Source organism: Anopheles marshallii, chromosome 3, assembly GCF_943734725.1.
Source record: "Anopheles marshallii chromosome 3, idAnoMarsDA_429_01, whole genome shotgun sequence".
Lineage (NCBI taxonomy): Eukaryota > Metazoa > Arthropoda > Insecta > Diptera > Culicidae > Anopheles > Anopheles marshallii.
The window spans coordinates 75,677,596-75,821,297 of record NC_071327.1 but is presented as its reverse complement, the minus strand read 5'-3'; the positions used below and the strand labels follow the sequence as shown (position 1 = coordinate 75,821,297).

Below are 143,702 nucleotides of genomic sequence, written 5' to 3'. Positions count from 1 at the left end.
CTTTGGTGTTTCTGCATTTATGGGTCCCGGGGAACCGGGCGGACGATACGTACGTGTGTAAGTGACCTTCGTTTGCTCAAGGTTTTCTCTTCTGCTCGAAGGCATCGACTTGTGAGCAAAAATTCAATTTTAAAACATCCTAAGTGAGTTTGCGGGACGGACTGGAACCATGGCTGATCCTAACATTTACGACTTCCTTATTGTTGTGTTGTGTGCGTGTTTGCCGAAGGTGTAGGTGTGCGCTTGTTTGCGCTAGAAAAAGCAAGCAAAAAGCGCTTTTGTTTGTTTGAGAAAGGTATTGAATCTCCATTTGCGGAATAAAGGTATCGTATTTAATCACCTTTTGATTGCTACACATTATGATAGCAAGGAACGCTTCTTAAAGGATTTGTTAGGGCGCAAGCAATAGGAAAATATGTTCGAAGTAAAGCAATATCTAAATCAAATATTTAACATTTCGAAACGGTTTAGTGTTTTTTTTTTAAGAACGATATAACGATTATTGCTCCGTACGCTCCGTACACAATCATAGCCTGTACCTTCAATCCCTGTTTCGGGAACCATTCTACACTGGCAATAGCATGTAAAACCTCGTTCGCTCGATGGGCATTGCTGTTTTCTAAATATTTCATATTTTTAGCCACCCTCCCCACGCCCACAAGACATTAAGGGCAAACGAGCGAATAGCACAGTTTTTTGTGTGTATCATGATCGTAAACGCCGAACGGTAACTGTTCTAAACTCGCACCCTGGGACCATCCCAGTAGTCCGGTAAGCCATGAGCTGAGTGCGTTTAACTTCCACCTTGTTTGCGCCAGTCCAACTTCCACCCCGTTTTGCCCGTTTCGTGGCTTACAAAAAGGTTTAAATTTGTACCACTTCGGCAAGCACTGGCCGTGAGCATCGTTGATGGATACGGCGTTCGTTACCACGCATTCACCGGCAGCTTATCTTTGTCCGCAGTACTTCCTTCCGGTAAGGTGGAACTGGAGGGGTTTTTTTTTTATCTCAACTCCACTGTACGGTAAGACGCATGTCATTTTACCACTAGTTCTTTTTTTTTGCCGTACCTTTAATGCGAAACTTAGCCAGGCAGCTGGAAGCTGAAGGGTGGTTGGAAAAGAAAGGAAACAAGAACGATACTGATGGTATACCGTGTACGATCCTTCCTAATAGAATTGCGCGCGTAATTCACGGCTACCGTAATCCAGACCTCGACCTCGACGAAGATGACTCCCCGGGTTTGTGGGGAGTGTGCCGGGCTTACAAATCTATCTTCAGCAGCACTGAGAGTTGATTCGCTATTCAACTTCATCGCTCACCATTCAAGATGAAGGCTCCCCCACCCCCCATGCCAAGGATGGAAAAAGGGAGCGAAAAAGGATCCAGTTTGGATAAAGCTTGTATTCATACAAAATTATTCTCGCACACACACACTCATACAGAATGGCGGCTGCTTTCAATCATCATTTAAAGCATAAGCTTCACGCTTGTATGATTATATATGTACGGACATAATTCGCCACCCGTTCAACCCCAGGAGGTCCCTTACGGGATGAATCACATTAGGCTAACGTGCTGATGCGGGATTGGCTGCGCAAAGCGGGTTTGCGGGTATGTTTCTTCAATTTGAATCCGTTAGCTGTGCACCTAAAGCTCATGTTGGGAATTTGCAGGCAAAAAAAAGGGTAGCCCACCCACCCGTAAAAATTTTTGCTCTCCTCCCCCCCTTTGGGGTGGTCGAGATAAAGCCGAATTTGAAAGCCGCACAAAACTCCCCCTTGACCGGCCGGTTGCTGCGGTACAATTTATTCTTATATTGCATTCGCCCTGAAATTATTCTTCGCTCTTCATTGCTGGTTGATGATGGTGCCGAGCTTCGTTTTTTGTTAGTTGCTTTTATACTTCGCTTTACACTTTCCGCTTACGAGGGGAATATGATACGGATGTGAGCATAATTTTGCAATCGCGAGCAATGTATAGACCACCGGTTTCCCTGCTCAACTTGCCTACTTTACGCGCCGTAGCTGCTATTATACTATTCACGCGAACAAATGATCGTTTTATAAGCTTCTAAGCTTAAATTAGCGTGTGCCCATTTGCACAGGGATTTGATTGTACACAATACCTTTAAGGTCGGTTTGCTTCTTCAAACGAAGACAAATCTATTGTACAGGTTTAGCTCATAGAAGGTCTTTCTATTTACTGTACGACTTACAGTGGGTAGATGTCAACAAAATAGTATTTTATGGAAATAAGGAGGTATTTTTCCCTTTTCCATTACATACATGTTTTTTTAACGGTGAAACGGTGACAGTTTACAATTACAATTCACAATTCATAATTTGATATAACAATTCGCGAAGTTATGTTGCGTCCTACACACAACATAAAATAAAAAAAAAATCTAAACATTAAAGTTTTATATAAAACATGAAGCAAATCATATGATTTTCAAGAAAAAAGCTTTTTTTCCCAAAAGTCAACCAAAAACTTGCAACAGTAAATTTACCACAATATAATAAATTACCGATGGAGACGCCCAGTACCTAATGAAATTAGTTTACTGTTTTGTTGAAATATTTCCATAAAAATCACTATCCGCTTCATAAAATGGCATCTCATGAATCGGTCATGGCTCTCCGTCTCTTTATTAGACCATGAAGTCAAAAGATTAAAAACACTTCTTCACTTCTTATTGTTACCGACATTTTCTATTAAACACCTTGTAAACCAAAATATAGGTAGTTACTATTATATACATTTTTTGTATAATAGTAAAAAGATAATTTTTTAACAAATTTCTAAAAAAAATAATCCTCAACTCTCCAAAATTCGATCGTTAATATCGATTATAAACCTGACAAAAAACTATCTTTTTGAACATTATTTCACTAACATTAACCATATTGTTATTTTAAAGCTTATTTTGATTAAAGTTCGAATGTTCAATTATTATTTTTTCCCTTTTCCTTTTTTTTTTAGACTCTTCCCTACGAAATGATTAGCAAGTATTCAAGCATTCGTAACGCCAAACGTATTGAAAATTGACATTAATTTTGATTATTTGATTACTTACCAGCTTCTGCACTGGTTACAAACACTCAAATTCCTACAAATAAACCCGTTTTCTATTGATATACGCCAATTCCAGCACTAATGGGTTTCTCCATTGCCAGCAAATGGAATGTCAATCGCTGCACTCGGCCACGTGAGCACGCACAAAGCATTTAATTTTGCTCATTAGCGCTCGAAATGATGTAAAAGCCAATTACAATCGCATCATTCATCCAGCTTTCTGCGCCAGCTTTCGATAAATCCTCCCCGATTACCTTGCGTAGCCCACCGGAACGGCGTACGCTTCGAACGACAGGCAGACGAACTGGAGCTAGAGTGGTTTTTTTTGTTCACCTTACTCGGTCCCTTTCAGTAATCGATTAAAAGTAACATCCTTTTTTGCAAACCTTACCCCGGGTGACACCTAGCAACAGCGACGCACACCAGCGCAACGAACCACCCGTTGCACCGGGCCAAAGAAACAACCCGGGGCAGAGCCTACCCCCTCCGGGGAGGGAGTTTTGGGAATTCCTGATTGAATTTTAACCGAACCGGTCTGCCCTCCCATTAGCATTACTAATTTCGGCCCAATCGAATGACGTAGGTTTCGCGGGCGACACATTTCCGCGCCGCAAGGGAAGCGCCTTAAATTAGCACACAGAGACAGAGTTCGCCCATTCGGCTAGGGGTGGGAGCTAATCAACTAAAATTAGCATCTTCGCCTCCACCTCTCCTCCGGCCACGGTTTTTTTTTTCCTTTGTCTTTCATCCCACGAGATGCGTTGCGTCTGATCGCTATGGGACCGAAAACAGGGACCAACCGAGAACAACACGATGATGTGTCACTATACGGTATCTTCCTGTTATTCACTGATTAGATTAGCTGTCGGAAGTGGTTATACTGTTGCAAGAAAGCTAGCCACAAGTCCGGTACATCCCTGGCTCGCAGACCGTGTTGTGTTTTTTTTTTATATTTCCCATTTAAAGGCCTCCAAGTGGAGTACCATTTCAAAAGCAATCAATCAACCATTTGTGTTTCTTTGCATTGCATTCTTTGTTTGTTCGCCTGCGTATCCGTTCGCCAACCATCCGTTTTTGTGTTTGTCCCGCTAACCTTACGCGGATCGGCATTTCAACGCTGTTTCCACCTTGTGGCTCCTATCCCATTTGCCACAAAAACAAACCCTTCGCGTTTGGAAAAACAAAATGGAATGTGACAGCAGGCATGGTCTATAAAGGGGTTTTCTTTCCGAGTTCAAGTGGCAATGTTGAAGCGATTTCTGAAATTCTTTCAAGTCGAGCTGGAATGTTTCGATCTGGTCGATTCTGGGATTCCTCTCCGCCAGCTGGAACCTTTGCAAGCTGGTATCGATTGTCTGCGAAGCTTTCTCCTGAGACATACTTTGCTTTGCAAATGTGTGAATTGTAATGCTTTTCGTATACGGATTGGTGGAGCCGCCGGAAAGTGAGAACGGTTCCACTATCTCTTTTCTAGATCAACTTGAAAAGTGCCTAGAATTGGCGTCAATTTTCCCACTTAAAAACTGACTTGAAAACCCTGTATTATCGTAACAAGAACACGTAAATTGAGCTTAAATGTAAGGTCATTCTGAGTTTCCTTCATTCGAAAATTATGTTTAAACTATTCAAGCTACAGTTGTTATGATTCTATTGCCACAGAAGCAAAAGATTCGTTTTAAGATGTTCGTATTTCAGCATACATGGAAAAGGATTTCAAAGATCATTCTCGATGTGTTTTACTTATTGTTTGCTTCATGTGGTGTGGTTCTCAACTGACTCGGTGACACTTTTTTCTCCCGTTTCACGCAAACTGTATCCATGTCCGTATCGTGATGTTGAAAGCCATCGTAAGTGTTACGGTCGGTTTGCTCTTTTTTTTCCTTGGCCTCGTGCACTACACTCCTTTAACGACCGATGCCACTGTTGTCGGATGACACTGATGATTTTTTTTTTTTTGCTTTCCTCCATCCCTCGTCTGACACAATCGATTGTTGACGAGCTGAAGTCTGAAGGGCTGGTCCGATATCGATAAGCGAATCTACGTGCGTATCAAAGTTGATGAGAGATTGATGGGCGGCTCCGAAATGGGCTGTGTCTATGTGCTTTCCATGTGCCGGTGTTTGTGTCGCTCGTACCGGTGCTCCTTTTTGCCGCAACGATTTTGCATCCCGATATCATAATATCCTTTTTCAAGAAAGGCTTCTCGAATGCATGGCTTCCCGTTTGATTCGCCTTCCACGGCACAGCACGGTAACGAAACAATAAAAAAAAATCCCGCACAAACAATGAGACGTTGGAGCGTGTTCCAATCAAGGGCCAAGTGTAAGCTGTGAAAGGGAAAAGGACACAGCCAACGCAAGTAAAGCTTCTCCTGTCCTCGTCAGTTCGGTGCACAGTAATGGTAAGCAAAAAGGGTTTATTATTTTCCCTGTTACGCGCTGTTGCTTTGTGCATTCCTTCGCATTGAACACGTCACAATGCCAATGGGTTGACGATTTGGACGATTGATTTGGAACGCAGGGCAACGCGAACAGGCGAATTGCTGTTGACTCTTGGGCGTTCCTTCGCGGAAGGCAACCAGCGTTCGTGAGATGGGTGGCAAACCGCGAAACGGATCGATTTTTATGCTCCACGCTTCGGTTCGTTTGCTGCTTCATGTTTTTGGGGTGTGCAAACGCAAGTTTAGGCAGTAAAGTGATTTGCGGATGTGCTGCTACCAACCTGTAAAACTCCCTTCACGCTTTCCAGCGTCCTTCGCTTTCCCGGGCGAAAGAGTGATCTGTGCAGACTTTCCACCATCGATGATGATGATTACGTTGTTATGGGCTAATTTTTGACCGAAAGTTTTGACGGACTTTTGGGTAAACTGTTTTTTTTTCTGTTCTTTGTTCTGCTTTCCACACCGTAAAACCTTTCACTCAACCCAAAAGAGCGAAGTTTTTCCTGGAACATTGTGCGATGGCCATTATAATGAGACCGAAGAAAAACCGCATACAAACGTACCCGCAAAACTTTGCGTTTGATGTAATGCATCAACCCACCCAACCGTGGAGAGCTTTCGGGGCTACGGCAAAAGGTATCGCTGGGTGTAAATTGTCGGGTATGGCAAAAATTTGATTACAATCCTTTCAACGTCGTTCTGTGTCGTTTAATGTCGGTTTTTGTGATTTCTGTTTTTTTTTTCTTTGGTTTTGGTTTTGTTTTTTGTGTGCCTTCCTTTTCTTCCTTTGTTTATTTCAGTTCAGTTAATGGAATAACAGGCGCATCGTCTAGCTGTTTAATTAGCACCAGTACGCGCACACTGTTGACACATTTAATGGTGCCTCGCTATGGCCAAGTTGAAACAGTTGGAAAACCGCTGGTAAATGAGTGAAGACACTCACACAGCTCGTAACATGAATCGAAGAATGGGAACTCGCTGCAAAATGTGAAAGAATTGCTGTATTTTTTTTTGGTTATGCTCCGCTTCAAAGTACACAGCGAACGACAACGTGGTACGCTTTGTGATAGAAGCAGTGTAGCAAATTAGGTGGCTTTCGTTACACTTTTCCTTTTTTTCATTTTTTGGTATCACATTTTTTCACCTGTTTACATGTTCTATTTTGAGCAACATTTGCCTTATTCCTTGGAAATAATTACATTTTCCTGCCTGTGATGGCACCACAGGGCTTCGGTATCGGAAAAGGAACGTCACGGGAAGCTTCCAATTTTAGTGCTTCTATGTTTTTAATTATTTAATTTCCAGCAAATGGTTCGCCCCCCCTTTTTAACCCCTTTTATTTTGGCAGCCACTTAGCAGCAGGGAAAATGCCAATATTAAATTAGCTTAGTGGCAACCGAGTGTTTGCCAGCGAGAAGGATGCAAGACGCTGTTTTTCTTGGTGGTTATTGTTTTTGCGCACAAAGTTTTGTGTTACTTTTCCACAGCAGACCGATCCCTTGGGTTGTAATGTGTTTTTCTCTGCCAGAAATCTCGCATATGATTGTTCATGTTAGTAGATTGCCTTATTAACCGTTGCTCATGGGTGCTAACCACCCTCCCATCCGTTTGCTTGGGTCCGACACGTGGTTATATGGGAAATATGGAAGAATCTGCATGCACTGAAGATCGCTTTAAACCGTTACGTGTGTGAACCTACCAAATCCTTATGCGCTCCCTGGGTTGGCGTTGAAATTGGAGTTTGCCGTAAAGTTTTTCCATTTACATAATCCCAACTTTTCCTTGCAGGAATCGAACAATGTGAACCCTTTTCTTAGCCAATCGGTACCGGATCAAAATAGTGGAGTACAAAAACAATACAAAAGCTTCGAAAAGCTTCATCGTAAGCTTCATCTTGAATTGAATTGTTTAAATATATTATTGATTCAATTTGATGATAGGCATACGGCAATGTGTTTGTAAGGCAAATGAAATCCCTTTTCTTTTCTCAAAATTGTTCATTATCTCACCGAAGTTGTGTAGATTCTTAATTTTGAATAAAATTATTTCTCCTAATGCTACAGTCAAATTCCATGACTATTACAGTTCCTTTGAATCCTCGATTTTCTTTACTCGGTAATTCTTAATCCTCAAAAGTAAAGAAATGATCGCCTTTCCACGATTTTACCTACTTCATTGGAATGCCTTCAAAGCAGTCTGTTGCCAAAAAAAGCAGCTCTACTTTTAAATGACTTCTGCGAAACCTAAACCGTTCCATTCGCCGTTTGAGCGTATTACAGCATTGCCGGGCATTACCGTCTCTAATACCATTTATTACACTTCCCATTGTCATTCCACTAAATATTTGTCAATTCAGTGGATGATGATGTTGTCGATGTCGAATACCGCCAACGATGATGGTGTTTGGCCCTCCCGGCCGCATAACTCCGAAGTGGCTGAAATGTGGGGACGGACATTTGGCACCTAATAAGGTTCACCATTCCGTTCACAAGCTTGGTGACAGCATTCTCCGAGCGGGCGACCGGAAATTGTCTATTCGGTAGTTAGAACAACTGCCCCGTTCCATCTTTGAACGGTAAGGACAAGTCACTCATTAAGCTGTTGGGCGCTTCGCTTGGTTGGTTCGGAAAGGGCTGTTGATGAACATTTCTCATTGTGTGCCTCAAACACACCCTTCAGAAACACGGCATCGGAAACTCATTACAACATTATTTGATTATCATTAATATTTAACACTTTACAGACATGAGCATGAGCACTGTCCAGTGTATTCTAGCTTTATTTTCCGAAAAACCGGTCGGTAAAGTCCTCACAGCCCAGCAGTAAAGACAAATGGGCAACAACTCGAGCCATCAGTCCCAAACCTCGCATCGTAAAAAGTAAGACCAGAGACATCGTTGGTACCATCTTCCCAGAAACACCCAAACATACTTTCGTTTTGCTACACCATCGCACCCGTCCCTTCTCTACTGCCGCTAATTGTGCACGTGGCACAGAAAAAAAAATGTCCCAAAATTGTTTGCGTCCCCACAAATGTCCTATTTCAGGCAGGAAATGAACGAAACGCAACACAAAAGCGTTGCGTTGCTTCTTTACTCTGCCATTTTGTCCACATTTCCCGGACGTGGCCTCGCACGTAGAAAACAATGGTACAAAGCACTACCCAAATAGTATGACTAATCGTTAAAAATAATGATTATTAGCGAGTGGTGGAGCGATAAAGGGCGAAGGAAAGCCCACTGGCAATTGGTGACAGTGACAGCCCAGAAGAAAAAAAAAAAACAAGCGTTGGAGAAGACGGCCAAATGAAAGCGGTTCGTTTCTTGTGGCCTTTCTTAAACTGCGCTAAGGAAGGAAGCAACAAAACGGGCCGACCGTAACGGGCCGTCGAAAAGCAAAAGCTCTCATTAATCCATTTCGCGTGCGTGCGTTTGATGCACGAAGCTGGTAATGGTGCTTCGGTGTAGTTGTAATAAGCTTGCAAGTGTGTGTTTGTAGTTTGCGGGGAGGGTTTCCCGTACTATAAAACTACCCCGACATGACATGTGAAACCACACACCAGCACCACGGTGTGGGCGAGACCAGCTGCTCTCCGGTACTCTTCCTTGTTGCCTAAGGATTAAGTTTGGCATGATCACGACCACCTTTACACTCCGCCCAGGTGGGACCGATTTCGACGAAATTCACCCATTAATTAGCGTAAACCAAACACATTGAGCTGTGTTGGGAAATGGGTTGATTGCGTCCTAAAGCGCGTATGTACAGTGTGGGTAACTCGATAGCAACTAAAAACCACGAGAAGATACGGTTAGGTTAGTGGACCTGGTTGCCTCAACTGTATGCAGCTTTGCTTGTAAATAATTGTGTTGGCGGGTTATGTGACTAGGTGTATGCGAGGTTAAACGACATCTTCTACAAGGTACGATGGTGGGTGTGTTGCTGGGACAAGTGTGCATGCTTGCGTGTGCGTTTGATGATCGTGTGGCGCTATTCCGGGTGGTTAAAATGGAATTTTCCCGCGTAATATGATCGCTGAAGAGACCGTTAATCAGCTTACCGTATCTAGATTGTAACATAAAACATTGGATGTAATTAAAACGTACGCAAAACATACGCCTTGCAGGACTTATCAATAAGACCGCGTGTTCTCGAGAGAGCAATGAGGAAACTAGCAACAATTTGTTATGAGCCAACTGTAAACACATACTAACGTGCAAATATCGTAAACTTGCTGTAAAATTGATCGTGTGTAAGGTAGTCAAATAAATAAATAAATAAATAAAAACAAACAGCAACTGTGGATGTAAACTAAAAACGAAACAGCGAAATCAACCCGTAACCACTCAGCAAATGCCACCGAGAGTTTAGTAAATAGAATACTTAGGTAGAAATCAGAACAAAGAAAGGGATTGAAGGTAAACGTTACGCAGCAATGGGGTATGAAATAGTTTAGCAATCTAAACTTCTTTTAATGGTTGTTACAACTCCTGACGTAGCGTGGAGGGAAACGAAAAAAAGAGAACAATCTTCCAATGCTACCGATGGAGTTGAATGTGTCTATAGAGAAAATTCTACAAATATACATATACATAACGGAGGGACAAACTTTAACCATACGTACATTTATTATCCAGCTAAATGGAGGGAGACCGAAATGAAGAGAGCTGGTGGCGACTAAAACCAAACTGACGAAGCAAGATGGTCAATATTTATGTACATTATCGAACTAAACATTATAAAAAAAACCACACACACACAAACGAACGATGCGGGATGTTTTAGTGTAAGAAATGCGTACGCTTGCGACACTTATTCCTGACCAGGGTTCTGGAAATGGAGCTGTGCATCGACACCGTTACCGCATTAGTGCATTACGTTGAGAAGCGGCACAAAAGAAACTCGTCTGAGGGTAGCAAACATGCCAAATGATGTTTAAAAGTAACATACACACACTCACTCACAAAACGATTATCGCTTAATGGACGTGGGTGCAATGGTAGATTCTATATATATATTTGAATAAATGAAACATTGTGCTAGGTACTACGAGTGAATGGGCCAAAATGGCGAAAGAGGAGTAGCTAAAATTGCACCCTATTTTGTGGTGAATATGTACATAATCGTATATCATGTATGTGTCAGTTAAACACGGGCGGATGCAACGTTCCGCAATACCTACTTCACCTTTATGGGATGGGTAAGTGTAAATAGGGTTTGAAGGAGATAAGCAAAACTGGGTAACTAGACGAGATGGTTCTACACCCTTCAGCTAGGTTAGGGTCGGTAGATTGTTAAGCTACACCGGATGGGTTAAGCCGTGTATGTGTATGATGTACCATATTTTAAAGTAACGCATAAGAATTGTCCTGCATGCCGAAGAATTGAACACAGCGCAAGGCGATTAGGACAAGAAGCTGTTCGAAGTGTAAAAGAAGACCAACGCCGGGTGGATTGTTATTCGCCAACCTCTGTAGCTCAATCGATATCTGTTCCAACCTGTAGCTTGATTGAATTCAAAGTGCGATAAGGAAAACGGGGAGGCGCTAATGTGTGCCATTGCCAAACTTCATCATAGCTTACAACTCAACTAAACACACGTGCACCCATACAACACACACACGCACACATGCATATTCGTCATTGTTCGGCGTAGAAGTGCAGAAAGGGTGAAGAGGAGTAACGGAAGAAGAACAAAAAAAAAAAGATCAAAACAACTAGCCAAATAGTGTAATAATTCGAACTAAACAATGCAAAACGTAAAACTAATCAAAAGCGTACTTAAACATGCGGTAAACATACCGCCACACAGAAAGACACGGGATAATACACGAACAGGGTGTAACGACGAGTAGCACAGAGCAAAAACAAAAAGCAACAAACTAAGGATTGTGAATTTGTTAAAGGTTATTGATTATATTGTTAAGATACATGTGTGTTTAAAACAGAACCAGAACGTACGTACTATAGCAAAACGACAGACAAGTAAAATAAACAAAACAAACAAGCAAACAAAACGAACAAACAAATAAACAAACATTGAATAAAGACACAGAGAAAATGTCTGCTGTGTGTTTTATATCTTATTTTTTTACTGAAATGGTCGGAATGAACATGAAAAAGGTAAGTTATCAATTTGTTCTCTCTTTTGACTTGTGTGACTTGAGTGACTCGATACAGTTTCTGTTTTATTGGTTTGTTTATTAATTTTACACATAATTTGGTATTTTCTAATTTTGCTGTATTAAATTTTTATTTTGTTTATTTTTTTGTTATTTGTCAGACTTCTTTTAGTATACAAAAAGAATGAAGAAAAATATTTATACTTATTTTTTTCAATTTCATGTACATTATTGTTATGAAATTAAAATGCAACGAAAAAATAAATCATATTACGACAGATTTGCAGTAAGAAAAATAAACAACCAAAACGACATCCTTTCCGTTTTTCCACATTCAAACAGCGTCGAATTATTATTTGCCTAATCCAAAAGCGATAAAGCATCTCAGTCAGGGGCAGCGGAGAGCGGAAAAGCTCTAATTGCAGATTTGTGCCGCAAAACTTTCCTCCGGTTCTTCCATTTTGTGCCCAACGGTGGCACATCCACGCCAAACAGAGATAGTGTCAGTGTAATAAATTTCACGCAAAAGCAAAGGCAAAATGTTTACTTCTTCAGGCTGAAGTGTGTGCGCCCGCGATCGGAATACGTAATGAAGTGGCAGTGAATATTCATCGGTCCGTGGTACGCATATCGTTCTTGGTGGTGGGTTCCCTTACCAAACGACACTGTACGGTGTATCTCTTGGTTCGCTCGTTTGTCCACTGGCACGACGGGGTCATGCTTCCCATCCACTGGCGTAAGAGTACGCTGTGAGCACGGAATGAACCAGTGCTGCGTGATTAAACGCTTAATGGATTATAATCTCTTCCTGTACCGGCGGGCCTATTACGAGGAGCACGGACCGCACCGTACGAATCAACCCCAAAAAACGTACACCAGCTCGTCTAGACTTACGTGCGGAATGGCCGTAGCGAATTGTCCGGGTTCGGCGCTCGGTAGGCTCGTGAATGCAATCCGAAGACAAGTAGCTTATGCTAAGCATGTAGCTGCAGAACTGATAGCAAGCTGCTTGAATTGAATCTTAATTTAGTGCACCTGGTGTGTTCTGTTGCTATATTAGGAATGATCAAATGAACGCGTAGTGGACTTTCAGTTGTGTTCATCAAATCCCTTATTAGCATTATTGGATCCAAAACTAATATGGTAATTTCATTGGCGAAAACTTGTGAAGATAATCAATAAATGAGACGCACTTTAATTACTAATCAAAATAACAAACCATTTTATTGTGGCCCAATTTCAAGTTCGAGTGCGTTTTAAGTGGATATTCAATATTCCCGAAAAGTGCATTTTAGCCATTTGTTAAAACCAAATTCGAAATTGAATTCAAGGAGCAATCAAAGCTTAATTTAAAACAACGTTGTTCATATAGATAGAACGAACGTTTTTAAAATTGTTCATAAACCATGTGTATTTAATCCAAATTCAGTGACAGTTCACCAATTCACCACAAATATTTCACCACCTTTGAAATATTTCATTGCGCACAACTTTTCAGCCGACAAACAGTGTGTGAAATATTTCATCCACGTGGTTTCCCAGCAACCGAATCCGATTGCCATTCAAACAAACTTTTTGTCGTTTGAAATCAGTCAAATAAATTGAAGGTTGCATAGCTCACTATTCAGTCGTTTTTTAAATATATTTACTGTTTTAATCATATACTTTTATCATACCTTTGATAGAATATAATTACAGATTGATGATGGAGGTGTAATACTCGTCAATAAGAAAACGTAAGATTGTAGACTGAATGTGAAAAATTACAACGTTCAACACATTTTTTTTTGTAATTGTTTTTCCCATAATACGTCCCGGTAACTGAAAACCTCCAGATATAAAATCAGTATGTGTTATAACTATACTCGTATGGCCTATTTCATTCTTTGTATCTTTGCACAATAAGTGATAAGCGCGATGTAAACAATAACATCACCCCGCATTGTTGCAACACGTCAGACACGTTCGGCTGATCGGAAGTAAGTTCCGTTATCACATACACTATTCCGCTCTTTCTCTCCATTCTCTGCTTTCAAAATGAAGCATGTTTGCCGGACGATTCTCTCCTACCGACTCCAAAAACAGCAGAAATTGTGTCAAACTAGCACAATGACGATGACGCTGGTGACGACGCCGAACGACGAGCGGAAACATAAAACGGACGGAAATCAATACCGACTGACTGTGCACGTCTTAGAAATGTTCGAGACCTGCCTTATCGTATTGGCGTTGGCGGCGCATGCCCTTTGCCGATTCGGGAAGGGAAGGCACGTAACCCAAGCGAAGGGTGTGAGCGTCTCATCCGTTGCAGTCGGACGTGGTTTGCATTTCATGTGACGCAATCGACCTCCGTACCCGGCGTGGTTTACATGTTGCACACTTCCCTTCGCGTATGTACGAGTGCGTGTTGAAGAATGTACGCAGAAATTGCGCCAGTTTTATGTACGTTGTACTATCAAGAGAAGCGAATATTGACTACGATAGAACAATACAATTTGAATTACAAGTAGTAAATATATCATTTATTGTGTTCAATGGAAATTAATTTATATAGAATTTCGGAGTGACTAATTTTTCTCCCACAACACCAAACCGAACATCGAAAGAGAAGTTTATTTTCTTTGTATATTTTTGCGTTCAAGCAAACAAGTTGTTGCACACGGAATGTTACCATGACACTGTTGACAATTTGGCGTCCACGATGAGTCATACGTTGAATGTCGGTTCAACCCGGCCGAGTAGGGAAACAGTCCCGACCCAACCGCTAGCGTGCAACCTGAGCTGATAAGCTACGCGGTTCGCTAGTTGTCACAGGCAGCAAACATTCGCCCATGTTTGACGTACGCTATGTGGGCCGAGGGGAAACAATGGAAGCAACAAAACTGCACAGCGATGTGAAGGGACACGTTGGCACATGCGCATGGGCGGGAGATAGTGCGTCGGATTCGTTAGTGATTTTTGGTGGAAGCCTTCCGACATTCACCTGCTGTCGTGTGCGCTGATACCAAACAATGACATCCGCAGCTGGGACACATTTAAGAGAGACAAAAAGAAAACGAGAGCGGGAGAGAGAATGGGTGAGAGCGTAAGCAAGTAGGATTGTTTGTGTGTGAGTGTCGATATGGAGAAAGGAACTCCAAGCTAGACATTTAGTAGAAGGTATCCAGTGTGACACTATGAAACAGTAAGTAGTTCTACAATATCACAAAAATATATATTTTTTTATATAAATATATGGAAAGTTCTCAGTAATGCGCAACGTTTTTTGTGTAATGTGTAAGTAATGGGAAAGTTGGTTTAACAACGCCTGAATGAATGCCTTTTTTATTTGAATAACACAGTTAAAATTCACATTGATTTCAATTTTAACACTAATTATTTTATTAACCAAAAACATTTACCAATTTACTTAATTAAAAAAACACCAATGTTTTAAATTGCATATCGAAAGGCGCTCTCATCGAAAACATCGATATAATAAAGTCTATAACTTAACTGTTAAGTATTTTGTGAAAGTTTAACGTTTCATAATTTACTCATAATTTACTTTATTATTGTTTTTTAATGCAACCAGAAAAACACTACAATAAAACATATCTATAAATATATTATTTACATTTATTATGTATTAATCCTTATCATCGTTGAGTTTGATTAGCTTCATGAATTTTGTTTCATCGCTTAAAACCATAACTCTATCCATTATTAAATTTCACCTTCAAACTGTCTCATTGTGCCAATCCACCCACCCATCTGGGAGGGTGAAATAGAAACTAATTTAAATGATAAAGAATTCCAACCACCGTACCAAAGAGACACCGAGAGAGGAATGGAGACTGTGAGAGCGAAAGATACGCAGTGAGAATGAAATTCAGCCCGAGAGATGCAACACATTTGCGCAACTTCTCGCGTGCGTGCGTGCGTGTTTGGAATCCTGACTGGCTGTTTGGGATGCTAACTCTCTCCACACGGAGCTCAGTTCCGTTCTTATCGCGTACGAGCTCGGACCGATTTTCTAACCGAACCCCTACTACCCCTGTGGGTGTGTGTGCGTGCGTATGTGTGCATCAGGAGTGTGTGAAAATTAAATTCCGGTAAGCTGTATGCTATGCAATGCATAAAAAAATGCTCGCAAATAAGAAAAGTGTGCGTGACAGTGGTGGAACATCCTTTCCGGAATAATGGCCTACCACCGACGCTTCGTCGCCAACCTTCCAAGCCGTAACTGTTTGTGATGTGTCCTCGATTTTCCGCATCGAAAGCGTGCGTGTGTGTGTGTGTTTCTCTAATTTTCCATTCATTCCTCGCGCAGCAGCTCGCACTAGCTTACGGTTTTGCACTAGCCTGCAGTAGTGTTGGTGAGAAAAAGGGGGTTTCTCCGTGTTTGTGGTGTTGTGCTGTGCGGATTGTTTCGGTGGGTGTTGCAAAAATAAATACTACATGCAATGTGTTGCTACTAACAGCAGGAAAGTGAAACAACGCAATTTGAGATGATGCTTAGTGTTGCTCAATCAATATTTACCACCCAAGGATTTGTAAGGATTTTCTCCTCCACGTGTCATGTTTACACACAGTTTTATTGTAAAAAAATATTGTATTTAGTATAATTCTTGACATTTTTAATAATTTTGCATCAATTTTAAGGATGAAATCAATTTTAGTTAAACAAAAAAAAACAGTTTAAATTAATCAAACATTATACTTTTAACGTAGTTTTTTTTCTTAAAATGGAATATCCTTTTAACATTATATATTTTACGTTTTTTGTGAAACGTTGTTCTCTTTACTTTTCGCATCTTTAAGAAATGTCAAAACAAATTATTGATGCACTTGAAAATTTAAAATTACCACTATTCCTAAGCAACTGCGGTATAAGAATATTTTTTCCAAAGCCTCCTTTTCTATGCGTGTACACACTTGTGACAAGCGATTGGAGCGGGTGCTGGTTGTGAGCAAAGCATTCGAAACGGTGTATGTGTGTGAGTGTGTCTGCATTTTTTTCCTATGCGTGCGCATTGCGTGTGTGTGAGTGTGTGTATGTGTGCGTTTGTATGTATTGATGCGGGGGTGGGCCATCTTTCCCTCGAAGTTTGAAACCATTATCCTTCCTAACCACCACACCGACAGTGTGTGGCCCCCCGAATCGACAGTGCATCGGCAGTGAACCCGTGCGTGGTTGTGTGGAATGCGAGCAATGAACGGGCACAAAGAAGGTTGAAAACAGTGCGTTTCCTTGCAAATGCGTGTCCTTGATGTGAATCCTTTTCCAACCAGCAGCACCAGTGATTTGTAGCGGTTTGTAACACCGTGGAAGTGTAGTGTGAATCATCCACATGTAGGGCAAGCATTCCTGACGGCGACAACGAAACATTCCAACCTTGGAAGCCAAACTTTGCTTTCAAACAACTTGACAAAGAAAATCGAAAACAACCGACGTGGAAGACAAAAACCAGAGATATCCCTTTTTTCTGCTACTGCCGGGGAAGCCATTTACGGCAGAAAAATAAAACAGAAAATTGTTAACGAGGTAAGCTCTACTAAACTTACGCTAGACACGCAACCGGACACAAACGGGGCTGTTGGCTTAGTTAGAGTAGAAATTGTTTATTTCCTTTCGCAAGGAAGCGCGGCATGGAATTTACACATAAACTGTAATGCTTTTATTGCATCTGGAACGTTGTGGTGTATTGCTTGTTTACTGCTCTCCCCACTTTTTGTCTTTTTTTTTTATTGCACAAGCACTTTTTTGAGTTATGCCATTTCCACTTAACGTAGAGATCGATATCAACCACACTCGTATGATAAGAGGAAAAACTTTGCTTTCGTGCAAGGACGCATTGTGGTTACTTTCCAAGAAACAATTTATCAAATGCATAGGTGTTTTTATGTGTTATATATAAATTTATTGTTGGCTGTTTTGATTTCATTTCATCAACTACCTGTGCATTTTTTTATAATATATCTACATATTTGAAATATCTTTAAGCTTATTTTTTCAATACAGAAAAAGGACTAAAACAACACTACTATACTGAAGATATTTTTGTTTCTTTGTCTGATAAGGAAAACTTTGTCATTGACCTTTGGTTCATGAAAAATCCAATGCAAAAGAGACAACAACACGCAAAGCAAACTAATCCACACCACACACTCCGTCACGCACTCGATGCGTATTTACATTTACAACGAACTGCTGTAGTTTTTTTCTCCATCATACACCCTCGTAGGCGCAGAGTTTTAAGGGCATGACAAGAGAAGAAGGAACGCGGGTGTACACTGATTATCATTTTATTAGCTACCGAAACAAACCCTCCGGCCACAGAACAACGGCACAAAGGGTGCGCAGTGCAGTGTGGCAGCGTATGGCGAACGCAAACTCCAAATTGAAGGGTCGTCATGTCGTGCACCACTTTCACCCTCTATGAACATGTTTTGCTCATTTTTTTTTACCTCTGGCCTGGGGGTAAGATGGTCATGTTCTAGCATGCTGCTACTGCCCACTATTCCTTTGCAATGATGCACTTCTGTACTGCACTATTTGTAGCGTGATAAAGTCAACAACTATAATGAATTAATTTACTCCACTGTCGATGAAGATAAACAATGTTACAGCAAGTTTAATGATGTGCTTCTAACGAAAATGTCGACCCATGTGCATGAATGTTGAAATTAATAACAATTTCATCCAGTACAAAGTGCAAATTTACACACTGGAAACCATTTCATTGCGACGTTAGCTGCATTGCCATGACCATTTTCTTATCCCGCGGGTCTTATTTGTCAACCTCCCCCCCATATTCCATCCGAGCCGATGCACACCAAATCCGCACATCCGGAAATGGGAAGGCGCTTGCGTGAAGTTTGTGGTTTATGAAAGCGCATTCTTTATGGTTCGATGATCCAGCACGGCAAACAAACGAGCAGTACTGCATCAGTCTTGTCGTAGTTGGCTCGAAAAGGGTTAAAATTCTCCGTTAACGAGGCTCCACCTTACCATAACATCCGAAATGTAGTTGACCTGAGCGCATGGCAACGAACCCTCACGGGGGCAATAGATTGGAAGAGATTGGCTTGGTGAAGGAGGGAATTGAATGGCCATGTTTTCGATACGATGTACGAGTCAGTAAAGATATTTGATAGGAAATCGAAATTATTTCCGATTGCTTTTCGTTCGAAATTGTTCTTCATTACAGCAATCAATACAGTGTTGTTTGTTTCGAATATTAAAAAAGCATATTGAGGGTGTAATACCTTACCTTATAATTATTCTCGTTACAATCTTATACATCTTCAAAAACAAATCTTTAGTTAGGAAATTTCCTACAGTAATCAATGTAATACTATACTCTACAGTATTAAAAGCATCCTGCATACATCAGTGCTTTGATAAAGAATGCCACCTCAGATAATTTTATCTACTTTATGCAATAGAAGAACATTCCTGACCACCTGAAAAACCACCACACCAGAGCAAACTTCATGCACTCAACCAGCACCGTTTGTTGTAACCCAAATAACCGGAATTTAATTCGACCGAAGCAACCCATGGAGAGTTATTTGTGTCTGCTTGCACTCTCAACGACAGCCGACGCAGATAGCAGTCGTCTTTTGTGGGAATTCTTGGGACCATCCCCATCCGAAAGGACACGGAATCGCATCGTTTACTCTGCAATGAGCACATAAAACAGTTTCCAGCACAAGCTTCAAGGGACCGAAACGATTTACCAGCAGCACGGAAACAGCCAATCGCAGCTGTGTTGCGTATTGGGCCGGATGTCACTCTAGATTCTATTTCAAGACGATTTGCCACTTCAATTGTGTGTTCGGGGTATGGATGGTTTTTTTCTTCTTGTTCCATCACCGTCCAGACACAGCCGTCAAGAGGAATGCCCAAAAACTAACCATCACTTAGCTTCAATTGCTATATTTACAGCAGGTTTCGTAATGGAGTGGACAGCTCTCACGAACATTTATTTGCTTTGTCAAAAGGTGTACGATTAAGCAGTAAAATGCAGCAAATTGAGCGCACACGAGCCCATTATGTAAGACCGTGTTGTGTCCATTTGCACAATGTAAAAGATTAACTTTGGCTGATTTTATTCCACCGTCCAGCGGTAGAAGCAGCATAATGTGTCCACTTTAAGGCACAATTATAGATTCCGTTTTTGTGAATTTTTCTCCCAACTTTGGTGTGCAATAAACGGTCGAAACGAGCTTCGTTGGATTAACTTTACGGCTTAAAAGGCTTCACCATAGCACCGTGTTATAAATGTGGCATAATAAATGCTGAAGCAAACATTTTATCAGCCAGAGAAGGTGTTAAAGGAAAAAAGGATAGCAGGGATTTGCCCTTATAAATGGAAGCTAAATTCAGCAATTTATTGGTCTTTTATGTGCCGAAACATTACCAATGCTCTTCTGACAAGAGAAGTTGTTGATTAAGCGAGTGAAAAACCTTCCTAGAAATATAGAAATCATTTTACTTTGCAAAGCTCCTTTATTTGTTTAAAATGTCTGCTTTCTATAATGATTTTTGAATAGTTGAATACTAACACCCTACAAATGTATTACATTCATTTAGCAACGTTAGCTTGTCACCACGCTAGTGTTATTGAAGCCTTTGCCCACCTGAGCCACGTTTAACGGTGACAAGGGCGGTGGGCGATTAAATATCCGTTTATTAAATAGTCTGAAATTTCACATCCAACCCGCAATGAGTATAGCCCTCGACGCTACGTTTTGTCACGTTTTGAGCGTAGCACTAGACGAGACCTGGGCTATCATATTTGCACAAACACCAAACCGGTAGAAGCCGGTCATGGTCATACTGCCACACGGATACTCCCAACGCTTGGACTCATGTTTCGGCGATGTTTCGCTGGTTTTATTTTGTTATCGTACAAACTTATTCATAACAGTTGGCTTGGTTGTGCTGTCGGGCGAATGGAATGCAATTTATCACTACTCCAAATATGCACCCCGGTACCGAGATTGATATGAACTGCGATCCATAAACCAAACAAGATTTGTGTTCATACAAGCGTACAGCACCACGGTCGAACCATATCGCAATGGCATAGTTTTGTAGTTTCAAATATATTGCTTTTTCATTTCCTGCCCCCGTACCGCCTGTACCGAACGGTTCAGCCATGTCATTCCCGCATTTGTCACGGCAACCTTCAGGGTGAGGTTCGTATCGCAAAACGAAACCGTGTCTTATCTCCTCCGTGTGACAACGCTGGCATCGGAACGCTTGGCACGAAATGCACCGCACAACGTACATCCCGCTCGATCAGATGGTCTTGCGGTCGTGTACCCACAATCGCGTCAACGCCGACAGGGTCGAGAATTGGAGCGTGAATGAGCGTGATGCTGTGGTGCATACTTTTTTCCATCCCAATGCCGCATCTCGCAAACTCTCGCCGGTGAAGCAGCTGTGGTGATTCCATTCCATCACCACCATAAACGACCAGCGCTCAGTCATAATCGTGTTCCGTAATTTGATTTGATTGTACAATAATGCTTCGGTGCGACGGTGTGCCACGATTCCGCACCGCTACTGGACCTTACGAAGCGAAAGCATGGAAGAACTTCTTTCGTGGATGGCACTTGACCAAATCCGTTGCTGGAAGCTTAATTGAACACGGCCTGAAGGAAACGCGCCGTCGGTGTCGTAGTTGATGTTTGTCGCTGACGGTGAGAGCCATCGAACCTGTTGGGCCGTCTTGTCACGCGGACAATGCACCCGATGCAACAGACAGCGGGGAAATGAAAATGTGTACTGATTAAGTATTCCGGCTTAATAGGAGGAGAAAATGAACAAATCTAACTTCGCTGGAATGAGTCCAAACGGTAGAAATTATAACAATTTCTTATGGCCGTTTGCCCTGGTGGAGCACGCAAATCGAATTAGTAGCTGAGTGATAAAAATAGTCCGTTATTTAAACGATCTTCTTGATTGCCAGTTGACATGACTCTTGAGTAATGCAGTGCAGACGATGCAGTGACCACCAGGAAATATCCATTCATTAAATCAGCTCAGTTCAGCTTCATATATGGCAACTTGTAGTACTTCTCTTTGAAAACTCATATAAAGACTCAACAACATTGTCATACAGGCAACCAAACAAGAACAAATCATCGTAAAAAACACACACTATGAATGTTTGCTTCTAAGATATTATTGAAACAGTATCAAAAGGCACGCTGATCGGGTAGTTATCTTAAGAATAGTTAGTCATGATAGTCACTACCATTTCGTTACATGTATTTGAATCTCTTCGTTGTATTGTCCTAAGAAACATTTATAGAAGCAGGCTTTTCAAACATTTTCTCAAACTTACTTGTAAAGCTTTAAAACGACTTCTGGAACAGAAATCTTAAATATTCTGCAAAAACACATTCAGCAAACGAACGAAACGCTCTTCGTTCGATCACTTTGATCATCACCAGACACTGCTCTCATAGACACTCATTCTGCCACCGCACTGAAAAACATGCCCAACCAATGTTCGCAGCCGTCGCAGCAACGCGAAATGCCTTCGGCCAACAACAAACCTCTTCTGGAGAATACCCAAAATCTCACAACGATGGTTTTGGCTGGTGCTATCAGTGCTAATGAAGCGGCAACAACAGCTCGCATCGGCAAAGCAATTTCACCTGATTTCCTCCCATTTCCACCAGCTGAATGTCTTTGAATTTCTTATTCAGTTACATCTCGAAAAGAGATCTTTGAAATGATTTTTTTTTCTGTCTTACGTATCTTATCTTTTCAACTACATTGCTCCAGGTCGGCTCTGTGTTTGTACGTTTGCCCCCCCCGAGCAGGAAATAAATAACAAAAGGCAAGAAAGAGAAATCCACTCACATACAGCGCAATCAAATCGCAAGATGGTGGACTAGAATATTCAATTATCCTTCCGTCAGAAAACATCCATCATCCGGTCGGTCAAGCGGAACCAGTCTCGTTTCAAGCTTACCCACCCAAAGTGATCATAAAGCAGGGATTTTTGTTTCGTTTTTTTCCTCCGTTATTATGCTGGGCCGTATCAAAGTATTTTATTCCTCCCAGGTGTGGTCGGTGTCCGTAAGATGGTTAGATTCGATGGAGTTCCAACAGTGGGAAAAAAAGGAATATCACCCAACGGCCGTGAAGAAGCAATTCTCGCTGATGTCAAAGAGGATTCGGGGAGCGAGTAACGTGAAGGAGGAAAACAACCTACACGACCTACCAAATGAGGCTTAACCTTGAGCTTGCCGGGTTTTATTTACCCATTCCAGCGCATAGGGACAGTGTATATGGGCAGGAAAGGGAAAAAATAGCACCCTAAATTCCCCCATCGACTCAAAGGTAAATAGAGTGCGTAGATTAAGGACCGGCATCCGGTGTTCGTGTATTAGCCTTCCTGAAAAGCTTAGCTCGTCCAGCTAATTACTCACGGCTTAGGGACGGAAGATTGCGAGACGGATGCAAACAGTAACAAATAAAATACACGAACACCAGCAGCTGTTGGTTTTTCCAGCTCACATAAAATAAATGTATTTCCACAAAAGGATGGCACCATCGGACCTGTATTTCGCATATGAATATCTAATTTACATTCCCAATTAATAATGAACATTATAATGAATATCGAAATAAGGCACCTGTTAATGTTTCTCCATCAAAACGTCCACTTGTTTGACAAACATTTCAATAACTACGGAAACCTTTTGCTTTCTGGGTTCATATTTCATAAGCTGCTTTCCAACATGGGCTCACCAATTATTTATGGTTCGCATTTCGATCGTGGGCACTGAATAAGTCCCGTTTGCCAAGTGCATAAGTTCCGGGCAAACGCATGTCACCGTCGTTCGGCTTTGGATGGCAAGCATCGTTCGCCAGTGGTCGTATTGCTACTGCAGCCAAGGAAGCCACCGAAAGGCTAAAACCTTCAATTGCAAGCTTTTTAAGAGCAAGTCGCCAGTTAAGTCGCAACCTTTTAAGGCTACTTTGTACCGACGGGAGTTTGCATTTCTACGCCGTCGTACGCGTTGGGAGCGAGAACACCGGCAGATGGTTGAAATTGGAACCTACGACCGTGGTAAGGAACCTTGACTCGACGAACAACTTGTGGTTTGGAACGAGCATACCCTACGGGGTAAGGATATTCGCGAAAACCCCTGGCTGCAACTCTTCTCATGTGACGAGCTAATGCCGCGCTGGCAGAAACATAAATTCATGCAACTAGCAGCGCAAGGTAAAAGAATCATGAGCTGAACGCCCGTCCAGGTTCGGTGTTCTGCAAAACGAAAAGCGAAGCCGACGAAAGCAAAGGAGAAACCTTGAGGCCAGCCAACACACCTCATTGCATTGGATAACAACGGCCATCGGGTCGGGAGCTTGGCGCTATCGGCGAGCGTATAAAGTACAATTACATTATGATTGCCCCGTCCAGATAATTGTGTCGAGTTTAGAGCGCTCCCTCGAGGAAACATTGTGCAGGAGCAGTTCTTCCCGGTAAGCCTCACATCAACCCCAAACCAAAGCCGAAACTCGGCGAAACGACCGAATCGGACACTCGGGAAGTGCAGTCAGAAGTTACGGTGCGATGAAATATGGTTAGACACGGCTAGCGAAACCGATGACTCATCCTTTTGTGTTTCACCGGACCAGGAACGGTTGCTTATGTTGCTGGGGATAGTGTGTGCGTGCCTGTGCTAATAATGCATTGTCCAGCTGTATTTCGCACACACTTTCTACTGCACCTGGAATAATGGAGTGGATTGTCAAAATATTAGCCACCAGTGCGCATGAGCTTTGTGCTGGAAGGTTCATCGACAATTGCCAACCGGTTGCTAATCTCGGGATAATAGTAGAAACCAGCTGCAGCATAACATTTGAATAGAGCTGTGCATTTGTGAAGTTGTTCGATTAACAGTGCGTCATCATCATAACCTGAAGCTCACGTAATAACTTCGATGAAATTTATTAAATGTGATTCTGAAGTTGATTATTCCCGTTTACTGGACTTTTTCGGTGGAAAACTGTAACGAAGCGTATTCATGACTCAAAAATAAAAACATTGGACCGTTCTTTCACGTCAATTTTAGTACATGGAGCTCTTTTCAATACGTCCTCCATGCCTTTTCTGAATGGCTGTAAAAACAACGACCATTTCATTTGAAAAACAAGCCTTTTTTGTAACAACCGATGAACACTGTTGTTACAAAACACTGTACTCGTTTAATACATCTCGCTTTAAAGCTCAAAAACAAGGATGTAAAATAAAGCATAAAGTGGTTTTTATTATCCCCATGACCTAATTCTTTTTATGGAAAATGAAACCAAATCGCAGTGCAATGCTACGCAATATTTATTGTGGAGAATACGAACAAACATTACCCATACGAGTTTTTTTGCATAGAAAAGACGGATTTTTAATAGATTTGGGAGGCTTAGGTTGTCATAAAAACGTTCCATCATCGCTTTTTTGTGTCACTGTTTTACTGAATGACGCTTCCAACAATTAATAATAACTATAGATTGGAATGGAGGATTGTTTTTCCAATTAGAGTAGAACAGCATAATAAAAACTACACAAATGTCAGTCCCTCCGTGTTTACCACACTGCAGTACTTTAATAAAGTAATAATGCACTTGACGCAAATTAAACACGCTATTCACATCCCGCCGAGCGCATTTACAAACATTTCATTGTACACGTAATTAAAAATGGAACCCATGTTTATGTGCATACCTCACCGTGAAAGTTTCTCATCTCATCGGCCAAACATTATCCTTCGCTGAAGTTATGGTCGGATCCGAATTAATGCTGGCTATCGCGCGTACGGTGGCAAATGTGCAACAGTGTTTTGTTTTAGCACCCATTTCGCCGAAGCAGAGCAGTGTGGCACGTACCGACAACCGGCAGCAGAATGGGAGTCTCGGATCGATCGCACAGTGTTCGGGATGGGTGTATTCATACCAACAGCCCGGAAACAACGGACGGAACGATCGGATGATGCTAAAAAGCTATAAAAAATAACTTACTCATTCATACCACGAAGCGTCCTTCGCTGAGTCTTCCCGCGCTGAGCCTGCTTTGTTCAGGGAAAAGGATCGATTTTTTTCCCGTCGCACAGGAAGCAAAAACAATGAAAAGTATAAAAATTGGTGGAGACGCCTAATGTTTTGAAGCTGTTTGCCAACGTTAGCGGAAAACATTCCCTACCACAACGAGACGATGAAAGCACATTGTAACTGTTTAAAAGCTTTTAAGCTATGTCATACCAATGAATGATGAAACAAAACATCATTAGAAAATTATTTGTATTTGTGTATTCGCCAGCACAGCTACACTTGGAACAACGAAATTTTCTAAAACTTACCACCTGACTGAACGTCTATTGCAATACCAGCAGCACCATCTGTGGAGCCTGTTCTCCTGTTCCCGAGAAACGAAATGCCCCAAAACTTCTGCATCACAGCAACGAAGCAAAACAAAGCGATCGTATCGAAGCTTTTAATGGCAAGCCATTGTGTGCGAATTAGAGCTGACAGCGAACATTCACGAGCACTCTGCTCCCCGTTACTGCCAATCGGACGGTGGGCGTTTCGATTTTTCCAAACCATTTTTACCACCAGCTGGAAAAAAGGTAAAACTTTCCAATGGAAAAACCTTTCGAGTAGAACGGGTGTCCCACATCTTCCATCCAGGAGATTTTTTTGGGAAGGAAGGGGGAGGGGGGAGGAGATGGAAAAACTTTTCCCAAAAATCGAGTTCACCCTCGCGTGACACACTTTTCCATTCCTGGGGTTCGATCAGTGTTTGCTGCTCTTTTTGTTTCGCTGCCCGTCCGATGGTCATACCGAACGTAAGCAACCAACTCTGGCGTTTGTCGATATGACGCTTGAGAGCGCTAGAAAAAGGTCGAAGCATTTTTCAATCGAATCGAGGGAACCTTTTTCTGTCCGGTTCCGGGATGGCACGCTGCTACCAGTACGGTTCTACTGCAGGAAAATATCATTGCCAATATGCTGCTGTTGCTCGGAGCACGGAGCAGTAGAGAAAAACATGTACCAATAGTAGAAAAATAAACCACCGCAAAGCATCATGGAAAAGTAAGATTACTTTTCCATTAATTGAACTCAGGTGGTTTTTATTACTTATGAGAGGTTTTCTCCATTCCGGAAGCAACATCCCGGCTGAATGGGTGTTTTTTTTTCGCTGTGGGGTTTCCTATTCTTCATTTAGCCGATGGTTTGTGGAAATAGGAAAGATATCAACAGCATCAGAGTGTAATTTCTCTTTTTACCTTCCTTCTCAGAGCGCTTTTCCACGCCCTTCTGCCACAACTGAGCAATGGTTTAATCCAAAGATATTCTCTTTTCATTTTTCCATTACAACTTCATCCACAGTGGGACTTTTTGCGGCGTTGCTGTAGATTCAGTTTTTCAGTTGCTTCCTTTAGCTGGCTTTTTATCACTATTCAGCAAAGCTGAACATCAAACAAACATCATTATCTTCGTTGTTTGATAAGCTTCAGCTGGGTATGCTAATAGTATGGGTTTGCAATTAATCCTGTAGGACTTTTATGTTGTTTCCCGCGTTTAAGCGACCAGTCTAGTAGCTTAATTGTGCCTGAAAATCAAACCCAATAAAATGCTGAGCTTAATTTGAAAGTTCCGATAAAGTTTGGTAACAAGCAAGCTGAATAAAACTCAGCGAAACTGAATGAATTTTAAAACAATCAATCACATAGTGGAAATGGCTTGCTCGTTAAACCAAGCATAACAATGGTTATTTAATATTTCAAACTTATAAACAATACTTTTTGAGAAATATGAAAAAAATAGTTAATTTTAAAGGATCGTACCATAAACGTTCACCCCCAAACTAGAATACTAATGTGTTAACGAGAAGCTTTTCCGCAGCTTAACACACCCATCAAGGGCGCTCTCTCGGTTCGGGGCATTATTGTACATAAATTAAGGATTATTCAAATGAGTTTACAATAAAAATCCACGAGATGGATTTAAGGCCTCTTCCAAACTGAATGAATTCCCACAAAACTCTTCAAAATAGCATTCAACCGAAAACATTTTAGGTTCAAACGAAAGACATTTTCAAGATTGTATCTTAAAGTCGGTCACTTTAACAGGCAAAACGGCTAACAATCGCACATTTCGCTGGGTTAAGGAAAAACCCCGCCAGGGATATAAAAAAGGACCCCTTCATTGATGGGCTCCGTCGAGTGACCGGAAAAGAAGTCCTCGAAGGCAAACCACCAACCGGATCCTCAATTGAAGTATGTCGTTGTGCGTGTGTTAGAGTGTGCCAGTAGAAAGGGCAGCGAAACCAAAGATCACAACTTGTGGAGAGTACATAAAATTGTTTCTCCTCTCCAGCAAACCCCAGCAAGATGCTTCACGTGCTATAAAAACGCAAATTCCAAGCATGCGGAAGAAAAAGGGCCACTGCGGTTCGGTACCATTCGCACAACGGCGGATGAGAGTGTGTGTGTGAGTGTGGGTACGCTTAGATGCACAAAACTGAGTGAATGGCAGTTTTTTAGCGTAGGATCTTATTACCATAAAATACCCGCGCCCTCCACAACTTCCCAACTCGCAACACGCTCAGCGAGAACCGCACAGATTTTCACCGTCCGCATATTAACATCACGATAAGTTTTGGTTTCACAGGCTACCGGCAAACAGTTGAAAAGCGCTTGGATTGTGTAATCTGTGCTGTGTTATTTTTCGCCATTCGGTTTTTTGGCGAACCCATTTCAAACGGAAGCCATTCCGTGGTGTGGGCCGGAATTGGAATGGTTCGTTACGGTTTTGATTTCACCACCCGAAGTGAATCGTGCCTCACAGCAAGCATCATCATTTTGTCGCTTAATACCCGAATGGGCCGAATTTCGCTTACGATACTTCACAAGCCTCACCAGTCCGCGCAGTCCTTACAATCAAAACACCATCGTCACACATTGTTTGGTTAAGCAATTAAAATATGAAAACCTACGGTGAGAAAACTGTCTGATTTTACAAAACATGCAAAGCCCCTAACCAACGTGTAGAGCGTGTTGTAAAAGCTTCGCTTGCTAAGCTTCCGCCATCATTAGCATTCTAACCGGTGGTATTAGTTTTCAGTGCAGAGAAGAGGAATAAAACATACGCCAGCGCCAGCTCGTTCAACTCACGCTCACCCACAAACAGACCGTACCCGAATGGAATGCGTTCATGGCTACAACAACCTTCCCAATCAACGTCGGTCGATGATGCGTACCCGTTTTCGTGCCACATTTTCGCACCATATTCCCCAGTTATGCGGGCAAAACAAAGCAAAAAAAACACACACACACATTTCGCTCCATGGATCTGCTAATGTTGAGTTCGCAAAAGGAAATGACTTCAAAAGCGAACAAAATGGTCGTCAAACAAAGGCGGGATGTGCGAGTTTCCTAATGAAGCTGGCTCGTTACGTGTTGGTTATGGGTTTCGCAATGGGAACAACGGGCAGAATGCAATCGAGTGCGGGATGTTTCCGGTGATAGAGGTATTAAAAATGATCTGCTCTTTTGATCTGCTGCGCGGTTATTACATGCTGAAACTAATAGCCACAATTCAAGCTTTGGGAAGATGAGCCTGATGACAAGGGTAAATAATATTATTGCTGCAATCATTAGCTGTTTTGAAATGGTGGATCAGCTATCAATGATTTCCAGGAATGCTATTTGAGAATCATCCAACATTATTTGATTCTACGTAATGATTAATTATTCAATAGTGTATGTGGAATATCCGTTGACATAAGCATCTTATTTACTTACTAGCTTATCAGGGTCTTCTACGCTTCCTATGGCAAGTGACGTAGATCATTGTTATTCGTACTAGTCCGATAAGTTTGGCCGGGAATCAAAAAGCGCTTATTACGTCGTACAGTTTTATCTTGGCTATGCGGCCTCTTGGTTGGAAGCTTGGAATCCAAAAGCGCTTATTACGTCGTACAGTTTTATCTTGGATATGCTATCGTATGCAACCTTCAACTGCACCATTTTCCGCCATGTTGCTGCACCATTTTCTCCAGTCTGCAGCATGGTGAAGATCTGGACAGTAGTTGATTTTTTGTTTCGGAATCCCCTCTGAAAATTTGCAACTATCTTTTCAACGAATGGGACTATAATCTTCTACGAATGAATTTAAACTGCTTTTGACTATTCAAATATTATTAGAAATATCAGCACTTGATGTGTCAGCTGTGCTACAGATGAGATTAGATTCATAACCTTCAGTGTATTGCCATATAACACTATCATAGCCGTACGTAACGTCATCCTACTTTTACAGGACAATATTTGATAATTCAAGGTGGATTAATAATCATCTTAATATCTCCTTCAAAACTCACCTAGAAAACAATATGTCAAACGGTGCACCATCTGCAAATGCGATGCGATAAGAAAACCCCACACCAATTACAATTATTCCCGCTGTGCAGATAAACTAACGGCATAGATGTTACTTTCCAAACAAGTTTCCATATCTCTTACCCTATGCAAAGCCTACTACGACCTCTTCCGCATTCCCAGCAAAGAACGTTTCGATTGCAATTACTTTCCCAACCAGGCATCTCTCACCCCCATACGCGCCCATTAGTATTCATGGCACCTTTTTCCGTTCACACCGTACCATGGCGCATTTAAATCTTCTGCAACCTCTAGAACGCAAGCGGCCAAAAATTAAACACCTCCCCGGCGTCAGTCCAAAAAAAAAACTAACAATTCCCGCCTAGACCACAACCCGATGGAAGCGAGCGAAAGCAGAAACTGCAAAAACTATCCAAATTCGGCACCACTTTAAAGCGACCCAAAGCGGGCCTCCACCACCGTGCGATGTGTGCCATTTAGGGCAAACCGTCCCATTAGCACGTAGCGACCAATCTTACCGCACTTCTGCATTACGACCGAGGAGGGTTGGGATTGCGCTCCAAACCGAACAACACACGGGACTCATTTCCTTACCAATCGCGGAAGTGTTGTCGTAATTCTCGGTAAAGTTTCCCGTAAAAGCTTTTCTACAAAATAGCTGCAAGACCCATACAATGTAGCGGGTATGGTGGGAAAACGAACCGGGATGATGGTAAATTTAAATGTACCTTACCTTTTCCGTAATGGATGATTTTTACTATTGTGGTACCAACTAGCGGACCAAGTTACACGTTTCTGTTGGTTGCCTTTAATTTGAGGCTACTTGGATGGGAGACGGTTTTTGTGTGAGTTAGTTACGATCTACGAAGGCATTGGAAATGTTTGACTTAAAAGTGTTTTATGAAAGTTATCTTCTTTTGTCTACGTATACAACTCAAAGTTCTTTAAAGTTGGCTCGAAAAAAGGTACGAAGTAAATGTCTAACTCTCCGCAATATAAAACACATACCAACGCACAGATACATCGTTGTTTCGCACAGAAATGAGCTCCATTATCACAGAAATCCTCATTTTATACATAATAATAATCCAACCTACCGCCTTTACAAACTCACTACCCATAGCCGTACGGTGCTCGCTTAAGGATACTCTGATTATGTCGTAATGTCTCTTCACGAAACGTCCAACCGTTCCATCCCTGTTCCACCTTCTTTAACGAGCATGTTTTTCCCGACACCAGCGTACAAGAGAATCTACTCTACTGTGTCCGTTAAATAAATGTGATCGGGTGTGTGCGAGGTGTCGTATAAATACACACACACACGGCTATATCTCGGAGCCACTTCAACATCCGGACGGATCTTGAGCGGGCGTGTGCCGTAGATTAACATCCACATTAACATCCTTAATTATCCGTCCGTTGCGTTTTCAACGGTGCGATGCTGTGGTTGATCATTGGCAGAAAAGCTTCCAAACCAGGCTCTCCAATTCATGTGTGCGCTAAAGTGTTGTATGTGTGCACGGATAAGACGAAACCTTTATAAATATAGCAACCCAAGCACCAGACATGCTGGAAGTGGTTGTTACGCAATAAAGCTTCGTTATTTTCGGTGGTTGTAGCGGAAATATTGCACCACACGGATAGTTTCTAGCGCTACTTTGGCACAGTATGGTGCAAATGCGAGGTTTAGCACATGATTCAACTAGCTGTATTGCTTCTCCCTTCATATTAAACCTTATTTCCCTGCATGAATGTCGGACAAATGATACCATAAAAACTTTTGAGCACGAGAAAAAGCAAACTCATTCTACAGCTCATATTCAAGCTCAAGTTGTCATTTTCCGCGCTGATTAATTTAACTAATTATAACCTTACATTTGCATTCCCGTTTGGCGGTAAAAAAGGAAGGAATTAACTACGCAAATGCGCAAAAAAGGCACCCAAATAGAAGAGCGACAAAAGCGAAACAAACAGTGTTGACAATAAAGGCATGTGCCTCTGACCTTACTGGTGTAACCATGCTATCAGTGTGTGTGTGTGTGTGTGTGTGTGTGTGTGAAAGCACAGTACGGTACACAAATTAACCCCTGCTGGCAACCATTTTTCACAATTAACGAGCTACTAAATACACCGTTTGCACACATTCGCACCGGGCGGTCATCTTCCCAAATGCGACATGAGGTCCCTGAAGGTTATTTGCTGGAGGAGATGGTCTGTTCGCAGGAAGCAGTTTAAGGCACTCTACACAAACATACGGAAGTGTGAGGTTCGCTGACCTAGTTACGGGTTTGGACACGGTCGTTCGTTATGAAATAATACATAAAACAAATAATAATCTACAACTATTTCTATTAAATCCTAATGACGTTCATCATATTCAATTAGTTCGTTGGCTAGCAATACTATCAGGCCATCCATAATAAGTTAAAAAAGCTCACAAGATCCTAATTAGATTTCAATCCTTTTATAAATCCTTTTACCAGCTTCGACTGATCATAATAATTTATAAGCTCTTTCCCTTCTTCTATTGCCGTACTACTTTTCCTTCGGTGTGCAGCAATTTTCTGCTTACCGTCCTGTGTAATTCATCTCCAAAGCGCAAGGTTCAAAATCTGCCTCAGCCGGTCTGAGGATTAGTTTTCCACTGCATTTTTGTTTTTCACTCGCCTGTTTTCTCTCTCTCGTAGTCTATTTTGTGTCGTCCTTTTGCAGGATTACTGCTGGTGAAGGGAAAAACTTCTCCAACTGTGATCCTCCATTTTATGCGGGATAGTAAAATTCTTGTTGAGTAAAATTGTACTACGCAGTTGATCCTCCCACGATGCAGCTGTAATTTTCTTCATCCGATAGTGAGAGAAGCTTCAAAGCCGAGCTAATCGATATCGAAGTGGATTTGTGGATGGCACTGGGTGTGGGTAGATAGTAAGAAGGAAATTCGTTTTATACCACATCCGGAATCGTAGCGTCTTCCATTCCTGTTGTGAAATGAGTAAGTCTGCTGTTGATACTTTGCTAGTGTCTTATTTGCCATTGGTTTTCATTCGGTTGCTGCTGGCTGTGTACCATCCATCTTGGAAAGAAGCTTTATAGGTAACTTATTTTGTCCCACTCAAGTTGGGCTGGAGTGCTTAACTGTCATTGTGGTACTGCAAAACAGTGTTTTACGTAAAGTAGGAACATCACCACCAAATATACATAACGAGTCAACCTCTTCAATTGGCACACCATACCAAGCAGTATCTCTTACTGTTGTCCTTATTATTTGAAGGAGAATATACCATTGACGTAGTTTTATGGTGTCGCCATAAATTGCGCAAGCTCGACTATCCATTTTTATTGTCCCCAATCTGCTAAAGCACTGTGCACCTATAAACTTACCACCACTCCGAATCTTATGGTAACGCAATAGTGCATCGAAAATATTTCTCTTTTGCTGGGTATTATGACCGAACGATCCGGGGTTTTGATTGTTTTTTGTGGAGTTTTCAACTAAAACTATTAAACCTGCTGAAGTGTATACAAACTTGTCGTGCTTTGGTATACTATAGAGGGCCTCATTATACAGAAATGTTGTGTTGCCTTTGTGCTCCTATAAAGCTATCGATTTTAATGCAATGATTTGAATCTCGAAAATTCAATTATAATGCAACAACTTATTTCACTCTCGTGTTTCATTCCAGAAATAGCCGAGGACGTACCGATAGCCCTCAAAATCCAGACTTCAGCGGTGACGAGTTCAAGTAGCGCACATAACCTCCCAATCCAATCGATATCGCACCGGTCTCCATTCCATCCCTGCTGCAAGGTACGTAATTATGATTTCCTTCCTCGCCAGGTAATACTGGCAGCTGAAGTGTTCCGTTATTCAACTTAACTTCAATCAACTACCACACTCGAACCAAACTCTGCCCATCCCGATTGCCCTGCGTAAGTTGGTTCGCAAACAAATTTTGCAACCTGTATCAGGAGTTGGTGCTGTGTGCTGGTATCATTTTCTTATTATTTGATCAAAAACTATGAAACCTGCTCCAAGAAACTCCCTCGATGCCTTCCGCTCCAAGTCCCCGGTCAGCAAAGAGGGCTGGCTATCCTTCCATTCGGTTTTGAATATCACATTTCACAAACGCTGTAGTGCCAACTTTGTACACATAGCTTTCCATAGCACCATCGATCGTCCAGGTGGGCAAAGTAAAGAAAAGTCATCATGACCCCCCCCCCCCCCCACGCCCCTCCTCTGGTGAAAAACTCAAACTTTCCATATTTTGTTTTTATGTCCACTCTCTCCCCCCCGGTCCGAGATGAGTAAGCGGGAAAGTTTTCTCCCGCTCTTCAGGCCCAAAATATGACCGGTCGTTCGAAAATCGATCATCTTCTGGTGTGATCTTCGTACCTTCGCTTCCAAAGATTAATCGGTCGCTAGGAAAAACACAGTCACACCCGGTCAAAGGATTAAGCGGAGACGGTTGTGTTGCGTGTGTTGCTCTATTTCCCTTGCTTGTCCTTTTTCTTTCCCTGCCCATTCCTAGCAGTGGTGCCAACTCATCGTGACAACGCAGCACTGGCTGGCTGGAAAGAAGCTGAATGGGACGCCCAACAGCCTACCAAGCGATAACCTGCCAGGCGCAGGCGAAGAAGTCGAACGATAATTGAGTTCCGGTCGGTGCACCGGCACGATCAAACCAGCTCGCTTCTAAGCGCTTCGTTTGCTTCCTTCCCGCACTCATAACGTGAACACCTCGCCCCACGAATCACCCCACACGACCGTTCGATGCTGGGAGAGTTTCACCGGATATTTGAGAAGGTTTTTAAAACTTTAATCCCCTTCAAGTTACTTTTTTTTCTTTCTGCGATCGTGTTCACTAGTGCCGTGTAGCCGTGTTGTGGTTCTTATGTGCGTATTTTTTTTCGTCTGTTCTTTTTTGTGTTGTTATTTTATTTTTCACCTTCCAACCGCTTTAACCGTTCCACTGTTTTGCTTCTTTTTTAAGCCGTGAACTCGTTGTCCACGTCTAACCTGACATTTGGTAGAGGTTAGGTTTTGTATACCCATTTTTGGGCATCGCCACGCAAAAAGGACATTTTACAATTTTTTGACGCTGCTCCGTTTTTGTAACATTATTTTATATCAAATATTTTTTTTGCTTGATACATTCTACTCTTAACTACTTAAAAGCAGCAAGCGTGTGTTACTTGTCCTTAAGTCTGTCTCCTATTTGGAGCATTATGTACTACATTAATTTCTGGTTCAAGTCCTTTTTATGGTTAACGAACCTTTTATCCTGCAATTACTATAAGCTTTTCCATTGCGATATTCCCTGCATAGCTGGATGTGCCTTTTCCTCTAACAAATAAACGTGCTTAGCAACGTCGGTTGCGTGCACATCCCGGAGCACAAGGAAATTGCTCGTCTAGATACCCGTGCCCGTTGCTACTGTTCCGCAAAGGCTTCCTTCGATTGAATCAATTTCATTCATTTCCCCCATTTTAATTGGCTTGCCCTATTCGTTTGCCTTACGCTTTCCTGTCCATTCCTACCAGAATGTCCTAGTTTTCAGTTTGTTGTATGATTTGTTTTTTTTTTCATCCTATCCCTATCTACTTTCATTTGATTTTCATTGATTTTGTTTTGCACACTCCCTGACCCGGGGCAAGTGCTGCGATCCAATTTTCTCCCCATCTCTCTTCACCTAATCCTGGTTGGGTTCTTCGTTCGTTTATCACCAATTAAGTTTTGATTGCCTTCCGTACCACTGTGAGTGTGGCTCAAATCTACTGAAAGACCAAAAAAAACAACGACCAAATAAACAAACACTCAAAATCAAAAGTTCCCGTGACCGGGAACTGTGGCAGCGAGCAAAGCAATGTCAGGTTTTGTTGATTTTATCCAATCTAATCTATTTAAATCTTTTTCTAGTATTTTCAGCGAGTCGTTTCGCAATGATTTCGCTTACTTTCAGTATGCCTCACTGTTTTGAACGATACTTTCAGTAGATTTGTGCAACTTGTTCCTTATTATCCTGTTCTTACTTATTTTCGTATCTACTTTATTCGCTTTTTTCTGTAGTAACATTATGTCGTTCGGCCTAATTAGCTAGATGGTGCGATGTGCTTTAGATATGGAAATTATTACTCTGCATTCGCCTTGGTATGGCAGCAATTAATGATGGAAAATGGCGTCAAAAGTTGATTGCTGCTAATCATTGCGGATGTGGTTATAATGTGGCTCAATGTTTTTGGCTTGTTTATGGAAAATTATAGCTAGAGTAGCGCAGAGAATCAAAATTTTATTACTACAAATTTAATAACATTTAACTTTTGAACTCTTTTTGTGTTTAACATTTCGTTCTTATGTGTCTTAATTATTTTTTACTTGTTACACATCTTCCCAACTAAATTGAAACACGCCCCTCACATCTGTTTTATGAAATTAGATAAACACCACAACTTCCCACAAAACACCCCGAAACAATATTCCTTTCCTTCCCCGAAAACCCATCAAAACACTTCCTAACAAAAACAACAAAACAGCATTCGCTAACTTAAACATCGCATAATCTTCTTTTCTTCTTCAATTTACCCAATTCTTAACTACACAAAAACTCATTTTTAACCATTAATCTGGACGAAATGGCTGTGCCGCCATCAGCGTTCGAACAAGAAAAACAAACTGGACGGAAAATCCTTTACAACACTGGCAAATAAGTTGCTCTTACGCCAGTTGTTTTTGCGCAGTGGCGAGTGAAAGCTAAGCCTGTACAAAAATACACCGATGGATGGCTAAAGCTGGTGGCAAACAACAAACGCCCACAGCGCCAGGGCATTTGGATGATTGTAAAGTATCAGGATTTATCGCGAAAGTTTATCCCGGTGAGATGAACAATTCCACCGAAACAGCTTGTGATGATGGGCGGCAGGATTTTGGTTGAACTTTGCTTTACAACAGTTGGTTCTCATTCGGTTCAAATATAATCTACCAAAATTGACAAATTTTAGTTACAAACGTACAGTTCCAAGCCACAATGGAACAATGCAGGCTTAAAAGCTACAATAAAGTGACGCAAAAAACATCCTTGTATATAACATGGTCAACAGCGCTATCGTTAGGTAAGCAACCACCTTCTGCTGGGTACCACCTGTTGTTGGATACGTGCGGTGGAAGTTTCAATTCGCCTCCCATCAGCACTCAGCAGAAGAAAATGCTGAAACGAACAATGCTTCGGTCGAGTGTCACCTGAAGGGAAAAGCGCCTGGATATTAAATACAACAACGGCAGCAGGAAAAAAACACCCAATTCTTTCCACCCATTCCCACGCGTATGATGGCTACCGAGGCGACGAACAGAACCGAACACTTCCACGCCTGTACGTAGTCTGTTGTAGTCTCCGTCACCATGTTTACACCCTCAAGTGTATGGCCTCGGGTAAGATTTGTGCCTTCACCGCACAAACAAGCTCTCTCGGCCGTATTAACAACATCAGCAACAGCAACACCACCACCACCCATTTGGGCAAACAATGTGCCAACCTCAAGAGCATAGAGAGCTCGTGTCTTTCTCCGATAGAATAGGGGTTTGTTTTTCTTTTCTTCGGCGGTTGTTTTTCACGGTACGTATCGGTGCCAGAATGAAACCCGCTCACCATCCACCATCCACCGAGGTGGGTCAGAATATCCGCTGTAAGGACACACACTTCGTACACCAGGCGGCTCAATTTGATCAGATTTATATCGATTCGAGCGAGTGTGAGGGTTTTGTGTGGCGTAATGTGAGACGTATCTGTCGATACGTCAACGGTTCAGGCTGCCCCGGGAAAGAGCGAAAGCGAAAGTAGAGAATAAAAGCCATTCCGAAACCCAAATCAAGCCCTACCCGGTGATGGATTTCAAGGGAATACCCGGCACATCCTTGAGTGTGTGTGTGTGTCTGTGTAGCTTGCGTTGTGTAATGGAACTGCCGGAGAAAATCTTTCATCGGTTTGGGAAAATAAAGCTTGACAAATCGAAGCGACGCGCGGGCGCGATTATGTTGACCCAGATGTGGCCCGATTGTCGAGCCGATTAATGGGAAGGAGTTTTCACACGGCAAGGATTTTGGGTTTTTTTCTGATTGACAGCTCTATTTTTGGTGGTTCGGTTACTGCACAGTGGACGCTTTTTTTCGATTAAATGTATGGAATTCTACATGTACCAGTAATGACTGGAAAAAGAGCTATTACTAAAATTATAATTCTGATACCTCCCGTTTGCTGTACGACCGCGGGTTTTACGACATTTCGTCCTAAACCGTCGCTTTAATCCTCGAAAAAATGGAGGTAAAACAGTGCAAAGAAACTGGGCCCACAATTCCACACACAAGCTAAGGGAAATGAACTTCAGCCTGACAATCAATCAGCCCCACGGCGCTGCTTCCTACGCTGCTGGTTGCTCTGCAAACAAAAAGCGAAAATCCATCTTGCTCATCTTTCGCCTTTCAGTTCCATTTGGGGAAACGTGCATAAAACCATCGAAACTGTGCCCTTTCTTTTCATGGAATTGTCATTTGATGTGACGTTTGTTTTGCTAATACTTTTTAAACAACATGGTAGCAAAAAGCAGAATGCGTCTTTGTTTAAAGACGATTGGAATTGTAGACAAAACTTTGTATTTGTGGTTTGTGGATGGTTTGACTCAAATCCACGCTACTTTTATTCAAATCTTTTTGAATCTTGAAAATGGTATTGTATTAAGCAATCAGAAAGTGCCTGATACATTGAACTTTTTAATATTTCAATCTTAATCTCAACGTATATCGTTTGCTTGTCTTGTTGTGCTCCTTATTGTGTATTTCAATTTAAGAAATAAAACATTCAAGCACCATGTCGGGAAATTCCTTGCGTCATTCAATGTTAAAACAAAAATTATAACTTATACAAACATGAGTAAGCAGTTCAACACAGCCCCATTCAATTGTTATAGCTATGGAAAACATATGCAGTACACAGTACCACACTTGCTTCCATCGGCACATTGGGTGCGTTCGATCAATACATCTTCATAAGGCTCTTGAGCGGCAGTTTATCCACTTAGCCCACCTACCCGACGCAAACGCATCGACCATCACATTGCAATCCATTTTCATCAAATTGGGAAACTGTTGCAAAACTTCGACCATTTTTCTCAACGCCAATCGCCATCCTTCCCTTCCATCTTATCGATGTTGATGGAACATTTTTGCAACGACCCGAAATTATTTATTCAACCACGCTGCACGTTATGTCCAGGTGCTCATAGGTCACGTGTCGGCCCACCCCGATCCGAACATTTGACTTATCGATTTGTGCTGGACGGAAGGAATGTTTCCTAACACGCTGCGTTCCAACCATCGAAGGGTCCGTGCTGAACATGCTTACGCATTCTACGCACGAAAGTCCAATAAATGTTCGACCAGCATCATCGTTTGGTTTGTCCAACAGACCATTTCCCGGTTTGCTTCGTAGTGTATCTTCTTATTTTCCCTCCACTGAGGTGTGTGTATTTCAATCTACAAAGCACTCCACTCCCGCGAGAGTGAAGGGGAACTCTCCAGCCAATAAGCCCAACCATTGTGTCACGGCACTGGAGAAGGAAGCGGCAGGAGGGCGCAGTTTTCCGCCGGTTCGGAAAAGTCCCGTGTGACTTTGAGTACCGTTTTCACGATACGTGACTTTAACAAAAGGACAAGAAAATGACAATCTGCTACAAGTTGCTACAAATCGTACTCGTTGCGTTGCGTTAATATAATTATTTTACTATAAAATTTTCACCCAAATCACCACAAAACCCATCCTGCCATCGGGTTTCCTTCCACTTGGGGCTTCGGCCTGAGAAAAAACGATGCTGATTTATGATGTCCACAGTGTAGGGGGCAACAGCTTTCGGGGCGCCGGGAAGGTAACAAACCCGCTTTCATTGCGTCGCCCACGAGTCAAGCACGGCATAAATCACCGAGCGTGCAATCATGGCTGGGACGATGAAGAACCACCACCGAAGAGGGATGCTCTTGTTGGAAAACCTTGTGGACTTAAATGGCAGTTTGATGTAACCGTAACCGTTGGATTGCGGTCGTACCGGGGCTATTCTAAGCACAAACGGCGACATAGTGGTAGACTTTCGCCATCAATCTTTCTTCCGTCGGTCGTTTCACGGAAAAAGGTGCCTTTGCAGCAAACGCGAAACCGGGTCATACCGGGGTACTCGTATCGCCTTTCATCAGACCATCGTGAAAAACGGGCACCGGCTACAGTGTTTCCCTGGAATGTGTGCGCCCTTACTCACACACACACACACACGGGGGATTGCATGTATACACGGTCAATGGTCGATTTTTCCTGGTAGGTTGAATAAAAGAATCTGCGCGTTACGGCACTGGAAGATTTTAAACATTCTATTAAGCATCTTTTGTAATGCAAGGGATTGTTCAACGTCATGTGGATGGGCTTTCTTTCCGTGCCTTAGCAAAATCCCCATGCAAAGTTCTTTTATTATACCAAAGCACTTAGCTTAGCTTTCTTTACGAGCGGTTGAATGTGGTTGCATTTTTTACGGAAATATTACCCAAGTTTTGCATTGCATTGCATAATACATCGAAGAATACGTAAAAAAGACATTATTTAAAGCTTATATGATATACTTTTAAGTAGAACTAACTTTACAGTAATATGTAAACAAAATCATGCTTACTAGTGTGAATCTAGTCAATTGTTCCGAAAAGTTTTCTGAGCGATATTCGTTAGCTGTGGACAGCGTCCATGTCCCACAGGCTTACATGAGTGTTGCAAACTTTCGTACTTCCTCTAGAAATTGTTTGAACAACTCTGATGATGATGAGCAGCTCGAATCTTCTTAAAGTACTTTATGCTGTTTGCAATTGGAAAGAGTTCAACCTTCAAATAGTACTGACGGTGGCGCCCTCTTTGGTCAAAGCATAGGAAGCTCAGAACCTGCAGGTTGTGTGAAAACCTTTGACAATGAGTATGGGAACTATAAAGTGTCCCTTTAATTGTGATCTTCGTGATTCATTCTGAATTTATTAGCAGGCCCACCGATGTTGCCATCCAAATCGAATAATAATTTATAATTATTTTCCGTAAAAGAGCGACGGATCAAATTAAATGTTTTGTTTTAGTTCTATTGGGTGTTCACTGGTATTACTTTTCCCTGTATTCCACTACACCCGACAGAAACGAAATCTGCAGAAAACTCCTCTCTTTCTGCCACCACATCAAACAGTCCATTCATGCGAGCTTGTTAATCGGTTTGTATGGAAAAATAAGCACGTTTTATTGCTGCCCTCGTTGGTTATTCTTTCAACAATGGTTGTCCTAACTAGTCAAAGTCAGAAATGTTTTGCACAAATTTGCAAAAGCACACACAGGCACACCCACACGAACGGGACACAAAAGCAACACATTCCCGTCTAGAGCTAACAGCACGAGGTGGAAAATAAACGTTTGATTTTCTGCTCGAGCTCGGTGCACTTGGTCGCGCAAATAAATAACCCACCGAAGCAGCTGGAATTTGCTTAAATTAAAACACACCCCCACTGGGGTCCACACCCAAACCACGTTCTCTTCATTCCTATACAGAGAAGAGCACGCAGAAGATCCGGAAACAGGAAGCTCCAAACGGAACGTAAATGTGGGCGGATGTACATGCAAACTAATAAAAATTCCTTGCGCACCATTTCTTATGTGCCTTACTTTTTTCGTGTTGTGCTGCCTGCTGGTCCATAACTCATCCATTTCAAAGCTTGCAACGTGCAAAAGCTCAAGCAAAGCTGAAACAGGGCGTACCGTATCGAACGGACCGAGGGTGCACTTTTTGCCTCCAGGTGATGGAACCGGATTTGCGTCCTAATTAGAATCGATTCGGAGGAAAAATGCCGACAGAAACTGCAGGGAGAGAGAGAGAGAGAGAGAGCGAGATTTGCCTATTCCAATTTATGTCGTCTATTGTTTGTAAGGGAAAAACTTTATGCCGCGGGTTGTGTGCGTTGGTTACTTTCCGGAACCACAACCATCTTCCGTGTGTCTGCTTCCGATGCTCCTTCGAACTTCCTTCCCATGCATGACAACGTTCCACTGGCTGTGTCTGGAAGCCAATTGTATGGCAAAACCGACCCAGTTGAGCAACAGTTGTAGTTCTATCTCTGGTTTGCGACCAGAAACTTTCCCGTCAGTGCGGCTGTCAGAGCAATTCCAGAAGTTTCTGCAGGCTTGTGGTGTTGGCCAATCCGTACGGTATATGGAGCACCCAGGCAGAAATAAAGCATAACGTAAAACTTTTGGAACTTTTATCATGAAATTCCAGAAGTATGTGACATGTCTGCAATGAAGTGCATGTGTAATGTTTAATAATACGGTAACTGTTAACATGTATAGAGACAATGCTGAATATTTAAATTATTTCAGTTGGGATAATTCTAAATGATTTTATGAATAGTTTGTGAACCACAATTAAGACAAGTTAAGTAAAGTATCAAATTAATTGTTACTTCGTGGAACAAAATATAATTATCATATAAAGCTACAATGTTTGTATAATCAAACTGTACAATCACACCACTGAACTCCACGTCCAAACGAACAATACATAACACGTTTTGTGGTTATAAGTTTCCTTGAGTTATTGAAAACAAAATATTTGAATAAAATTCATCTCTCCAATGTTTACCGCGAAACAAAATCTTCTTTGTCACTCCTGTTTATCATCACACACAAACACTCCTTCTGTCTTGATCTCTCTTTCACTCTATCGTGGAATGATCCCGTTAAGTGAGCTTGGGAATGTTTGCTTAATCGATTAGAATCGTTACATACCGTTCCGTAACGTTTCACGGAACGCATCATCGTTGTCGTGTGGCCAATTGCTGTACTTGTTTGCTGCACGGCTACATTACCGAACTGTTCCCTTGCCTGTACACTGCGTGGCCCCTCGGTACTGATCCTGTCCCCGACTCTCTTCCAGACTGCCATCAACGATGACACAGTGAACTCTTTGCTGCGCCTGGTTGGAATGCAGTTGAACGGAACGGCCGGCACCGTGACAATGGCCGCCGCATCGGAACCGCCCGAGCCGCCACCGCGGAATCCGGACAAAATTAACGCATCGCTCAAGCAGCTCGCTGAATCGGTAAGTAAACCCTCGATGTCGGTCCGGAACATTTGCCGGTAGAGTTTCATCAATTTTACGAAACATAATTTGTAATAAATTTTAAATTAGAGCCCAAATAAGGTTATATAATGATTAAAATAAGTACACTCATGAAAGTTATGGTCTACTATGTGAGGAGTTGACGGCTACTATGGAAGGAAGGAGTTGATCTATTTGTAGTCTCCAAACATCCACATCCTTTTCCATTGGGAATGGTTTGAATGTGATCAAAACATTCATCAACTTTAAATTAAACCATCATCTATGAGTAGAGAGTAAATTTTCATCATCTCTATTCCACCTCCCCAACAACATCGTTCTAATGATATCAATTTCTTTTTTTTGAATTCATCCGCATGCATGATGCATTGCGAAATATGAACGTTAATTCTGGCTGAATCCCCACAGGATGCTTAATCTCGGTGATATCAACAACCCCGTCTAAGCGAACAGAAAGAGATAGATAGATATATAGAGAGAGAGGGACCGATTAAAGACATTACCTTCATCTCCATCATGGCCTATTACCAACAACTTCATCCTTGCCGACTGTCCTTGTTGTCCCGGATGTTGAAGCGCATCGTACTGATACCTTCGGGCCAGATCCCGACTGGTGTCTGGCTGCTTGCGTACAATCATTCCAGTTTCAAACATGTCGGAATAAATCGTTCGTCTATGTGCTGGTTCTATTTCGGATTTGCTTGCAGGCACTAGCACTAACTACACGCTGTTGCCGAGCGATGGATGGAACGAGTTGCTAAATTCCTACCCGTGATTCGATTCCAATGGGCTTACCATCGAGTTTGGCTAAAGCCTTGGGGATGAATTACGAACGAGGAAAAATGCAATTACATTCATTAGCGAAGGGTAAAACCCCGCTACGAGGGCTTTAAACGCAAAGCCAAGTGCATTTCGATACGTCAGAGATGTCGTTGACAATGATTGTAAAATCACTACACGGGAATGCATTTGAGATGATTTAGTGGAGATAGGTGCTTAACTTTAAATCAAAATGCTGTTTTCGATTAAAAACACATTAAAGTAGCTGAAGTTAGCTTAGCATTTCTAGTGCCAATAACGAAATTTGCTTTAACACAAATGAGACGTAACAAAACAAGAGGTATTTAAAGTAATTTAAGACCACCTTTTAAGCTTTTGTTTTGGAAAATTTGAAGTAGAAAACAAAACCTGCTTCATTTTTCACTTCAAAAACAAAGCGAACAGATTTTCCACACGAATTCATCCGAAAATCCTGACCCATTACTGACGCGCGTAGATACATCAACGCTAACGGTCTCGCAACAGCATCCCAAGTAAACACGACCTTTACGCCGATCGGCACGATCGGAATGATCCTATAACATCAAACGATTTAATTTACAGCCCATTGTTGTCCGTGCGTTCGTGTACTTCGACCGGTGATCGAGAAACCTCCGAAATTCACAGCCAACGCAATTAATTAGCAATTAATGCTAATTTGGAACGTTTATTTGTTGCGCCGCTTATCGCTCGCATCGGTTCGGTGGAATGATTGGCCCAACGAACCTTCCGTAGCGTACCGTCACCATGCTTGCAAAACCGAGATTTATCCAATCTTCAACTGCTGTCGACGGACACATTAACCTAGAAAAGCAATTCGAAACACTGGCTGTGTGCTTTACACAGGACAAAGCCATCCAGGCCATTACGAGCTATTTCGAACATCTCGGTGGAAAATTGTCATCAGCGGAAATGGACCACCGGGCGCTTCGACCGATCCCCGGACCGTGTTTCTCCCTCCCCCGATTCGCTAACACAGTTTGCAAACCGAAATCGATGCTTCGCTCATTATCCGATTCTCCGAGATTTTAGCCATCGCGCACAGTGTCCTCTAACGAAAGAATCCCATTGCTAGGCGTTGCCATGCTATCGTGTTTGCACCCGGAATGGCATGCCACCGCGTTCCCCCCGCGTGCAAACCGTACAATATCCGCAGCCAACTAACTTCAATTGATAAAATTTACATATAAATTAAACTGCTGTCACAACCAACCACTATCCTGCCCGACCGGCCGGGGACGGAGCTATTATTTGGTGCCGGTGTTGCAGTCACGTTGCACCGTCCTTGCAGTCATGTTTCCTCGACGAGTGAAGCGGTGAAGAGGCTTTGCTGGCAGGAAATTGTTTTCCCGTCGATGGTTTTAACGTTTTTTTTCTCTCTCTCTCTCTCTCTCGTGTTGCTGATTTGATTGACGATAACGATGAAACTGGCAAGAAATGTTGGTAGTGTTGGCTGTTGACGGTGACAATTGCACTGTGAACTGGGCCGCCCTCTGCAAACATTCTTTAATTTGATCGCTTTGTTTCGTATTTACTCATTTGCGCCTCAACCATTACGGATTATCAGCGGCAAATGGGGGCACGGAACGTTGTGTGGGAATTCATTTGTGGAGCTATTTTAAATAGAAAATTGAAAAAAAAGGTTACCTTGGCTGGGACACCACCACCAGAACCCTATCAATAGTTGCAGTAAACGTAATCAGTTTTCACTACTACGGTTGAATACTTTAGTGATCAATGTGGTTTCATCATAGTCCTACCGCGACTATTTTGATTTGTTTCAATTTTTCCGACCTTTTACTACAGGTTGAAAAGACAACATTGAGTTAAAATCTATGCGATTTGTGGAAGCGTTTGTCGAGCATTTGCGGCAAAATATCTTGTCTTTTCATGTAATATTTCTAAGACTACATACACAGGCAATCGTTCTACCAATCCTTCCACGAACAAATAACAAAACTTGGGAAATATATACATTAAAACGAAATCTTTTTCGTTATACCTTTTCTTGTACTTGCCATGCTTCACAGAAAACACGTTCGCTGGACACCGCCGATAAGACAGGGGCATCGAGCACGACCAGCAACGGTGGCCGTCCGTTTCGACCGATCCTATCACTAGACAATGCCAAACCGACCAAACCATTCGAAGTATCCGAACGTGGAACGCCCACATCCGCACCGGCCGCTCCATTCGGAAGTACACCCGGAACCGACCACCAGTCGGCAACCGGAAGTAACCATGCGGCTTCCGACGCCGGTGCTAGTACTAGCGGTAACAATAGCACCACCACCACCACCACCGCCAGCGGACATCGACAATCGAACCAACCACTGTCCTGCTCATCGTCTTCCTCCGGTGAGGCGATGGCGGCGACGGCAAATGGAACAGCTGGTGAAGCCAGCGGGCCACATCCTTCCTCGTCCGGTAGCGGTGGCAGCTCGCAGGACAAAACTAATCTCGGTCAGCAAAAGCAAAACAGTCCGACACTCGCAGGAGAAGGCGACAATCTCTTCAAGAATGGAGTTAGCGATCTCGGTACGATGCTGGCTAAATGGAGGTTCTATTTCTATCTGTACCAACAAGCTCTTCGTATTGTCTCTCTCTCTTTCTCTCGAACACTCAGAATCACCACAAACGACCAAAATTCGACTGGAGAACGAACGATTGTCGGCAGAGATTACGCGACTGAAAAAAATGCTGGAAAACTCGCCCGATGGTGCAGTCGGTGGAATTGATTTGCTTTCCCAAAGCAACAGCTTCGATGTGCACTCGGCAGAGGACAGCAGCAACCGGATGGAAAAGCTGGAAAACGAGTTACGAATATCGAAGGAGCTAATTCAGAGTGAGTGAAGCATTGCTTGTTGACGGAAGAGTCTTTTTTAGAGACCCTTCTCTAACTAGATTAAATTTAACTACTTATTCACGTAAATACTAACTGTCATTCTGACGTTCTCAACCTCCCTTGTTGTGATTATGCCACCAGGTTTAAAGCTCGAACGCAAAAAGCTCCGCGCAGACAAGAACGATCTGCTTTCGCAGGTGAAGCAGCTGTGCTCCTCGCTGCAGGAGAAGGAACAGGAGCTGCGCAACTTCATCCGCAACTACGAACAGCGAATACGTGAGTCCGAATCCAACTCTGCCAAACAAAACACGGACCGGGAGCGGGAAAGATGGTCCCTGCTGAAGCACGCACGGGACGAAGCCGAACGGTCTATCGCACTGGCGGCACAGCTAAATGCACGCGACCTTCAGCTGCAGCGCACGCAGGAGCAACTGCAGGAAGCTCGCCGCCAACTGTCCGGCTGTATGTCGGATCAGGAGAGTTTAGTGTCAGCCGCACCGCTAACACCACCGTCGGGACTAATGGCGCACAATACGGCAGCACCCGCCACAACACCCGGTGTGGGGTACAGCAACATTAGCGGGACGCCCGGGGACCGTGGGTCGTGCAGTGCTGATTCAGGTGTGAGAGGTAGGTTACTTATCATTTGGAACCCTCAGCAAGGACGGGGGAAAGTTTGGGTCGTAGACGAATGTTGCCTTATCAAAACTAGACTTTGTTGCAGGGAGTAGCGATCGGGAGAGTGCCGCCGGTGATCTGAATCTGAGCGATGGTCCGTGTGAGAACGGACCCTGTATACAGGTGGATTCGGATAGTGTGTCCCTAGTGTCCAGCCATCATAATGTGTATCAGTGTAAGTGTTTTAAAGCCCACGCCACAGCATGTTACTTGCGTTGAAGCAAACACTCATCGTTAAACTCTTGACAGATGGAACGCCCAAAGAACGAAGTCCTACCCTATCACCACTGAACGCCGGAGCCTACTCGAGGTCTGTTGATAGTGCAGCCCTGTCTAGGTAGCTTATAATCCTTGCGCAGGAATTCAGCTAGTTCCCTCTCCGTGTAATCAACACTCTTTTGCCGGTAGCTCTTACAGATCCGTGGAACAGTTGGGATCGCCGGTGGACAATGAAAACCAAACGTTCGCCCGAAGACTGCAGCAACAACAATCGGCCGGGGCCATATCTGCCTCCGGGAAAGCACAAAGCACAGGACTAACTGGGCGTACCGGTCGGGGCGGTACATGGGGTAGCATATCGCGCGTCTTCGCCCGCAGCCGTAACCGCAACAAAAATGCCCCAATCGACACCGAGGCGACTGACTTCCAGTGGAGTCCCCTAACGGAGGAAGGGTACGCGGAGAAGCTGCGACTCCTGCGGGAAGCATCCTCGATGCCAATGGAACGCTGGAGAGCTTCACAGGTTCTGGCCTGGCTGGAGGTAGCGCTCGGCATGCCGCAGTACAGTGGACGATGCGCGGAGAACGTCAAGAGCGGCAAGGTACTGCTCGAGCTGAGCGATGCCGAGCTAGAAACCGGACTCGGGACATCCCATCCAATGCACAGGAAAAAGCTTCGGCTCGCCATTGAGGAGCAGCGACGGCCAGAGCTGGTACGCTACCCAACCATCGGACAGCTGGGACACACGTAAGTACCCATGCCCTTAGGAAACGTTTCACTTTGTGGCATCCAAGTGAAACTATTTTCACGCCATCTTGCTTTCCGCTTGCCGTAATGCAGCTGGGTAGCCTCGGAATGGTTGCCGGACATTGGACTGCCGCAGTACGCGGAATCGTTCATGCATTCGCTCGTTGATGCGCGCATGCTGGACACCCTGTCGAAGAAGGAGTTGGAGAAATATCTGGGCGTTACCAGGAAGTTCCATCAGGCGAGCATAGTGCACGGTAAGTTTCGAGACCCAAATAGTTGAGCCCCCTGTCCGGGTGTCCCTGGCACGTTCATCGGTGAGTGGGATGCTTCTTTTTTTCTCTATATTCCAGGCATTCATGTACTTCGCATCATGAAGTACGACCGGCAAGCAATTGCAATGCGGCGCCTGCAGTCGGAAAACGTAGACACCGATCCGATCGTGTGGACCAACCAACGCTTTATTCGCTGGGCACGCTCGATTGATTTGGGCGAGTATGCGGATAATTTGAAAGGTATGTATGGTAACACGGTGGTGTGATAATTGAGTTCTGAGCGAACCATTTCCTTTAAGGAAAAGTGTTCTTCTATTACTGTGTGTGTGTGTGTGTTGAACTCATTGTACCTCCTGCTCGTGTGATGTAAAACTTTCTTTCTTCTTGCAACCATTCTTTTGCCGTTCAAATTTTCCATCCCAACAGACAGTGGCGTTCACGGTGGGCTGGTCGTACTGGAACCATCCTTCTCCGGGGACACGATGGCGACGGCCCTTGGTATACCACCCTCGAAGAACATTATCCGCCGCCATCTGGCTACCGAATTTGAGGCACTCATCCTGCCAGCAAGGTAAGCGCTCACCATGCCGGACATCTCCGCCATGTTGGCCATCCTTTCTTTACACCCGTTTGGGGATCCCGAGATCCATCCGTTTCATAGTCACGTACCCATACACGTTCATTTTCGTTCATTCCGTTTGTCATCGCTCCATACCAACCAAAAACAAAAAAAAAAGAAACCATTTCACAAACTCTCGCTCCATTCTGTCCATTACTCAGTTCGTTTCCATCTTTGTTGTCGTTTTCGTGCCAGTTTTTGGACCCAAAATTTTTCGCCTTATCTCAAATGTTTCTCTCTCTCTCTCTCTCTTCTCTTTCCCATTTTCTTCCCAACCCTTATCGCAATAAAATAAAACCCACACGTACACATTCTAACACATACTCACACACCTTCGTCCCTGTTTTCCGAACATGCCGGATATTTGTGGTTTCTTTTCGGGGGGGGGGGAGTCGGGTACTAATTTTTGGGGTGAAAAATGGACAAAAAACCACAACCATCGCTACACGGGCTTTTGTGCTATTTTATCGAAACTCCGTTCACACCTTTGGGCGGGATTTTCCAACCGGTGGTTTTGGGTTTCGGGAATTTTAAAACTAATCCTGCCCTGCCACAGGTACGTGATCTTCTGCCAAATGGAAGAATATCCGATGGACAGTACGCGAACATCTTCCACACTGCACAAAGGCTCGATTAGATAAATGACTCCAGCCAATCGTTGGAACGGAAAAAAAGGGAGTAGCGATTTGGACGGCAACCGCAAACTGTTGCGCCGTGACGATGCACAACATTATTAGTATAAAAAAAAAAAAAATAGTGCCACAGACCTGACCCGAGTCATCTTCCCCATTCCTATTGCGTAATGAGCCCTTAATAAGCTTGTACCGCGAGCAACTTAGAAGGAATACCCGCTAGAACAATAATACTCATTAGTGTCACCGTGTTTCGCTTCCATCTCAGGCTCCTGTGCTGCTTCAGCTCGGTACGCTCTGGGAAGCATATGAGCAGCGTTGGGAAAGCTGAAGAATCTCACAAAGAAAGGAAAAACTGTGTCTATAGCTGTCTTTATGTGCGTTAGTCGAACAAAACTAAAAAACAAACAAACAAACAAACAAGCATAACAAAAGGCGTATGTGTATGATGCATCTGTGCCTGGCGTTGCAGGGAAAGGCTTTAAGATATCTACTAAGCGTTCCTTCCCATTTTTCTGCATCATCCCATCGTGCTTCGCTCCCGGATAGAGCCGATGTGTTTCTAAAGCCCGCAGTCAGACGGGCGTTTCCTTGTTGTGTATGGTTGTTAGCTAAGGAAAGGCAAACAAAACTGCAAGCGAATTCTTGTTTTTTTTTTTAATAACGACAAGCTTTTGACCCGAATTAGGCTAGTGAATATGCGAGTTGAAACAGAACGAATAATAGTCACACGCGATACGCGTTTATACAGAACAAATATTTAAAAGAGGAAAACAAAACTTACCACAAGTAAAAATCAAACGCCAAAATGAAGATATAATTCACACGAACGTGAAAAAAAATACAGCACACCCACACACACAGATACGCACCTGTCATGGTGTACGTATGAAGTTTTCTATGTAATAAAATTAAACATTATCCATACAAAACCAAGCCACAAAGCTTACTTCGTCGAATAAGTCGATTAAGGACACGAATAATCCAACGAGGTCGAATGTTGATGGATATCTTGCCGGTATTTTGAAACTATTCATCATGATACAGCACCACTAGTAAGACTATCATTTCTTGAACATCAGTATCCAAGTACCAGAAACCGAGGGAAATAAACTATAGAAACCACCAACACAAACACGTACAGACATACACATACACATATGCAGGGTTTTAGGGTCCAAATTAAATGGTAGCGTAACAGTTCAATCAGTAGGCGTCTCGATTTTGGAATCACTACAGAAACTTCATTACATGTACAATGTAATGTTCAAGAATCATTTTTCGCAAGATTTTATTGTCTTAATTTTATTTACTTGAAAAAAACGAGCAAAAACACCATTAAGATATGCAGGGTTTCACCAAGTGTTATGATTTTCATGTGACTTTCGTCTGTTGACTAAAGTTGGTTGACTCACAGGCCAACTTTTAATTAGCCGTCATAATGGCATGTTGCAAATGTTTTAGAAAGCTATTATTTAACCATCAATCGAATGCCAAAGTACCGGAGCGAAACTTTTCTTTGCGAATAAAAAAGAATGTTCTGCTTGTTGAAATGTTCATGCTGCCAGTTTAATCCAAACTCGTACTGCCCGGTAAAGTAAACAGAACACCCAACAACACCCAACAGACAACGCCCAAAACAATGAGAAAATCAAAACAAAAATCAAACCAGCAGTAAGGGGGAATTTTTACGTATCCAAAGCTAAACACAAAACAAAAATCTACCATGTGCACCCGTATTTCCTTTTTAAACGTATCGCGGAGATAGACAAAACAAAGCAAACAAACAAAAAACACACACACGAAATCAAACCAAACTAAAAGGCTAACTGTTAAGTAGAATGGAATTATTTATGCGAACGTTCGGAACATACACGGAACGTTTGGCCACGCTAAAACGAAGAGATTGAATAAATAAAGTATTAGTTTTCTGTACGGTGCGATACGCTCGTTTCCAAAAGTTAATTTCGCGCCGTCTTTACTGTATCTCCCCGTTCGGGCGGAGACCATTTTGGTTGAAGCTGATGCACCGATGCTCCCCAGTGCATGGTAGCGTTCTGCAGTGTTCGCGACAGGTTCGTTCGATTGGTGTTCCAACTCTATCTGGTGGTGTCTCGATGTCGTTCGTTTCGCTGTTTAGCTGGATAGATATCGTATGATTTATGTCCTTGTGCTTGTGTCTATGTGTATGTGTGCATTTTTTTAATGCTTGTTTTAACATATTTATTTTCCTCACAACATTTAATGTTTTCACCCTCACGGCTTATTGGAAACGAGTTCTCATTTTGTTTCTTTACTTTAATCGAGTGAAATCTAAATTATTAAAACAACAACCAAATTTTGAACACATCTAGTGTGGAGGTTTAACCTTCCCCAAAGGGCTGAACCTTGTGTTTTTTTCCTTTCCATCTCAACGCACGTCACTCTCCGAGGGATGCCACTTCTAATATTAATCGTGCAGCGAACTGTAAACTCGGGTAAACCATTCCGGGTCACTAGAAAGCAGCGGTGAGAATCGCAACACCTGCTCAGACAGAGCGTGCCTACGCTGGGAGGCTTTTAGTTTTCCTCCGCTTCCGGCCAAAAATGTCCCAACGGGCCGCAGGAAAAAGGATGCTGTTACCGTTCTCCTCGAAATGCGCCACGCTACGCTACAGCGATACAGCGAACGTTTTGTCAAGAGCGGTGGCAATGAATGACGACGATGGCGCACTGTCGCAGCTAACCATCATCGTCGTCTGTCACCTGGTAATTGCTTTAGCTGCCCATCACCAGCCCAGTGGTACCCAGCAGCACTACACGGCAGAGCACGCCAAATGTAATATTTGTGTGTGTGTGTGTGAGGCGCAGGTGTTGATGGAACATTTTCACATTCTGCTTCTGGAGGCGCTACGAAGACGGAAGCTTTCAAAGTGTGTAGAAATAAAGAGATAATACGAAGCGATTTGCTCCTTCGCCACCACTATACAGCGCACGAGCTGCTTAAGCTTTCGAGCAGACGTGTTAAGCAGCGTGAAGCACTGCAACTGTGGCAGGTGGAAGTGGAAAATACTTTTTTGCCCTGCTGCTAGTTGATTGGTGTAATGGCGAGCTTGTTATAATTTTAATGCCAACACGGCCCTTTACAGAGGCGAGTGCTCGCGTAGAAAGCAACTAGATTCGAGAGGATATTTGCGTCTGACATCCGCACATAGTAGCAGAAAATATCTCCACTGGAATGAAGTAAACCAAGCTGAGTTAACGCGCGCTGCTGCTTTAGCTGGTGATAAGTAGGGAAATACAAAGCAAAGTTTGCAAGCGCAGATAATGAGAAATAACGAGAAAAGTACATGAAAATTGTGCACACCTGTAGCAAGTCAAACAAGCGATAACGATATCTGGCGCTTATGTTTTTCATCCCTTCAGCTTTCTCGCTCGCTACTCTCCGGAGCGTTTGAGTGAGCATTAAAAAAAGTAACAGACGTCCATTTCGAACATAAAAACCACTACTTTGTACGTGCCACACCTTAGGGAGGGGCAACATTGTGCAACATTCGTAGCCAAAGCTTCCGCGCGCAATGGTTGGTCCGATTAAATAAGGCGGATGAAAAAAAAAGAACCAAGCATTAAGCTCATGCCGTTTCACCCCGCTAATTAATCGGTTTCGCTCGGTGGAAATTCAATAATGTTGTGGTATAATCGCACGGGCACGTCCCACCCGGAAGCACGATGCATTTTTGATGCGTGATTGACACTCTGCCACCGATCGGTATCGATGTGGAAGGGAAAATTAATATTATACGGCACCGCTTCGGTGGATTCGGTTGCTGCATTTTTCATTAATTTCGAAGTTTAACGTAATTGAACGGTGCCATGGCTTGTGGTGGGCACCATTTTTTTTTCAACCTATTTATTTCCAGCTGTTGTTGAGCTGCTCAACGAGCCTGTCAGGAACAACTTATTGCGATATATTAGGCAGAGCAAAACAATTAACTTGCTTGACGTATTAAACAGTCATTGCGGGATTTAAAATAATTGAACTCGTCGCTATACAATGCCACAGTAACAGTAAACAAAGAGGGTAATATTGCACGGACTTTTGTGATTGTTGTCAGAATATAATGATTACAAAAAATAAATTGGTTACAACCTGCTAGTTTGACCGGTCCAACTCCCCCTAAAACATATTTAAACTTCACCACACGTAAAGCGCACATGAAAGGCGCCATGTCAGCTGCACATATTCGCCCCAGCCGGAATATGCAACCGAACCCAAATAGAAACGTGTAATAAAACCGACCGTCAATTCGTGCCGTGCACGTCTGTCAACGGATCCCGTCTGTTGAGTTTGAGGGAAATCTCCATCTCTATTGAATTATTCATCCGGTCCTCGGTCCTGGTGCTGACTATCGCTGGATGGGTCGTGGTTAGACTTGGAGTAGAAACCTCCCCCATGCCATCGGGCGAAAAACCACCTGTCCGAGAATAGTTCATTTTGCTGATAACATTCATAATAAAAGCAACGGGAAGGATGGTTCCAAGTCTGGAGGATGCATCGGAAAGCGATTTCAAATTTATGGATGCAGTTCGGGAAATACACCAACGATGTATTCGCTTCTTTCCCGCGTACAGAAATGTTGGTTTTTAAAATAGGTTCCGAACAGTTCCTGCTTTTTCGCTGCCGAATCGGTCACTTTTCGATCCGTCTACACTATCCAGACGGCACACAAGCATGCATGCGGGTTGGAATTTTTCATTTCAACAAAATGGAATACGTACGATAATTGACATCGCCGCCATCGCTCATCGCCACGTCCTTTACCCTGCATCGCGGAAAATATTCTGCCGTCCATTCACCTTCCGGAGGTGTGCATATTTTCCAGCTCGTCGTCGATTGACCGATCCAGGTCCGGACTCGAACCTTACACACCTTTACCCACTGTGTGCATTTCTCCCGGGTGAACTTCTCTGCGCCAACCGCCATCAAACGGATATGGTCCGTCGGAGTTGATTAGTTCGTTTATTAGCTCATTAAATTCGTTCACTGCACATGAAAATTGCCATTTTCGATTGCCTTTTCCGACGATTCCACCAGCATCCGGGTGCGGCCATCTTGTCGGAGGGAAGGGTTCATTCATGATCGATCGGCCATCGGTGAGCTAGTTGAAAACCGCCCGAGTGAGCAGCTAATGAAATCTGCACACACTGACACGATGCGCCGGCCTGCTATTGGTTCGCTTCCGCTCGTGACAACGGGTGAATGGACACGTATTACATTAATTTTCCAACATGTGAAGAACCCTGGCCCGGCGCAATGTCCGGCTTACAGGAAAATCAAGTTAAATAATCATTTTAAGTTAGCTTTTGATAAATTGAATTTACCTTGCCTACATTAAGCAGAGTGCGAGCGCAAATATTTGCGCGGGGATTTTTCGTCCCACATACAGCATCAATGTGTACATTTTCATTATAATATCTTAAAAAAACACAGATTGGTTGAAGAACCTTCTAAACATGCACACCCAGCCAGGTCCAACAAACTCTGACCGAGGGCTTTTGCACATTACAAAATTAAACTTTCACCGTTCCATTTATCGTTCCCGCGCCTGTCGAGCCCGGGTTTTATGTTTTAATGTTTGAACCGTCCAGCATCTTCCCACCTGGCAACAAACCACACCCCGCATCCACTCCGTATCAGTCGGTAACAGACAATTTTCACAAACAAATTTAATAATAACCACGCTTCATGTCACGTTTCCGTTCACGGCCGGATGCTGTGGCATCCGCGTGCCGGTTCACTGATCGTCCAGTGAAGAAGGAAAGAAAATGTTCTCACCGTAAAAAAAAGTACGAAACCCAGCGAATAAAACAATCCGGACCGACCGCACTACACAAACCCCCCCCGTTTCCGTGGAGGGCCCTGCTCGATCTGCACGCGGAAAAGCACTCAAGTTTTCGCTCACCCAACGCGTGCTAATGACGTGCGCTGGGGCAATCAAAAGCTATGGCTCCGTGCCAAAAATAGACTGTGGATAGCACTGCCACAAACGAGAATCCATTCCGTGTGGTTTTTTTTCCTTCCTTTTTTCGCATGTTGTCTTCCTTTGCGTAAACCCGGCTTTCATCTCCGAAAGCGCCAACCAGAACAATTGGCCTAAAGAAACCACTTCGTGACTCAGCTGTGATTTTTTGGGCACATTTTCCCCGTAAGCACTTGTGCGAGAGAAGCTTCGTAATCTTCGATAAACACGACAAGCACCAAGGTTTCACGTTTATCCGCCACAACAGCACGTTGGTGGCCGTTGTGGGCCCGTAAGATGTATCGCTGGTTGGGTTTTAGAGTGGTAAACAAAGGTGATCGTTGCCATTTTTGCGATCGATAAGATACGACAATGCGAGTTAGTTCACTGTAGTGGATGCGTTATTGGGTATGTTATGTCGTTACCTAGTGAAGTTAACCCATTAATTCATTTTTAATTGTGAAATTGTTTACAAACCTTGTTGGCTAATATAGGTGAACTTTGATCAACTGTCCCAGAACACTCTGAAGCTGACTCCAAAATCGAATTCACAGTATTATCATGAGTTGAATCTGGAATGAATGTGGATTTGAAATTGAGTTCGGAGTTGAATCCGGAGTTGAACCCGGTGTAAAATTCGAATCCAATTCCGGAGTCTAATCCCCAGTTCAATCCGGAGTTGAATTCGGAGTCGGATCTTCTGTTGAATCCGGAATCGAATACAGAGTCGGATCTAGAGTTGTATCTGAAATTGTATCCGAAGATGAGTCAGATGCTGTATAACGAGTCGGAATACAAAGCAACCATAGGTTTAGACTAAGAAATTGGGATATTTCTGGATTCATTTGATATCGGAGATTTTCCCATCACCCATCATTAAATTGGATTTCACCCATCACTAAAACACACAATTAACTAATTGTACTAACGACCTCGGAAGGTGCTTTAAATCATTTGTTTCAGCTCACTGGGCTAAAAGTTTATAAACAGCGAAAGAAGCTTAAAACCTCTTTTATCAAGTATGGCGCATTCCACCTTATCGATGTTTGATTGCAATTTAACGACTGTATAAACCTTTTCCAGTCTATTTCCATAAACCACCATCAATAGCACACATCGAAGCTTTTCAGCATCGAGTGTCATAATCAGATTTCGATAAACTAATAAGAGACAAAAATTACAGTTTGCTCGGGAAACTTTCCCTAATCGGCGATCTCATCTCAACCAGGCACACATGCCACCAACACGCTCCCAGCGTTTGGAGATGATTGCAAACTTTTGATTGGCTAAATTAATTGCATTGCCCACACGAGTGTCCGGGGACACGGTGCCCTTCGAAAACGTCGAAAGGTCGCAACCGGAATGGAAAGGTTTTGTTGATTCGACTCCCACCTTCGGCCACCTCAAATTCTGGCCCCATATATTACGGGTGGAAAGTTCAACGATCAACCACCCCCACAACCCATGGGCAACAACAACATTTCCTAGGTCAGTCTGCGATCTTTAATGTTTAATGTTGAGTGTAGCTACAAGGAGCCGTCCTGTATCTAGCAGAACTTGACAAAAGATCCATCTGTTGCCGGCGGTAACATCGAGTTCAAGTTAGATTGCACCGGTAAAGCGCCATCCAACCGGTGACGATTTACTATCGCATCGTTTCCCGGAATGCGGAGGTCGTTGCGATTTATCGCATGCCACACTTTCGGCGAAGGCGCGTGGTTGTTTTGTAATCTTTGTTTTCTGGGTTTTTTTTCTCTCTTATGAGAACAAAAAGGATGACACCTACACTTTAGCGGAAGGTACCCGGCCTTCAAGAAGGTACCGGGACCCCTGACGAATGATCCTGTTGAGCGTCTATGGTTTGGAATATCAAAAGGATATACTGTTTCCTGAGGCAGCGTAACAACTTGCAACAACTTGAACGATGATCGTGGAAGACAAAAATAAAACAGTGCACATAAATGCTTTTGGAATCTTCTTATCTTTATAAACGGGGTTGGATGTGCAAAGAGTGTCTTAGAGTTATGGGGTCTGTCGCTGCGAAACTTGCGCAACAAATTGGATGGATGGAAGTTTTTATTATCATTCGCTTGCGCTTTTACGCTCGTCAACAAATTACCGGGCACCAACCGGCACTTCGTTGCGTCTGTTTTTTTTTCCGACCGACTCCTCGTTAGCCCTTTTCTTTCGGTGAGTGTTGGCGAGTTGCGACAGACCAGTTGTGAGAGTTTGTCGTGGAAGGAAAGTGTGTTTTCACTCCTTTCGCTGCTGGTGTCCCGTGCTTCCCACACACTTCCGCCCACTGTCCTACACGGATGGGCTGTTTTGGAATTTAAATGCTTCTCAGCGCGCAATGGACGGGACTGGTTCGGTGAATGCTTACACCGACAGCCCCTTCAAAAATGGTTCCCGCGAGAACGATAGCGATCTGTAAATGGAATTTTTGGACGCTCCACGGAAGCGTTCCTCGTGGCACATCTAGCACGAATGCCGGGGCCTGACGAATGTGACTCCTTGAGTTATGGGCTCACGGTCACCGAGCAGCGCACCAACCTTCCCATAAATCGGTCCGAATTATACACACAAAACTCGGAAGGCCTGGGCATTTCTTCGCTACACAAAAGCAGCCACAGCTGGGTGAGTGAAAAGCGCCCCGGGTCGTATGAGGTCATAAATCGCGCAAGTCGTAGAACACAACTTTCGCATAGAAACTCTCCTCCACTGGTACGTTGCATAAGTTACCATCTTGTTTCGTCCGGTACTCCCTCCTGGAAGGGTTGCAAACGTTTGCCCCCCCTTTTGCCGTTGCCCATTCTGTAGTACGTCCTCGTGACCTAGCATTAATCGGGTGATGGCGTTGAGGGTAATGCTTAGCTATCTCCCGCGTCCTTAAATCATAATCCACGCGAACCTACGCTAACATCCTTCCGTAGGTGTAACGCTGTAAAGTTTTTTTTTGTTACATTGGGCAACGAGCAAAAGTTTCTTCAGCACACAAAGGTAGTGAACCGTCGCTCATGTGTTCAAGTTCTCAGCTGGTTCGTGTCTTGAAGGCAATAAAACGTGGATAATTCCCTTTACTACCCACGGATCGAACCTCACGGGACCGAACCGCGTGCAGACAGCGTTCCATCCTTTTGACTCACATATCCTTGCCGGCCATATCTTACCCCGACTGTCACCTGTTTCGTGAGAAACCGAAATATTGGTCTGACCTTTGACAAGGCGATGGACGGTGGCGTTTGCAATGGGCGTCTGGTCTGGTGGCCGTCTGTCGGCATGCCTATGCCGTCGTGCATAATTTATAGTGACAGATAATAAACGAGCACGTTGCGCTGGCGTTTAAAGTCTAACCTGGAATGTAACGGCCACGGGTGGGATTGCGTTTTGTACGGAAAGCAGAACAAACGCTCATGTTATGTCGATGCGTGATCGAGAGTGTCAAAAGCGGAAATACAATTCAGATAATAAAGGTTGTAAGGAAATAAATTATTGCTGCGCATAGCATAACGCGCGTGTCAAACTCATTCGACTCATTCATGTTCAAACACATTTGCGTGAATATCTTCATCCGTTATGTGCCAGCCAAGGTTATTCATTATGCCATCCGTATTATGTAGATTTGTTTCCAACTTGTGTGTCTTTCCAAGAAATGTTATTCCATGTCCTCAATCACCATGAAATTGGAACAAACTCAAACTGATTTTATGTAGCGCATCAAAAAAACGAAGTTTACCGGTTAAGCTTCGCACAGCACGGTGTCCACTGATGTGCATAAAACGCTATCGAACCGTAAAGAGTGCAAATACTTCTTGTGCCACCATTTTACTAATCTAATAATGGACCCAACCGACCGATCGACACTAAACGAATGTATTTAGGCGACGTTGAATGGAAAATAAATGCTGTTTCATTTTTTTTTCTGTTCCGGAGTAAGTGTTTACTCAACGAACCATTTATTTTTGTCGCTATCAAAAGCTTTAAGTGCATCGTTCCCGCGGCATGTTTTCCCTCTGCTCGATTGTAGTGAAATGGTGCGCCTGCCAGTACGACTGAGAGGTTGTTTATTGGCAGGTGCCACGGTCCGAAACCTTTGAGCACCTTTCCTCCCCCTCAAGTCGTCAGTCGGGCACAGTACGTGACCGAACATGATCCGGAACTTTGTGGGATATGTTGTGCAGCAATGCAATAAGCTTGCCGAGCATATTTACTACACAAACCTTCATTTGAGACCGGTCGAATCGTTTGAATTGCATCAAAGAGAAATCAAGTACGGTGCAAAAAGGGGGAAAGAATATGTAATATCCAGTTCCCGGGTCAGCATGTAGTGCAAATATGAACGCGTATATGAATCATTTCACGTCCAGTTTTCTCGGATTTGTGGGAATATTAATTCTAGCATATGCACACGTACATCAACAATAGCGAAGTACCTTTTCAATGGTTAACTCGTTTGAAACGCGCATGCAATGATTTGTTTGGTAAATTAGTAGCCAACCGTCTCGATATCACGTTTGAAGTCCGATATAATGATTAACATATATGTTTTGATCAAACGGTAAACAAAATACGGTATGGTACGAGAGGAAACTGTTTGACAAAGTTAAGCACCGCTAGGTAGCAAAAGAAGCAAAAGTAAATCTACCAAACTATCGCATCAATAAGAAAATTGCATTTAGCAATCCCTTCCCGTGTTTCTCATAGCTCTTCAACATTAAGATGGGATTAAGTCGGGTCGGGATTAAGAGTTCCGAAGTCACAATATGCCAGCCTCTATCAAAAGTCATTCAACTAATGCTTGTCTTTCTGCTACCAGTAGCTCTGAATGGTGTACGTTTCTTTCTTTTTTATCCTTCCGGGGATTAAATACGAACAGTAAAGCAGCTCAATACTGTTGGTCGCTTGGAAACTTCAGACTCTTCTCGAGTATATTGCACTTGCATATATGTTGTCCACGAGTCGCTTGCTTCACTTCATTGCATTCTTTTACCAAAGCAAAGCTGCTTTGCGTCCATATTCGCTTTTCACTGCCAACCCCTTCCGCAGTTCTGGCTCGGGAATGTAAATATACACATTCCTTTTCTTCATTTTCTACCATTTCGTCTTTTTGCGTTTTGCTAGGACAACTCTTTTCAGCTATGTTTACAAATACTCCATTGCGCACGAATTCATGCTCGATGTTGTTCAGCTACCAAGCGTTTCTTTCTGGATATAGGGACCTAGCGATGCTCCCAGATTGAGTATTATAATTCACCCTTGAGAACATGTTTCATCTGATCACAAAAATGTAGCATGTAAAATTACATTAAATAAGCTGATATTTTATTAGCTCGAGCATTGTCTTGAACAAGTGCGCCTGGAAAGGTATGCAATTTATTGGCTGTGACAGGGCCACAGTGGCGACATCTACATTTGTTTGGAGTTGGCGTGATCCCATAAAAAATCGAAAAACAAAGGTATTTTTTCGATATTTGTGGAGTATAAACCATGTGTTAGTGTTCCGATAAATAAAAATTCCTACATCACTAATGGTTCTGCAAGAACAGGGTTACTACCAACAAAAGGGTTCCATCACACACTGATGAAAGGTTTATGGTCGTCCTCAAAAAATATTATTTGCATAACTTTCAGACGTTTCTATTCTAAACCACATTCTAGCTGATATAAATTAACGAAAGATTTGTATGACGAAAGTTCTCTAACCCAACTAATGTCAATTACAACCCTCACCAGAGTGTCTTTGCTCCGTTACCACTCATTAGAACTAGATTTAGTTTTTTTCATTTAATGCTTTAATACCTCCTAAATGTTCTATCAATTTTGTATTTTGGAATGTTATCCCTTTCTATGCGAACATAGTTTGGCCAGTTTCTTTACTTCCTTTCACTTAACGAAAAAAAAAATTATCCTGAATGGGAATATAACCCCATTATGTCCAATGATATTTGCTGCCCTCTCATTCATTTTATCCCGTTTTTTGAACAGTTTTGCGATATGTTTTGATTGATGTGTAATGGTTTCTTTCCATAACTGCTTCTTTCTTTTCTTTTACCACTTTCTCTTTTTTCTTCTTTCTCTCTTTTTCTCTTTCTCTCTTTTCCCGTGCTCGCGTTTTGCTCTCTCTCTCTTTCTCACACACACGTACACTCTTCCCATGCGGTTCGCCATCTCTTTTGTCGTGTTTTATCGTGTCACTCGTATGATTCTGGTAATGTCGAACCAATCGCCTCGAACATTTCTGCGCAATGTGTGCACACACAAAAAAAAAATGGGAAATGCAACGGACCACACGTAAACGAATCACGGTCACAAACGAAAACTTACCCTTAATTGAACCTCGTTTCACCTACATTGGAACACACACGATGCTCAAATACACGAAAACAACACGATAACAACGGAACAACACAAACCAACCACTCACCCGATACCGACACCTGGTGCATCTGCAACCGATCAACAACCATCTCCGCCACTGTCGACAACCAATCCGGCATCAACCAACACCGACACCACAAAACACGCTACACACTAACTATGCACAACCTCGCGGATCGCACGGTAAACGGCTCCGGTAAATGGCTCCGGCAAATGGAATGGATGCCAATGCTGTCCACAATGAACGGGACAATATAAAACACATACAAACATCATCCCAGAACGACCATGGGCCAAGGAATACGCACGGGCGGTGGTACGGTAATACCCATCACGAGCGGGATTGGTATGATGTCCGCAACGGGCTGCGATCGCCGTAATACCGGTAGCTTGCGCGTGAGTATACGAGCTTTATTTTAATCCCATTTTTCTACCTAAGCCTAATTCCTACCCACTCATTTTCAATTAACGTTGTGCATGTGTTTCAAATTAGCCAACGTTGTATGGCGTTATTTTCAATTCGTAGAACAGTTATTTAAATATTATGAACCAAAATGCTCCCTGTAACATAAGCGCTGTATAATTTTCCATATTACGCCAGCATACGTATGTAAATTGATCGTTTTTTTTATAATCCCAACCGAACAAGTTGTAATAACGCTCCTAAACAAGTGTCCAATTAGGAAATAATGAAAGCTACATTAAAGCTACAAACACAACAGCGATCGTTATGCTAGCTTCAAAGCTACACAGCTATCGAAAAATTAATCATGCTTGAATGGTTCGTTTGCACTTTCCTCGATGCAAACATGTTGCGTATTCCACATATATACATTGAACCATTCGTGATCGAACCGAGTGTAATTGAGCGAACTCACCGCATCCCATTGTTCCACTCGCATAGGTGTGACTAGTTTTTACTAGTGCAAGGATCGTTGTTAACAAATGATTGCATACCATGCAGGCGCACTTATTTTATTAGATGCCGATAGCTGTTGCAGTTGCTACTTTAACGGATGATATTAATTTAATTCATTTTGATTATTTATTTTTGAAGGCAATATTTTAAATTGCATTCACAGCAATTATTCAACAGGTTTTTGTAAATATATCCTCGATCATTAAACATTAATTACGCCTGTACAGTATGCAAATGATTGACATTATGTAAACCCAGCTCTATCCTTTTTCATTTCTGTCAGATTGCGTCTCGAGTGTATCAAATCGTTTCAATTTAAAAACACAAACAAGATAAAAATAATATACTGCCTTCAATGTCACTCATGTGACATTTTTATGCACCTAGCGGTGTTTCCTTACAGACGCAAATGTTCCTTCTTTTACCACCAAACGAATCCTTACTAAATTTATTGCAAAACTGTGTCAAATAATCCCATCACAGAGATTATCAAATACGCTTTACGCCATCCGGTCTCGATAATCGTTTCACATATTCCATCGGCTTCCATCGTCCCCCGACCCAGCGGGAAAAGCCGCTTAACTTTGCATCATAAATCGGTATTCATGAAAGCTCCGTGCCCGCCTTTCGAACGGCGAAGCATTACACCACGGAGTATGTGTGGGTATGTTTGTGTGCTGATTTTACCTCTGTTCTTGTACACGTTCAAAGACTTTTTTCTCCACCCAAACCGGGAACGGGGAAAACTCTTCATGCACGCTCAAGCATAACGTTGCACTCGTGCGAGGAATGCTTCCTGGATGCGAACACACACACGAACACATTCGATTGATGTAGGAGAAATTGAATTCCAACACTTTCAACACATCGCACAGCTCACGTCCCGGGCAGGCTAAAAGAATGTCAAACCATGTGTCAGCCAATTTTATAACACCAAGCTGAGCCGAGCGTTCACACTCCCCATTGCGGGCGAATCAAAGTCACGTGTCATGTGTCGTGTTGTGGAGATGGATGAAAACTTTTCCACGTTGCTTGTTATGCGGGTTAGGGTTGTGCGAAAAGCTCAACTTACAGCAATCAAGCGATCCCTCCCCAGGAAGACGTTTGTACCGAACGGGGATGCCTTACACACCCGAACGGACAACGTACCGCTCATTAACCCCTTTGCTGAGCTAATCGCATGCGACGATAAAATCCACCAAAAGAAAGCACAACACGCTCAGGCCGTCTTGCTACGTCGGACGTAACCCCTTTTATCCCCATGCTTCCATTGGCCCGCCGTCTAATTCATCATGTTAATCCATCCTAAAATGAGAAAATTTCGTCCACTTCCTGCTCGTCAACTCCGAAAGCTTTTGTTAATCTGTGCTCCGGTCCGTCCGAAACGGGGACGAAATAATTCCAACTAAACCTCAGAAGATCATCTCCCCTAGCACCCTAGCACGATAATGTCCACCGTTGTTGACCCGCTGATGACTTGCTTCCAGAGTTGCTACGTGCGCTTGCACTTAAACCACGGTTACGCCCGGCTAGGACAGGAGGAAGATGATGAAAAGCCAACCGACCCGAAGCTCGACAAGTGTTCCGGGGAGTGAACATTTCCGTGAAGGATCGGGACGACGATGCAGGTCCGGCATTGGGACTGCGGTAGATGTTCCAATAGTGTTCCGTTCGGAAAAGCCCTTAACCGTCACTAAGCTAGCTGAAGACACGCCATATGCCCGGAACGGATCAATAACGAACCCATCCAAAAATGTTCCACGTGCATGTGCAACAGCTGATGGGTTCGTAAATCATTCTTCCACTGTGTTTGAAGCTGCAGCCCAAACTCGGTTCAACTAAATCATGTTGAATGATGGTCCACGAATCGAATGTATCCCACGGAGTGTTTACACCGTTCTTGAAGTGTTGGTGTGTTTTTACAGTGTGACAATACCATTCTCTGTTTTTATTGGCTAAATATGTTTCAGTTTCTTATTTTAAACCCAATTTTTCCTCTATTTTGTACAGTAAAATATGTTTTTATTATATAGAACTCTGTTGTATGTTGAAAAATACATAATTGTTTTGCATTTTTAAGCTCTTTTTCTGTTGTTTCTACGTGTTAATTCCTGAATTAGACCAATTTGATTTACTACCTCTTGGTATTTACATGAAAGCATATCATTTTTCACTTCTGACTGTTTATCTTCAATTGGTTTTTTGTTACGAAGACATGTTACGTCTTCTGTTCGTTTGATAGAATTATCAATTTACTTGTTAAGGCAGTTAAAATCATAACTAACTCACACATAAATCTGAACAGTAATTGCAATGATGTGCTAAAAATGATAAACCAAACGTTTGGATGCTTCATACTATCGCAAATGTAGTACATTTGCTGTCCCAAATCCCCACCGTATTCCCGCACCAGAGTCGTTCAAATGTTCTTGTTTTGACAAGCGTACATTGGGATATGCAAATAGCACGCTCATACAATGCTGCAAAAAGATCTCATCCCGTCCCGAACCTTTTTGCAAAAATTCATAATTCTCTTTCAAGATGAGTTTTGGCAAAAATCGAAAACTTTGCCTCACTTTACGAACTGAATGTTGTGATACTTTTCCAGTTTGTTTTTTTTTTTTGTCTCTATGTAAACAGTCTGCATGTGTGTGTGTGTAGGTTTTCTCATGCGCTTTTTTGTTCCCTTCCATCCTATAACGACACATTATCCCTTCCATGTCAAACTACACCGCCGTACAGCACACACCACTCCACTATTACTTAGTGTCTTTAAATGGCGCCACGGGACGAACGCCAGGTACTGAGCCCCGGAAAAAGCATCGTTGTCCTTTCCAGCGTGTCCTTTGCTTCCTCCCTACGGGTAGCCCTCTCCACCGTCAAGTACCGTGCACACGCCACTCCATGCCCGGGTGTGGCTTTCGACGTTGATCTACCGTCATTGGCACGGCAGCACACTGCTAGCACACATGGGTGTATATCCTGTGCGCCATATGCGACCCCGGTGCCTGACGAAGGCATACGGTTTGGAAATGTTTGCCTTTAGCCACGTATGGGTGTATGTGTGTGTGTGTGTGTTAGTTTTTTCTTCGCTTCTTTTCCATTCTGTCGGAAACGTCGAGCGAGGAAGCCATCCAAAACCGTCCATCCATCTCTATCCGCACCGAGCGGTACACAGTCATGGGGCGCGAACCGGATCAACAACTACATCCTACCCTTCCATCGCATCCATATCGTACCGAAACGCTCTGCCCCGGCACTTCCGGTACGTGCGAACGGGAACGGGCAAAAGATAACATTTCTGCAGCATTTGTATTTATGTGACTTGCTGTTTGTTTTGACATGCTATGTAAATTTTAGATGAGCTACACCTTTTCTTAAAATATTCACCTCGGGCAAGGGAAGGGTGGATGGAGATCACCCCGGGTATCCGCTTGCAGCCTTCAGTCCCACTTTCCCCGGATGGGAAATGCCTCCGCTCGCACCTGCATCTCTTCACGGTAAATCATCATTCATCCGCACATAATTTTCCTATGGCCTGAACGGAAAAAACAGCAAACAGTTTCCCCCCGGTGATCGAGCACGGATGTATGTAAATGCACATTAAACCGTGAAAAGCAAGTGATTCTGAGTGAAAACTCTGAACAGCTAACAAAAAAAACGGAGGGGCACCAGCCATCAGGCCCAACTAAACAGCTCGAAAGTGCACCGATCGAGGACACACTTTGGAAGGACCTTTTTTTGTTAGATGAAATGGAGCACTGAAAAATGATACACTGGTGCAGCTGGCCTGCAGTGTGATGAAAACAATTTCTTTCGTGAGTGTTTTATACCTTTTTGGAAAACTTTTAAAACCCGTCCCAAAAAGCGTTGGAGGGTATGGAAAAACTTTTTACCCAAACTAACCTTTCATACTGACCTGTTGGTGTATGTTGACTCGAAAGAATAATTTTAATTAAAATTCAGTCCTTTGGACAAACAACCTGTACTGCAGGTTCTTGTATTATTTCGGCTATTTTTAACCACCTAGAATGAGTTATGCTTATAATTTAGCAAAAAAAAATCTAATTTTTTTAAACAAAATTTTGTTGTTCATTTTATTAAAATGCCATTCTCGATGGAATTAGAATAAAGCTCAATGAATACTTCAGATAAAACCGGACAAACTGTGACAATAAAGAGAATATTATTTATTAAGCACTAAGCGACTCAACTGCACACACACACACATACTCGTTTAACATTCATAAGCATAAGCTTTTGAAAGCTTTTCTCCCCAGTTGGTAAGCCACCGTCCGAAAACGGGGCGTACTACAACGGATGTAGTGTGTATCGACCCACACAATAAAAAAAAAACTCCCATACGGAACACCATTTCACGTAATCTTCGTAATTCTTTCCATTGCATTGCACATTTTTTCTACACTTGTGACGCAGAGAAACAAGTTTTTTTCTTCCTGTTTCAACTCGCACACCACACGCGCAGGAAGGCAGTGACTGTTCGAACGGGAATCATTGCTACCGTTCCGTACTTTTCCCAACGGTGCCGTTAAGGAAGCACACGATGGCACGATTGCACTCAGAATGCACACCAATAGCGGTGAAGTGCAGTGCTGTTCCATTTGTGCTGTGTGCATCTGTGCTTTCACGTCAACCGAAATGCCGATGCTATTGTGAGTTCTGGTGTCATATGCAGACACACGTACGATAAGATGGCAGGAAAAATGTGCCACTGTGCTGTGTTTGCCTTCGTTTGGCCAAATGATTGCTTCGGGCGGCCGTTACACTTGATGCGGGCATATGGGACTTGGCAGAAAAAATCCTCCAGAATGACTGTCTCCTCACTGACGAGTTAATCGGGAATCGATGGGTTTTTGTTGAAGCCTTTCGGTACAAATTGTGTCTTTCTGGAGAAAAAAATTCTCCAACTTTTACCAACGAAAGTCTCGGTAAGGCCACCTACACGCCAGCATTCGTTATTGTAAAATCGCACCACTGCGACTGCTATCGATCTATCGTGGCAGAACAGCACATCAAAAGACACGTTGGCGTGCTCCTCAAAGCTCCTTTAAACGGCCTGTAGTCTCTGGCGAAAGGGACGATGACAGACGATGGAGCGGAGCAACCAGGATGCTGGATGGATGGCGCATGAAAGTTGATAAAGCAAAGCTTTCAATGAGCTCAAACACAAGAGACTTTCGGGGTGACGTAAAAACTCCGCTTTCTTTCAAACAGTGGCACGTTGGATGAAAGCCGGCAGGGACTGGTTCGGGGTGACGTCTACAGTTGTAAATCTTTGGCTGATTGTTACCTTTGTTCCAGTGCCCGGATGCCTAAAAGCTCGAGCGAAACTTCCTTTTCCCTTTCTCCACGGTACGTGGGACCAACTGGAGAGTAAACCCATTTGCTCGATTACGGCACAGTATGTGCGATTGTATCCTCGACAAGCAACAACAAAAAAAAAACAGGAATCTCACACAAAAATGGAAGCAATTTTCAGTAAAAGCTAACCCAACCCTCCTAACCCTAACGACTCCCGCCCGACGTTTTTCAACAATCGATCGATTGATCGAACAAGATAGACTCACCCATCACACTCACCTGCCAATGGATGCCATCTTGGCGGTTGAGCGATGGTTGACAGTTTGCGACTGAATTCTTGGCGATGAAAATGGTGCATGGAATATCCTTAGCTTCGGGTGCGTTTTGTTGGGGGCATCACTATAGGAACAGTGTCAAATCATTGTCCCGTAACGTCTTAATTCCGGTTCCGAAGTCTGACACGGGCTGCTAACAGGTTTTCATCTCAGAAATGTATTGTCATCCCGTTTGGCGACACGTTCATGTGTTTGCGATTTGGCCCGGGAAAACGAAACGATACATACAAATTTTTGAACAGTTTTCCCCGCTGAAGCTTATTGGAATGATGATAATTTCTCTACTGGAAAACTACTTTAAAAATTCATCTGTTTGGAGTGGAAGGTCTGCATCATCCACCGACGCATCACCACGGGACGGGAAACTTTTCCAATTAAGCATCCAATTGTGCTCGTCCACACGGTGTTCCTAGTGTGGTGCGCTTTGTAGCCTCGTTGTTAATATATTCCACCGATCCATCAGAAAGTGCAGCCAAAATTCAAAAGCTTATATCGATCGCCACCAACCACCCACGTCCGGTTACGGGTCCATCATGGGCGAGTAGTAGTGCATCATAATTTACGACTTGACTGGTATGCAGCAACCACACACCTCGAACGGGTGCCACCAGAGTGCAACGTAATAAAATTATATCGAGGAGACGGCGAGGAGACATGGAACCCCAGAACTCGTCGGTGTGGCGCAGCAGTGTCCCGATGATTTATGCATTGAATGGGTTTTTGTCGATGCACCTACTCGCTTCTAACTGCAAGTGACATTGGAATCGTTTAATTGGCCTCCGGGATCAACCGGCCAAGTTTGCTTGGTGTTTGTGCATATGTGTACGCAGCAAATGACTGCCTCTTTAGGGGTATCGGGCAAACATTTATTAGAGTGATTTCGATGAACATTAATGGTGGTGTGTTTTTTGGTTGTATACGACATCGTAATGATAATTAAAGACTCATGTCTTTTGCGACGAGAATACCCAGATTGAATAATATTATTGCTGTGTCAAAATAAATTTTGCCAGAACAACGCTGTTTCTTACTGAGCTTTTACCTTTCCATTGGCTTTAAAGCATAATTGGCTTAACAGACAAAGAAAAGAGCGCCATTATAGTGTAGCAAAAAAGCATCATTATAATTGGCAGCAATAAAATATGTACGATTTTTACAACATCATTGCAACCGAACCTCTACCGCAAACGCTACTCACCATCCATTATCGATTCCATTTTTGCTGATTGCATTCCGGCGTTAATGTGGTGCTAGAACGATCATAAAGCGATGGGTGCTAACGGGTACACAAAAAAAATAAGATGGATCATCATTATATGGGGCTTTTTCTGGCTTTCCGTAATGGGCATTGCCCCCGATAAAGCGTAATGCCCCGTGCGGAAGAAATCATTGTTATTGCTAATAAACGGTTTAACTACCTCCGTTTATTATTAGCTACTTTACAAGTTCCCGGGTTTAAAGCGGCTACTGAAGTTTATATTTGAATTCTAAACGCCTTGCTAGAGGGTCTGTGAAATAGTGTAGTCGGTACCGTGAGACTCAACATTTCATGTCAGGACTGAGTTCAAATCTTTGTTGAAAACCACGTAAGGAATTAATTCCAGCCAGAGACTATCTCAAGCCAAATAGAGATGACAGGAATCAAAATGAATTATTTTCAACAAAGTTTTATTAAATAAAGTCCATGCTATGTTATGACATTCAATATTTAACTAAGATTCTTCATACTTGGATATTTCAATAAGGACAGTCGGACCGTATTGCTTACAACTAATGGGGTAGCTTAATCTAAGATACAATTCACAATCGTTTGAAGACATTTCCTTCTCCAAACAGTGAAAGGTCACCTTACCCCGGGTGTACTCGGCCGTATTCTTGGATATTTGATATAAACGAATTTAATCAATGATGGATTTAAATAAGCATCATTATAAGCATTCTCCCTCAAACTGGTCAGCTACTCTTGATCATCCTTGCTCAATGTTTTGTTTCTTTCAAGTCACCACAATCACCTAATAATGTGCTCGTAAACCTCTGTTATATAAACCTGCTCGTGTGGTTCAATCTAACGTAACTGCAACCGAGATCCATTCCCAGGAAGTTTCCGCACAGTTTGTGCTGTATAGTGAACCTGAAATTCAGTCCGACTCCACCATCCAGGAGAAACACCACCGAGCTGCACCTTTTTGAACCTTCCGTGACTGCTTGAATATGCAATTGATGCGCTTGGTTTTGTAGTGCCCTGGGCAGGAAAACTGGACCATGACACATAATACAAACGATAGAATTGCTTCTGCCCGTTACGAGCAGAGGGAATCCATTAGACATGAGCATCCTTGCGAGATGGCATTGGTTAAGGGCATACCACGAATTGCCCATCAGAATTGACTTGTTCTGGGCTGTGGTTGAAGAAGTGCAAGTGAAACCTTGGCCAGCGGGTGGACCAGATTAGCTGGGACATCTGGGTTGTATCAGAGCAAAAGCAGACAGTTAAGCACTTCACCTTGCATGGAGAGAAACATTGAAACGAGTTCATTAAGCTTGCTGGACGTCTAGCAGGTTTAAGCATGCTTTTGAAGTAAGTAAACGCTTACAATAAACAAAGGACAAGTAAACTCTTAAATCCTTAACTACCTGGAATACTCTTCCATAGATTTTGCTGCTTCTAAAAACACACAAAATAAAGCATTTTCCACACCATTAGTATTATCCTTGAAGGGAATATCATCGATACTTGACTCTTATTCTCGTGCCTCGTGTACGCTCGAATGCGAACATGAAGCTTCATTAGATCAAAAGCGGCCTATCAATCAACTGGAATCGAATCCATTTTGCATAATGAGAGCGAGCCCGAGCGGTGTCGGGGTGTCCTTCCTTGACATTTTGTTTACCGCCGTCCGTTGCTGAGGACCGCTCGTGTGCTGTTGCCCAACACGCCAACAATAGCACCGTGCCGTTTGTTCTTTATCACTGTGCGAACAGATAATTTGCATCCCATTACGATGAAGCGAAGTGTTTCTTCATGATCACCATAAAGCCATTAGATTGAGTAGCTCGTTCTCGTAAGCTGCTGCGGTTCCGACTGGCGAAGATTCCGTTGTGGTCAGGATGTTCAGGATACTGCACAACAACAGCATTAAAGGCAGTGTTTATCTTATGTACATTACGAAGACACGCATTTGTGGTTTAATATGGCGGGGTTTTCGTGCAACGGAAACTATGCACAGTTTGTATGCAATCTCGATCCGGTTCCTCTCGGTCTTCGCGTGGAAACAAACCGTAACACACTTAAAGGTGTTACTAAATTAAATTTAATGCATCTAGCGCATCGGTACCGGGTCGCTTTTATTTTATGTTCATCATCCTTATCTATCCAGTGTCCTGTCCGGTCCGGGCAGCATATGATTAAAACACTCACTGCCGCTGCACAGTTACCGTGCCCTTGTCACAGCAAAAAAGAGACGAAAATACCACCAGCGGTTAAAATTCTTCTCCCCTCGGCACAGGGTGGAAAACGTGTGCAAATGAGCTTCGTGTTGCAGCACGTGGCATTAAAATGTCTCCTCTCGGCGTGGTATACGTGTGTTGCGCTTTATCGTCGTTATACACGAAACCGTTTCCCCTCGCAAATGTAAACCTTCTTCCGATGGTTCCACTGATTGGATGAACCATTTTTCAGCTGGGCTAACAAGAATGGTTGAGTGTAAAAGAAGGCACATAAAACAAAATGAAGAGCAGCGAGGACACTTTCCCATCCGGGGGGGATGAGGGAAAAAAACGTAAATACAAACGGTAAACACTTGAGGAACGTGATTTTCCCATTATGTTGCGTCTTAGCAGTGAAAATAGCAAGGTTCGGTGTGTGGCCACTCGTTTTGGGACGATTTTCTCATGTACAGCTGATGCAATAATAGAGGAGATGGTGGATAAAAGTCTAAGGAAAGGTTTGTAAAAATGAAGTATGATGTAATTTTTTAAAACACTTCACTCTTTGCGATTTGTTGGATAATTAAACAAAAGTCAAAGAAAATGGCTCATGTTGTAATATTTCGTACGGAAAAAAATCCATTTCAATGTTCCTTCCGTTCAACGTGTTTGAAGAAAGTTTGCTCATATCTTGGCGACCTTTGAACGATACAACTACTATATTTTACAACTCAAACGAGCTCACTTACTACTTGATCGCGATGAGCGATCTGTCTCACGCTCACCGCTCAACGTGCAGAGAGCGAGCGCTTCGATCAGTTCATTAAAAAAAGGCTACTAGACCCAACACAATATGTGTAAACTTATTGCATACTTTTCGGGCGTAATCAGAATCTTCCCACTAGCAGCATATTCCAAGAACAAACAAGTGGTGAGTGTATAACAATTCAATGAAAAGAAAGGAAAGTGAGGCCACTCAACAAAAGATTTGTAATGCAAATTATGTAAATCGTTCGGTTAAAAACATTTTCACCTTCCGACAGCAAACTAAGGGCATTTTGGTTCTACAATAGATGGTGTTTTTATTTTCGTCGTTATAATTCTTCGCATGTATTTTTCCCGTTAAGCACTTATGTAGTATCCAGAAAATAGTCGCCCAGCTTTAGCTCGAGCACCTGTATCAAAGATACCTCGTTCAAACTCAATAATTTCTATCTCTTATTCCACCGTAATACACCCTCCCTCTCGTTGCGCAACCCCCGTCTCCGTACGTTAACAACCCGGAAATGTCTTCTGTGCATGCATGCGACCCTATTCTTCCTATCTCTGGCCAACTTCGGACCGACACCGGTGACTGTTTCGTTCGTCGTGTTGAACTCGAACCCAAACACTGCAACACAACAGTTTGCCGCCTGGAAAGGATCACAGGTACAGTAAAATGCAACAACGGAAACGTTCTAGGGTGGGGCGTTGTCTCTTCCCAACAGCAACAACAGTGCCGGCATTCGGGTGTTTGGGGGATCTTTGGACCTGCTGACAAACAATTTGCATTTTCTTTTTCCCCCGGAACAAAGCATCTTGCGGGTGAACTTTTATCGGGGCCTTTTGCCCCGTTTTCGCATTCCGGTGAAGAAGTAAGGCAAGGTTGTATAAACGTTTCAATTGGACCGGGGTTTGGGACGAACCGGAAGAATGGACGGAACAGAAATCAAGCTTCCGCCCTACCGTCATCATTAGTCGAACGGAGGCGAACTTGTAAATTTAATTGTTGTAATGAACTGTGGTCCAAGTGAAAAGTTAGACAAGTTTTGCCGCAGAATGAAGTAATTGGATCAATTTGTATGCACATTTTGATTGCATGGTGCAGCAGTCAGCAGTCGCAAAAAGCGGTTTATTCAGTTTTACAGTGTCAGTTATGCAACGACCTGTTTTCTAGAAAATCATTCCTGTAACTGATAGATTAGTATTTTCTATTTACAATAAAGTTGTTATTTAAATGAAGGTTTTATAGGAATTAGTTTGTTGAAGATTTGATAACTTTAAAAATAACTGCATGCATAGTAAACCTACTTTGAATAGCGGTTTGCATAACTTTAGGAGTTTCAAATACATTAGTGCAATGTTTAGATATTTCTTTTTGTGGAGAAAAATCCCCATTAGTCAATGAACAGCTACATTAAATAAAAACCATTTCATCGTTCGCTTACAACATTGCAGGGTTCGCTCACTAAAGCGTTCCGGATGAGCTCCAACTACAAGCCGCGGGGCAGCAACGGTGGCGGCAGTGGTGCCGGTTCCGACAAGAACAGTGTCTACAGCTCGACCTCACCGACACCGTCGTTCAGCAGCAGCGAGGGAGGTATCTACGCCACGGTCGGTTCCCTGCAGAGCCATCCGGCATTCTTCCACCATCTGCCACCGCCAACATCCGCACCGCCCCCCATACCCGGCGTCCCATCATCCGTTGGGTTGCGATCGATCGAATCGATGCCCGCGCCGGGACCGTCGCTCGAACGGGCCAGTACCATCGCCAACAATCGGGTCAGTGCACCGCCGATGGATAGTGGCCATGCAACACTGCCAAAGTATGCGCAACACCGACGGGTCAAGAGTATCAGCGACATTGAGATACCGTCCGTTGGGCCAGTGGGATAGTGTGCGGGATTGGAATCGGGATGGCAGACGGAAGCGAACGGTATTTAAGTTAATCATTTTTGTTTGACCGATGACAATTTCCGGCATTCTTTTAGTTATTTTGTTTGATTTAATTGCATCACTTTAAACACCCCGCTGAGAGGGAATTGGTCGGTTAAATAGTACTAAACGGCACGCCAGCGTTACTTCGCCCCCAGTAAAATCCCCAGGGGACCGTGCCAGAAATGGTACTGAAAACTCGATTGAAAGCTGGACCACACATTCAAACCCTTTAGCCACAATCGAATCGGGACACCCTGCGGGATGGTTTTGGAAGGATTCGCCGTCGTTTGAGGATGACTTTCGTCATCGCTTGGTGCAGAAAGTCCGGTGCAGCTTTCGCGGTTAACCACAAACCCATCAACGTTTTGTCAACGCAACCCGTCTGGTTGAAGTTTGGTGGCTTCCACCGGGTGCTAACTTCATGAAATGGGACGGTTTTGCTGTCAATTTCCTTCTTTTTCGGCCCATGCTCAGCACCAGAAGCTGGAGATGCCTCAGTACGATATTCTCGTTAATGATAATTTAATGTGTTTCTATTTTATTATTTATTTGCTCAAAATGTAACCGAACGCCATTAAAGTAGATAGCGATTCTAATTCGAAACATTTCTAGAATTTGCTAGTGGCTAGTGGCCATTTCATCCAAAGCACTCTGAATTTCGATAAAGTGATTTTGCAACCAATTATAATCATTCCGCCCGATTTCCGCGAAGAAGCTGCTGGACCTGGGATGGCCAGGAGCTTAACCATTCGCTCCCATTACATTCCGGTGTTACGGTCGATCGATCGGCACCATTAATAAACCTGCATGCACCAATTAGACCGGCGTGCGTTAATTTGAATTTACTGCGCTCGAATCGATTGCGGTTGTTCGGAGTGCAGATTTCGCTAATGATATCCGACCGGGGCCGGAGGAGGCAGCTATGAAACCGAATCGCTATCGACCACCAATTTCCGTGCCGGGCATTTTTCGCCCGGTAGTTGTATCTTATCCAATTGGTGCTATTTAGTTTCGCCCGTATATGGCCGACAGTGTGCAATCGAGTTGTAGCCGTAATCCAAAGGGATGCAGCAAAATGGGAGGCATCCAGTTAGCTTTACTTGCTTATTTTCCCTTTATTTAATTCCATACGTTAATTCATTTCGTTAGATAGTTTATTTATGCGCTACATGATAGGAATCATTTATCACTCCGGTATGTTACCGATTTAATCCAAACCATCGATAGTCTCGCATTCTATGAAGCCGTTCGTTTACGGTGAACGAACCTTTTGTAATGCTAATGCGTTCGCAATCATCATTATCGGGGCAAAAGGTGACAAAGGACAGAACATGTTTTCGAACGGTATACATAATGCTGTTCAACATATCATCGCGCTGACAGTTCGGATGGATGGAGCAAGATTGCAAACGCCGATACGTAATGCTACAAATCATACTAATTTCGATGATTCCATTTCCGAGCGATGGTGGTGATGAGTGAAATTCCATTTTCCACGAATCAAAAGATAGATTAGGCACACCTGTTTGCTCACCTTTAGTTATCTTACGGCATCGACCGTTTGAGTACATTGAAGCAAAGTAACCAGGAATAGTAAGCGAGCGAGATAATCAATACTACAAAAAGAAATGAAACAAACGCTGTAACAATTCCGATGATATCTAAAGTGCTGTTTGTTCATCACAATTTCATCGTCTCATCCACGTACACGTGCATCTCCGATAGCTCCGAAGTGTACCAGGGTGCGACAAAAATTAGCGGCTCAAAACAAACGGTTCGAAGTTGGAGGGCAAATAGTAAAAAACCGGAACGAGAAACGAGAAACGACACAAGTATTCCAAATTATAGGTAAAAGTACTGCGGAAAAGCGTGAAATTCGACGGCAACTTTGGTCGTCGTGTATTTATTGAGAACTCTATTTTGTAGTCATATAAAACTCACTTATCGACGTAAAAAAAAAATTATTATCTCCCTTTCTTAACCATACAAATCGAATATGAGAAGGCATTGCAAATAAAGCAGGTTTAAAAATAAACAATTCGTTCTTGAATATGTTTGAAGCTTTGATCGAAAAGAAGAGTTATTGTTTTTCATTGTTATGACCATGCACACAATAAATCCGAAACAAGCAGTTATGTAGAATATATAAAATGAGTGTTTAAATATATTTAAAAACGTTATTCATTTCCATTCACGTCTACGGATTCCATTTCATGAACACGTTGCATGAGTACACTACTGCCATCTAGCGGCGAATAGCGAAAACTCAAATTGAATGCTGCAGTGTTGCCAGTAATACAGGGTTTTTTTGCTGTTTTACCTGCACCAAAACAGGCGCTTAAGCCTACCACAAACGAGGTCATAGTAATTTTTTTTATTGAATTTTGTGAACCGGACAAATATTTTTTGTGTAGAATGAGCAGTTGCTAATACAATTCTGTAGTACCAATTCTTTAAGTATTTGTTTTTTTTTTATTGTGTAATCAATATTATTTATAAAAATACTTTCATAAGAATAAGCTTCTATTTTCAAATTAATTTTATAATGTTATTTATATCACAACGCATATAATAAGCTATTTATTACCATGAAAGTTAACAAACATACCGAAAATACTATGCATTTTGTGTTATTTTAGCGGCGGAAGCTACACTCGTTTACACTCACCTTTATGCTCTCGCAGTCAGCCGCACAACGCTACACCGCATCATCGTAGGTCAAGACTCTCTCTCGCTGGCGATCGCGAACGGACGCACTTTCATCTCAGTGGCTGAAGATCATCTGTCCGACGCTGCAAGCGCACCGCATTCGATCGTTAAATGCAGTTGTAGAACGATTTGTAACTCGTTCGTGTGGTTTAGAACGCTTTTCATTAAACACGGTTAAGTTAAACCCTCTGCAGGAAAAAGAAACGTAAAGGTAAGCATAGATGTGCCGTGAAACCATCTTCTACACTTTCATAAAACTCGGCAATGTTGCTGTTGGTGAGTGAGTGGTGCTTTGCTTCTACCAACGAATGCGTGAGCGTGTGGCGCGGCGCGTAACGGGACTTTCTTCCGCCACATTGCCCACAAAGCACATACCTGAAGGCGGACGGACGGGCGAAGCATAAGACGAAACAAGACCGTGCAAGTGAGTGTTATTGTTGGTGGTTGGAACGAGAATCCAGCTCCGTCTGTCGTCATCAGCATCATCATCATCATCTCGATCGTTCGGGTGTAGTAAAAATATTACCCTGCCGGATGTGAACCAAACAAAACGGGAAGAAAAACCACAGTAAAGAAACTATTTTTCGTTACGGTTCGCCCTTGGAAGTAATGGATTTGATGTGTGTATAGAGTGTGGACAATATACCGTGGAACTTATTTTCCAAACCGTACTGCAGGTGGTGTAATGTATTGTTTTAATATCGTAACGCTGTAACTAATGGTCAAAGCAAACCTCACCTCCACAACGTGTCGTTGCTGTTCTTCGGTGCTAACAATCGGGGTGACATACTTCGCGCGTAAAAAAAAACGGTTATAGAGTCCGTTCTCCAGTGAAAGTTGTGAATTGATACAGTGCTGGAGTTGTGCTCATTTTCAAATACCGGAGTAAAATAACTGCTCAGAATCTAGGTGAAGAACGCCGATGTGCTTACTAGTCTACACTTTTGGAAGTTGTTTTTCAACTTGCACCAAGTGGCTGGACATAATTGAAACGGAGTGGCCCTTTTATCGATTGCTGGACGCGTGACGCGTGTTTCGTAGCGAAAAGAGAAAATTATGCTATCAAACTGTACCGCAACCAACCCCAGCTGCGACGATGTTTACGCACGTGCATTATTCGCAAACGGCTGTGCTGACCATTGGAACACTGACGTGTACCCGGGGAGTGTTGCTGCTATTCACTACAACACGATCGGATGCAGTTGATACAAGCCCGAGGCACGTTTCGCTTGACGAAAGTGGGTTGTCTTGAGACTGAACATTTGGATACTGCATAGTGGAGTGTGTTTTTTCCCCCTAAACTATGTCCAGCAATTCCTCCAATTTCTCCTGATATAGCAGCAGCAATTTAATGAGAAGTTCCAATATCCGGCAGGTTTGCAAATTCAGTAAATCTCATGATTAACAGTTAAGATCTTTTTTCTAATAAAACCATCAGTGTGGGATGTATCAACCCGAAGATTTGGTAATATTGCAAGTTGAAGTGATTTCTAAGAATTGTTTCCCATCATAAGAATATTTAATCTCATCCGATTTTTTTCTTTTCAGCCTCACCAAACTCCCAACATGGGTGAAAAATTGTCCCCCAGCCCGGTGGCAGCTGCCGAAACGGGCAGCACCAAGCACACGAAAGACAAGCCCAAGCAACGGCGTAACAGCAAGGAAGAAAAACAAACGTCCTCCTCTTCGAAGAAAACACTGAAATGGCAACCACCACTGCAAGATGGCGATCAGCAGGAACGTAAATCCGTCCTGACTGCGTACGTACTGTGGCTGTTTGGCGGTGTGTTCGGTGTGCACCATTTCTACCTGCGCCAAGACCGACGGGCATTCATCTGGTGGAGTACGTTGGGCTACTTCGGCATCGGATGGTTGGCGGAGATACTGCAGATACCGTCCATGGTGCGGGATGCAAACGACGATCCACGGTTTGTGCAGGAGTTCAACGCGAAGCTGCGCACGAACCGGAAGCCACCGTTTTCCACCGGACGCTTTCTGCTGGCGATCATGATCGGGTACTGGTGGGGTCAGATGATCATGATTGCGATACCGCAGGCCGTGTTTTTCGGCATCGATTGGGGCTTTCTGCACTGGCTCATCCCGTTCGGTGTAGCTTTAGGTGGGTTTAGAATTATCCCTCTGCAAGGACGTGTTTTAAGCTGGTTGTTTATCCACCAACAGGTGTGTGGACGGTGGGCAATATGGGGCGAGAGAAGGGAGTCTTCTGGCACTGTCTGCTAGTATCGTACGCTTCGTATCTGTCCCGGTACTTTGTGATGGATGAAGCGTACTGGTTTACGACGATGGCTTTCTGCAGTGCGCTAGCGTTCGATCACTTCTCCAAGGAATGGAACCTGGAAGTACCCAAGAGGAAGCGTCTTGCCAGGTGAGAAGTGTTAAAACAGCCATTTCAAACAAATCTTTTGCTCAACAACTTTCATCGATTCGTTTTGCAGCCGACTAGCCACATTAAGTGCAGCCGCCGTTATCTATCTGGCCCTGTGGGGTTGCTTCGTCTACTTCAACGGTACCATCACGGACAGCGAGGGCGATGAGGTTCCGGTACACGAGGCGCTGTACAACTTCCTCAAGTCACCCTGGTGGACGGACCTGAAGCAAACGCTCTACGATACGGTACAGTTCGCAAAGCATCACGGCTGGGCGGAGGTTTGGAAGCAAATCATCGACTCGATGGATGCGGACGGTGAGCAGAACGCGTACAGGGTGCTGGGCATCAGTGCGACCGCTTCGCAGAACGAAATCAACACGCTGTGCCGCAACCTGTCGAAGGAATCGCACCCGGATAAGGTGAAGGATGAAAGTAAGCGCCGTGCGGCGGAGGAACGCTTCATGGAGATACAGCAGGCGTGCGAGGTGCTGAGCAAGACACGCAGGAAGCGTCGCCAGCGAAACAAAAAATCCGATGAGCTGTAGGAAGGGTGATACGATGCTGGGAGCGATGTAAATAGTTAGCAGCAGTCTGAGGAACTCACTCCATACAGATCTGTACCGCAGTGTGACTGACAATTAATAAACTATTATGTTATTCGACTATTGGATGAGTTCTAATTAATTTTCTTATTAAAAAGGCAGAGGAGAATGAAATTTCCAGGATTTCATACCCATATCCATATTTTGGACTGATAACATACGCAGTAATACCAAACCAGGAGAACCTCAAGAGAACTCTAAATGTAAGAGGTAACTAGCAAACACTTCATCAGCATTATCATAAACGAAACGTTATCAGACAGATGTGTCGATGAAGAAAAATCCAATTGCAAATTATTCCTGGCAGATATCTACCTGGACGTCATTCACCTAGCCACTATCTCAATATACCTGTCCCGCATTATGACCATCCCTGAAACAGGTACCCGCAGTAGGGGCATATCGTTACCATTTCAGTCAGTTCTTCGCAGCCAATCGAACCGTACAGCAATGGGTGTGAAGCTGCACTGCAAGCTGCTAAGTCTCTTGGGGTTGGCATTGGTGCCACTGCTGACTTCAGCCAACACTACCACTGGTGACCTGTTTCCACTTTCGATCATTCACATCAACGATATACACGCACACTGGGAGGAAATCGATACGGCCAGCGTGACCTGTGATCCGAAACGGGACGCAGCTGCCGATCAGTGTTTGGGCGGGTATGCACGAACGGTTACGGTTGTGAAACGGTTGCTGCAGGACCGCACGAATCCCGTCTACCTGAACATCGGTGATAACTTCCAGGGTACGCTATGGTACAACATACATCGGTGGAATGCAACCGCCTTCTTCCTCAATTTGCTCCCAGCGGATGCTGTGGTAAGTTGCGTTGTTAGACGCAGGTTCGTTGGCCATCAATGTACAACACTTCACTACCTTTCAGACCGTTGGAAATCATGAGTTTGATGATGGAATTGCTGGTGTCGTCCCGTTCTTGGAAGCTCTCAAGTCACCCGTTCTGTTGGTTAACGTGGACAACTCGAAGGAACCATCCTTCAGCAAGTTCCGTCCATCGATGGTACTAGAGCGTGCGGGACGAAAAATTGGACTGATCGGTGTCATTCTCCGCACCACGTACAACATGGCGGACACCGGAGCGCTTGTGTTTGAAGATGAAGCGGACACTGTACGGAAGGAGGCGGATCGACTTGCGGCCGAAGGTGTAGACATTGTGATCGTCCTATCGCACTGTGGACTCGACGTGGACCACATCATTGCGGCGAATGCCGGCCCGAACGTGGACATTATTGTTGGTGGACATTCGCACAGCTTCCTGTACACGGGACAGAACGATAACATTCCGATGACGCCTGCTTCCGAGTATCCCACCGTCATCACGCAACCCGATGGACACCGCGTGTTGGTCGTACAGGCATCGGCCTACACAAAGTTGGTGGGTGACATCGTGCTGCACTTCGATGAGCAGGGTATCATACAGCAGTGGGAAGGCAATCCGATCTTTCTTTCGAATGAAATTGTTCCCGATGCAGACATAATGGATGCCATCGTGCCGTGGAAGGTAGCGATTGATGCGGTCGGTGAGCGCACGATCGGTTCGACCGCGGTCGATCTGCTCAAACCACCGTGCAACTTTGGCGAGTGTATTCTGGGCAATTTGATTGCCGACTCGATGGTGGAAGCGTTTGTACCAATGGCGGAACCGGGACAATGGACGTATGCGTCGATCGCGGCGATTGCCGTTGGACGTATCCGACAAAGTCTCGTTCCAGGAGGTAGGTGTACCAACACGACCCAATGCCCAGAGTGAACTGATTTCATTACATACTGCGTTAACTTCCACAGACATTTCCTTCAAGCATCTGATCGAAGTGCTTCCGTTCGAGAACCAACTGGTGTGCTACGATCTGCGCGGTGATCAGTTGGTCGGGCTGCTGGAACATGGTGCCGAGCTGTCTTGGGATGAGGATCGGTTCAATGCGAAGAATCTGATGCACGTTTCTGGTTTGCGTGTCGTCTACAACGTCACCAACCCGATCGGCCATCGAGTGCTCTCGGTAGACGCCTTATGTCAGGACTGTGCCGTTCCGAGTTACGCTTCGGTTGAGCTGTTCAAGATGTATCGCGTGGTAACCGTATCGTATCTGGCTGAGGGAGGTGATGGGTTCGAGATTTTCCCAAGATACGGAAAGAACAGGATCGTGGCTGCTATGGAGGATGTGCAGGCATTCGAAGATTACGTAAAACCACGATCACCTGTTGCACCCGTGCTGGAGGGACGTATTCAAATCTTCACCTAAAACACCTCCGTTCACGAAGGTTCGAAAGCAATAGAATAAAAGAAGAGTTCTTTCAAAGTTGAGCTACGTTCGAAACCACGTGCTTGAGTTGTAATTACATTCGTGATCGAAAGATGACTATGCGAGTGTTACACGTAAACGGTCTGTTTCTTGATTGAAGTTTATAATCCTCCATTATCTTGAAGACACCTATTCTCTCTAAACATGACATTTTGTCTCTTAAGTAGCTCTGTATCTTATCTGCTAACACCCTTCACCTAACCAATTGAAGACAATCGTCGTTATCTCGTGCCAAACGCGCTGATTATGATGATGATAATGATGTCCACAAAGACATCATCAATGGCTGTAGCTCCTCTCCTTCCATGTGTGAGATCTCTGAAGAAAGCCTCTCGATACCAGTAGTGGCTATCACCTGGAGAAAATAATTTTAATGTCGCAAAACTAATTTTACACCTATCAACTCTTCCCACTCTGAAAACCGTCGTAACATACGGTCGGTAAAACCGGAAATCTTAAGAGCGAATCAGCAAAAACAAACTTGGAAGCGGGGAATATCGAAGGCCCCCGGGGTGCCCAATACATTATCGCTCCCCGTTATTGAACGAGTTTGCAAAGAAACGGCTTACGCTCAGTTAAACCCCCCTACTACCTCCGCCCGATGAAGGGCATCCGAACGAAATCGAATTCGATGTCGGAATCTTTACCGCATTCGCTTGGGAAGTTCCCAGTTTCGCGGCAGATTTTGCACAGTGCGCACACACAACAGCATCGCGCTCTCCCACAGTATGGCGCACGGCCGCAAGCGGAGTTGTGTTCGGTGTTCGTTCCCACGGTTCGTGGTCATTTGCTTTTTTGCTGCACTAACAGTGTCGGTAGGCACGGGTCAAGAGCTGTTTCCACTGTCCATCGTGCACATTAACGATTTCCATGCGCGGTTCGAAGAGGTTAATGAGGCCAGTGTCACGTGTGATGGAAACGATGGGGAGAAGTGTGTCGGTGGGTACGCACGAACGGTGACAGTGGTGAAGCAGCTCCTCGCCGAGCGGCCCAATCCGATCTATCTGAATGCGGGTGATAACTTCCAGGGTACGCTCTGGTACAACATTCACCGGTGGAATGCAACTTGCGCGTTTCTCAACATGCTTCCGGCAGATGCGATGGTGGGTTTGGGGAGCGTGTAACTTGAGGCGCCAACTTATACAAGTGCTCTTATCTTCCCATTTAGACCATAGGGAACCATGAGTTTGATAATGGGGTGGAAGGAGTGGTACCGTTTCTGGAGTCGATCGAATCACCGGTTCTGCTGGTGAATGTGGACAACAGCAAGGAACCGGATTTTAACCGCTTCAACAAGAGTCTCGTGCTGGAGCGCTCCGGTCGCCGGATCGGTGTGATCGGTGTGATACTCAGCACGACCGACACCATCGCCAATACGGGTGATTTAATCTTCGAGGATGAGGTAGAAACGATCCGTGCCGAAGCGGAACATCTCACCACTCTGGGGTGCGACATCATCATCGTCCTCTCACACTGCGGCATTGATGTAGATCGTATAATAGCGGCCAATGCAGGACCGCTAGTGGACATAATCGTTGGGGGACATTCGCACAGCTTCCTGTACACCGGCGATCATCCTACCATTCCGATGACTCCCGTGTCCGAGTATCCCACAATCGTAGACCAACCAAACGGACATCGGGTGTTGATCGTGCAAGCATCCGCTTATACGAAGCTCGTGGGCGACATCATCCTGCACTTTGACGACCAAGGCATTATTCAACGCTGGGAAGGAAATCCTATCTATCTCAGCAATGATGTTGTGCCGGATCCGACCGTAGCCCAGGCACTGCTCCCGTGGAAAGAATCCGTAGATGAGGTAGGCAATCGTAAGATTGGCGCTACAGCAGTAGATCTGCAGAAAGCCACCTGTGGCTACGGGGAGTGTAACCTCGGCAGTCTAATAGCCGACTCCATGGTGGCCGCTTTCGTGCCGCGTGCCGAACCGGGCCAATGGACCTACGCTGCAGTGGCCGTACTGGCGGTGGGTGGCATTCGAGTTGGCCTGTTTCGCGGAGGTAAGTTGGACAGTGATCGTCTAAACAGGAATCCGCTATTCATATGTGCTCTCGTTTTGGGGTTTGGATCCTCTCTTCACGCAGATCTTGCCTTTAAAAACTTGATCGAAGTGTTGCCGTTTGAAAATGCGCTCGTGTGCTTCGACATGCGCGGTGATCATCTGATCGAGCTGATGGAGTACAGTGTGGAGAAGTCCTGGGATGAGGATCGCTTCAATGGGGCAAATATGCTGCAAGTGTCCGGTATGCGCGTGCTGTACAACGTTACCAACCCGATCGGGGAGCGTGTGCTGGCGCTGGATGTACTGTGTCACGATTGTGACGTGCCCAAGTACGAGCCGGTGGAACCGTTCCGGAAGTATCGTGTTATAACGAACTCGTTCCTGGCCGGCGGTGGTGATGGATTTACGGTGTTCGAGCGATACGGTCAGCGTAAGGTGACTGGACCAGTCGACATTGATGCGTTCGAGGCTTACGTACGGGATCGTTCGCCCGTGTTTCAGGGTTTGGATGGAAGGATTACGGTTTTGACGTAGTTTCTGCTAGTGACATTAGATAGGATAGCCAATAGAATCATATCGTATGGAATAATACTTCTTAGAAATACATAAAAAACGTTTGTGCGACTACTCTAACTAACGAGTATTCATCGTCTTTAAGCGATTAATTCATTCGTTCCTTTCGTAGCCATTCAATCACATACGAAAACAAGCTTATCGGCATCCAAATAAATAACTCAATTCATCACAATTGATTGGCGATAAGATGATTTATCACGCGCCCGTGGTGGCCACGCGAATGAATGAGAATCATGTCTGCCCTTCCGCGCGATTGTCGTTATTGTAATTGACGTATTCCATACGCACTGTATAACTCCTTATCACAGTTACGGTAAACTGCAAAGGGTTCAACACTGATCGGAACCATTTAAATGGATAACCGTACGAATTGAATGAGTGACTTAAGCGACGGTCGATAAGAATGCTTGTGATGGGGTAGTAAGTACGTAGAAGTAAAGAATTATGATACACTACATCGCCAAATGGGTGAAAGAGACCCGTAGAATCGAGCGATGGTACCGATCACAAAGATATGTTTTTCTTGTCTAAACAGTTTATAAATACTTCACAGGGATTTCAAGCACTTCACAAGTTCGAGAGATGAGATAATTCGAAAGGCATCGGTCACGTCCTCATGAAGAGTGCTACTGTTCTGGAGCCCGCTTAAATGTCGGCCAATGAGTGCGTCTTTAGGCGAAAGCCTCTTCAACTGGAATGATAACAGCTGTTTTCCGATTCTTGATCTCTTCCGAGTGCATCCTTGTTAGAAAAAGAAACTGATTAAGAATCTACTATCACCGATATCAATCGTAACCCAGAAAGATGAATACTTGGTGCGTTTGTTATGGTTCCGTAATACTTCAGATTAATGAAGACATGGTATAAATATGAATTGAAATTTGCCATCTAGACATTAGTTACATACCTGTTCTGTTGAAGCTTCCGTCATGAGGTCCTCCATAGTGTTCACACTGTGTACAGTGTTCTGTGTCGTCTCCGGTAAGAAGAGGATTTAATTGCTTGGTGTTCTTGAGGTTCGAAGCATCTAACCAGCCGTAAAACATTGTAAAACAGCTCATCCTATGCTGGACGTCGACAAGGAGAACAATCGAGTTGTAGGTGGTACCGATGCTGCTCCCGGTTCGGCTCCGTTCCAGGTTTCTCTGCAAAGCCTGTTTGGACATTCGTGCGGTGGTTCCATCATTGATCGCCAGTGGGTACTCACGGCAGCTCACTGTGTCCAACTAACAACGCCGAAGCTAATGAAAGTGCTCGTTGTACAAACCTTCTCAATGCCGGTGGCCAACGTTACACAGTGGAGAAGTTTTTCGTCCACAGTCGCTACAATAATCCCGCATTTCACAACGACATTGCATTGGTGAAGTTGAAATCAACACTACAGTTAAACGATCTTGTACAACCCATTGCTTACTCGGAGCGGGAACTGCCGGTAAATGCCACGCTGACGTTAACCGGTTGGGGATTACTATCTGCAGTTGGACCAACGACTAATAAGCTTCAAACGATCGATTTGAAGTATGTGCCTTATGAAGAATGTAAGCGTCTGCACAATAACAGTCCAAATGTCGACATTGGACATGTCTGCACATTGACCAAGAAAGGCGAGGGCGCATGTAACGTAAGTATTTGAGACTCTTTGTACTTAGACATCTCGTTCATGCAGCGATTTACCAACCCATTACAGGGTGATTCTGGTGGACCGCTCGTGTATGATGGAAAGCTTGTTGGTGTGGTGAACTTCGGTGTACCGTGTGCTCAGGGCTATCCGGATGCTTATGCCAGAGTGTCTTATTATCACGATTGGATTCGTACAACGATGGCCAATAATTCATAGATACTTCTTTAAATGATTATACCTTGATATGAATAAAGATATCTTAGCCCCTTCACAAACTACCAAACTTTGTAATACGCAAAATTAAAGGACGTTTACTTGGATCGACCTCTCCGCAAGATTCAAGCAAGGTTATGGTCTAGGAAGTATGTCGATAAACCGGAGACATTGGGCTATAAGTCACGCCATAGTATCCACTCTCATATTTGTCTTCAATAGTATCTGTCTCTTCTCCTAATTAATCATATATTCACCGAATGACAGTGCCGTACAGATTTCTATGCTGCACACTTTTTTTCCTAATCAAAATCTTAGCAATTACTCAGAATGTTGCGAACGAAGTTTAGTTTACACGAGTTCCAGAGATTATTCAATTCCTTACTCAGCAACCAATGCAACATTACTCATCTAGTTAAAGAGTCTAGACTATTAGAATCCTCAGTTAACGCGCAAAGTCCTTGTGAAGAGCGATTAAAATCTCGAGTAAAATGACGTTCAATCCCTAGTTCAAGCCTCATTATGAAAAGACTGTAGCACTCTTTAACTATAACACCTGTTTCCTAAGCTGTTTCCAATGGCTAATTCCTGCAGAGTAAATCCATGTCTGGAAAAATCAGTTAAAGACTCTGCTATCTTATAATTCCGTAATACTTCAGATTAAGGCAAAGACGAGGTATAAATATGAATTGAAATTTGCCATCTAGACATTAGTTACATACCTGTTCTGTTGAAGCTTCCGTCATGAGATCCTCCATAGTGTTCACACTGTGTGCAGTGTTCTGTGTCGTCTCCGGTAAGAACAGGATTTAATTGCTTGGTGTTTTTGAGATTCGAAGTATCTAATCATCCGTAAAACATTGTAAAACAGCTCATCCTATGCTGGATGTCGACAAGGTGAACAATCGAGTTGTAGGTGGTACCGATGCTGCTCCCGGTTCGGCTCCGTTCCAGGTTTCTCTGCAAAGCCTGTTTGGACATTCGTGCGGTGGCTCCATCATTGATCGCCAGTGGGTACTCACGGCAGCTCACTGTGTCCAACTAACAACGCCGAAGCTAATGAAAGTGCTCGTTGGCACAAACCTTCTCAATGCCGGTGGCCAACGTTACACAGTGGAGAAGTTTTTCGTCCACAGCCGCTACAACAAACCCAAATTTCACAACGATATCGCACTAGTGAAGTTAAGTTCGGTATTACAGTTCAATGATTTCGTACAACCAATTGCTTACTCAGAGCAAGAATTACCGGAAAATGCCACGCTGACGTTGACCGGTTGGGGTTTGTTATCCACTGTCGGACCAACGACTAATAAGCTTCAAACGATCGATTTGAAGTATGTGCCTTATGAAGAATGTAAACGCCTTCACGACGCCAACAGTCCAAATGTCGTTGACGTCGGACATGTCTGCACATTGACAAAGAAGGGAGAAGGTGTTTGTTTTGTAAGTATGGACTGGTTTTGTTGTTGTTAGAACTAGATCTTCTCGTTGACGTAACCTTTCGTTTCCATTCGTTTCAGGGCGATTCTGGAGGACCGCTCGTGTATGAAGGAAAGCTTGTTGGTGTGACGAACTTTGCCGTACCATGTGCCAAAGGTTTTCCGGATGGTTACGCCAGAGTGTCATATTATCACGATTGGATTCGCACAACGCTAGCGAATAACTCTTAGACCCTTGGAAATATTTTTCATTTGTTCGCATTTTGATTATTCTTCAATGTGATTTAAATAAAGACATCTTACTATCTTTACAATCTATCTAGTATAACAGTAAACGGTATGTCGAATTTGCTGCGTCGTATTGTGCGTCCTACCCGAAAAGATCCTTCGTAAGCATTCCAGCAAGAACACCTCTTAGAAAATATGTCGGCAAATGGGGCACGTTGATTTGTTGCTCGTGCTGAACCACCGGTACAAGCAAGGCCCGTGGAACTTCTTCTTGCAGGTCTTGCAGGACAACTTTGGCAGCTGGCAAGTGTCTTGATGGATAACGCTATAGCACACATAGCACTCCTCTACACCTTCAAATTTGCGATCCAAATTTCGTTTCCACAGCGATAGTCCATCGTTGATGGATCCGTTCTAGATGGACGATATTTAAAATGAAGAAAAAAACAACATCAGCTATTGGAAAATCGTAATGAGCTAAATGTTCATGTTACCTGATGAGTCAGAAAGATGGATAGTTGCATGACCTGGCGGTTCTGCAGACGGCCTCCGATTTGATGGCCCCCCTCCACCGTAACGGCACCGAGCGGAAAGTTGATCGGTAGAGTAATTTGCAGCTCGATCTTTGCTTCGTCTATCGAGTACACTGCCATCACCTGCCGCAAAGCCGAATGTACTTTGATCTGCATATTGTCCTGTCGGTCCTTACGATCGATTAGTGTTTGGAATTCTTCCTGACACAGCAAGCCCGATACCGAGTTGGCCGTTATTTTGCTCACGATTGATGAGTAACGATGGTTTAGTCCGTTGAACCACCGGCGCAAGATCACGGGCAGGTGACGGAGGGTTTGGGCGTAAAGATGACAAGCGTAACGCTCCAGCTTTGTGCTCGGATCTAGTAGGAGAGGAAAATATTTCACAATTGAAATGCGTAGTAGTCTTCGTTTAGAAGTAGTCGGCACAATCATTTCAATACTTGCACACCGTTTGCAAGACACATTCGTTGAGAAGCCACTTTTTGGACGACACAATCATGGAGAATTCTTGTACACAAAATAAAGCGACCTGTTATGAGCTTTTTCCGCTGGAGCTACCCACATTTGGCACAGCCCCATCACTCGAGGCAGAGCTACGAAAAGGTGCGAAGGAACGGCTGGCTAGCAGAAAAATTGTGGCACAACAAAAAAGGTCCGAAAAATGTCGCGATGTGCCCAGTGTTTACAAACTAGTATATCCTAGTCCACCAAAGATTCCAAAATGTCAACACAGTGGCAACTTCATTCTGGATCGTGACGTGTTAAATCCGGCGGATTACATAGATTTTATCGCAAGACCTAAAGAAGTCGTAAGTATCTACAACGCGTAATTCAAGCACAAATATTAATTGTCTGCTTTACTAATATTTTGTGGCTTAGATACGTCGAAAGAAACCTCACTACGTCAAGCATAAGCTCTCATCGGCAACGAATCGTATTAAAACATTAGCCAGACCTGGCACAACTCACGTGAAGGCCACGCTGGAAAGATATTCTACACAACTTTCGCCGAAACAAAAACAACATCTGCAGAGCATGTTGGAACCGAAACCGTTTGTTACCATCATGGAATCGATTGGGTATGCAAAGCAGCAACGATCCGATGAAGCTATGTGGCAACGACACATGGCTAAACAGGAGCAGAAGTTGCTTCACAAGATCCACCGTTGGGAAAATGAGCTTCTTAAGATAGCAATGAATAGACTTGCCAAGCAGCTAAGGGATTACTATCTAACACCCAGCGAACCACCGTTGACAGAAGAGGCAGTACGAATTTCACGAGTGATTCTACACTATATTTGTCACTTTTTAGACATTCCCATTCTTCACATCGACGAACAAGGAAAAGTAAAAGATAATGATGTTATCGACGATTTCTACGTAGAATTGTCAAAGAAAATTGGCTACTGGGTATGGACAATGATGAAGCAAATCGGTATAACGTTTGATAAGCAAAAGTCTTTTTCATATGTAAGAAAATCGGAATCTTTCGTATCCGTCAACTCGAGTGTCTTCCAGCTCGATTTTCCAACGACTGATGAGGAAGGTGTTGCGTCCAAGTTAGAACCACTGAGTATACTTTCGTTGGAAGTTATTTACGACTGTCTGGATGAAGCAGTCCTTACAGTGGAAAAGGGAATTAATGGAAGGCGCAGTAGTGTGTGCATGGAAAGCGATGAAACGTCACAATCAAATGAAAACAAAGATGAATCCAAAACGGACACTAGCAACGATAACATTAGCGATGCTTCAATGCACGATAATATGCAAAGTGCAGACCAAACGTTGGATGAAAATGAGGAAAAGCAAGAAACGGTAATCGAAAATATTCCGAATGAAGAACGGATAGAAACGGAGGAAAATGAACAAGAAAGACTAAACGAAGACCTTCATATTTCAATGCAGAATAACATCCAAAGTACAGACCAAACGATAGATGAAATTGAAGAACATCAAGTAAGAGTAATAGAAAATATTCAAAATGAAGAAACCGATGAGAATGAACGGAAGGAAGAGAAACCACAGCAAACGTAGGACGGAATTGGCTCGTGCCTAGATTCAACTTACTTTTAATCTGATTCCAATCCAAACTAGAAAACATCGCCTGACCATACACGGCACAGGAATCCGGATTGCGCAGTATTTCTTTTGGCATCAGTTTAAACAGTACCGGTAAAAGAAGCTGAGAAATACAATAAATAATCTATTATTCGGGCTGTACCGAGCAGATTTACCAATAATGCTTACTTCTTCGAATTCGTTGCGCGAAATCCACGAAGTGTAAATTGACCGCAACTCGGATGGGGCTTTGGCACAGATACCGAGAATACAGTCCCAGAGCAACAGATACGACAAGCAGTGAGATTTCAATTCTTGCTGCTTTTCACTCTCAGCTTGGCTCAGTGTAGCTTCCGTGTCCGTTGGTTTGTAGGTAAAATCGGTTACGAATTCGGCCAACAAGTTGTGGTACTCATCCAGCTGGAGTTTGAATCGCATCAAAAGATGCCAGTTATCATCCGGTTCTTCACCGCTCTGCTGATGGTGATCCGAGACTTCAGATCGTTTAAGCAGCTGCTCTTGATCGCGTTGAACTAGCCCAACCGATAGGGATTTCAGTATTGCGGTTGCCGCGTACCGGACGCGTTTATTCCAGTGACGAATGTTCGTCAAGCAGAATGTGATCAAATCGTCTAAGGACGTTTTTGAATCCACTTTATTTGCCTGTAAATGAGAAATAAAAAAATAGTGCTTCCAAAATAAAAATTCAATTTAGTGCTCACCTTAAATACGTAGTTAACATCAACCGCCTCTATATATGAGCATATGCTTTCAATAAAGTATTGATCAGACTTCCGTTCGCAATCTGAAAATCGATAGGAAGTTATAATTACTATCATAAGATTAATGAAGCAAACCCTTGCAGGGGGAAGTTTCCTACCTAAGGCATTAACAATTCCAATAAAAGCCTTTAGCAGTACCAGATTAACATCCTTCGCGAACACATTGTCCCATTCCTCGATCACATTTGTTAACAGTTCCGAAGAGCTTCGTTTTCTCTCTCTGGCAAGGAACTGCATCAACCCACTAAACAATCTAAACAGAGCGGCAATGAAGAGCGATATCTGCAAATAACGAGACAAAAATGGTTAAGAAACTCTGGTACCTGCATCAGCATTCGTCCTTACATTATGAGTACGGTAGTGGGGAAAGCTTTTCGAAACGGAAAGCGTCCATGAGCTAAGCGCAATGCGGATGAAATCCCACTTGGAGATATCCAACTCGGAGGGAAAATGACGCAACACCACCGTTAGCACGTTAGCCACCTCCACGTCGAGGAAGATTTTGTTTACTTCGGCTTGTGCAAGATCACTAGAAGATTATAACAAAGAAAAGCCACAATGTAATAAAGCTCTCGGAGCGAATGAGTTTAAAACTGGTATCAGTGCAACTTACCAATTATACAGCAACATTTTGTTGGTCGCTTGTCTTGAGATGAGCTCATGCAGTACAATCAAGCAGTTGCCTATGATTTTCCTATCGTTTATTTCGTTGTAGTTGGTGGAGAAATGGTTCTCTATCAAGCAGCGTGCGGACGAAAGCTTAACCATTAGGTCGAAATAGTTTTCGAACAGATTCGGACCGATCGGAAGACATTTGGGTTTCATTTTGGCGCTTAAACACTGCAAACAAATAGGCATTAATCTTTCATAATCAATCAAATTGTACACATTGAACAAGCTTACCTGCACGATATTTATATACGCCACAAGTTCCTCACTATTATTAGCTACTGTTGAAGCGTCCTCGTATAAGAGAACGGGTCCATTTTCCTCATCCGCGTACTGATCGATCACAAGTAGCGCAATCAGACACTTTGCCCACAGCATACCGTGTTCGTTCGCTAAGGCAAACAGCTTCTGCTTAATCTCCTGTACGATATCACGTGCTACATTTCTTAACAGAAGTGATAGCTTCTCTTGAACTGCGAGTACCAAACATTCCACAACCGACTCAAGCTAACGAGTAAAAACACAAAAAGGAGCATTAGTTAACAATGTACCCATGAAGTGATTTAATTTAGTTGCTTACCTGTTCCGTATTGTACAGTACCGTATCCCCAACGGAGGCCAAATATATCACAGACAGTACCTTCTCGTAGATCAATTCCGACCACGTGTGTAGAATCCACAGTTCTTCATTTTCATCGTCATAATTGTCGCACACTTCCATATCGTGGCGTTCACCACCGGCCGGTGGTTGATCAACGTCCATACTTTCACTTCCTTCGCTTTTCATTGGCGATGGTTTAAGTGTCGCTTTACAGGACAGCTTCAAAACGATACTAACGGAGCAAAGTGCCCGTATTAGCGAGTTCTTCATTCCGTTAACAAATTGTTCCTTGGACAGAGCGGGTGATGTGTTTAGTTTCGATTGCTTTGTAATAAGTCGTCCCTGGAGCAACTCGATGTATTCCGCCAACAGTGCTACCTCTTCCGTTTGCCCGCTTACCTCGGATACTCGTTTTTCGAACAGTTGCTTCAACATAAAATTAATCTGTTGGCAACGTTTGGGTTTGTCGTGTTTGCTGGTTTCGGTGGCACAAGCAATCAATTTGGCGGTAATTTCTGCTACCTTCTCCAGCAGCATCAATATGTCGTCCTGCACCTCACCGGCAAGTGCACACAAACGATCGTCGATCGTATCCATGCACAGTGCGATGAGAGTGTCGTCTAGCTCTATATCTTCACCGGACAGTGCATCCTGCCAGGCCGTTGTCGCCTCCCACAATGTATCCTCCGAAAGATGATCGCTTACCACATTGTGGACGCTAAAATCGAACAGCGTACAGAACAACGTTCGATGCAATTCCGTCAACCTGGTATCGCTACAAATGACGGGCATAATTTGTGCGAGGAAACTTATACATCCATCGTGTAATTCATTCTTTGTTGCGTCCCGTAATGGCGCCGTAACGGTAACGATGATATTCTTACACGTTTCAGCATCGATCAATATTTCACCGTTGCTGGCGACGAAAAAGCACTTTTGCAAGAGTATCATGTTGTCTTTCGTGTTGCCGTTTGCGACACCGACAGCACATTCGATTATGTTACTCGACACTTCTGGCTGGGAAAGGAACAACTTTATGTTCGGTTCCTGGCACAGTGGATGACTGAGCGCACGTAGGATGATCCAGCTCTGAACGGGTTTGTTCGACATCTGCAATAAAAAAAGCGACGATAATGATAAATTAGGCAGTTTAATAAACATAGCAATTATTGCACCCCATAAACAACATATTTGTAGCAACATCGACAAATCGTTTATAGTAGGCCATAACCATGAAGGATATTTTTTTGCAGCAGTTGTTTAAAGTGCGGTAGACCTCTTTAAAGGTTACTAATGGCAACCGTAAATAACAATGCAAAGCAGGGAACGTTTCCTCGTAAAAGGGCATCCCATTCTTGGCACACGAAATTGAACCTTAATCTTTGCGAAACGGTGCGAAATGGGTTTCCTTCGCAGAAAGACAATTGCTTCATTGAGTATCGTGTCATTGCACGCCACGCTGCCAACGACAAAAGGGCATACGTATATTGACGGTTTCTAACTTGCGAAGGGAGTTTTACCCTTAACAAGACGACAATAAACGTGTTTGTCTGCATTTTGACAAAACATTTGCAGGTGCTCGAGGATGTCTAAAGCACAAAACACGCGATGCTAAAGGTTGATGTACTATTTCATGTTTATAGTGCATTTTGCATTCCATAGCCGCGTGCAAAACGTTGTCCAATTTTCGATAAACCGATGAAGAACATTTATTACTTACCTTTATCCATTTATTGAGCAGCGCCAATCGTTCCTCGGCGTTTAGATATTTGTATAGGATCATGATCAACTCGACGACGTATTCCGACTGGAGCTTTTCGTCCTGTAACCATCGGGCAAACGTATCGAACAGACACTTGATGTTTGGGCTGTCGTGTGCCAAAAACACGAACAACTCCCGGCACTGGAACGCGCGTACCAGATACTCCAACTGCAGTATGTATCCCTCGTCACGATCGACACTGATTTTCGCGATGTACAGCTGGCAGATTCGATAAACCAGCAGCTGCAACTGATTTTCGAACCGATTCGCATGATCACCGGTAGTCAATGGACAGGTTCCACCATCCACGGCATCCACTGTCGGATTTTCAACCGCAAATTTTACCCGCTTGTGCGAAGTTCGCCGTAAGTTCTGCACCAGCTCGATGTGTGAATCGGTTATGCTTGCCGCACTGTCCTTGCAATCGACACTTTCCTTCACGACGCCGTACAAACGCTCCCAGAACGTCACGAGCAAACGCACGTACAGCTGATGGGTGGCACTGTTCTGGCACAAGTGATCGAGCAGGTTGGCCATGCTCTGAAACACATACTTCCCTTGAGCGGCTTCGTTCGTAATGCACCACGCAATCACACCGATCAAATGTTGCTCGAGCATGTTCAAACAGAACTCTTCCCGGGCCGGTTCCGGCATCGTTTCATCGCGCAATGTTTGCAGCACCACGTACTGGAACGCTTCATAGTACGCCTGGGATACGGCAGAAACATCAGCTCGGCTCGACTGTACCGCTTTCAACCCTTCGTTCATGTTCTCAAAGAAGAGGTTGTAAAACTTTGCTAACCGTTCCTCGCCGAGCACTTCGCGCGTAAATCCCGACACGAGTGGGAGCATGTGTGGATACACGCATGCAGCATTACCACCACCACCAGTTTTGAGTAGCTTCCAAAGCTTCGGAAAAACGGCCTTATCGAAGTTTAGATGGTTATGCCAACCGTCTAGATTGGCCTGGATCAGCACGATCGAGCTCCACACATGCGTCACAACCGTTGGATCCGTCTCGTCTATGAACTGGAACACACTCGTCGTAATCTGTGCTTGGTGCTGTTCCACCAAGAACGTTGCGTGCTGCAACAGTGCAGAAATTACCTCAAACCAGGCGGATCGAATGGCAGCCGTCTTATGCTTGTGGTACGTCCAGAATTTCGGACTTTCGAGCAATGTTCCATTTTTGTCGGCCGATTTTTTTAGATTCTCCGTCGGAATTTTACTCAGATAGAGGGCATAGCCCCTCAAGCTGGATATGAGCACTCGTTGATATTTATTCTCACACTCTTCTGGCGTGTGTGACCTGCAAAAGAACCGGTAGAAAGTATTGATTTAATAAACGTAACACCCACTCAGACGTGGATTTCACTCACTTCGGATTGCTTAACGTGATGGCCGTATGGACGGTTAAATTTCTCGTGTAGTACTCCAGGATTTCATTCTCACAAAACACAAACACATCGTTCACCTTGCCCGGTGGAAAAGCGCTATTGAACGAATTCAGGGCTACGCTTGCGGCCGGTCCGTACGTGTCGTACTGTGACGAAATCCAGGCTGGAGCGAGCTGTTTCAGGAACGGTGCAATTTCTTTACCGGCTCGCGTCACTATGGCGGCCTGCGCTTTCTGGCTCGCCTCACGCACTGGGTGCTCCGCATCGGTCGACAGATTGGCGAACAGACGGGGCCAAAAGGGGAGCACCGCCTTCACCACCTCCAGCTCGACACTGTTCATCAGCTCGGAAAACTCGAGCAAGGCTTTCTTTTTGGTGGTAGGATCTTTCTTCAGCATCTTGCGCAACACTATTTGCAGCGTATCGTCCAGGTTAGGATCCATCTCGTCGACGCCATGGTTTGCGTCGATCTGTACGAACCCGGGCACAACCGGCATGCTCGTGCTGTCCAGTGCCGCAAACCCGAACAGCGTCGGTACGGATGTACCGAGCAGTTCCGCACTGCGGCCACTGCTTGAAGGCTAGCGAAGGAATCACATTCGATGGAAAATCGATTAGCTTGGATGATGAAATTGATACAGCAGGGATATACCGTTGGTGTTCCGCCTGTACACGTCAACCAGGACGGAACAGAGAAGCGTGTCACTTACCTTGGTATTACCTTTGGTGCGTTTCCCGCCCATTTTGAGAAAGCTGTTCTTTTTATAAGGATGGTTCGCTATGCGATCGGCTAAAAGGGTTGAATAATTACGGCTCCCGTTGGTTCACACGATTTATCACAGCCGACCTGCTCCTCTGTATGATTCCAACGCGATACGTTCCCACACAGAGCACACCTGTCAAGCACAACTACGGCGCCAACAACACAATGGGACCCGCAAAACGAAAAACCGTAAAATGTTTTGTTTGTTGTATTTCTTCAAATACAAAGTCACATTCATACAGCAAACTATTGAACAAAGCGTGTAAAACACTGATTATTTGTGAAAGTCTAATTTTTATTGTTATTTTATCCTTTTTCCAGCACGCAGAGCAGCACGGCGTTTGACAAGCGTTGTGCCAAATTTGACATGTTTGCTTTTTTTCTTCGCTTGGTAAACTGTCACATGGCTGTCACGTTGTAAATTGCCAAACAAAAAGCACGTTGTTTTTACTTTCCCGGGTGTCTGCGGCTAAATTCATTGAAATGGCAAAGTTACTCGCTTATTACAACCTCTGTCCAATTAATAATATTGAAGATTTTCTTGGCTTGTCACGGGATGTCGACCCCGGGTGTGTTATTAACACGCTCGGAAGAAATATCATACTTGTCGTTAAGGTGAGTGACTGATGTCGGACCACTTCTGGAATGTTGGTGTTCTAGCTTTATTCCCATTTCCTGCTTTTGCAGCTCAGCAACCAGAGACAAATACGAAGCTGGACCGTACTCGACCGTCTCAGCAGTAAAGTGGTTTACGATTTTCGATCTGAACGTTACGTGGGTGTCTTCGGTGGAAGATACATACGGTGCTGGAACCGAGATCAAAACGATATCAACACGGTGAAGAAGGTGAAGCTGTATCGGTCAGTGTTGGATCTGTTTACTTTGAGCAACGGCCAAACGTTGCTGCTCTACACGGATGGAAGTTGTGAATCGCTCGAGAGTGCGTTGGAAACAAGAAAACAGAACAAATTGAATTCGAACGATGAAGAATCGGCACAGAGCGTGGATTCCAAAACACACACAATACGAGACGCGCAGATATTGGTGCTGGACAATGGTACACCACTGCTAACGTACTTTGTGCGGAAAGAGGAAGACGGCTCAATGGAGCTAAATTATGCCCTGCTCAATCCGGCGGATTTAAAAACGTACAAAGGTTTCGAAAAGATTGCATTGCAGCGGCACGGTGAAGATATAAAGCTCGTTAGTAGCTGTGTAGTGGATGGAAGTGATGGTCCATCGTTGCTGAGTATATGTAAGTAACGATACTTGAAGAGTACATACCGTTATTGCTTATGTTGGGTTTTCGATTCCAGGGTCCGATAGTCGCATATTTAACCTTCAGCTTTCCCTTGGCCAATCACCAAAACGCGAAGAAGGTGTGGGCAATTTCATCGAAATGGTACAAACAATCAACGTGAAACAACCACTCTCGATGGCCAGCATCGGCAAAGATTATGTGGCGTTTTATGCGAACAACAAAAACCAAGACGGTGCCATCCTGGTATTGTTCAACGTACAGTTCAAGGTGTTTCAGTCGAAGCAGTACTTCAAGGTGTATTTCGTGTCGTCCCGATTTTGGGTGGTGGAAAGCAACATACTGCTAGCCTTTGGACAGACACTCGCCGTGGTACCGTTTAAAATAAGCAAGAAGCAACTGTCGGACATGATTGGCAGCATGCAAACATTCGACCTGGAGCACACGATCGACGACGAAAGCATTAACGAAGAGTGTACTTTAGTGGACATGTACACCTTCGACGAAGTGATGTCCGCAAATGTGGTAAATCAAGACACGATAAATGCTAGTAAAGGAGTGTACGGCAAACAGACTGCCAATGCAGAGGAACCGCTGTACAAACGGTTGTACAGTGAGTATGAAATTGACGATGCACTTCGTGCGGCTTATCGGGAAGACCTTCTGCTCGACGTGTTTGAATGTTCCTCGCTGCCGAAGGATACTGTGCAGATAAAGCTTTTCAACAATGCCGATCTCACGTTGGGTCCGTTGATTTTGAGCGATAATTATGAAATCGCGCTGGAAGAGCTGGAACGCAGCGGTTATTCGGAGACGGAGATTAGTGACCGAGTCGTACCGTTGTTGGTGCAGGCACACCAAATCACCGATCTCGCCAAGTGTCTTAAGCGATATTCGGTCATTTCGGAACGAACGATCGTCAAAGCGTTAACGTACGCTTTATCTCTACCGGTTCCAGAATTCGATGCAGTTCCCTCGGTCCAGGACGGGACTTCGAAAGTTCCGCCCGAAGATGAATCTGAGCTGCCTAATCAGGAAATCATCGTAGAAGCGCAAGCCAGCCATGCATCGCATTTCGACCTGCTTAATGTGGTTTTATCGTGTAGCTTCAATCGCAAAGCGATAATTCCGTACATTCGTAAGGAGCTAGATTTTCCCACCGTTGTGGTTCTGCTGAAGCATCTGGAGTACCTGCTCGTCGATCCGATGGCAACGCTCAGTGAAACCCTTCACAATGTGGAAAATTTCGATAGTGACGAGCAGGTGGTTCAATGGATTATGGTACTGTTGGATTCACATTACCAACAGTTCATTCTTTCGACGGAGGAAACGGTGCGCGAACAGTTACAGCGAATGTTGGATATTGTCGATAGACATGTTGGGTTATTGAATCAGCTGCAAAATCTGTCTCCTTCCTTGCGACGGGCGTTACAGCGTAAAGCACTAAACTCCACAACTGATTCCAACCAGTGGTACAACGTCAAATCGATTACATTATACTAGACAAGAGATCGTATGTATTAGAATTAACAGGATAACATAATAAACCCGCATCAGTACACCTTGCTGTTTCGGTGCCGAAAAGCCTTTAAATATGTGAATGGCTTGAGTTGTGTATTTACACGACGGTATATATCATTTTCTAGTCTCTATACATACACACTTTGAACGTTCGATAGCTTCGAACAAAATAACACCTGGGAAGCATATTACTTCTTTGATGCGGATGCCGAAGACGCCTCGTCTTCGGCACGCGCCTTCTCGTTGTACTCCTTGTGCCAGTCGAGGTTCATCTTGGCAACGGATTCACCACGCTCCTGTGCCTTTTTGCCACTGATCACCATCACGATGCATCCGATCGCGGTAGCAATCATCATGTAGTTGGCGATCTTGATTCGCACCTGATTGCGAACACGTTCCATCTTTTCCTGGCTGCTTAAACAAAAATGGAAAGGGCGTGCAGTTAGAAACACAATTCAAATATGACCGAAGAAAACGAGAATCACCTACCTGACAAAGTTGGGAACCTCTTCGATGGATTTGTAACGCTTCGTATACACCAACATACGCTTCTCCAGCGCATTCGGGGTGTGAGTGTGTGAGCTTATGTTTGACCCATTGCTTCCGGCGCTTGATCCTGCTGCTGAAGGTTTCGGTTGTTGTGGTTTTTGTTCGATCTGGGAGCAGAAAGATCGAGGAGCGGTGCTACGTGATCGTAACAGCGTCGCCGATCGCAACACACCTGGCGATGTACGTGCGATTTGGCATGCTGTGCGTAAATAGTTCATCCTACACGCATCCGAAGGAAAGGGGAAAAAGAAAGCAAATCAGAAAACCGGTCCCGGCGAGTTGCACGAGAGATGGCTTGGAGTATTAACAGAGACTTTTGAATGCACAAAATGGTATCTGAGGGGGTGAAATTCAGTAGTAAAAGACGTGTAAAAGATGACCGAAAGTTAAGAACCAATTTAAATAAAAAAAAAAGATAAACATCACTGAAACGGCACCACAACAAGATTACACAATACAATCACTTACGCGGAATGAAAAATCACGAATATTGAGAGTTGTTTTCGATTTAAAGCGATTGATAGAGTTTGCTAATCTCTGCAGCTACCGGTGCACTTACTTATGATGAAATAATGAAAATTTTCGTCCAATTTATTTGGAGAGCAAAGTATGAATCGCTGGGAATCACTTTCCCCCACCTACAAAACAATGCTACACAACAGCAATAACAGCATCAAACAGCTGAGGGCTGTCATGAAACTATACACACTAGCATCGTCATTTGCAAATTTGAGCAACATTTGGGAATTTTCCATTTATTAACTTAGAAAACATTGAAGTTAAAGATGAAAGGTGTTGTTATTCAGAACATTTAATAGAAATGAAGCAAACGAGAAAAAAAACTCCTCCATTCAATGATTTTTTCTGGTTATCGCCGCCCTCGTAAACGCTTCAGTTAAAACGCTTCACAAAAGAACGCCTGAAATCGGTTTGACAAGCCAGCAGCGGCTTTTGTTTGTTTACTTTTGTATTTTCCCGGCGCGTGCATACACCTCGTGAACGTGTAGAGAAAAGTGTAATAAAAATTTTACTCTGTTTCATATAAAAACCGGTCTCATTTGGCACCAAGTGCAGTTAATTCTTCCCGAGTAGCCGCTCTTCGAACATGGTGGATAAAATAGATCTGGACGCGGAGGAACACGCGGCCGAATACGGCGTGCTCAAGGGAGATCTTGTGTTTATCCGCAACAATGAAAACCTCATACAAACCATCGATCAGATCCAGCGAACGCTGGCGAACGTAAATCGTGAGTACGATAACTATGCCAACTTCACGCTAGAGCAAAAGGTTCGGTTCGATTCGCTGTGTGCGTTCTGTGTGAACGCTCTGTTTTGGATGCACGAGAAGCTGCTTGGTCGTCCGAATACGGTCATGGTAAGTGAAAGCTTACAACACTGCCCATTGGCAATATACTAACTGGTGGTTCGTTTTTACAGGATGACATCAAGTCGGATCTCGACCGGGTGCGGGAAGCAATGAAACGGTTACAGATGGTGCACGATAACCTAACCAAACGTCCCCAGCTAGATAAGCCGGCTGCTAAACGGTTCATCCGGGCCGGACTGTACGACAAGTCGGACAGTGCGCCACCGCACAAGAAGAAACGGGAAAGGAATGCAGAAGCAGAATGACCAGTGTAATCTGGCAAAAAAGAAGAACCTTCACGAAAATGTGTGTATGAAATGTTAGAAAAGATGCTGATGAATGATTGTAAAAATTTGCACACTATTAAACAATAATCGATAATAATAATAAAACATAATATTAACAGCTAAAGGTCATGGAAGAATATCCCAACCGGATGTATTACTATCATATTCAGAAAGATACAATGGTAGTCACTTGTTTGGTACAAACGATCTTGCAGTGGTCAATCCTGGTTCTCATCTTTCAATTAAAAAATAATAAACATTCAAGCGTAAAATCCCCGATCCATTCACCACCAAAACGTTGGTGGTCATTGCGTAAAATGATTTGCAGTAGATTAGATATGTAATATGAATGATTTAGCTTTGTGGAAGGAAATGACACACAGAAATGAATGTTTCCGGATGTGAAGAAATGCGAACAATTTCCATACACCCTCCGTGTTTCAAAAGCATTGCCATCGTCATGGAATTGTTCGTTGAAGTTCACTGAAACAGCAGTACTGGCGATAGTAGCTGCAGCATCACGCAACGCATACTACAACGTATCAACAACAATGTCTAATGGCGACGCCTGCGAAATACGACGTGCTCCTGTCGCCGGCAGAACCGGATAAAACAGCAGGATGGTAACAAAAACTTCTGTGCCCGCGAGAGTGTGTTTGGTTCTGGTTGATACAAACGCATGAATCCAGCAGCTGGTGGCAAGATAGTGGAGCCGGGATAGTGTACGGGTTTTCTCAATAGTGAAAACAACCAGCAACCAACGGCTGCACACGAGGTCGGGAAATAAATGTAAAGTAAATGGAGTTCGCACCATACCTTTTCGCCTTTTCAATTGCGGCGTGGTATAAGCGGTAGAAGTGATAAAAATGAATGTTGGATAATATTCTTAGAAAATGGTTAAAATATGAAAAAATACATACACCACAATATAAAAACAATACAATACTCTACTATCAAATTTAAGATTAAATAAAAGAAAATAAAACACAAAGAAAAAATTAAATCACAAGAAAAAAATCCTACAAAAGTTCAAAAGTAGATTTGAAAATACAACAGAACAAACAATTCAATTGAACAAAATAAAACATATCAAATCAAACAAATGAATAATAATCAACAAAATTATATTAATACCTTTTCTACGTTCTATTGATACAATCCTGCAGTGCTCGTTAGCTACAATGAAAATTTTCACTGACCACAGCACGCATCGTTAGAATGAATCGCAACCGATCCGACAGTGTGTGCTCGTGTATCGTGCCGAATGCTCTGCGCCAGGCACGAGAAAATATGCGTCTCCCTGCAGAAGTAAAAGCCATGCATTATGTAAGGGTTGGGCCACGAGTTCGTATGGTGTATGGTCCCTCCAGAGCAGTCCGCTAGCTGCGATGATGCCTATGGACACAGTGGACTATAGTTTCAAGTGCATGGTTTATGGTTGTGCTTTTCGCACTAGAAAATGGGTCCCAATGCAGCTGTAACAGCGGCAGCAGTCTGCACAGCATCTCGCTGGTGTCTTCGAGTTAATAGTCTTTCTTCCGTAACGCAGCAGAGGAAAAACCAGCAACGAAACGACGCACCATCAGCATACGCTACAAATGGTGTCACGAATGGGTGTTTGGTGTGGAAGTAAAAAAGCACAGATATGGCACACCACAGTCGTTCCGCTAGTTTTCACTAGTCTGTGGCCACTTGGCTGTAGCTGACGAAGTGTAACCATTACCGAATGCAGACGGTAGTTAGATTTGATCGTTAATAGATTTTGCGAGTAGGCTTTTGTGGGCTGCGTTCTGTAGCTTGACGGTTGGTACCCGGAATCGCCACCATATGGCACATGTACGTGACGCAAGACGGGAGTCACCGTACGTTAAGACCTTAAGAACAGTGCTGGAATTTTGGGCGAACATAGAAAAGAATAGCAAAAGAAGTAGTTACAAACATTTAGGATATGTTTTGAATTCTCACCTGTAATGATAGGCAATTAAAGGTTATTGCCGATGGAATTACATTACTCCATGTACTAACATCTTTGTTTTAAGTTCTGAAAAGGAAAACTTGATTCAGGCACATGGTTCTATCGGATAGTAAATAGATTTTTTTTTGTTAATGTATTCAATAATTCCATTCAATTCAATTCTCTAGGCTGTCTTTTAACATTCCATGAAATATTCATGCATGAATTCCTGAAAGAATAAAATCGGGTTACTATGAGCAAATCTGATTGCATACTTTTAGGCGGAGCGATTGTAAAGTTCTTTCATAAGCTACATCGTCAACTAAAAGTGATGATACAAGTAGCGAATGCATACTTGCAGGCGTTGCAAATTTCGACTCCAAATCTGTACAGTTTACACAAGTTATCTCAATTTTCGTATTAAAAATGAGAGTGCAGACTAATTATTGTGAAACAATACGTACACTAAGTCAATATATTTGACCGTTTACTTACTCGCTTCACTGGTTAAAAGATATTCGTATTACCACTGAATGCAACATTCTTATACTTATACGGAAAAGGCACAAATCTAAGCCCCCCGTTACGAGAAACCATTAATTAATTGGTGCTTCTTGCTAATGCAATCGTCCATTATTAACAATAGCACGCTCTGGGGGGAAATGGGTGCACCATAGCCAAGAAGCCATCGGAACGCATCTGGCACGCTGTCTTACGGTGAGATTGAACAATTCTCATTACTTCTTTCATTACACTGCTGCAGCTCAACGCAAAATGGTTATTTCGATCATCAATTTCAATCATTTGCTGCTACGGATGCGGAGAGCTAAGATTGGAAGCACCGAAGAACACGTGTTTTGCAGCACGCAGCAAAATCCTTTCCTTTGTATGTTTTTTTTGCGAAACATTCAAAGGGGAAAGCAACCATTCAATTGAAAGTTCTACATTCTAATTAATTTTCATTCCGAACGGTTCACTGGGGAGCGCTTTCTGTGGAGTGCGCAACGGTGACTGTTCACGTGCGGCTGGATCATTGACAGCGAACGATGAATTCTCATGTGTTTAAAGGCACCGTACTCGGTTCAGTGTCAGTGGCCTTGAGTATGTGCGGCTTCATTTGACAGCGTAAAGAATCGGGCATATGATAAAAGTTTCACAATATGATTTTTAAGCGACTTTACAAACTGTGTCACACCCCGGAAAGGGATGATCGACGGCAATAATTGCCCGTGCTTTCTTGAGTGCTGCAGAACGGAAAATCCTTAACTCACATTTTCTTCCTTTGTTCGGCATCGATCTTTGAGCAATGGAAGGGAGTGCTATAACAGCCAGTAACATGCTCGTCAGTCGTTACATTTTTATGGCCGCCAAAAAACGAGGTTGTGAATCGGAAAAGTTTATATTAAAAAAGTTCTACTAATCTCTACGCTCGAGGCATTCTCTATCGTTAGCATTGATTAACGCTAGTACTCAATTCATACACTGCTTGTGATGTACAGAGCAGTGAACTGCAAACGATTTTGTAAAAAATTCAGCCCAGTTCAGAAAGGAAGGAGCTGTGTGAAGCAAAATATTAATTCTTCGTTGAACAAGATGGGCATTGGTATCTGTATGTTGTTGACGTTCTTTTAATTCTTGAAATTGTTTCACTGTGCAGCTTTCAACCCATTGATCCCAACCCTTAAACAACAGTTTGTACGTTATAAAGCAAGTTCATCCAGTGTTCTGGGACTCCAGAATGGACTCCAGCCCCATGTTTTTCGTGTTACTACCGAGGGCTGAAATGCGAGCTCTACCACGCCTGAAATTATGTAAACAAAGTCATCATTAGTATCACCGTTGTTAATCCGTGGGGATGTGGGGAGGACATCTTACTTACTTACTTACTTACTTACTTACTTACTTACTTACTTACTTACTTACTTACTTACTTACTTACTTACTTACTTACTTACTTACTTACTTACTTACTTACTTACTTACTTACTTACTTACTTACTTACTTACTTACTTACTTACTTACTTACTTACTTACTTACTTACTTACTTACTTACTTACTTACTTACTTACTTACTTACTTACTTACTTACTTACTTACTTACTTACTTACTTACTTACTTACTTACTTACTTACTTACTTACTTACTTACTTACTTACTTACTTACTTACTTACTTACATGGCATGCTTCATTCCGAACTTATGATGCCCTTCACATGAAACCACAATAAAAAAAGCCTCAATTACGCCCATTACACTGCTTACACAGATACTTAACATCTCGACCTCATAAAACTGTGTAATCTTTCAGTTATCCCTACTCGTCCGGATTCCTTTCTTCCTACAATCCACTTTGAACGCAATGGAACAATTCAGTTTTAGAACTACAACCCTAAAAAAAAGACAATACACACTCCTACCACTCCTCGAATGGTTCGTGCTAGCCAGAATCGGTCTAAAGTGGGCTACCCTCTCGGCGGGGCGACCTTTTTTGCGTACCTCAGATCGCAACGAAGTCACCCAACGAATCGTATCATCCAGTATTCCGAGCTGATCAAAAACTGAACAATCGTTGGACGCGGCACCGGCGCCTGCGGCTGGCCAGGTTCGCAACGTCCGGATGGCGGGGTAGCTAGTACATCGTTTCCAAATTGCAGCCATAAATAAATCATAAAAGAGGGATTACCATGCTATCGTTCATTAAAATTCACCTACCGCAGAGATAACAAAAGGGCATCGGGGATGGTACGGTGTCCCGGGACAATACCCGAGTGTGGTGTCAGAATTCATCCGTAGCTTTTCGACCCGTACTGATAAATGGATGGGATGCGATCGGAAGTGATGGCGGAATGGAGAAAATAGAGGATAGAGGGCAGGACAAAAAAAATCCTTGGCCCATGAGCGATGGAATAGCTAGAACTAAAATATTTTACCATTGACGTTGTTTGTGGCCCGGTGTGTACCGAAAACCGTTTCCCAATAAAATATGTCATAAACCCTGTGTCCACCGTCGACGCTGGTGGCCCATCCACTGTTACGCTCCATCTTCCGCCCGGGCTGTGTTGATGATAGTGAGACGTACCGGGAGTAGTTGACAGTTGTGAATCTACGGCTTTTTGTGGCACTCCGGTACGGTTTATCGGAGCTCCAATCTTCCCTCTAAATGAACACTCAGCATCACCCGGCACGGTCGCCTGGAACTAGTCATCAAAATCCATTCTTTTATTCTTCAAACCTCCGGCAACATTCCTCGGCAAGGTGCAAACACATCAAAACCCCGAAGCGCATCCACATCCCTTAGTGAAGTCCACCACTGCTCCGGCACTGGGAGGTGTGGCAGCATGAGCAGGAATTAATTTCATTCCAAAGCCCGAAGGTAGTGGCGCACGGGCAGGGATATATGAGAAGAAATATTCCATGCAGTAATAATGCCCGGACGTACACACAATGGCAAGCAAACTAAGCCGCAACGTTTTGCCGCCCGGCACCTGACCAATGGGTCGGGTTTGTGCAGATAAATAATTCCATGCAATCCGTTAGCAGATAGCCGGTACGAGTTTTGTGCACAGCGCTGGAGTTCGTTTTTATTTTTCCACTGAAATTGGGATGCATTTTGGAGCGTACACTAGCAATCGGGCGTAGTTTACCTGGGTAATGGACGGTGTGGAGTTGGATGGTGTTTAGGATAAATTTTTAAACGCAATTCAAACATGTCGCATGATATAATTACTGCACACGTTGTACTATTACAAGGCAATGTGTTTGGAACGAAGCTGTTTGGTTGGAGGAGTCGTAAAAGTAAGAAGTGTGTAAACATGTTGAAGGTCCTATAAAATGTTGGCTTTTCCTGCATTAGGGTAGCAAATTTTATTTTATGGGGTCACTAAGAACTCTTTTTATCTAGCATTATTATTTAATAACAACAAACATAAGGAATTTGCAAACTGCATGCCAATGACCGAATAGGTTCCTCTGGGATTCATAAATCCTTCCCAATAAACACAGTTGATTTAATGCTTCTGAGACAGTCTCATATAGAAGCTAATAATGTTCTACTGATTAGGACAAAGAAATGCTGACAGGAGGATACATTTTATTTAATATCTATTCCCTTCATTACCCTTGATTTAGGGGTCCAGACACGAACTGGAGACTGATAAAGGGCCGGGTGAGGTGAGGACAACTTCCTGGACATTCCTTGGAAATGAACCACATTTAGTGGAGCTGGTGAGTTGTGTTTCGACATAAACGCTATCAACGAAACAATGCCAAACAATCAAGAAACTTTTATGAATACCTCACATAACAAGCGTTCCTCCATTAAAAGCACCAACCACTATAAATACCCAAGCTCGGTGGCTTTCCGAATGCTAATACGACATCGAGCAAACCGTATCGGTTTATCATCTTCCATTTGTCCACGACAGGCAGGGAAACTTTAAATCTCTGTCCCACCACGAGAAGAACCGACGCACGGCCATAGGGTTTGGGGCTAATTTCTCGTACAAGTGATAAACTGGTGTAAATACAGGCGTCACAGATTGTGGGACGCATTTGCATGCCTATTAGCAAACCGTTCCATGCTAAACTGCCGGTTGATAGGGCTGTAGAGGAATAAATATCCAGACGTATAGAAAAAGAAGCTTTCTCCCATTCCCCCGCCCTGTCAGCTTACTTATCGGTTCCGATTAGTTCGCAGATAAAGCGTTCATATGTAATACGGTAAAATGGTGTACGCAGTTGCCATTGTAAACAATTTTATTGTGGTTCCACCATTTATTATCTTGCTCGCCGTCTCTCTCACTCGCTCTCGTGCGCTCGATGGCGAGAACGACAAGGAGGCTTTCCCGGAATAGCTTTTTCCAGCAACAAATGGTATGCATTAGACGATGGAAAGGGCCACATTCCACTCATCCGGCTCCATCCGGGCAACGGAGGTCATTGTTTCGTTATGGTGAAATTATTCAAAAACCAATTCCCTACCCTGCCTGGTGTGTGTGTGTGTGTGTGTGTGTGTTCACGTACGTCGTACGGAAAACAGGATACGTGTTCGTCCGAACGAGTGTAGTTTTGATTGTAAATATTGAAAATTTATTGCCTTCCTGTATCACTGTTGGCTAAAATGGTTACCACCACCATCATACTCTGCATATCGAACATCTAACCAGGCATCCGGATCGGATCGAGGTTTTTTTTCTTTTTGGGGGGCATCATTGGAGGGCAGTAGCTTTGGCAAGGTTGGATGTAGCCGTGTAAGAGTATTATAAATTAAATTATTCCTTGCTTCTAAGTGAGCCGTACAGGGCATGTAATGCGTGGTTCGGGTGAGGTGTTGTTCCGGGGGTTGTTCCGAGAGTTGAGGCAATGATTTCAAGTGTGAAGCTCCGGGCTGACGGTAGGAAGGCAGCCGGTTCACGTATAATGCTTCCATTGTTGGGTATCATGTTTTTCACCGAGGATTCACACTGGGCGATGATGCCATCCACACGAAAGCTCCTTGAGAAAAGCGTACTTTTTTTTCCATTCCAATTCTCGGGATGGCTCGTGCAGCCATAATTTACTATCTCGCTGTGGGAGTTTCAGTTGCACAGGAGGACCATTGGTGGATGGGTTTGGAAGACGGATAGCTAGCAAACAGATTGGCGAAATGGGTTATTAATGGTTCATCACCGTTATGGCGATGCTGTCTATCTGTTTTCCGTCAATTTCCATGGCAACAGTTGAAAATCACTAGGTTTCCCCACGGTAGCTTTTCCAATACCTCCGGCGGATGGATGCTGCGTGATTAAAAGTTATCCAAATGGGTCATAAAAAGCTTATGCTTATGCTTGTGGCTGTGATAGCCACAATTAGAGCTTTGTAATGAGTTCGGAAGTTCTACGAAAGATTTAAATGGCGGTTTTATTGCTGGCGGATTAGATTAGCGCGAGAAAAGGTAGCTGAGCTATAAAGTGAGCTGGTACGATAATTAAACTTATTTACGAACTTTAAATTTTGTTTCCATGCATAGCATTTTTATAATTCAGTAGCGTTGAATGATACAGCTATGTGTTTTTAATGCTAATTAGCTCTTTAACAGAACGCTGAACAGGTAGAACGGATTCAGCATTGCCATTGGTCGGACTGCTCGATAAGAGTCCAACTAGAGTCCAATAAGGGATGTTATTGGGCTCTTATCGGGCAGTTTGATAACTAATGTTATCCGACTCTTATCGGCCTTTTTTCAGACAGTCCGATAAGGAATGTAATCGGTTATCAAAATAATCGGTCGGTTATCAAAGTAATCTGATTTTAGCAGGAGATAAGTAAATTGTTAACCAATCAAAAAATACAATTTGCAAACAACTGTGGAAATAAACACTGGCCCTAAAAGTTTTAAACATACGAAAAAATGTTGAAACCATTTCGATAAATAAACCACACGCGGTAAACGCGCAGTAAATTACGCTTACCGTAAGCTCATTTTAAACTATCGACACCCATTAAACTGTCAATATCAGTAAAGTCCAATACAGTACAAAACAAAAATTCCGAAAGGCAACCAAACCAAACCGGCCGGCCGGGGTAGTGTGCAATATTACCATTTACCAATTTTCACATACGCACCGCAATTGACGCGTGGCCGGGCAGTGGCGGTAGGCAAACAAAACATTAAATTGAAAAACGCTTCCGCATCCCAACGCAAACCGATGTATCATTTCAGTGTGCGAACCACCGTACGGAGAAGCAAAATGGACGAAACGTACAGCAAGGGAAAAAAATCCCATTACGATCCCGGTTTACCGTTCGGCAGCCCATTCTTCCGTGGCGTGTAGTGGTGATTTCGTTTTATGTGTTTTATTATTTTATTGTCACCACTTTGGGTAAAGACCGGTAATTCATGGCGGTAAGGGCGGTGACACGCTGTTCTTGCCATTTTCCCGACCAGTATTCTATTGCGTACTTGCGTGCCGCAAGATGATGAAACATTGGAAAGGATTTGGGTTTTCACGGTTTTTGTTTGCTTTGGTCGGTATTGGTATGCCATTTGGCGGGCCATATTCTCCCGGGATTGGTATGGTTATGAACGAACGTGTGGCAGTTTTGCATGTTACTGCCGCGGCATAGGTTCCTCCATCGTCGATACACAACAGAGCATCCGGCGAGCGCACGTGGTGCAGGAAAGGCTTCAAGGGAGGCCAAGGGTTTAGTGTGCACGCATGCCGCCTTATGCGCGCGGCTAGTAGAATATTATCGAATTTCGAGAGACAAATCATTTTTATTGCACTGAAAAGCCATCGCGGTCGAACCATTTGGCGTCAGTTGGTGTTAAGCGAATCGGAAGGATTTTCCCATGGCGTGGCATTACGTGTTCCTATCGTGCAGCCAGTTAGCAAGCTAAGGATGAACGAAACGAAAAGAACGAAGCAGGAAAAAAAACCAACGACCCACCGGCTGGGGGTAGTTATCGAATTATGTCACCCGGGAAGCTCAGTTTTCAATCATCAACCGTTCCCCAAACGACTCGATTATTACGATTGGCTGGGTGAGTGTGGGTGAATGGCCTCGCCGTGTTTGGGCGTACATGCGTGAGATGTGTGCGAATGTTTTGTCAAGTGATTCTTTTCACTTCACTCGCCGGTGGCGGTAACTTTTCGTGGTTTGACTTTGGCCGGGCCGGGTTGAAAGCTTTAGAGCTTACTGAGCGTCCGCCACGTTCGTGCACGTTCCTGCACCCGTACCCGTGTGGCTCGTGGGGTATGAAGTGGAGTGATGTTATTTGCGGAAACAGCCAAGCAGGATGCTGCCAACCGTCGGATGATGTATCGCTCGGAAAAGCTTCGCTGCGGGTTTCGCGGTTTTTATTGGTTTTGTTTGCATACCGCAAGCTCAGCGGTGAGCGAATACCGATAATGTATGATGAATTATGGCCGTAGGGATTTCGCCGTTTCGCTAGGATTTTGTTTGCTTTGGTGCAATTCATTGAGGCGAGTTTTTCGAAGCAATGCGTTGGTAGCAGCTATTGAAATCAGCTACAAATTTTGATTCTGTTTAGCGAAAGAATTTTTCACAAACTGTTCAATACGTTAGAGTTTAAATATAGTGTCAAAACGAATCTTTTCCATAGAAACACTGAGTATTGCTATGAGCGGCTTAAAATGGGTTTAGCAGCTGAATTTACTAGTGTTATTCCGATGACACAATCTGCCCACCGGAGCTTAGTGAACTAAAGCTGAGAGGAGTTCGGCTTTGATCCAAAATAGATTAAATTTTTGACGACTTCAAAGATTAAACTGTATCCACACATTATCACTGCACAGCGTGGGATTTGTTGGCGGGCTTAGTAGGAAAACATAGATTTCTTTAAAATTGATTCATTACTATGAGGGTTTTTCTCCATATTGTGTAGATTGTAAAATGAGTTTTAAAAGGTTTTTCCTACAAATATGAATGCAATTGAAAATTTAGTTCACTCATTATCTCACCAACGTTGATTCGTTTTGTAAAGTCTGTTTCACCAATCGAGTACAAATTCTGATGAATTTTATGGTTGTTTTTTTTTTTTTCTTTAACCAGTCCCAATCCCACGTAATCACACCTTTCGGCAATAGGATCGTTCTTACGCCGGTTCACCAATCTTTACAGCTAATTCTGGCATTTTATTTTTTGTGCGCGCTTAATTGTATTTCGCTTTCGTTTCTGTCCGTTCACAGCAGAAGGTGGAAGATGTTTAATAGAATCTTTTTACGTAAGTAAAATTGAGCAAATTTGCTGCTAATTGCTTTGATTGCACCTATGTTTATTTCTTTTGCTAGTGAGGTAAGAAATCAAGGAAGGACGACATAGTGGATTATATAAAATGGAGTAAATTATTTTAATTATTTTTCATTTTTTTTATTAATTATTTTTTTAATTATTTTTTAATTTTAATTATTTTGTAACTGATACTTGTCGTGGAAATGCTACAACCCCGCGTTTCGATAAGCAAATTTTCTTAGGGGAACAAAATCTTAACGAGAAACCGTTCCTTAACTCTGCTGCTGGCTTATGCAATGTCCAATAACCTTGTTCTACCTCAAGGACTGGTTGCAACGCAAACACTTTCTCGCACCAAAGGCAAACATCGCAAATCGTCGCGTCCCGCGTTGGTGGTGGTGGTGGTTTGATGGTGCTAGTCTGTGGTTTCACCCGTCGGGGCTTTGTCTGTCCGCTTTGATACACGGTAATTGCGTGCGACAGGGACCGTGATCGTGACATGAACGAGTAGCACCCAAACCGAAAGGTGGAGAATTTAATCGAGATAATCTGATAACAACGTTAACCGTCTCTCTTCCCGCCCTCCCCCCGGCCCCGCGTCATCGTATGATGCCCTGGAAGAAATAACGATAAAATAGGATTAGCGTGCCAACGGTCAGCAGCCCTCCGGTGTGGATACAGATGTTGGGGAACGGTTGGTTTGTTTCGGAAAATTAGTAGTCGAAAGGTGAGTCCACCCGCTAATTAGGTTCCACCGTTACAGAGCACGTCGTCACTAGGGTAACGCAACTGCCCCCTTACTACAAGGTCGTAACGAGATAAATAGCTGTGTGTGCGTGCGTAGCGCGATTGTCAGCGTCAGGCGTCAGTTGGGCAGGAGTTCGAACTTTGCGGCACCGACCAGTTAAACCACTGTTTGACCATGCAAAACTAACCTACACCACATTCGCGAGGGACCGATTGCTGAATCTGTGCCCGGGTCGGTTTCGTGTGACTGGATGCAGACATGCCTGTGCCGGTCGGCAGTTGCGGTCGATTTGCAGCTCGGCGCTGGGTTAACGGTGCAATGGGGCGGACGTTTCACTTGCATTAGGTTTCGGACATGGCGAGATTGATTCAACAGTTTCACTGGTCGACTAACTGGCTCAGGCCGGGTTCGCATTATGGTTGTGTTTGTATCGGGACACCAAAATCACTCACAGTTATTTTAACCAGCTTGCGGTACACGTGGAGAAGGAGATAAAATTTAATGTCACTTACGGCGTCATGCGATGACGTAGAGATACTCCAGTGACGCCTTTGTTTAAGGAATTCATATAATGGGAGAATGAATAGATCATTTTGCTTTGTTAATTAAAAGCCAACTAATTAACGGTGCGAATTACATGAAATGACAATACGCTGTTTTATTACACGTTTGATAACAACATATAAACGACACTTATTTCACACTCAAAAAGGTCAAATGCTCATCGTAAACATTCGTCGTAAGCACATACTCTTTGCAATTTACTAGCAATACGAGGCGGTGACTTTTGTGTAGAAGCGGTCAAGAGGAGGTTGATGCAAAAATTACTGAGTTACTTACCCACTTATTACACATTTAATTCCACTCAAGAGCACACTCGCAGAGCGATTAGCAAACGCTATGGCTATGGTCTTATGCCTTTAAAAACAAAACAGAAAATAAAACACTTCCTGCATGGTGCTTTTCATTGAATGTTTGCACGAATGCTGGAATGCAACGCAAGTGACACGCGACAAAGAAACACACCCGGTACGTTGCGGGACGTCACGAAGGAGCGTTCACTAATTAACACCAAGCGGGTTGAAGTAATCGCATTTTAATAAGCGTTTGCGTTCGTTTGCGTGACTCCTGGGGGAATTGATTAGAAATTGCCCATTCGGTCATCCACTTTTTGTTGTTGTTGGTTTTATTATTCTAAAAAAAACAGCATTTTTTTATTTCTTTTGTCATCTTTAGTATAAAAAGGTCGGTGTTTTATTGCACATATGTGTTGGGGACCTGACCTAACCACATGACCTAATTGAAGTTCCCTGCAGTACCTCAATTTAGGTTCAGTAAAATGAAATTTTAAACAGCTTGTTTTTAACTATCCATCTTCCACACGACTTAGACTGAAAGGGCAAGGGCAAAATGTAATACACCCGAAAACATGTGTGCTTTAATCACCTGTTCGGGTTGGTTCCCATAACCAAACCTGACCTTTCCATGGTGTTTAACGCACTGGAGTGAAAAACAAAACACCTCACATCGAACGCACCGTCTAATCTCGCGCCCATCGTGTCGTTGTCGTGAGAATCGTGTCACGACAAGTAAGTGCAACTCATGCGAGCTGTTATGCTGCGCGCTATCCGCGGGGTTTGATGAAGGGTTTTGTGGTTTAATTCCCATTGTGGTGTAATGAGGGAGACTCACAAATGGAACACAGGAGATGTGCTGTTTTTGATTAAACATTCAATTAATGGTTCATTTTAAGCTTGATTGCTGTGCGTATTTTTTTTTTACTCACCATGTAACGATGCTACCGACAAGAACTATGGCGCACTGTAATCCACTGTGTTTCGCGATGGTGAAACACAAGGAACCCAAGTGAATGTAATTTTTTTATCACCTCACCGATCACCAACAAGGCTATTCAATTTAAATACCTAAAAGTACAAGCTTTATTCTTTGCAACCGATTCTGACTACCGCCATTGCACCATACAGGACTTCCTCAATGTGGTAGCCGCACCAACCGGTCATCCGGCCATCGTGGAAGCCGGTTAATTAACTCAGCTTGAAGCCCTTTCATGATCCAACCTCCCGGTAGGAGTTTTTATCGCTCATAACCCGTTTTGGACGAGTTTTAAGCTTGCTATAAACTGGAACTTGCATAGTGCCGGGATGCTGTCGGGCGGCATTTGGGGCGAGACGAACACCGGCGACGGTTGCTGGTGTGTATTTTAGTTGGTATGGTATGAGTGGGTTTTTTTTTTGTTGCTGCTCCATCGACCTTACAGAGCTCTCACTCTCACTTTCTGCCCTGGTGTACTCAGCCTGGACGGCGCTGAATCAGTGAACCGTTCACTGCAAGTGCAACCGTTCAACGCATTCATACAGTGATGCCGCATAGAACTGGTACACCTGATTATAATTATGTTAAGTTAAGTATATTTTTGGAAAAAAATGATAATGAGAAGGAAATTTCATGTATCAATTTCATAAAACATCCCAAAAAATATTGAAAAATGTATTTGATAATAAACAAAGTCAACTAAGTATTTTATAAGAAATATTGTATAAAAGATGTAATAAAAATCCATAAGAATACATATGAGATTAAAAATATTTATGTGTATCTCAAAAGCATCTTTCCTAAACAAAAACGCCAATATTGTACTAAATTCAACTACTCAAAACAAATCAGAGTTATAATAAGTTATATGTGAAACTTGTGAAGCAATTAACCAATGAAGAATGATATGTCTTTACGATTGATTTGAATGCAAGAAAAGACCAAAGTCTATGAATTATTGATTATTATTATGTACTACATCATCCTACAGCAACTGTACCGTTGTGGTCAGTCTGCATCGAACACCACACACCCAACGTCATCGTGCAGATACTGCACGCCGGGTTCGTCGCTTCTCGTGCGCCAGCGATCCCCCACCCCAAAAACATGCCCTCCACCGAAGATCACCCGGGGCAGGTGAAAGAGATCAAACAAGGCTCAAATTTAACGTTCGCTCTGCAACTTACGGTGGCTCAGTACGGTACCCGCCACCGAACCAGTCGCACCAGTATCACACGATCTTATCGCAAGCGCAAACGTGTGCACAGAGCAAGTTTCCGATCGTTCGCATACGAGTTTCTTGTCTGTTTCCTCACTTGGCGTTGCGTTGAAGTCACCCTTAGCACTGTTGCTAGTTTTTGTTATATTTTACTTCTCACGCGTGTGAATTTTACACCTCCAGCACAAAAAAATGGCCAACAAAGTAAAAGTGAGTGAAAAAATGTTCAGGTGCAACATGTAGGTTGTTCTAAGTGACGGGAATATTTAGGCTCAAACCAATTCGGCTATTTGTTCTGTTTGTTAGCTGATCGTGATCTGCGGGCTTAGGTGTATGTTGATTCAGCCTTCTAACTGGGTCATGCTCCAGTTACATAGTTTCGTTTGGCGATATGTTTTAAACGGTGAATAAGTCAATGGCCGACGGTGATCACCCTGCGGCCGTACATGGAACGAACGAGCGGTGGATAGTGTTGCGCAAAAAAAAACTGCCCAAAATAGTCGTTTCGCAGTGTTTCATGTACGGGGAGCGCTGTCGAGGTTGGACGCTCGTATGGGAAATGTTTTGGGTGAATGGCACAAAATGAGCGGTGAAGTGTTACGATGTAGCGTGATAGAGTTAACGGAGTGTTAGATATTGCTGGAATCAATTAAAGATCTTGCCGATAAATCAAGCGTAGAGCAATTTATCATTTTGCAATAATTATTTAATTTTATTACTTTATCTTGATTTTATAGCTATTACTTTATTGCAAAATAAAATGTTATTTTCAAGGAGGGATTGGATATGACCAGATATGCAGCTTGTATTTATTTTACTAAATGTACCAAAATAGTACAAGTTTGTTTTAAAAAAGCCGCACATCTGTTCGAAAAATTCACACCAAATTAAAATGAATCATTCTTGCAACGTTGCATACACGAATTAATTATGCTTCTTTCACAGTAAACACAGTAAATCCCATTTAATTGGAATGCCGCTTGGCGAGCGTATGCCGGCGATATATATCCCAAAGTTTCATTGCAATTTCACTGTTTATTGATGCAAGAATTTCTTACGCTGGCAACAACATTCAGCGTCCAAACAGACGCATGCTGACCGACGATAAAGGAACTTTATTCCATTCGCTCGCATCACCACAATTCATGCAACGCATTCTGGTCTTTTGGTTTATTTACACGAGAAACAGTACAGTTGCAATTGGTCAACGAAAAAAGCTGCCCAACCGCACGGATACACACGTTTCATCCCTATATTTGAAGTCCTGACCAACACTACAGCCCAGATTCACTCTGGCTGCAATTAATTAAACAACATTTCCACCCAAGCGACTAACCATTAAGTGGCACACATATTCGGTGCACCCGACCGATTGAAAGCCCTCGCCGTGCTGTCACTTTTATAGTTTGCAAATTGTCGACAACGGTTTGCCGCCGTGCCGGTTTCCGGTGCACGGTGTTTAATGGATGGCAGCGCAAAGTAAAATTAAAACCCGAGACACCAGCTCACCGTGAAGCAAAACTTTCCACAGTACCGAATTGGGGAAATCCGGGTCCGGCCAACAAAGCACATCATCCACTGCGTTCTTTTCCGCAGCACATTCGTTTGTGGTTGGAAGATACGTAGGAATCGTCAAAATAACATCTCAACCACTGTCCCATACACGGATGACCGATGTGGAAACTTTTTTACGACTCACTCATGTTGGTCCGTCGGACCGCAAGCCGGTCGGGAACGGTGCACTGGGAGGGGGGAAATTAATTTTCCAAAATGACACGAACGAAGCTAAGCGAGTCCGTGGTTTTAATCGGGAAGTCAATTGGCCGGAAAAAAATTACCACTATCGGCCCTGGTTGCATACCGTCAACCAGGGTGATGCAGTAACAAAAAAAGAGAGCGGGAAATGGATGCTGGCAAATGTGTTTTGTTCAGCATCATTTAATTTCGCTCATCTCGAGGTTAGGCGAGCAGTCAATTTATGCTACACCGTTCCCAGTCACGTAGCGTTGTGGTGAAGGATTGTCGGGCGAGGAAGGGAAACTCCTCCTCGAGGAGGGAAAGAAGTGCGGAATGCTACAGTGTCCATAGAAATTCACTCTAAAGCTTAGCATTTTCTGGGATACAGACTCTAAAATAAACAGTTGCAAAATAAATTAAAAACATTCTTTTGGTACCGGTACACTGCAGCAATAGTTCTTCAAACAATTTCGCTTCAACGAATAGTTACTACGAAATACAAATCGCTAATTCGTTTTAATGATTATTATTAAATTTGATCTATTATTGTCATAGTTAAATGTTTCCTGTGAAACAATTAGGAGTCTACTAACTGCAAATGTCATCGCGCTAAGAGCTTCTAATTAATGACAAAAATAGTTGCAAAGCGCAGTTTACAAAACTTTACTAGTTCTGATTGCACTAAACTACTTGTTTGCATACGCTTAATAAAGGGAAATTCAAAAGTATTGCCCATTGGCCCATTGGTGAAAACTGTGACCTTAAACAGTTCAGAAATGCATTCAAGTATGAGGTCTGAGTATATCGTTGCAGAAAAGAACGATAATTGGAACTATAGATCCAGAACCAGTCTCAAGGTTTTACAAAGTGAACCTTCAACTGTGGTTTTGAAATGCTTGTAAAAAGAGCTTCATTTAATGGGACTTAAATGATTCCATAGTTTTAAAAATATTAAGAGTAGTAATGTCTAGCCCATTGCTTAACCACCCTTACAAAACAAAATATATACAGTCGATTGGCAACATAACAAATTGATATGTGCCGAAAATTGATTTATTGGAGCCATTATTCTGCATTGAAGAAATAATTCTTCCATTGTTTGACGAGAAGATCTTTTAAAACATTTGTTCGCTGTGATATTAGTTTAATGATTATTGAAAGATCATTGCCCTCGTCCACCGGTGCCTTAATGCACTGAAATAACATGTTCATCAAATAATTTGATTAAATTAAGCCCATTCAACCACTTCTTCCAGCTCATCACCAGCCAGTGCATCCGATTCGGAGCCATTACGATGGTGCTGTTTGCATTGCTCACCGTGGCACCCTGCAGCGCCCGTCCCGCCATCGAAGGGGACGAGTCGGTAAGCTTCCGGACAAACCGCCAACCGGCTTTGGCCACCAGCTTCAACGTTCCAAAACTTTGTCTTGATTTCTTCTAGGCTGACGGTAAAATTGTCAATCAGAGCGCAAACATCAACCAGCCCCGATCGAGCATACTGGACAACATATTCAACGTAAGTAAGCGCGCTCGTAAAACTTCGCACCCACACTCACCACCGGTGGGGTTTTGTCCCACTCCCGTTCCCGCTTTATCGCATGTACAGATCCCGATCCAAACGCTGAAGGCCGTTAACGATCTGGTGCAGAGCATTGCCGGAAATTTGCAGCAAGCCGGTTCCGGCAGCTACTTCCGGGCACGGTCCAGCAACGTGCGCAACATAAACGTCAACGTGGACGAGGACGAGAACGAGGACGGGAAGAAGAAGAAAACGGACGAGAAGAACTAAAAACTTACCCGCACACCCGGCCCCCAAACGTTTGATTTGCATTTTGCTGCGAGGTCGCTAATTGCATTGCCGCTAGTACGATGGTGGAGGAAGCAAATTCGAAAACAAAAACAAACCAACATCGATGCTAATGGTATGGCGCAAGAAACACGGCGGCATATGTTGGCAGATTGCACGCTGGGGCCTGATTGCACGCGTAATTGTCATTATTACCGGCGTAATTGTAAATACTGTAAAGTTCTGTGATCGATTGCGAGGGTTCATTTTTTTTTGTTGCGGATGGGCACGAAGGCACTTGTGCGTGTGAGTGCGTTTCACAGGTTTGCTTCAAACTGCTCAGAACGGTTGTGTGTTTATGCAACCGATGGATGAAGGTAGGGCGATTTGAAAGAAAATGGGTTTGATGGCTTGAAACTAATAAAACAAAAAACCGCCATATCATCTTAGCTCTTTGCTAGTGTCTTTGTATCAATCCCAACGATGTCAAGGTGTTCAGTGAAGTGGCAGTTTTGATTGGACATAGCACCCGGGAGAACTATTGGGGAGGCTTTTAATCGCAGATATAGCACCAGAAGTTTCAACGGTTAATTACCGCGGTGGGTTCACCTTGGATAGTGAGAATACAATCAAACGCGCAACCGTGCTTCAATGGAAGGTTATTGATGCAACAACACCTCACTTACAGAATGTTCTTGAACCGTGGATCTCCAATTACTAGCAGTGATGCTTGGGTTTTTGGTGTGATCGTCCGATAAAGGTGATGAACTGACTATGCAATTAAACTCTAAACCTCATCTCATGTGAACACACAAATAATACATTCAAATTAATTTCCATTCTTGTTCAAAATATTTGAGACGCATAAACGTACATTCAAGATTTGAGTAACTTTGTGTGAAAATATTTAAAAACACTGCTCATTTCTAGCTTTCAATCGGAAGATAACCAATTGGAAAATTTATCTTTTGATGGTACATAACAGTTAATTTGACAGACTATCGGTTTTTCGATAGATCTCCATTGCTACTTATCTGTTTTTCTTGAGAAAATTTAAATAAAAGCAAACGTTTTTTTTTGGATTTTTCTACTTCAATTATTTCGTCTATTTCAGTCCCGCACAATTGTAAATATAAGTTAATTATCGTTCTGAAACTTTTTTCCAATGTAAAGTTGTGAAAAATTTCATGACTTATCTTCATACCAGCAATCGCATGAGCTGCGTCCACTGTGCACTGCAACAATGCGAGATCCATTTAACTTTCCATTGCACTCTCACAAAACAACACAAGCAAAATGCCTCATGCGTTCAGGCGTGGTACATGTTGCCATTCGGCCATTAGCCGTGAGTGGCACCATAAACACCATAAGCATACACGGAATTGCATCAAGCGCATCGAACCATTAACCTCGTGGTGTTTTCCTTCTGTCGCTCTCTCTCTCTCTCTCTCTCTCTCTCGTTCAATCCATCGCCATTGGCCATGTTCGAATGTTTCGATCGTTTCGATCGTAATGATGGCCGAAGGTCATACAGCGGGGGGAGAATGTTTCCTCTCCCACAATAATCCTTGCATGGTAAAAAAAAAGGTCAAAAACATGACGCGTCGAATGGGGTTTGGGAAAACCCCATACTTTGTGGTTCTCCTCGTAAAGCTCGGCGGTTTCACTGGCAGGGTGCATCGAACTGCATCGGCTTTCGTGCCGTAAACCAATTTAACGTTAAACGAAACCGTAAGCAGAAGAAAAAATAGTGAAATTAAACCAAACAGCGTTGTTTGTGTGCGTGCGGTTCACATATTCAAGACGGGTGAGTAAAAAGTGGTTTACACAAGGGTTCAACGACATGTCCCCCGAAAGGGTAGATTTGGAAAAGTGACGCAGAAAGAAAACGGACCGGAGTTTATGTTTATCATTGCGATTCCTTCCTCTAGAAAGAAAAGCACTCAATTGTCGTCGAGTCTGCATTCGGCCAGCAAATCAAACAAAGCACAGGAAATCTTATGTGCTGCACGGGGACGGGACAACAGCGCAGGAGCTTTGTATGCAACAACTTGGCGCAGTTCTGTTGCGTGGTTTGATGCTGCATGAACGGATGCCATGTTGAATGGGTACAACAACACATAAATAATTGAACGCCCAGACACACGGAGGCAACCCGTTGTAATGGCTCGGGTGGAAGCATAACAAGCATACTATTATTGCGTTTTGTTTCCGGTGCACTTTATTCGTCAACAAATGCAGAACAACGCAGGGAGTTTATCTGAATTGTTTATGATTGTTTTGGTTGTGTAAAGTGGCGCTTTTACTGCAGCCCTGGACGGAAGGAGCCTTGGAAACAAACAGCAGAAGCTGCTGGAACGATTAAGAATACATCATGAGGATCAACTTACACAGTGTTTCTTAAAACCGGAAACAATGTTTCAGACAGGTTTAATGGTTTTTTCTTTGTTTTCTTTGTGGTCAAATGAGTTCATTATTAATGTTACATGAATGTTAATATTTAATTGTTACTGGGCAGCAATAGCTTAATGGAGTCACAGTTAAGTTATCGAAATCAACAAATTTGAAGCAATTGTCAACACATTTCGGCCACAGGTTTCCATCACAGTTGTATAACTGAGCTTAAAAAGATGCTAAATTCATTTCATAAATTTAATTCTAAACATATTTCCTCTAATCAGTTTAGAACATTAGTAAATAGTTTACTATTCAGTTAAGTATTTAGTATTTATTTTTAGTTATATAATTGTTTTTTTTTCTTTTAATTGCACAAAACAAGTGATCATGTAATTTTGTAACGTATTGTATTATGAAGGTTTATTTCGCAAGTTACAAGTAAAGGAAATATTATTAACGAACTTAAAATTACTATAAAATATTGCAGTAGTCGTTCAATCAAAAGATGAAAATCGAACAAATTTACAATTAATTTCCAGCGATTTTTAATTGAAAATTTAAATATAATTATTTTTTCAAAACCGTATTCAATTCACAAAGGCAGCTTTATTGAATCGTTAACCATCGAACCGCACACAAATCGTTGTGTTGTCGAAAAATCATTTGATCAAAACAGTCCCACTGCTTTCAATATCCAGGACGAGATATAAATCATGCAGTAATTAAGCCATATCCATTCCAAACTGGCGTCGATGAAACAAACCAAATAAAATGTATGTTCCCTTCCTGCATCACAATGATGTTCCACTACCACGGCATTCTCTCATCCTTCGAGCTTTGCATCAAACCCAAAATGCCAACCGTGAGTACCATAATCTCCGAAATACGCCGCATAGTTCACCGGAAGCCAACAAGTTGCTATTCAATATTGGTAAAATATTTGATTCCGCAATCGGTTTCATTTAACGATTCGCGAGTGTCATTGTTATTGTTGTGTGTGTGTGTGTGTTATTGTTTTAGATTCCTTTCATTTTCATCCTGTTATGCACCGTCACCGGAATTGTGGTACTTTTCCATAACGCCACGCGTGCAAATGAAATCCAACGGTCCTTGTCGCCCACCACTGGAGCCAGCGAGGGCTGAAAACGGGGTAAAAAAAACTAACACACTCAACCACAAAGCAGCGTGCAGAAAGGCAGAAAGGACAGAGAATACTAGCAGGCTCCTGCACAAGGCACGGTACCATGCCTGATTCTACGATTGTTGAAATTCGAAACTATTCCCGCACTTCCGCACCCAATTGCCCCTTCCTACCCAACTCCGTTTTGCCGTAGTGCATTGGTGTCAGCGCCGAGTCTCGTCGAAATGAACAAAATGGTGAGGAAATAAAACAACACTGGTAGCACTCAACGGTAATTCAACGGTTAGCACTGCAAGTGCACCTGAATTTGGAAACTTTCCACGAGTGGCCAACTTGCTGGACTCGTTCCAGTAACGGTGTCGGGGTGGTGCTGGTTTGGCTTGCTTCCTTTTTGCTGCCGATTGAAAGTAAAAAAAAATGCTAAAGCCTTCGCAAGGTTTCGTTGTGCCGGCCGGATAAAATATGATGCGGTTTAATTAAATTCGCAAAGTTCTCGAACCGTTTCAGGTGCTCGAAGCTTTACCGAATTACAATGCTTCGTATTACTACAGACGTACGGCGGAGGACAGGCACATCACTTAGCCGAAGTGATCAGTGGAACGGGTGAGTAACTACTGAAAAGGGTGTAATTTCCAACCCGTGTGTTGGTTGTTGGTGTTTGACGTTGAGATTGGTTTAGTTGCAAATGTGATTAATTTTCGTTGTTTAATTACCGATAAGTAATTTCATCAGCTGAGGCTGAGGTGAGATGGAGTGGGATGGCGATACGCCACGAGAGAAGTAAATGGAACAAACAAATGTTTTGATTTTATAATTATTACTCGTGCACAAATTCAATGGAAAAATTGGCGAATCGTAAAGCACATTATTCTATGCATACATCGATTGCGTATTGGCTTTCCGAAATATAATTCCAGTAAATAAGATTGGTTAATTGAACGGGTAATTTGTGTTCCTTTGAAATTGGAGTCAAACTTCGAACTCACCCACACAGACCATTTTATTGATAGCAATTCGCTACATTGCATCCAATACCATTTCCAATGGCTCCATAGTATCCTAATAACTGTGATAATATCCTCATTTTCCGATAGGTAATGACCAATTGCAAGGCATCGCAATGACATTATGATCGCTTCACAGAAATCGAACAGAGGAATTCAAATGGTTACGAATAGAAAACATTGCGCAAGTTTTGTGCACCGAGTATGTTTATCCGTTGATTGAATATATTCGTTTAACGAGAAAGTTATCGCATGTAATGCTCAGTTCCAGGTAATTTCTGACCAAATGAACCGTCTGTTGCTGTATCCAATTCATATAATTGTTGCAGCTAATTCTGACGAAGTTCGTGGACTCAACATATGAAATCCAAATTAACCCGATTTATCAAACAAGTAAGAATAGCATAATTTTAGGCGTTTTGAAAACATAAATCACGGTTAAGCTTCGGTGTTCAGTTCGCAATGACTTTTTAAACAATTTCAAAAGAAACTTTGGAATTTTAAGTAATAAACTATTCAGACAGCATGCAGTCTTACTTTCTTCATATCAAAATCACAGTACTTCCTGACCTACATCCCAAAAATCGTCCCATGAAGCATGCAGACGTTTTAACCATTTGCGCCGTTTATGATAACTGCTCCAATTTCGGAAGCTGTTCTCTAGTAAACATATTTTATTGATCAACGGTAGTAAAGCTTTGCATTAAAACCAACGATCTACCATCGGTGGAAAACATTAAACAGTTGCTCCCACCATTGCTGACGCTGCTGGTGGTTGGGTAAATATACAGCAACAAAACATTAAGCTTAATGAAGCAAATTAACGATCGCTGCTCTGTCTGCTGACCGCGGAATAGATTGATGGTAACGTTCTGGATCTTTGGTGCTGATTTAATGTACAGTTTGTACCCATTTTCTGGCGAATTTCTTTTCACATCTTTGCTGTCCCCCCGATCATTCAAATTTTGCTTTTCCTTTTTAGCAAATGCTGATGGTAGCTGCAACGTAACGCAGCCGTCGCCATTTGTCCCGAAGTGGGTTAATCATGAGAATGGTTTAATGTTTACTTACTGCACGATTACACCGGACATCAACTCCATTCATGAGTGGTTCCTTTTTTCCCTGCTTAGCTTCCTCCTTCAGAGTCCACAAGGGTAACTTCATTAATGGAAACCTCGACATACAGAGACACCATCAAATACGTTCCCATCAAATGCGTGTACTCCATCACCAACAGCTGTTTCACTTACGCTTTCCTTCGCGTCACTCACCAAGCAGATGAGTTCTGCTAAACCGTGAGTACCGAAAAGGCGGCACATCCAAAGGCTGAACGAGCGTATAAAAATAGCCAAAGCACAGCGTGCCCCGTCACTCACGGGGATGGGAACGACACGTGCTCGAGCTGTTCGGCTGCCGGAAGCGTTACCAAGCGTTACACGCAGCGCCGTAACTCACGCGAAGGATTTTCGCTTCGGGTCGAGCTTTAAAGCATCCGAGGTGGATGCTTCGCATCCGGATGGCACAACACGTACCGTTTAGTATCTTGGTGAATCTCGGCCCGGTAGGACGCGATCGCGATCGGTACCGCCTATCCGTTCCGGTAAAGGGAGTAAGAAGACAGCCTTATTCCGGCACTAACATTCGATCCCACTCGCTTTAAGTTGGTTCGTGTGCGATGTAAGCTGTAGCTTCTCACTCAAGGTTTTCATCATCTTCAATTGCTCGTTGGTTAGTGATTGATTTTGTGGCAATTGGTGTAAAGTAGGATTTGAATATTACGCTCAGCTTCGGAAACCAAACTCGGAATACGTACCATGTAACTACCATGCCACCTCAAAACCAAACCCGCATATTAGACTGCGCGATGGGTACGATGCCGTGGTGTAAATCCTTCCTTTGCTAAGTGAGTGTAAGTGGTGTTGATTTAACGTGATCCCTGTGACAGTTTACTTCCCTCGCTTGGAAAAGCCCTTACTCCCAAGGACGAGCAAATCAATCGATTCCTCCGCCCTGCTGGGATTCGAATTCAAAAAGAAAACACAACCGGGAAGAAAAAACTTCCGGAAAGGGCTGCATGATTATTGAGACGACCGGCATAGAAAGTGTTGAATGTGCACGATGTCCCATCATGGGCAAAAGAGGACAAATGAAGTTCACATTCAAACGCATCCAAGTGTGTGTAAGAATGTTGTTTGTGTGTGTGTGTGTGTGTGTGAATGTCCTCTCGATTTGTTGAATATACCCGGTAGCAGCAGCAGAAGCGTAACAAAGTTCCGCCTGTTTGGCTGTCGTAAAGTGTTGGTGTGCTCTATTGTTTGTGTGAGGGTGCGGCTGTATGTGTGAATGTAACAAATATGCGCACTGTAAGTGTGCCACTACATGTGTGTGTGTGTCCGTCCGCGCGATGGTATGGTACTGGTGACGACTTACGACCTTTTACGATCGGATGGTTTGTGCAGATTAGATTTTTCTTCCTTTACAGCGGCTCCATTGAAAATCGTTTTCCATTGTGTACCAAGTCTTATTACATCGCACCGAACCAAACGGGGTCGGACCCGGGTTCGGTTTCGGGATAGGGAAGCAAAATGTTAGCACGTCCGCTTTCCGCCTTCCGCGCTGCAACCGAATGGCGGATAGTAGAATTTGATTTTATTTCAGTGTTTTGGTGCTCTTGGGTGGCGGAACTCACGGTGGAGACGCCCAGTGTGCGGTGCATTGCAAATTGAATCATCTATCAGCCCATCATTCCCGGCGGAGGAGACGCTTTTTTTCTGAGCTAAGCGAAGCGAACAGTCTTACAGCTTGTGGTGCGTGGCCGATACTGTGACACGGACGGTGCGGCTAGAGAAGGGGAAAACATAATTTAATTCTGATCCCTTATGAGCGATGGGATAAGGCGATGAAATATAGTTTTCGGAACGGGTAGTTTGCGTGTTATTTATGACAGTATCAGTTTCATTCGAGGCACTGCCTTGTATAGCGGAGTGAAAATAATATTTATTAGCTAGTGAATTGGAAAAAGGGACATTTTTGTACCACGTTTGCGTATGCAGTAACGATGCGTTTCTGGTGCCGTGACCAGGATCCACATCACGCGTCATGAACGAAGCCAAATAATTAATTATTAAAAACCCATTCTCTTTCAGTGATTCTTCGTACACATCTGTTAAAACTATAGTGAAACATATACAGAGAGAAACCATTGACAAATAAAACCAAAGCAAAGTACACCTTCCACATCCCGCCGTGAAGGGTACCATTTTTTTTAGCTTGATGCGGTAAGCGAGTGTTGCACGAAGTAATAAAAAAACATAAAGCGCAACAACATTCCACGCGAGCACTGGCGGTTTGGTGATGGTTAATCAAACAAGTGACATGCAAAAGCTGTTAACGTCGCTACGGTAACGCCTGTGTTTATCGAGACCGGCCCGCTCGCCCGCCCTGTCCGGATGCGTGATGTAAGTGAAGTTAAACGAACCAGAGCGGACGAAAACTCGTCGAGGTGGGGAAATGAAGCTGTACCATAAAGTATCTTGCTTGTTTTGGTTTTGAGAGGATATTTTTTTCTTTAAAGATTCTTTTTTTTCACCGCTGTCTCGTTTTTAAACTTTACTTCCATCTTATTCAATTCACTTCACCATAATACTGAGAGCAGTGTGTGTGTGTTTGTGTTTGTCTTTATGTGCTTTGCTTCTTGAAAAGGATCCTTACAATCCCTCCACAGCAATAAGCTCTCATTCCGTACCAAGGTTCAGTGACGGCGGTCTGTTGAGCGCCTTTTTTTCTGTGTGTGTGTGCAGCCCAAGTGATCGTTAAATATTTACTGGCGAACGAAACCACCAGTCCCGGTTTCACACCCACTAGACTACGGCCGGCTCGATTCGGACAGAAACGCACCTGAGAGCAATAAATAGAAGAACCAAAAATGGTTGGCCGGCTGGGCGGTTACATACATTACAGCCCTGCCTGCAAGTGGCCATAAATTTGTGCTGCGGATTATGCCCGTTAGACCAAATTGAAATGAAACCGAAGGTGCAAAAACAGCAGCAAAACCGCCGAACCCCTGGAACACAAATGAATGCTCAATTTTGAAACCAAATCCACCAGATTGCTGTACAGATGGTGGAAAATCTATTGGGAATGCTCGGTCCAGTGTTGTCCTTTTTTGTCCCCCTTGCTGTCTTTATCTATGTGCCGGGATTCAGCGGCTTTCGGGGATGCGTTTGTGTTGCAAAGCATATGGAATTGCTTCAATGTATAATAATCTCCACAGCGAGTTTTCTATTTTCAAACGGCAAAACACAAGCGCCCAGGTGTTGTGCTTTGCTGGTTTTAGTGGATTTGTGCCGTAAATTGTAATTAAACGATACCACTTGATTCTTTTATTATCCCACGTGCTTTAATGCTTTGTTACAAAAAAGGAAGCTTTTTTTATGGCAGCTTTTGTTGTTGTTGATTTTTGCTAGCTACGTAAAATAATCGTTTGGTTGTTGGCTGGATGTTCAATATTACCCAACGCACTTCGGTCCACTGTTTGCTCATTACAGCAAACGCGTCATAAATGGTGGAATATATTGTTGACACTAAACACCATCACACCTGCGCCTTATGATGGAAATCGGCATGCAGCCAAGTGACGCTTTATGATTATTTGTTCACCGATAAGCTAGTTAAGTGGTTATAAATGTATCGATACGGGTGCGATGCGCCGCGCTGGTAGGTAAACCTTTATGGGTGCACAATGAAAAGGGAAGCGATTGTAAATGTCGCACGCATGTTGATGGCTCACGTGTGTATGGGACTTGGAATCTGGAAATATATTTTTTATTTGCTCTTGCTTGATCTGAGTGTTAAATAAAGCTATAAATATAAATAAGCCCATTTTACGTTTGAAATTGTTAATAACGGTTTTAAAATTCATCTCCTCCATAAATCAAAAAATGCTCCACAGTTTAGGAATGTTCATTAAAGCAGTAAAAACATTTCATTACAGATACACTCTAACACCTTCGGGTGGTTCTATGATTGATGAACAAAGCAAATGCACCCAACTAAATGAAAACTCTCACAATGCATTGAAAACCATTCTTCATTGCGCTTGCAGCTCTGGGAACACGATCGAGCGAAAAGATCTGCAACAGTTTCCGCAACAATCCAAAGCAGCCCCAGCCAAAGTCAGACTACAGCTTGCACACCCGTTATCAAACTTTCGTCGCCAAGTAGCGTTACCTTGTGCAGCGTTACGCATTGTATTGCATTGTTTTCCTGCTGTTTGCTGTGTAGTTGAGCGACTGCAAACGTTCCATTTCCTGCTTTCTGGGGGATTTATTTCCTTTTTTTCCCCATCGCAAACCGTCGTGACTTGTAAGTTTTCCGAAACCGCAGCGAAAAGTTTATTTTCCCGAGCGCTTGCAAATACTTTATCTTTCTTGGAAGTGGTAGCCGGTGGGGGGGAATATTTCGTATTTTTGAATCCATACCAACCACAAACAGAAACCGACGAAGTTTTGTAGCGAGACGCTCTTTGTGTTTGGGAAGGTGCAATTGGGTGCTTCAATGGCCGGGTTGGGTTGAAAATGTCTTTCTATTTTCAGCTACGATCCGAAGATTGTATTCTGATAACTGGGTCGCAGAATCGGTGTTCCTCTGTACGGTTCGTTACGAGCACTGCACTCTGAAAAACAGTTCGAAGATCGATTCTATTTCGATGCAATCATAATTGAAGCTCTAAGCACACTAAGTAGCCCTGCACAGCCAATCCCCGAAGCAATCAGTGCCGAGATGCAGTGGAACAAATGTGCATCAGTGTGCGATAAACTCATTCGTAAGCGTATGCAGTCTATGGATAAGCTGATTTGCCTTTCACCAAATCTGCACAGTTCTGCAATTTTATGGCGATCGGCAGATGGGAGCAGCTGGGGCGGTATCGAATTTGGTTCGGAATTGTGTTTTCCGAACGTAAATCTCACCCCTTGCCGTGTAGCAAAGTACACTCGGAGCATCTTGCCCTCAGAAGTGAGTTGAGTGATTTGGGAGATTATTCCCAGCTTGGGTGTTCCAGCAGTGTGTGCCGTTGCAGTGGATAACCTCCAAGGATATAGCTGTATTCGTGCACAAGGTTTGCTGTGCGTATGCTGTTCGGGGTGGAGATACCAATGAAGATGGTTACACGTTTCACACAATGTTCTTTATGTTTGACACCTAACAAATTTACTTCGTGCATAATGTTACAGTACGATCGTTCATTTCATTCACGGGTATGTAGATGCAAATAGTTGTGTATAAGTTCGTCCCACCTAGAGATCTTAAAAGCGAGTGATTGATTCAATGGCAATACAACTTTAAAGTAGACTCCTATTGTTAAGTGCTTTGCTTCTATTAAACTGAATTTATTTTTGTACTGTTCTGTTGTGTTTGCTCTGAAATGCACATTGAAACTGATGGCTGTTTTGAGCCTATGCAATGTATACATTTCCATTACGCAGCTTTAACATTGTTTAAACACAGTAAAGCTTTAATAATCCAGAATTGGTAATAACTGATTGTCTACACTACTTACCTATTCTCTTCACCGATTAATCATTTGATTGACAGAGTGTAATTTATTACTACTGGGCACACGTGCACATACTTCTTGCAATGGTTGGAAAGGTAAATATGACATCATTGACACGGGTATCTTTTTTGTCTAAGTAAAAATTCCCTGCGACTGCATTTGCATTTCGTTCCACATTACATTCATCTTCCATTAGTGTAACGCCCTCCGTTATCGTCCCTGTTATGATCATCATTAACAGCTCAGCATATTCATAAGCCACATAAATAAACATGACTAATTTAGTGATGTGAATGATTTGGTACTCCATTCAGTAACACTACCACCGTCGCCCAACCGATCCCATGTAAGTCGACTGTGTAAGCCAATGCCATCGCCATCGTACATTAGCGGGGAAGTTTTCCCGTGGGAAAATCGCTACCACGGGAGAGAAAATTAAGTCAAACACACAGTGAACACGGTGTGGTGCGTGAATCCTTACGATATCCTACGGGGGAGGGAGCTCGGGTTTGGCAAAGTAGCTACCGCCGGCGTTCAATCAAACGAACCGCGACCGTTCCGGTAAAGTGCCACGAACAACATAGTCGAAAGTCACGCAATATTCAAATTTGCGCTCATGCTGAAAGTTTTTGGCAAACATGTAGCAAAAGCGATGCGTTTGAGCGTGCATCAGATTGGGATGGTGCCCGCCAAAGCCCGCTTAAAGCTACCGGACGTAGACATTTGGCATGGAAATGTGTCGAATGCATTAGGTTTGAAACGATTTCTTTTTAGGGTGCACTGCAGCCTAACGAATGTTGACATTAAAATAATCTTTAGATAAATCTGGTAGAATAAAGCTGTCGTGTCCTACAGTTGGAGCTACAGTGGAGCTCAAACATTCACACACATGTTAAGAAGCATTCGAGTACTTCACAATAGCAGCTTAAAGCTCACTTAACACATCACGACTACAAGAAGTCTTATTCAAGGGATATTCCAGTAACAATATTCCAAATAGCGCCTCCAAAGTAATAGAAAAATCAAAGAGTCACGAATATTTGGTAAGCCAACTTAGGAAATTTACTGTGTTTCTCCCAAGAATTTACTTTATCGCCAGATGCTCCATTCCTTTCAAATATTACTTACGGTACCCTTGGTACAGATAAGGACAACTATAGCAACCCAAAGTTGTAATGCATCACGGAAGGAATTTTTTCCCCGAAAAGAGACGAGAACAGCGAGAAGGAAACTTATCCCTGGCAACTGCTATCAAACCGGTCTTTTAAGGCATTTGTAACTTTTCCCTACAGAAGGGCTAGGCTACGGAGAGTAGGATTAGGGTGGGATGGATCAAAATGTCTTCTGCATTGTACGCCTTTTACGAGCAGCATCTAGTGTAGCGACCGCTATTGCATTACAATTTCGAAAACGGGCAAAACTACTGTCCCGCCCCAAACTACACCGTTTTTGTGGTCGTAAAAATCTCTGACCCCATTTTAATCCCTGTGCCCATTGCCTTGCGTCAGTGCTATATTTGCACAGTGAAGGATCGTTTATGTCGCTAAACTCACCTACCGTACATAAAAGCACACCGCCAGCCAGCAGGAGATAATACATTTTTCATTAAAACCGACAATGTACGGACGCGTGACAATCTCACCGCGTCCAAACCCCTTTTGCCTGCTCGTGCACTAGTGCCGGACCAACTTTAATGACTTTCATTTCACCGTTCGCGACTAAAGATTACGATGATGCCATCGTACGGGGTGGGATTTCATTGCGGAGTGCCGTGCAACTGGAGCGAAAACATACGTAGTATGTTCCCCATTAAAACGTAAATGATGTTCGGTGTGTGCGACTGGTTGTCGTCTTTCATACCATGGCAAACATTCATCAACTTTCGTCCACGGGTGAGTGAACGTTTACCACGGGCTTTACGATACACCTGAGACTCGAGAGCGGTGCTGGCTTCCCCGGGTTCTACCATCACGATCGCCATCAGCGCGGTATTAGTGGCACTCATCTATCCCGTACTTTACGGTGCTTTATCACAACTTTTAAGCGGCCAGTTATGACGAGCGGTCGTAACTTTAATTTAGTTTAACGATTTCATAATTTTGTCGTGATCGTAAGTTGCTTTCCTGTGTCCACGGCTCCTCTCGTCCTGTATCGCTATCTCTCTCACTCTCTCTCTATCCCACATTCCTCCCAGCTGTGTGCACATTTCATAAAGCATTTGTTGAACGATGGAAGGAAGCTGTTGACAGCTTTCGATCGAGGTTGCGCGTTCCAGCCGCCCAGTCACGAACCGAGCTTATCCGCTGAAGGCTCAAGTATGCAATTTATTAGTTTGCTGTGCACGGGACCGTATCCTGATGTCCGTGATTTCTGCGCTGTTCCTCAAATGTTCTCCGGCTCGTGCGGGTATGTCCGGTCCCGATTGGAAGCACCGACTATCACGGGGAGACGGGCGCGACAATAGGAAATCGGTTCGAGTGGCGATACGCCTTCTATAGGGGTTCTCGAAACACTTCCACTTCGAGGAGCAATGTCCTTTGGCGTCCTTTGGATTATCTTGCAACGATGGGGCGACTGTCCGGGGCCGGGCCATTGACAGGCACAACTCTGTCACAACTTCTTAAGGCATCGGCACGCGGGGGCTTCGCTCGCGCGGCTCCCTGCCGCAGCCGTACACGTGCGTGTAGGGACGTGCAGTTCGTGACAAAGTTTAGCGCCCGGATACTCATCTCGAGCATCTTCACCAGCACACATACGGGGTCTAACGGGGTTAACCGCAAGTTTTGCAGCGGCCTGCGAGATAGCAGATTCTTGCCTTTTTCTTCATTTACCCATCCATCTACAGTGACAAAGTTATCCGGCCTATCCGGGCACATTCGCCCTTATCAGAACGCCGATGTAAAGCTTCCATCGGAACAGGCATCTTGCTCTCTTTCTCACTCTCTCTCTCTCGCTGTGTTCCATCTTCCAGCCCACACGTGTTAGTTTTGCCCTTTTTTGATTCGTTTACGGGGCACTGAGCACTTTCGTGCGAGTTGCTGGGTGACCAGCGCTACAGGGTGGGACGAAATAGTTGAAGCGTCGAAAGGATAACCGTGCGCAACATATTTTGGCCATCGTGTACATTCGTTGTGAGCATGTGTGTGTGTGTGGTTGGTTGGACGAGATTGGAAGCGAAACCGCTTGCCATGTGAGTCACGTTGCGTCTTGTGTTTACGTGTGTGCTGTGGCTGGTACGGCACGCTCGTACCCGCTGTCGGTACGAGTTAGTGGGCCATGTAGGCCAAAAGTTTCCCCATTGTCTACTTACCGACACGCCATCATGTTGCGGGGCTTACGATGGGGCAGCGTTTGCTTGACATTCGTGTCGACGCGTTACGCCTGATCACTTTTCGGGTATACCGTAATCTGTTTGAATTTTAATGAAATGAGTACTGTTGCGTGTGACGTGCTGCGGCATGCCGGGTGTGAAGCTTTCGACGGCCAAACTCAATCCCGCTGGATGGGAAGGATTGTGCCCGGATGTTTTCGGGTGTAAATCGGATAAATTATGAACCGTACGGTGCAGGGGTTTGATACCGTGTGGCTGGTGTGGACCGGTTAGAATGTCTATTGGATTAAAAACCACACCAGATAAATTGATTCACTGTACGCATCTTCCCCATCGCACGCCCAGCACTGCAAGCGTGCGATGGAAAACACTACAGACACGATAACGTGTTGACATTGTAACGCATTTGCTCTGATAGGGGGCGTGAGTGTTTTTTAGCTTTAAGCTTTTTATCCGAAGCGTGTTTTTCTATTGAAAAACAATTGTTGTGCAAAGCAAAATGTTTCTACACTAGCACAAATAGCTTATTACAAGAAAAATATTTCACACTAGCATATAATACGTGAAAATTCTTAAACAACGTTTGAATGTTAACGGATAGTATACAATATGGCAGCATAATTATTAAGAAGAAGTTGTGAATCATCGTAATTTTTTCATCTGTAATTATTTTTCCCTTCAATGAATCAATCATACAATCAATGAATTCATTTCTTTCCTGCTAAACAAGGCACATTTTTTCAATGTATTTAAATAAATCTTCACAGGTATGTAGCTGAAAGGAATTGTAAGTTTTACCTCTGTATATCTAACGCCTTCATGGCTGCTTAGTATTTATAAAAATCCTTTTGCACAGTAATTAAATTTTGTGAAAACGCAACTTCCGTACAAAATATACAACGCTGATGCACTCGGTGGAACAATGAGTCTGTTTTGGAGTCTTTCTCTCCAAGCGTAAGGTACGTGCAGCTGTTTCGGATGAGGATGAACCAAGGCTGCAAAAATAAACTAACAAACTTAGGGCGCTCCTTAGGCGCTCCACAAAACAGCACGAGCAACAATCGTTGCCGCAAGGAGGAAAAAACAACACCTCTTCGGCTAAGATGGCCGCACTGAAAGTGTGTCTGCTACAATCTTATAAACAATGAAAGTTTATGCTACCTTTCATCCGGTCGGATTCCGATGCATTACCTTCTTGCCGAGATGCAACAACAGTATCGACCATTTCCCCCGGCGGAAACTAGACGTTTCCGGATCGTAGCAAACAAAACAACCAAAATCAAAAGCTTACCCATCTGCAACAAATCCCTGCCCCGACGCGGTGGAGGCAATAAACTCAGTTAAGCATTTTGTTTCCGACAAACCGGAGGTACTCAACGGAATTACCTACATAAGTAATGAGATCCATTTTGCTGCGGACAGTTATAAACGGGCACAAATAATAGAACTACCAAGATGCGAGCTGCGGTACAGCAGTGTCTGCGTCACTGGGACGGAAGGACTTTCCCTGCAAACGAATGATCATCATGACATGCGGTTTGGTGGGTTGATCTTACCTTTACGGCCGGTATGGGGGGTGCGGGAGGAGTTTTAAACCCCGGTGGGGGTAATGCGCTTAAAATGGGATTTCTTTCACTGAGGGTACCGCCATCGTTTCGAATGGGAGCGAGCATGGTAGCTTTGCGCCAGGTTGAAGACAGCTTTGAAGCACTCTGTCAAATGTTGTGAGTAGGGTCGCGCCAGCTAAACGTCCTGTAAATGCTGTTCGACAGTTTGAATATGAAAATGAGCTTTTCAAGGATAGGGGATGGTTGCGGTCGGCATGTGTGAGCACTATTTATAGACGATGGCAAATATTTTGGACGTCAGAAAGCAGCATGGTTAAAGCGTAATAATGCTTTAAAGGTGCTCTTTCTCCCTACCAACCCATAAAAAGCTGTACAACAAATTACATTATTAAATTCTAGATTAACTCTTTATCCCTTGCTCGGTATCTGCGCTCTTCGCGTAATATACAATTGCTCAAATACCCTAAACGTTTTGTATCTTAGCTTAAACATAGCTCACCATCCGTGGGTTATCCGGAACGCAATTTTGGAAGAAAACGTTTATTTCTGCATTTTCCGTATGTACTCCATCGTCTCAAGATGTAATCTCACAAAGAGCAAAGAATAGCTGCTCTTTGTCATGATAGGTAAGTAGTTGCTTTCAGCATGTGAGGAAGATTTTTTTCTTCTTTACTTTCCCCTTTGCATAGCTTTCACCAATGCATGTTCTAGGAATGTGTATTCATCCCAACTTTCCACTAGGACAACAAGGAATACAATATTTTTAACAAACCTCCCACGACCAGGTACGGTACGGGGAGCGATCCTGCATCCCACTTTGATCTCAAGTGGCATATTCTTTCCAGTGTTATTGTTACCACTTGACGTAAACATCTGCATCTTCCTTCAGGCGCAGCACATTGCTCAGTTCTGGGGTTGAAACCGAGGGTAAATAATTTACCTGCTCGTGGCCCTCTGGGCTACGACCCGGTACATCTTGCGATCACATCAAGAAACTATTCCGGACCATCTTGCTACAGGGCGCATCAGGTAGATTAGATGCCATTCTTGAACATGTTCGGCAGTGTGCTAGATCTGTAACTGATTCATCCGGGAGAACGGACAGGACGTATGGCATGCTTTCCTTCCATGCATGCAGATGGTGGAAGACACACCTGTCTACACATTGTTTTGATGAGCATTTGATGCTTTTCTTCAGCTGTACTGAAGAATTATTTTGTTTATAAGAATATTTGTCTCTACCTCTGTAACACAAAACCTTTCCACAACTATAAAAATATTTCAAATATAATATGCTCAAACAACATTCTTCCAATCGCGCTTTCCAACCAACAGTTCTGAAGTGGCTTCAAATTCCCTAAAGAAATCAACGAACGAACCGTTTCTACAATGTCAGCTTCCTGGAAAATGATCACGCGAATACGATAATAAAGTCAATTTGCTTGGCCATTTATTTCAGCTTCCGATTCTACCTGCAGGCGAAAGGGCGGGAAAGGCATCTCTGCACACCGCGTACCGTCGGCGATTTTCACCAGCTTGGTTGGTTGCTTGGAAGCAGTGAGCTGTTTCGCTGTCATCTCAGCTAGCTGGTACCGTCATTACCCGCGAGAAAACAGTGCCACGCGCAAATGAAGCTTCACATTTCGTGATGTGCAGTATGCATAAGATGCATTATGTTTGTGCTGTGTGTGTGTTTTTTGTTATTGAGTTTATTCGTTGGTTCTTTATTCTCGCTCTGCACTGCATCGCTTCCTTTGCCATTCACATCAAATCAAAGTTCGAATATCAGCACGTGCACTTTGACGCGACCGTTTTCCGAACGAGCGTATTCGCAGCAGGCCATCGTTAGCAGTCATTTTTTTTGCGCTCCTCCATGTTGTTGCTACACTTGGATGGAGACGCCCAGTAGCTCAACCTACCGTTGGAGGGATGCACGAATTGTGGTTCTTTTGTTGAACCACACTGGCAACTGTGGCCTACCGTTCTGTGTGCCACACTCAGTCTCAATCCAGTGGAACGTACTGTTGTGAAGGTTGCATGGTGGTAACGCACAACTCCATTTTGCGCATCGTTTCATCACTGATAAGCAACACAATGAAGACATTTGCTACTTCTTCATGCTTTATTTGATTTGTCTGATTCAATGTAGCCTAAAAAGTAGCACGTCTCCTTTTTATGCACACAAATACACACACACATATACATCATTGTGTGCTATGTTTTCCCTTATCTCATCTGGTATGTCATTACCATTTAGTGTTGAATTTGACTCCAAATGCATCGTGCGATTGTGTACGTGCGCGTGGTTTTTTTCGTTCTTGTTTAACTTTCACGGTGTCATGGTGTGCGTGTGCGTTGGTTTAAATTTTCACTTGTCCTTTCGGAACCAGATGCAGACACGTGCTTTTTGTTACGGGCAATGCAAAAAGCGTACCATTCGTATCGTGTTAAAATGCTATTCCGAATAGTGAGATTACTAAAATTAAACAAAAAAACACTTTATTTTCACATACATTCATTTTAGATTTTTATTTTCCGTCCTGCGTCCTGCACCGTGTTGAGCACCGCGTGCGATGAACAAATATGTATCCTGTTTAATGTGTTCCTTTGTATGCTGATATTCGTGCAGCTCAACATAAAAAAAAAATAAAATACGATGAAAAATCATTTTATCTTCCCGTGTTTTAACGTTTTGTCTCCCTTGCTCGGCAAACCAGCAAAATTGCACGGGTTAGGGAGCGTTGCTAAAGCCCCCGGAGGTATTAGACGGTTTCGGACGGGATTTCGAAATGTCTCATATGTCACTCCGTAAACGAGCGTTTCAAGCCGACGTCGCGGACTCCCGCTAGCACCGCGCAGGAAGTACAGCAAACGATGAGTTTTAGCAAAATCCTCCGCTGCACAAAATGGAGAACGTTCAAAATGTGAAATAAAATCTGAAATTTTAAAACTTGTTTCACGATTTTACGTCCTATACGGTATGTTTGTCTCCGTCCCGTGGAATAGCTGCACAGGACTTTACCGGATATGTGCGTTTGAAAATGGTGGATGGTTGGGTGACGTTTCGTTACACGTTTAAAATTCCAATTTTAGCTCAATTTACACTCAAATTCATTTACCAACCGGTGCATAGTTGAGCTCCAACTCTGGTAACACATGGCACCAGAACATTGCTACCCGTATTGTTAGCATAAGGATGGCACCTTTTGTGGTGCATGTAATTGAATTTTGCCGTAAAAACCCAGCCATAGGAGCCCGCCTGCTGTCGGCCGATGATTATTGCTGATACATTCATCTTACTGGCGATGGAATTCTTCGAATGCGGCATAGCAAAGGCAATTAAAAGTTCAAACAAAGCATCAGCTAGGCGTTCGAGAACGCTTTATCTCCATTCTGTTATGGCACCGAGTACAAATAGAGTATTACTACAATGTTTTTCACATCCTGTATTCCACTCGATGCATTCGCCTTGCTATCACTTCTAGTGAGCCATGCTTAGTGAAGGAATTCGAACAACTAAACTGCCTTTGAACCTTCCGCTTCTCTTAGGCTTCTCCCATATGCGATCATAATCATGGGCAAATGATAATGAAATGCATAATGCAGCACTGCAGTAAGGATAACAATATGATATTGCCATCTAAAACGCTACGTACAGGACACATTTGGCACGGGCAGTTGTTTCTCGTGCACAAAGCTTTTGTTGTTTTTCTCGTTTTTGGCATCTTCCTCGATAAGCGACGCATCAGAGTCTTGCCGCATGCCAACCGAAAGAGGGGCTTTTTACCCCCCCCCCCCCAAAAACCGTTCCAATGAATACCCATTTGTGCTTCAAATTGCCAATACGGCTAGAAAACGATGTTAGAAACTTTTTTCATCAGCAACAGTGTTGGGTCTTGATTTAGTTTTGCACACGTACCATCTGGATGAGAGAGCATACGCTCATAGCTTGTGCTTGATTCCATTCCTATCACACAACCCGGTGGTGTTGCATATGGTGCAAGAATTACTTTGGTACGAGCGAAAGCTCCATGACGAACGCTTGTAAGCTTCCAAGCGATTGAACAGGCACAACCCCCGGAATGGTGTGCACCGTGTGCAGCTGCAACGAATCGTTATTTCCAACCTAACAAGGAGTAGATTGTCTGTCGGAATTCAATCATCAGTGAAACTATAAACGGGATAGTACAAGCAGCAGATTGGAACAGTCTGGTAGCATGGCAGGAGGGTGCCTTTTCTCAGTACTCAATGTGTTATGAATGGTAATATTTCACTCTTTTATTGCTTGCGTTTTGTAGAAGTGCACGAGTAGAAATTCACCACTATGCATTTCAATTGTTGCAAAAGACTCGTCAAGGCCGTCCAGTGTTTCGTTCAACGTCAAGTGCAATCCGATATGTACCTTTTTGTTGTTGCGGCTTCTTGCTGCGAGCATGGCCAAATCCTACGCCTTTGTTGCTGTTATGGACCTTGACTGCAATATAATACTCTGCACGATAATTGATTGTGTTTGCCAGTCGATCAATCTGATCGGACTAATTTGATGAATAAATTGTGTTATAATTACAGCATGAAAGTGTTAGGCTATCACTGCCCTCCAATTAGTTCCAATTGACTTTATTATCAGTGTACAGTGCACCTGAAAGCGCCTGCCCCATTATTTTGACTACATTATATGCATTATATGATTCGTATTTAGTACACAGAAAAGTGAATCCAACAGGAGTTGAATATCGCAATAGTTTGCTCAATCAAAGGTTTTTTTTTGTTTGTTTTTAAAAGCGCAGCAAAAGTTCTTTTATGCATAAATTCTCTTGTTTGAATTACTGTTCCAGTGAGGAGCTTCTTTGATTATCCAAATAAATATGCAGTAAATTTTCCACCGTGATAGACGGAAGTACAAAAAAATCGTTTCATTCCGCTGCATGCCTTCAGATACAACACGAGGATTGATGGTTTCACGGTAGGAAACGTTTCAAAACTATTTGCTTTTCATCATCATCATCATCATCATCATCTCTCACCACAAACTGCATTGGCAATTTCCTAGCAGGGTAAATTGAAAAAGTTCATTTCATCATACCCAGACGTGCAGGTGCGTTTATAAAACACAATTTATCATCTTCGTGGCATTAAATTTGCTCGACTATGCATTTTGGCGTTTTCTTTCTTTGGAACGACAGTGAATGGTGGGAAACGAGAGGTTTTGTAAAAAAAAACCTTGACATATTTTACAAACACAACTTCAGCAACAACTTTAGCCGAAGGATTATAACCTTTAAAAACATCTTTAAATTTAAAAATTTGAAACCTTTCAGGTTTCAGATCACGCTACTGTTTCATTCTCACTCAGTGTATGACTGCAAAAAAATCCCAACAAAAACCCTATTGTCAGTCCTTCACTATAACCAAGCATCAAATCGGATTGATTAATACCTCATCGCATCATCGGCTCCACAGAATCATGCCGCAAGGATGTTAATTAATTTTTCATTGCGGTGGCAGCTAATTGATGTCCGTATTAAAATTGATGAAATAACCTTTACCTTTATCACGGGGTTGCATGATGGCAGTTTGTCGGTGACGAGTTGAGAAAATTCAATTTATTTTACCATAATTATTTTAAAGTGGTTGACACTTCACTACACACTGGTGGTTGAACTGGTGCCGTTGTGGTTAACATTCCGACATCGATCACAGTGCGGTGTGAAGTTATGGAACGTAGTTCGATTAATTGTAATACTTTTGAATTGTGAAGCAAAAATAGTTTTAAGAATTAAATATTGCATTATTTTATGCGAAGGAAAATGTCCCTCAATCGAAAGAGGTCTAAGACATGGTGTTAAATGTTTGCATAACGACGTTGTTACATTTCGTACGCAATACAAATAATACTTCTGTAAAACGGGTTGCATACTGTTAGGCGATGTAAGAACCTACTGATTAGCGTTAAAATAAGTAACACTTTTCAGTGAAAGTACGAAAAAAGTTAGTAAACCCCACATTTAATAGTAGCTTACATCCAAACATGAAAGCAGTATAAGTTACCAACCTCGACCGTACCGTTGCTAAAGAACCAAATTACGTTCATGTTACAAGGGTTTGGAAAAATGGCCTACAGCGTGTAAAGTATTAGCGTTACAGACGTACAGCAGCAAAGTAAATCAATCCCATTCTACGTTTGAACTGCATTTGTACTTGCACGATCCTTACCGACAAAACGGTACGTTCTCATGGAACGGAAATGAATCCGTTCTACCATGCCACTGTCTACTAGATAAGTTTTCACTTGCAAGTTTCTGAAACACAACAAAAAAAAACCTGCACAATGCTCAACACACATGCCAAAAAAAAAGCGCACACATAAAACGTATACCATTTGATATCGAAACGCATGAAGCGCCTGGTCCCGTTCATGGCAGTTTGGAATGATCGGTTCGACAGTTCGCAAGCAGTTCTTTTCGAAACCTTTCAAGTGTTACATGCCGGGTTTGTGTGTAAGACGCAACGCTACCGAGAAGGTACTATTTGTTCGTAGCTCCATGCTACACACAGCCGCACCGATGCTAACGCTGGTACAGAGACTTCCGGGTGCGGAATTCCGTCTGGTTCGATGTCAATGATGAAGTACCTCGACGTGGTCGAGCCACATGAGGAGTGTGTGCTGGTGTGCGCATCCCGGTACCCTGACGTTGGCTTTCAAGTGGGTAAACTGTACCGAAGGTTCGTTGTGATTTCATGTAAGCTGGCGGAAGAATCGTAATATTGATTTAGAGCTTCATCGGTACGCTGTTCGATTGAGTGCGCGGGCAAGAGAGGATCTGTTTTGGAGCACATCCTTCAACGTCAGAAGCGTTAGCACTTCCGTATTCAGTTTGCGTATATCGTTCGCTGTAGCA

The 143,702-nt window shown here is 43.3% G+C and overlaps 11 protein-coding genes and 1 pseudogene across 12 annotated transcripts; 10 read left to right on the top strand and 2 right to left on the bottom strand.

Moving 5' to 3' along the window:
- The first annotated feature begins 43,033 nt into the window (after positions 1-43,033).
- LOC128716287 (kazrin) lies at positions 43,034-75,086 on the top strand. The gene is made up of 13 exons (XM_053811208.1): positions 43,034-43,197; positions 46,068-46,575; positions 46,664-46,882; positions 47,024-47,512; positions 47,595-47,735; positions 47,810-47,897; positions 47,969-48,526; positions 48,620-48,783; positions 48,880-49,041; positions 49,228-49,372; positions 62,711-62,825; positions 73,836-73,859; positions 74,649-75,086. The coding sequence occupies exons 1-13, from the start codon at positions 43,081-43,083 to the stop codon at positions 75,084-75,086; spliced, it is 3,168 nt and encodes a 1,055-aa protein (XP_053667183.1). The 5' UTR covers positions 43,034-43,080.
- A 4,195-nt stretch (positions 75,087-79,281) lies between these two features.
- On the top strand, positions 79,282-80,771 carry LOC128714003 (dnaJ homolog subfamily C member 22). 2 transcript variants are annotated; one of them, XM_053808877.1, is made up of 4 exons: positions 79,282-79,302; positions 79,386-79,956; positions 80,019-80,223; positions 80,294-80,771. In XM_053808877.1, the coding sequence occupies exons 1-4, from the start codon at positions 79,282-79,284 to the stop codon at positions 80,769-80,771; spliced, it is 1,275 nt and encodes a 424-aa protein (XP_053664852.1). The 2 variants fall into 2 exon arrangements, with proteins under 2 accessions (XP_053664852.1, XP_053664853.1); XM_053808878.1 differs by having other exon boundaries at positions 79,282-79,305; positions 79,392-79,956.
- A 507-nt stretch (positions 80,772-81,278) lies between these two features.
- On the top strand, positions 81,279-83,086 carry LOC128713772 (apyrase-like). Its single transcript, XM_053808639.1, has 3 exons — positions 81,279-81,647; positions 81,712-82,561; positions 82,632-83,086. Exons 1-3 carry the CDS (start codon positions 81,279-81,281, stop codon positions 83,084-83,086), a joined length of 1,674 nt encoding a protein of 557 aa, XP_053664614.1.
- Positions 83,087-83,874: 788 nt separating this feature from the next.
- On the top strand, positions 83,875-85,700 carry LOC128713167 (apyrase-like). Its single transcript, XM_053808028.1, has 3 exons — positions 83,875-84,249; positions 84,315-85,164; positions 85,249-85,700. The coding sequence occupies exons 1-3, from the start codon at positions 83,875-83,877 to the stop codon at positions 85,698-85,700; spliced, it is 1,677 nt and encodes a 558-aa protein (XP_053664003.1).
- A 911-nt stretch (positions 85,701-86,611) lies between these two features.
- Positions 86,612-87,579, top strand: LOC128714573 (chymotrypsin-2-like; annotated as a pseudogene).
- Positions 87,580-88,260: 681 nt separating this feature from the next.
- LOC128712269 (chymotrypsin-2-like) lies at positions 88,261-89,246 on the top strand. Its single transcript, XM_053807164.1, is given in 3 exon segments — positions 88,261-88,372; positions 88,448-89,019; positions 89,097-89,246. Coding segments are annotated over 3 exon segments (834 nt in total).
- A 183-nt stretch (positions 89,247-89,429) lies between these two features.
- On the bottom strand, positions 89,430-97,791 carry LOC128712267 (E3 ubiquitin-protein ligase listerin). The gene is made up of 13 exons (XM_053807162.1): positions 97,759-97,791; positions 97,031-97,629; positions 95,610-96,960; positions 93,869-94,999; positions 93,523-93,795; positions 93,233-93,459; positions 92,965-93,148; positions 92,718-92,901; positions 92,560-92,642; positions 92,027-92,500; positions 91,847-91,961; positions 89,738-90,138; positions 89,430-89,657 (listed from the first exon to the last, which is right to left on the bottom strand). Exons 1-13 carry the CDS (start codon positions 97,789-97,791, stop codon positions 89,430-89,432), a joined length of 5,283 nt encoding a protein of 1,760 aa, XP_053663137.1.
- Positions 90,171-91,813, top strand: LOC128712268 (uncharacterized). The gene is given in 4 exon segments (XM_053807163.1): positions 90,171-90,224; positions 90,226-90,588; positions 90,659-91,563; positions 91,699-91,813. Coding segments are annotated over 4 exon segments (1,437 nt in total).
- Positions 97,792-98,294: 503 nt separating the features above from the next.
- On the top strand, positions 98,295-100,572 carry LOC128714349 (nucleolar protein 11-like). Its single transcript, XM_053809223.1, has 3 exons — positions 98,295-98,426; positions 98,499-99,066; positions 99,128-100,572. Exons 1-3 carry the CDS (start codon positions 98,295-98,297, stop codon positions 100,570-100,572), a joined length of 2,145 nt encoding a protein of 714 aa, XP_053665198.1.
- Positions 100,573-100,778: 206 nt separating this feature from the next.
- Positions 100,779-101,357, bottom strand: LOC128713447 (UPF0389 protein CG9231). The gene is made up of 2 exons (XM_053808307.1): positions 101,080-101,357; positions 100,779-101,001 (listed from the first exon to the last, which is right to left on the bottom strand). The coding sequence occupies exons 1-2, from the start codon at positions 101,355-101,357 to the stop codon at positions 100,779-100,781; spliced, it is 501 nt and encodes a 166-aa protein (XP_053664282.1).
- Positions 101,358-102,244: 887 nt separating this feature from the next.
- On the top strand, positions 102,245-102,771 carry LOC128714558 (uncharacterized). The gene is made up of 2 exons (XM_053809432.1): positions 102,245-102,514; positions 102,577-102,771. The coding sequence occupies exons 1-2, from the start codon at positions 102,245-102,247 to the stop codon at positions 102,769-102,771; spliced, it is 465 nt and encodes a 154-aa protein (XP_053665407.1).
- A 14,703-nt stretch (positions 102,772-117,474) lies between these two features.
- Positions 117,475-120,809, top strand: LOC128714749 (uncharacterized). Its single transcript, XM_053809630.1, has 4 exons — positions 117,475-117,486; positions 120,276-120,383; positions 120,462-120,536; positions 120,627-120,809. Exons 1-4 carry the CDS (start codon positions 117,475-117,477, stop codon positions 120,807-120,809), a joined length of 378 nt encoding a protein of 125 aa, XP_053665605.1.
- Positions 120,810-143,702: the final 22,893 nt, after the last annotated feature.

What these genes read in the sequence shown, in the direction of transcription:
- LOC128716287 (XM_053811208.1), top strand. Translation starts at nt 43,081, where the DNA reads ATGCAGTTGAACGGAACGGCCGGCACCGTGACAATGGCCGCCGCATCG. An exon ending in TGCTGATTCAGGTGTGAGAG is followed by an intron (nt 47,513 to 47,594) that starts GTAGGTTACTTA and finishes TATCAAAACTAG; the next exon opens with ACTTTGTTGCAGGGAGTAGC. An exon ending in GCACTCATCCTGCCAGCAAG is followed by an intron (nt 49,373 to 62,710) that starts GTAAGCGCTCAC and finishes ACATCATCCCAG; the next exon opens with AACGACCATGGGCCAAGGAA.
- LOC128714003 (XM_053808877.1), top strand. Translation starts at nt 79,282, where the DNA reads ATGTATCAACCCGAAGATTTG. An exon ending in TGTATCAACCCGAAGATTTG is followed by an intron (nt 79,303 to 79,385) that starts GTAATATTGCAA and finishes TTTTCTTTTCAG; the next exon opens with CCTCACCAAACTCCCAACAT. An exon ending in AAGAGGAAGCGTCTTGCCAG is followed by an intron (nt 80,224 to 80,293) that starts GTGAGAAGTGTT and finishes TTCGTTTTGCAG; the next exon opens with CCGACTAGCCACATTAAGTG.
- LOC128713772 (XM_053808639.1), top strand. Translation starts at nt 81,279, where the DNA reads ATGGGTGTGAAGCTGCACTGCAAGCTGCTAAGTCTCTTGGGGTTGGCA. An exon ending in TGCTCCCAGCGGATGCTGTG is followed by an intron (nt 81,648 to 81,711) that starts GTAAGTTGCGTT and finishes ACTACCTTTCAG; the next exon opens with ACCGTTGGAAATCATGAGTT. An exon ending in ACAAAGTCTCGTTCCAGGAG is followed by an intron (nt 82,562 to 82,631) that starts GTAGGTGTACCA and finishes TAACTTCCACAG; the next exon opens with ACATTTCCTTCAAGCATCTG.
- LOC128713167 (XM_053808028.1), top strand. Translation starts at nt 83,875, where the DNA reads ATGGCGCACGGCCGCAAGCGGAGTTGTGTTCGGTGTTCGTTCCCACGG. An exon ending in TGCTTCCGGCAGATGCGATG is followed by an intron (nt 84,250 to 84,314) that starts GTGGGTTTGGGG and finishes CTTCCCATTTAG; the next exon opens with ACCATAGGGAACCATGAGTT. An exon ending in AGTTGGCCTGTTTCGCGGAG is followed by an intron (nt 85,165 to 85,248) that starts GTAAGTTGGACA and finishes CTCTTCACGCAG; the next exon opens with ATCTTGCCTTTAAAAACTTG.
- LOC128712267 (XM_053807162.1), bottom strand. Translation starts at nt 97,791, where the DNA reads ATGGGCGGGAAACGCACCAAAGGTAATACCAAG. An exon ending in TGCTCAATAAATGGATAAAG is followed by an intron (nt 95,000 to 95,609) that starts GTAAGTAATAAA and finishes TTTTTATTGCAG; the next exon opens with ATGTCGAACAAACCCGTTCA. An exon ending in GGATTGGAATCAGATTAAAA is followed by an intron (nt 90,139 to 91,846) that starts GTAAGTTGAATC and finishes CTCTCCTACTAG; the next exon opens with ATCCGAGCACAAAGCTGGAG.
- LOC128714349 (XM_053809223.1), top strand. Translation starts at nt 98,295, where the DNA reads ATGGCAAAGTTACTCGCTTATTACAACCTCTGTCCAATTAATAATATT. An exon ending in ATATCATACTTGTCGTTAAG is followed by an intron (nt 98,427 to 98,498) that starts GTGAGTGACTGA and finishes CTGCTTTTGCAG; the next exon opens with CTCAGCAACCAGAGACAAAT. An exon ending in TCCATCGTTGCTGAGTATAT is followed by an intron (nt 99,067 to 99,127) that starts GTAAGTAACGAT and finishes TTTCGATTCCAG; the next exon opens with GGTCCGATAGTCGCATATTT.
- LOC128713447 (XM_053808307.1), bottom strand. Translation starts at nt 101,357, where the DNA reads ATGAACTATTTACGCACAGCATGCCAAATCGCACGTACATCGCCAGGT. An exon ending in GAGGTTCCCAACTTTGTCAG is followed by an intron (nt 101,002 to 101,079) that starts GTAGGTGATTCT and finishes TTGTTTAAGCAG; the next exon opens with CCAGGAAAAGATGGAACGTG.
- LOC128714558 (XM_053809432.1), top strand. Translation starts at nt 102,245, where the DNA reads ATGGTGGATAAAATAGATCTGGACGCGGAGGAACACGCGGCCGAATAC. An exon ending in GTCGTCCGAATACGGTCATG is followed by an intron (nt 102,515 to 102,576) that starts GTAAGTGAAAGC and finishes TCGTTTTTACAG; the next exon opens with GATGACATCAAGTCGGATCT.
- LOC128714749 (XM_053809630.1), top strand. An exon ending in CCATCGAAGGGGACGAGTCG is followed by an intron (nt 120,384 to 120,461) that starts GTAAGCTTCCGG and finishes GATTTCTTCTAG; the next exon opens with GCTGACGGTAAAATTGTCAA. An exon ending in TACTGGACAACATATTCAAC is followed by an intron (nt 120,537 to 120,626) that starts GTAAGTAAGCGC and finishes TCGCATGTACAG; the next exon opens with ATCCCGATCCAAACGCTGAA.